The sequence below is a fragment of the Notechis scutatus genome, chromosome 16, assembly GCF_049901735.1.
Source record: "Notechis scutatus isolate UNSWTSFEM ecotype Mainland chromosome 16, rNotScu1.2, whole genome shotgun sequence".
Lineage (NCBI taxonomy): Eukaryota > Metazoa > Chordata > Lepidosauria > Squamata > Elapidae > Notechis > Notechis scutatus.
This window is the reverse complement of record NC_142024.1, coordinates 2786921-2908816: the sequence shown is the minus strand read 5'-3', so window position 1 is coordinate 2908816 and position 121896 is coordinate 2786921. Positions and strand designations below refer to the sequence as shown.

The window sequence follows — 121896 nt, the reverse complement described above, 5'->3', positions numbered from 1 at the left end:
CACCAACAACGGCCCTGCGAGGTAGGCTGAGAAGAACCCACCCCCTCTCCCCAGTGAGTTTCTTTGACTGAGCCCATGTCAAACCACTAGGCCTTGCTACTTCCCAGATAAAGCTGGCCTTGCCCAGATCTTTCCAATTGATCGGCCTTCTCCCCTAGCCATCTTTTCCTTTCCCCCCTCCCCAAAGGCAGCTGTTAGGATGCTTTACACGTGAGCCCTGGTAACACAACACAACACACACACACACACACACACACACACACACACACACACACACACACGGTAGCCACTTTGGCATCCACCCCCAAAGAGCAACAGATTTGGCCTTTCTCCTTCCCGCCCAGGGGAGGTTTTTGTGCAAAGAGAGCCAGGATGAATCCCAGCCAAAGCATCTTGTCTAAGGAATATTAGTAGGCTCTCTCTCTCTCTCTCTCTGTGTGTTTGTGTGTAACCCACCTGTCCCCCTTCCACCTGGGCTGGGTGGGCTGCCTGCATGCCTGAGCATCCCACGTGTTTCCACCTGCAGCTCAAACCCACCCACCCCATTTATTCACCACCACCCACCCTTTTAAACCCCTCTCGGGGCAGTCGAGCGCAAAGGCCGCCCTGCCGCTCGTCTTTCTGCGCAGGCCTGAGGTCTGGCAACCACAGGCTTTTTACCCTCCCTCTTGGCAGCCTTTCGTCGTCCAGCCGGGCTGCTGCTGTTCCCCCCCCCCTCCTCCCCTTTCCCTCTCTGTCTGTGAGCGCCCGCGCGCATGTGCGTGGCTCCGCTCGCCTTTTGCGGAACGAGGAGGAGGAGGAGGAGGAGGAGAGGCGAGCCGGAGGGAGGAGGCGCCGGTTCCTGGAAGAGCCCAGCCTGGGGAGTTGGTCACATTCTTGGCTGGCATTCAAGAGCTGAGCAGACACCAACAAACAGAGGAGGAGGAGGAGGAGGAGGCGGCGGCGGCGGACGGAGAGGAGGAGGAGCAGCAGCAGCAGAAGCGCCCAGCCAGATCGCCCGCCCGCCCGCCCGCCCGCATGAGCTCAGCGCCCGAGCGTCCTCAGTCCGGGCTGGAGCGGCCAGGCGAGCGAAAGTGATCAGGGCCCCTTGGACGCCGTTCCGCCGAGCCTGATTTGACGGAAGGCGCAGCAGCGATCAAAGGGACACCCCGGGAATCGCGGCAGACAAGCAGCCGCAGCGCTTTGGGGAGGATTTTCTTCTTCTTCTTCTTCTTCCCTCCCGGTTCCAGCGGAGGAAGAAGCCCCCGCTGCTGGGCAAAGGGGACGATCCGGGACCAAGGAACCCTCCCTTCGCTGGGCGGACATGGACAGAAAGGCACCGGCTTCCCCGCCGCCAGGAGCTGCTGCTTGGATCTGGGACGACGCGCCCCAGGGTTACTAACAGCCTTCCTTCCTCCTGCCTTTTTTTTTTTTCCTCCCTCCCCTCCTCCAGCTCGGTTTTTATCCTCCTGCTGGCTTGTTTTGGGGGTGGAGGGGGGAGAGGGTGGTTTTTGGGGGTGGGGTGGGTGGGGGAGTTGCGCGTCCCCCCACGTCGCGTGGACCTCGCTGGCTCGTCCGGGTGCGCTTTCCTCTCGCCCCCTTCTTTTTATAACTTTTCCTCTCCCCCCGCCCCTTCCCCGAAGATCTAGTTCTCCCTCTCGCTTTCTTTCCCCTCCCCTCTTGTTGGCTCTTGGGCTGGTTTGGCTGCGGGGCCGAGCGAGGAATTCTTCTTCTTTTTTTTTTTCTTCTCTCCCTCCCTTCTGAAAACTTGGGAGAGGCGAGAGAGAGGGGCGTTGGGGGAAGCAGAAGAAGCGCCCCGCGCAGCAGCATCCAAGAGGAAGAAAAGCTCGGGAGATGTGAGCTTCGCTGGCTCCTCTCTCTCGCCCCGTCGGCGTTTCTAAAGAGGACAGCGGCGGCGGCGGCGTCCCATCTGAAGCGGGAGGGCGGCTTGTGTCGGGGGGGGAGGGAAGGGGGCTGTGTTTGAAACCCCACCACCGCCGCCCTTCTTGGGGAGAGCCAGCCCCGAGCAAGACGCTCTTCCCCACCAACCCCGGAGGCTGGAATCGGGGCGCGTTTTCCGCGCGGCGCCCCAGGCAAAAGGAAAGATTCGGCGCCGCAGGAACCAGGGACGCGGCGGGGCCGCCGGCAAGCCGCCGAAGATGGAGACGGTTCCCCGGAGCGGCTTCCAGCCTCACCCGGGGCTGCAGAAAACCTTGGAGCAGTTTCATCTGAGCTCCATGAGCTCCTTGGGCGGCCCGGCCGCCTTCTCGGCGCGTTGGGCTCAGGAGCTTTACAAGCGGGAGAGCGCCAAGGAGGCGGCGGCGGCGGTGGTCTCGTCCTCCTCCGCCGCTGCCGCCGCCGCCGTGGCCCCCGAGCCGCCGCTGCCGCCTCTGCCCCCATCCCGCCTCCGCCGCCTCCGGTGATGCCGGGCCCTTTCTTCATGCCGTCGGACCGCTCGACGGAGCGCTGCGAGACGGTCCTGGAAGGCGAGACCATCTCCTGCTTCGTGGTGGGAGGCGAGAAGCGGCTCTGCTTGCCCCAGATCCTCAACTCGGTGCTGCGCGACTTCTCCCTGCAGCAGATCAACGCCGTCTGCGACGAGCTGCACGTCTACTGCTCCCGCTGCACCGCCGACCAGCTGGAGATCCTCAAAGTCATGGGCATCCTGCCCTTCTCGGCGCCCTCCTGCGGCCTCATCACCAAGACCGACGCCGAGCGGCTCTGCAACGCCTTACTCTACGGGGGCACCTTCCCGCCCGGCCGCTGCAAGAAAGAGCTGGCCGGCGCCGGCAGCGCCTTGGAACTGGAGCTGACCGAGCGGAGCTTCAAAATCTACCACGAGTGCTTTGGCAAATGCAAAGGCCTGCTGGTGCCCGAGCTTTACAGCAGCCCGGGCTCTCCGTGCATCCAGTGCCTCGACTGCCGGCTCATGTACCCGCCGCACAAGTTTGTCATCCATTCCCACAAAGCCCTGGAGAACCGAACTTGCCATTGGGGCTTCGACTCGGCCAACTGGCGAGCCTACATCCTCCTCAGCCAGGATTATGCCAGCAAGGAAGAGAAAGCCAGGCTGAGCCAGTGCCTGGACGAGATGAAGGAGAAGTTTGACTACAGCCATCGGTACAAGAGGAAGGCGCCCAGGGTGAGCCAGGGCTTGGGGGGAGGCCAGGGGGGTCTCTATTTTGGGGGGCGGGGAGGGATGAATGAGGGGCTTGTGTCTCCCCCCCCCTTCAAAGGAGGAGGCTGGCCATAACTGGAAACTCAGAGGTGGCTTCAGGATCAGGCCAGGCTATTTCAGCAGACCTCAAAGAGAGAGATTCGAACTGTAAACCCAAAGTCCTTGCGAGGGGCAAGGTTGCTTGGTGCATCTACCTCTTGGCAGAGGGGATATTCCCAACCCTTCAAACTTCCTTATGTCATGCCTGGGTCAGTTTTCGTAGCCTGCTACCTGGTTTGGGCTTGTGGTATTCCGAGCTTTCTGGAATTAACATGACTTCTGAGAGGACCCTGAATGAATCCTGAAATGCATAGATTGATAATGTTCTTGGAATCTGCTTTAAGGCAGTTGCGCTGTGCCAGATGGTCTCTTTTCCATTTGGAAGCAAGTTGTCTCGACTTCTTGTGTGGGTAAAAAGATGGAGTATAGATCCAATCTACATGCCTTTCCTTGGGATGGGAAAGGCTGGTTTTTAAAAGTAAGCATGCAGCTGTACTTCTGGCAAGAGGCTTGTGTGTGTGTGTGTGTGTGTGTGTGTGAATCTCCAAAACTGGCTTTGTGCACACAGCAGAGGCTTACGCTGTGCCAAAACTCAGTTTGCAGTAATGTGGGTGAAGCAGAACCCTTGGTATGTAAATGAGGTTTACAGATGTGCCCAAAAAAAAAGGGGATATATCAGAACTCTGGGTTCTGATATATAAAAAATATAAATAAATGGAGAGATACAGATTTGGGAGATTCTGCATTGGGAACTAGCAGAATGCAGTGACTTTCTATCAAAATAAACCATTTTGTCTTTTTTAATTGGGAGAACGTTTGCCAGGGTCTCAAAACTGGGATTAAGTTGTGCCTTGTGTCCTTGGGTGAAAGAAAAATATGCTATTAGCCATTGTGTCTTTCTACATTCTTACATGCACTTGCCTTTCTGGTTTCTGGTCTGTCCCCTCTGTGTTGTATTTTATGGTTAAATTTACATAGGGCACACAGAAAGGTTTGCTCTGCTGCAGTGGCATTTCTTAAAAATGGAGAATTACGTTGCGTAGTCTGTAGTTTTCATCGACCTGCCACAAACCTCAGGACTCTATAAAGTGCATGAAGTTTAAAAGAAAAAAAAGCAGTTAATTGATCTCTTTCCCTCCCAATTTGCCAAACAGGGGAGAGAATTGTCATATTATCCATTATTGCTGATTTCAAGAAATCCAAGCTGTTTCCCCCCCCCCCCTCCAGTAGTCTGTCTCTAGCATTTCACATAGGGAGAAATTTTAACCCATCAATAAAGACATCGTGATACGAGTTATTCCGATTGTACTGATTCAGGGCACATATAAATGTGATTGGGGTTTAGGATGTGTGCACAGACTTGTTTATTTTTTGATGCCCAGCATTGTCTGGTTGTGGCTGTCTTTGCCAACAATTTTTGTACATGGGTTAAATATACACTCCGGAAATCAATGTGTCCTAGTCTAGGCTGCCACACAGTTACTTTTCAACCATGCCAAGCAACTGGGGAGTCTGCCCAGCCAGACAGCTTGAGAGGACAAGGGTACAATATCCTCTTTATTTAATTTGCAAACCGTGTTCAGTTCCCAGAATCCCTGAGGTTGGTGGTTGGGTGAGAAAGTGGCACAGTGCAGAAGCCATGCCTTGGCACCAGGCCTGGGGAATAAAGTAGAAAGGTTAGGGGGTCTCTTGAAAAAATAAATAAATCTGGTGGATTGAATCTGCCTCCCCATTGTTTTAAAAAAACAAAACAATAGTGAAATGCAAAAGAAAGGATAATTTTTAAGTTAGCCCTGCAATGGTGCAGGATTGTCAAGTCCCCTCTGAATCATGGGGAATTTACAAATCTGTAGAAAATCACTTGGTTGCTGCAGGCAGGCAGGTGGAAGTGGGGACACTGGGTTTTCTCTTTAAATTCCTATGCATCTTATTTTGGAGTAACCCACCCACCCACCCACTCACACACAACTTTGAGGCCACTAGCCTGCCGGAAAGCATGCCACAAAGGAGCCACAAACGAGCCGGATCAATAACAATAAAAAATAAATAAATTTTAAAAGGGGCAGAACAAAGAGACAATTTTTTTTTAAAAAAATCCTTGCTTCCTCCTTGTGTTTGCTCTTGAGTTTCCACTTTTTGAAGAAGAGGAAGCCATTTTCTGGGGGACTTCCCCCCACCTTCTTTCCCTTTCCTCCACCACTCTCATCTCCCAGAGCTTCAATGTGAGAGCTATTGTCAGAACATTGGAGTCTAAAGACTGCACATTATCTCTCATAGACCGGCCTGGATGCAGTGTTAATAGCTTGTCTCTCTTTGGCTAATCATGTGCTAAAAGTAGCAGTTGCCTGCGTGTCCTTCCTGGGTATGAATAGGAAGAGGAGGGACAGTGGAAAAGGATGTATTAGGAGGGAGGGGGTTGTACTTTTCATGGTAAGTCCTAGCGTTTTTATTTTTTAAAAAGTGGTCGGGGTTGTCAGGAATCCTTTTGGTGACTCAGGAGTACAAACTTCAATGGGCCTTTCCTAGCAAACGCGTGTTTTTCTACCTCTGCCGCGTAAACCATCACTTTCAGAGATGCTGATCCCAAAATGGTGGGAATGACTTCTAAAAGGAACAAAGATTACTTGGAAGCACTCACGAGGTCATTTAATCCAACCCCGTGCACTCTTATTCCAGGCAAAGAGCAAATAGTGGACAGCTAGGGTTCTTTGTGGCTTTTAAAAGCATTTCTGTGATTTCCTTTCTCATTCTCTCCCCCCCCACCCCCCAATCTACCATAAAATTTGTGGAGGGTTTCTCATTTAAGAGAATGCAGGTTGGAAGTATTTTCCTAACGTGATTCTAAAATTGATGCCATTTTGCTTTGGTTTAAACAAGCCAGGTAGACCCTACAGTTTATAAGCTATATTGTGAGAATAGGGTAGACTTGGAGGTTGGTTTTAAGCTTCTTCCTCTGCAGAGCTGGGCTTTGTTCGAATGCTTGAATTTGGCTGTAAGCGCTTGTATTTTGGGAAGGCCTTGATACCTGCCTCTCTGTTTACCGTACTGTCTTCCATGATTTTTGTCCTGCTCATCAGATCCTGTCTCTATCCAACACAGAGCCAAGAGAATAGTTGTTATAGTGCAGCATATAATCATCTGGAGAATAAACCATAAATACATGCCAGTTGCCAAGCAAGTGACCACTGGGGTGCTTAGTGGTTGTAAGTGTGAAAAATGGTCATAAATCACTTTTTTCACTGTCATTGTAACTTCGAATGGCCACCAATCAAACAGTTGTAAACTGAGGACTGTGTCTACTTAGTCAGTGATACTGACTGGGGAATTCTGGGAGTTGGAAGTCCACCCAGTTGCGAAACCCTGATCTCTATTTTATTTATTATTTACTGTTGGAGTTAAGCCTATTTCTTTTGGCACTTCCTGAACATTTAAACGTTTTTCTTTTCTTTTTCTTGGGATTAATCTTTCCCATATGGACTTTGAAATCTCTGTATAAAGCCACTTCTGGACTTTGTTCTTCTGTGCTTTCTCCCACCCTCAAAAGCGTGGTATGTTTATTTCCCCGTGTTTCTTTTTCTTGGGTTTTCTCCCTTTTCCATGATATACTTACTTTTTGAACAACTGCAGACAAGAGCCTGGCTGATTCCTACTTTGTGTTTGTTTGATGTGTCTGGAAAAAAAAAAAAAGAACCCTTTCTTTTGCAGAACACTCAATTTCTCGGTATTTTGAAGTGCTTTCCTTTACAGCTTTTTTTTTGTCACTGGCATGCTGGTTCAAGGAGCTTGAGTGGATGCCTAACACATGAAAAAGATATCAGGTTGTCTACTTTTGAGCTAATCTGTCTGTGCTTTCCTGCAAGTTACATTAACACAAACATTCTGGAGCCTTATGGCTGCTTAAATCACCAGGCTGTATTGAATCTGCTTCTAATACTAAGCCAAGATACTTTTTTGGGGAGGAAGGATTTATTTTGCACTGAGTTAGATCGAGCTTTGGCTTAGTGTAATCATGCAAACTTAGTCGTTATGTTTTGTAAGCCATGATTTATAGCTTAGTTATGCATCAACCAGGCTATTTGGACTTAATGGAATGTGTGGCTCTGGCTGGGTTTACTCTCTTAAGCCGTAATGCCATGCCATTGTGTTAAACCAAATACCCATTTGTGGCTTTGGACGTACACAGTAAGGAGCATCCTGTTGGAATTTCCTCATTTACAAGTTGATTTTCTTTTTTTACCTCACCTTTGCTCAGAAAGTGCCTTTTCCAAACTCAAGAAGTCTCTTTTTACATATTTTCATAGGCCTGCAAGAAGGATAAATAGCTGGCAGAGAGTACTGTTTGAAGATCACGGTCAGATTAGCGTTACATACATGTATAGTGGTTCTTTCAACTTGGTGCATTTCAGGCCTGTGGGGACTCCAGTTCCCAGAATTCCCATGGCCGCGGTTGAGAATGACGGGAGATGTTAAACCTCTCCCTGTGGGTAAGAGATGCCAACTGTACTTACAACCACAATTGAGCCCAAAATCTGTGCCGCTAAGCGAGGCAGGGGTTACATGAGTTTTGCCCCGTTTTATGGCCTTTCTTGTCACAGTTGTTAAGAGAATCATTGCAGAGGTTAAGTTAGTAACTTGGTTATTAAGTGAACCTGGTTTGACGTTGCTTGCCAAAAGGTCGCAAAAGGGGATCACAACCGTCATAAATACGAGCCAGTTGCCAAGGGTCTCTGACTTTTGAACACGTGACCAGGGGAATGCTGCAATGGTCATCAGTATGAAATACGGTCATAAGTACGGTGTTGTTAACTTGGAAGGCTCACTAAATGAATGGCTGTAATTGAGGAGTATCCGTATTCCACTGTACACACACACACATATATATATACCCCTATTGGTGATGGGGGAATATATATATATATATATATGTGGCATTCAGTTAACAGAGGAAAAATAAAACCCCATTTTGGTATCTGCAGAGGGATGTTCTGGGTTGCCCTCTACAAACAAGTACAGCCAAGAATGTTGTTTCTGATTTATACCAATAGCCCATCCTTCTCTTCACCAAAAGAAGGAATCCCCCCAGAGATCAAAAAAGCAGAAACCAGACCCTGCTGTAGGGAATGTAGTTTTTGGAGATACCCTGTGAGACAGTTTGCATGTTTGGGATCAGGAACATCTAGCTAACTGGAAATTAAGGTTGGTAGGAAGGGGGGAAAAATTGCACCACAAGTTTACACCCAGTATAACCTTGGAGCTGTTCCATGCATTGCCAGAGACGTAAGTGCACATTTGTATAAGGCATAAAGCCTTAAAGATAGAGCCTATCTTGGAAAGAATAATTCTTCCAGGACAACATGATAGTTGGTTTCTCAGAAGTACGTCTTTGTGGATTGCAACTGGAGTGGGGGAAAAAAAGTGTGTTTTTTTGATGAGTAAGTTACCATGAGCTTGCAGGCTGCTCAACCCCATGCTTTACTAGTGAGCCTTTTGTGTGTATTTCTAACAAAGCTCTAGACAGAAAACCCATTTTGTGCTTGGTGTGAGACGCAAACCTACGCACCCTTTTTCCAATGTGTGGCACTCTCCAAATATTATTGACAGGATGGCAAATCTTTAAACCTCTAGGCAAAATTCCCTGCCACATAATCAATATGTCCGGAAGCATCAAGTTAACAAAAAAGTAAGTTTTCCAATTGTGAAAGTATCCCTGGTCTTCCTGGCCATCATTATGTTTTATTTTGCATTTGAATGAAGATGATAGAGAAGCCTGAATACTGTGGTCATTTTAGAGAAAGGAATGGAACATTTAATCTAATGAATCATTGTGACCTAAGTGCACGTTAAAGTCACAGGAGAGACAATCTATTGTACTGGATGGAATACCTTTTACAACATTCACGTAGCAGATTAGAGGTAGAAGAAATAAATATCTTGCTTCAGAAATCCAGTATTTCCTTTTGTGTGTGAATGAAAAGGTGTCGGAATAAAGAAGGCCCATTCCAAAGGAGCATTGGGAAAATTTCTATTTATACTCAAAATATATTTTACTTCCAAGGCTCCTATTCAAGGAATATTATAGAATATAAGCATTTTGTTTTAATAGAAACTTGTGAAATATAACTTCCTTTCCAAAGGTTTGAAGGAAATACATAGAGACTCTTGAGTCTTTGTGGTTGAGGTGTGGAAACATGCCCAGAGACAGAATTTTTCCCCATGTGTCTTTAGAGTTGAATAAATCCATATCAGTCACCAATAAATAATAATAATAAGATAACAGATGAGCAGACACAAGAAAGAAAGGGAAAAAAAACAACAGCCTGGTTGGATTCCCATGGTATTGTGTGCCTCAAATCAATACAAATGACATTTCTATCCCGCTTTCCCTCCTCCCTTTTCTTTTTACTTTTTGGTTTGTTCTGCAAAGTTCGGCTCAAGTCAGTTGGTATCATGTTAAAAGGATAAGGTCATGGACTCTTAATTGCCTCTTGGTTTCCCAATCCCTTTTTCTTTTTCTTTTTGGCTAGCCAGTTTGTGTAATGTCTGTCTCAAACAGTTGAGTAAGGGCATTGAAGCAGCAGACAGGATGTTAAGTGTTAGGAAGTCTGGGTGAAATATAACAGAAGCTCCAGTATAAGTTGAGGCAGAAACCCTTCCAGCTTCAGGTGGTTAGCTGCCCTTGGAATTTTGCAGAAACCATCTTTTTGAATGTTGATTTCTGGAGTTTCTACCACACTTATTTCCCCCCTTCTGTCTTCCCTCTTCTGCTCACTGAAATGGTTGCCCAAACTCTCACAGCCTTCTCATTTTCTTTCTTTAAGACTTGTATCATTTGCTTCCTTCCACCCCTTACATTGTTAAACGATGCAAACTTTTAAGCCAAAATAAATTCTGTGGATGTCATGAGTTTAAACTGTGAAGCTGAAGCTGCATTTTGACTTTGTAAGCAGCAGAAGGTTTAAAAATCAACTTCTGTTCTGCTTACTGTTCATGTCTCCTCCTGTAATTTTATAAAGAACACGAGTGAATTAAGGAAGTAATATTTATTCTTCAACTGTGGTTTATCAGGGTAGCTAGGATTTCACATTAGTCTCTTTGTTTGGTATTTGTCTGCAATCAACTAACCACTGTACTTTGTAAACTAGGGTTATGGCTTCTGTTGTGAATCTCAGCTGGTTGCTTTGAAATTCAGAACATCAAAAGTAATTGTAAGCTGCACCAAGCAAGGTTGGCAAATTTCTGACAATAATTCTTGTATCCCAGTTATTACCTTATTTTGGGGGGGAACGACTGACAAAAGCTCCAGCTACAAACGTGGCCTACAGTCAGTATTTTTATTTTTTATGGATGCCCAGAGGCCTTTGTGGGAGTATAATGCTGCCACATCTCCGACGTATTATTTTTTCTGAAAGTCGGTCAAAGCAAAGTCTTAACACCCTGGCCAGTGTTTCAGACACACTGATACCCAGATGTAACCCATTGTGGATTCTGAGAGGCTTCAAACACAACTCACCCTCTGCTATATGGATTCCTTTTTCAAAAGCTTTGGACTGTACTGAGCCTTGGAAGACTTTTAGTGGCGAGAAAATAGCCATGAAAATAGATGCCTCTTTAGTCCTACCTGTGGTTTCTTTTGGTTTATACCAGACCCACAGTTCTCTGCTCGGGTCTGCAATAGGAAAAATCAGAATTTTTTTTTTCTGTACAGTATCTGTTCCCTGCCTTCTAATAGCTGTGTGGATTTTTGCAAGCCAGGTCTGATAGTCTTAATCTCACCTTCAGCATGAATTTCTCAGTATGTATGGCTACAGAAGAAAAGCACCAATGGCAAATGGTATCGTTGCATTTTCTGAATCCCCTTTATAACCATGAAATATATCCTTAATTAATAGACTACAGCAATAAGATACACTCCACCTCCCTCTCAATTGTCATCTTTGTCACCTCCCTCTAAGCAAGGCCTGTTACGGAGAATATTTCTACAATGTGGTAAAACCAGCAAGCCTGAGTTTTCCTCCATCGTGGGAGTAAAACCTCTGGGAAAAACCCTGGTTTTGAAGCTCAATAACTATGCAGTTGAGTTGTGGGCAAACCCATTTCCTGTTTCTGGTGTAATTATTAGAAACCCTTTTTTTTTTTCCGGGTTAGTTGTCGTATGAGACACTGGATTCCCCTTTCATACTCGTTGGGAGGCAAAAAATGGATTTTAAAGAGCATGAACGCCTTTGCAATTTTGGTGTTTAAGTATATCATGGATAGCCCGGAAAACACACAGAAAGGACAAACCGATCCCAGAGTTCTAGCTCAAAGGACGAACAACCAGGCACAGACTACAGGTGGTCCTTGATTTACGACCACAATTGAGCCCAAAATTTCTGTTGCTAAGTAAAAGATTAGTTAAGTGAGTTTTGCCCCATTTTTACGTCCTTTGTGGCCCACCAGTGAATTACTTCAGTTGTTAAGTTAGTCACAAGGTTGTTAAGCGAATCTGGCTTCCCCATTGCTCTTCAGAAGGTCTCCAAAGGGGATTTGCATGACCCTGGGATGCTGGGACCGTCGTAAATACGAGTCAGTTGCCAAGTGCCTGGATTTTGATCGCGTGACCCTGGGGAGGGGCTGCAACAGTCAGAAGTGTGAAAGACAGTCGTAAGTCAGGTGTTTTTTTTTCCAGCGCCGTTGTGAGTTTGAAGCGAACGATGATAAGTTGAAGGCTATCTGTGTCACATTTTGGATACATGGCAAATCCCGATTTCTGGGCAAAGTGGAAGGAAGGAAGGGAACAAACCAGTATCAAGGAGGACATATATTCAATTACACCAGCAATGAATGCTCCATTGAGAGAACTGAAGGATGAGGAGAGAAACTCTCTGTGTTGGTTGCTAAGGGTAGACAGCAAGACGATGGCACTTCATCAATCAAGCCACATTCTGCCTCCAGAAGCTTCATAGAAGTCCTTTTTTGTTTGGGACTTCCTTTGGGGGCTATTGATAAGTGTGTGCACATTTTCAGAACAGAGGAAGCTTTGGGGGCATGTCTGTCTAACTTGGAGGCTCATCCTCCAACTTCCTGGATGCTGTTTCCTGTTGAGAAAGAAAGTTTGTTGAGTGGCGCTTCTGACTTGACTTGAAGTATTGCTATTGCTATTATTATTATTATCTTTTGCCCCCTTCCCCATCGATTTGCAACCCACACAGGCTACCTAACTCCTTCTTCCCTGCCTGCTTTCTGATCTGGGGGTGGGAGGGAGAAAAACCCACCTACCCAGAGAATTTCCACGATCTTAGTTATTAGATTTAGTGGAAGGAGGAGAAACCCCACAGAAGCTGCCGAGCCCAAGGAAAGAGGAATTTTCAGTAAAACAAAGGATGTTCTTAGTCACTTAATGGCTGAAGCAATTAGAGGAATGACACACCCTAATAATGGGAATGTCAGCACTCTGAGCAAAAAATTGAAGCTGCTGCTTTTCCAACAAGTCAAACATTTAAAAAAAAAAAAAAAAAAACTAAGGCGAACACACAGCTAAACAGGAATCTGTCTTATGGAATCAGCATTCAGAGGTTCAGGAATTTCTCCCCGCCCCCCCAGCCCTGTTTAAAAACAAAAAAAAACCAGATTAAATCTGAAACTATTGATGTGCAGAGTGGGTGCTTTGCTTCTGAATGACAGCTCCCCCCCTTTTTTGGGGGGGTGGGGTGAGGGGAGAGCAGCTTCAACTGATCTCAGTTTTGCAGTCTCTCCAACGGCTTTCCCAATCCCCCAGAGTTTTTAGTTACAAGTGCCTTGTTTTGTGCAAGGTTCTGCCTTTTACACACGACGGAGCATTTTAAAGCAAATACGGGAAAAGACTCGGTTGCGCATAAAACATTTAGCGGAGAGAACGCCGTGGTTCTGAAATGAGTGCTAATCGGGGTTAAGCTCGCCTTCTGTGAAGTTATTGTGAATGAAATACATTGCTTGCTATTTTTTTCCTCCCCCCCAGAAAACGTCATGTTTGCCTGCATCTGGGTAATTTTTTTTTTAGAGTGTGTCGTAAGCTGGTTTCGAAGAACAGCACGCAAACAGCAAGGCTTGAGTTCAACGAGTCCTTCTGGCATGGTTTGCAATTGTAGAACATGTAGTTTAGGCTTTGTTTTAAAAAAAAAAAATCCAAGAAAAGATAAAATGTAGACATTCTCTCCAGTTAGGTTGGGAAAGAGAGAGAACATGCCCAGAAATTTAATTGGGCTGGATTATACGGTACTTTATAGACTAGAAATTAAACAACAACAACAACAAATTCCTGACACAAAGCATTAGCAAAAGCCTCTTGGTATTTTGCCCAAGCAAATGACTGATGTTTCCTCCTTGGTGGGGATAGGTGTGTCTTAAAGGAGATTTTCTTCATGTAGCACTTCCAAAAGGACTTCATCTTGAGTTGGCATACACCATTTTGATTTTCTGCAAAGGATGTTTCTGCTGGCTTTCAGAATTCAGCTTGAAATGTTAAGTTCCCTTTCTTTAAGCCGGCTCTTCCTTTCCTCTTTTGTTTGTGGCTGGATGAGAAGTTTGGCAGGAAATGTTACCGGGGCTAACAAATATACATATATATTGTAGCCAGCTTCAGTGCTTTTTGTTGCCTTTTGTTGCAAATGCTTTAATTTCCATTTTCAGGGGCTTGGTAAGAAAGCAACTCCTCGACTACAACAGTTCCTTTAAGTGATCGTTCGTATCGCTGAAAAAAGTGAATTATGACCATTTTTTCATACTGATGACCACCGCAAAATTCAGACGCTTGGCCACTGGTTCATACTTAACTTAGGATCGTTGCTGTATCCCAAGATCGCTTGATTTCCCCCTTTTGTAATCTTCTGACAAGCCAAGTTTGCAAAATGGGATCCAAGGACCCTGGGACCTGCCAGCGTCATAAATCTGAATCAAGGGCCTGAATTTTGATATGTGACCCTGGGGGGGGAAGGGAATCCTGCAGCGGTCGTAAGTGTGAAAAATGGACAGAAGTCCCCCCTTTTAACCCTCTCCCCCCCCCACCGTGCCGTTGTGACTTTGAATGAACGGTTGTAAGTCAAGGACTACCTTACCTGTAAATGCTTGGCATGTCAGGCTGAAGAGAACTTCCCTGTCAACATATATCAGAGGATTTCCAGAGTCAGGTCCACAAAATAAAGAAGGATCCTCTGATTTTAGAACAGAAGGAAGGTGAGGGGGGGGGGGAAGCAGAAAATTGAAAGGGCGGCGGGTATAGTAAAAGCTTGGATTTTCCCAGCCCTGCAGCCTGCGAATAGGGTATCATTCCTGTCTTCACCAAGGCACCTAATCTTGCTGAATGGTGTCTGAGAGCCTTCCACCAAGTCAGCCCATTCCCCGATAAGGGCTTGAAGTGTTTGGAAAGTTGATTTACAGCCCCGTCTGGTGTGAAGGGATCCTCCTTCAACTACACCGAGGAAGGCCCCCCCCTTTTTTTTTCTGGTGTCTCCCCTGTTCCAAAATCAACGCAGTTTGGAGCCGAACCTCTTCCTTCCCACAGCTGGGCTGGGAATCTAGTGACACCCAAAAAGAAGCCACGGGGGTAAACTGGTTTTTCCATAAAGGGGAAACTGAGGAGTGCTAATTCCTGAGAATTCCTGAATGGAGGCTACAAATGAAAAGTGGGTCGAAGAGAAAGAGCAGTGCTGGTTTCTCCTCCTCCTCCTCCTACTACCAGGACTTTTGGAGAGTTTTACATTTCACTGGCCTGTCTCTTCATTTCACTGGCCTGCCTCTTCAAGCCTGTCATTCACAGGCCCTGAAAAAGCTTCTATTTTGTGCACTCCCGGGCTATTTGCATGAGAACAGCTCCTTTTGTTTAACTCTGGGGACCCTTTGGATTTCCCCTTGCCTGTGAGCATAACCCTCTGTGACATCACAATTAAGGTCCCCTCAGAAGTCATTGTGATGTCACATGGCAAGGAGAGAAAGAGGGGGAGAACTGAATGGCCCAAAAGAGGGGTCCCCCCTCCCCAAGTGTAGTAAATCATCCTGGATTTGGGATGTCATTGTAAAATAGAAAGCAAGGAGGGGATTCAGCTCGCTTCAGGTTTTTTCCCCCTCCTTTCCCCAGGAGGTGCCACTGGAGGAAATTCCTTGTGTTGGGTTTTTGTGATGACCTGCCACCACAGACTGTGGCTTGCCAAATTTGGTCTGTTCGTTATAATGAAAGACACTTTTTGGGGGTCTGTTTCAGCTTTGGCACCATTTGCCATGGAGAGAGGCCTCCCTTAAATATTTTGTGGTCAGTCACAAACCGGAATTTGGAAAGCTTTTCCTCCTTCCCAGCCACCAGCAATCTGTTTGCCATCTTGAGTTATTTGTTAAAATAATAATGGCGGGCTACAAATAAATAAATAAATTGGTGTAGGCAGTCCACTCTAGAGTTGGGTGACGCTAGAAACCTCAATGTGAGAAATAAACGCGACGGCTGACCTTGTTAACTCTCTATGTTTTACGAGACATGCTCCTTTGGGAGGATGGGATTTGTAGTCCGCCCTCTGCAGGCTAGCTGGATGAGGAAGGCTGTGGTGCCCAGTGCAGAATTCAGGAGCTGCTTGTGTGGGAGGTCAGGAAAAATAAACCTTCCTAGTTGAAAAACATTTTATGATGACAGAGGATGTTGTGACTGGGCGGGCACAGCTGGTAGGCTGGTGGCTTCAGTGGCTTTTTATTATGCTGATTCCACTGGGGTTTGTTTGTTTGTTTGTTTGTTTGTTTGTTTGTTTTTGAAAAGCAGCGGTTCCCAACAACGTCTTCACATCAGAAGCCTTCCCTCTGACTGTTGAAGAAAAAAATATATGAATACACACACACACACACAAGATTACAACACCTTCCTTTCCCTTGGGAAGTTTCTCCTCTTGCCCCATGTCTCCTGTTTGTTGTTGTTGTGTTGATGTTGTTGTTGGTTTTTTTTTTTTAACCTGCAGTCTTAACTCAAGATGCTAGGAGGCGGATTGAGTGTTACCCAAGCCATTTATGCATTTTCGGTTGAATGTGATGCGGGCAATTAAGCAAGAGTTTTTTTTTTTTAATTAGCAGTTAAAGTTCATGTGCAAAGTATCTTGCCTTTAATTGCTTGACAGTTTTGCTGCAAATTTGTGAAGTCCCCCTCCAACTCATCTATCAAAACTGTGATATTTTTTTTAAAATAACATTGTTAAATTCCTTGAGAATCGCTCCCTGTGTTTGACCTTCCTTCTTCTGTTTCTCCATTCATAAAGCTTTTTCACAAACTGTGCAGAAGCACGGTTAAATTGTGCCTGTTAATTGCCTCTAATTAAAATATTGCTTTCATTCTCTCTCTTTTTTTTTAGAATTAATGGAGGGCTTAGGTGTATCAAATTCCTCCTCTCTGTCCCCATCACAGTTTTTATACCACAGAATTGCCTTTCGCTTGCTTTGACCTGCTTTTTGAGGCACCAATGTCCAGTGTAACTTGGTTTGGATTGATCTACTTGGGGGTTAACACCGTTTGATAATCTCATTGCCAATTTTTGATTTTATATTTATGCGTTCATTGCCATTACGGTTTGCCTTTTCTTCATGAGCTCAATTAGCCCTACAGAATAAAACAACCCTTTAAGGTAGGCCGAACTGAGAGAAACTGACTGGCTCAAATGTCTGTTTTGTGTGACTCTAAGATGGTCACTGCATAGATTTCTCTGGCCCGACTCAAATTCTACCCATTATATTATGATGGCTTAATAACAGTGATTGGTGATGGCGGTGAAACCAACATCCCCAGGACAGGAAAAGATTAGGTAGCATTAATGAAAGATATGCACTGTTGGTAAATTATCACATATTAATGAAATTAGCTGTATCCTTCTCGACATCCTGCAAATCCTTTGAGACTCGGCTATATTATCAGGCTTGGGGGTTCCAGGGCACCAGGGAGAATTTTGCAATAGCTCCCTTATTATATACCATCCACTTCTGTTTTGTGTGCCTTTTTATAGTTATTTTTTAATTGTTACTGCTTTTATGTATTCATTGATTTTTTTTTTAAATTAAGTGCAGTAGGCTTCCCAAAGTCACTTTCATGTGAGGTAGGTGGCTACACAAATAGGATAAATAAATAAAAAATACTTTAGTTCTGGGAATAACTGAGGCAAACTTCCAATCAGAACAGTCATCCAGCTCTCCCAACATTTCCAATGGGAATCTTTTGTGCTTGTACAACTTTGGAAAGTGCTTTTAGGATATCTATTCCTTATTTAATTCTGCAGCTCAGTAACCAGCAATTGAGCATTGCCAAATGGCCTTGAAGCAGAAATCAGATTAAGCCATTACGCCCCAATTAAAAAGAGACATAAGGGTCCTCGGTATATTAAAAGTGAGGAATGGGATGCCTTCCTCCTAGCAGAGAAGTTAAATCCCCAAAGAGACACCCTTGGTTTGGGGGTGATTCCTAAGAAGGCCTTCCATCAGATGCCCACCAGCTGAACTCAGAAATAAAAAAATACAGCCATTTTCAAAAGCTGTTCACTTGAGGGGCTGATTTATATTTATTCCAAAGCCTCGCTGAAACTCAAAGTGCTTTGAACCAAGCCTACACATTAGTCAGGAGGACTTTTCAATTTAACAGCATAGGTTGGAAACCTGCGGAAGAGGCCTCCATCCTGCAGTAGATAAACAACGGCTACACATTATGATGATGGTAGTACTAGAATTTGCTCTTGTGTGTTTGCTGGTGGTATCTGGAATGGCTCCGCCAGGTGTGCTGGGTGCCAGCTCCTGTCTTTTCTGGGCATCCTGGACCAGGCTGATCTAAGGTGTTTCTGCTTTTGAGCCAGTGGTAACTTCCACATTTTATTTCTACTATTCAATTTGTACATTTCCTGGCTGCTCGGTTCTCTTTAGCACGTTCATTCCCGTTGCAAATTGCTGTTAAAAGTGAGTGAAATTGAGACAGGGAGTATTTTTACCCCATTCTTTCATTGCCTTAAAGAGATGGACCTGCAACCTAAGTAAACAAGTTGCGATGTGCGGTGCGCTCCCCTGGTTTGTTCCCCAGGTGGTTGTGGTCAATGCAATCCCAGAAAACTGTTGAGACCTTTCAAAGCAACAAAGGCGATAAAGGGTCTGGAGGCTAAAACATAAAATGGGAGAGTTGGGAGAGTTAGGTATGTCTAGTCTATCAAAGAGACGGATTAGAGGGGATGGGATGGCAGCCTTCCAATATCTCAGGGGCTGCCCCAAAGAAGAGGGAGGGGTCAAGCTATTTTCCAAGTCCTACCGGGCCGCTGGTTGCTGGGCGCCGCCATCTTTTTGATGAAAAAGTGCTTCCAGTGAGCTTTTCTGGGTAGAAAGCTCACCGGAAGCACTTTTTCATCAAAATAGGCGGCCAGCGCTCGTGAGCTTTTCCGGTGAAAGCCATTTCTACCCGGAAAGCTCACCGGAAGCGCTGGCGCCGCCATCCGGAAGCACTTTTTCATCAATAAAAGATGGCGGCGCCTAGCTGATGCCGGTACCGGGCCGCGGCATAAAAAAGGTTGGGGATCACTGTTCCAAAGCACCAGAAGGCAGGACAAGAACCCATGGATGGAAACTAATCAAGGAGAGAAGCAACTTGGAACTAAGGAGGAGTTGCCTGACAGCAAGAACAGTTGGAACTGCTTGCCACCAGAAGTTGTGGGTGATCCATCACCGGGAGGTTTTCAAGATTGGACCACCATTTGACCAGGATGGTATAAAAGACTCTGCCCTGAGCTGGAGTTTGGACTACAAGACCTCTCAAGATCCCTTCCAACGCAGTGATAGTATGTTCCTCGTTTCCAAATCAGACAACGTGGATATGTGTCCAAGTTGTCAAACTGTCTGTTATCTATCTTTATTTTTTTTTCCTTCCTCCCCTGGAAGTTAGGAGCTTCTCCCCCATCATTTCAGGGCCTCTCTTGCCATGATCAGAAGCTGTCTCTTCCAGATCATTGTAACTTCAAGTCATCATTAAAAGGGTGTCCAGCAGCTTAATTATAGTTAAAGCTCAGTTGCTTTTTCCATTAAGAAACAAAAGAAAACACAGCTGTGCCCCCACCCCCCTCCTTGAAAGGGCTCTATCTCCCCATCTGCTTTATTTTGCTTTGGGCTGAAGGAAAAGAGAGGATTTATGGATGCCCCAGCTTCTTTCCCTTCTTACTTCTTGAGAAACAGAAAAAGGAAACATTCTTCCACTGTTCGCTTGAGACACCTTGGCAGAAAATACTTCCTGGCTCCAACGCCAGAAGGTAATGGATCGGACAGATGGGTTTTTGGAAAAGGGCTGTGTCCTGCTTCAAACTTATAGCCTTTCATTGAGGGGAAAATGCCTTGTGTAATTTTTTTCATCATCATCATCATCATCATTAAATTGCATTTACAATGGGAATTCCCATTATTTTGTTTCTGGAGCTGCTGCTGGATTTATCTTCCATAAGTCCCTTATTTAAAAAAAAAAAAAGTTTTAAATAAACTTCTTCTACCTCTTCCTGTTTTGATTGGAGTGCTCCTTATAAAAATGAGAGGACATCTGCCAGCTCCATTCAGCCACAATTTGCAATCAATCTCGGTGCAAGTGGTCAGATTTCCTGCATTGTCCCATGCACCTAAGGAGTCAATTGGAGCAATTCCATTGAAAGAATTGCAGAAGCTGAGCCCTTAAGAAAAACATCACACACGTTCCCTAGCTCACCAATCAGATTTGGTCCTTGCCATGAGCCCTCTTCTTCCAAAAGAAAAGGGGATTTATATTAAACTGGGTGGGTGGAAGGAAGGAGTCCTTAGGTTTTTCTGAAAGTTATAAAAGCAAGACAGGAAGAAAATTGACTTGTTTGAATTGTAGTGCTGGAGAAATCTCCTGCGTATTTCTTAGACAGCAAAGGTGACTAACAAGCAACAGAAGGCAAAAAAAAATCACGAAACTGCATCTCATTTATTTTGGACGTGTCATGAGAAAGAATTCGCTAGGGAAAGCAATTATATTTTACCGGCAAAAGGAAACCAGGCCGCCAAAGAACAAACTGTGGCTGAATACCCATCAAAGCTGTCACCAGCCAAAGCACAGACCAAACTCAACAAAGTTAGTGCAGGATTGGAAAGTATGGAGAGACCTGGCCCATAGAATCACTAAGGGTTGAACACCACTGAATGGAGAACATCACCTTCATGTTCATTTGCTGAAGCTGACAGACCAAGAATGAAGTTGTGCTCCAGGTTTCTCCAAGGTGATGCCCTATCCCTCAGAGCACCTGGAACCCTAACCCTTCCGAATTTAACCCTTGTTTTTATGACACCTTGCCTGATGGAGCGGTCTGGTACCGTAGACTCCAAAGCACATAGCATTTCTTCCCTGTCATCTTGGATTGATAGTGCCACCAGTTTCTTACCTACATAAAATGAGATGCCTTAATATCGGCCATTCCCAAGGTTCACAGCCAACCTTCAACTCTCTAGCTATCTTTGCAAATGAGATCATGTTTGTTTTCATTCCGTGCAAGGCTTCTATCAATGGCTTACATCGTGCTTGATGTGCCCAAATAAATAAAATGAAACCAGCGTTCTCATTGTTTATCACTTTTTAGTGGCTTGCTTTCTTGGGTTGAACAAAGTCGGATGAGTTGCTGTTTACAAGTGAACTTGAAAGCTAATATTGGTTTGTTTGTTTGTTTTTTTAGCCTTCCTTGGCTGATTCCACGGTGGTTAGAATAAAGAATATACAGAGGCTTTGTAAAGATTTGCAAACGTAGGAGAAGTCTATAAAAACATGCAAGTCGCAAATTCAGTTTTGGAGAAATAGAAATATTTGGGATATTTCGGATGTTGTGCCAGAGTTGGGGTGATTATTTATTTACTAGGCGACTTCCAGAAGCATTGAATTCTCCTTCCATCCAAATTTTTGGTTTGAATGAAAAAAATGTGCATCTTGATAAGCTTAAAAATTTAAAGACCTGCTGAATTAATAGCATTACTTTCAAGTTAGACTTCATCTCTGCCAAATTCAAACTCTTTGAAGACATTTATCACATATTATTTTATCAAAACTTTTATATAAAGAAAGAATGTAGAGACAGCAGTCAGCAAATGCCAAGAGATCTCTTGTAGATAAATATTTTTTCTTTGCCTTTTAGAAATTCTAGTTGCAATGTAATTAATAACAAAAACAACAACAACAACAATAATAATCAGCAAGAGGCAGATGGTGGAGAAGAGAACAATGTTTTGTATGCCTAATATCTTCACGCTGTAGGAAAAAAATGTAAATACCATCTTTATTCAAATGTGTCGCAGGACAGGTTTAATTGTGTGACCTGACCTCACCCTGGTCTTCCAGAGCAGATGGCTTCACAAGACTCTTTTATTTGGTTCCATGCCTTGCTGAGTATTATTCAAATGTGGGGCAGGGAAGGGGCACCTTTTGGTATAGAATCTTCTCTTTGAGCAGGTAGGTTGGACTACAAGACCTCTTAGGCCCCTCCCATCCCTGTTACTCTCTGTTCCCGTGAAGTGTGTGCGGAGTTGAAACCTGCCAGGAGGCAACTGTGGTTTGAGCCTCCTTAACTTTTGCCCACAACTTCTGAAAACACAATCATCTGTCAACTCCCTCCCTATGCTAAAACCTCCATTAACTTTCACTGCATTGGATAGGTATGCCAATAATTTAAAAGAAAAAAGAAAAAAGCTTTTAGTCTGAATGAAGTTGGCTTCGGTGAGGCGTGGGGCTTGAGGGAACATGTGGATAAAATAAAATTAAAAAAAGTGAAGAGTGGAAGAGCTAAGGGGGAGGGGGGAAGAGATACTCTTGGCATTCATCCTGCCAGCAACTCCCTCCCTCTTCACCCCCTCCCCTCCCCCTTTCCCCTCCCCACACAGTTGCACAGCTATGGATTTTAAATAATTTAACCAATGCATAGAGTGGCGTCTGCAGCAACCGAAAGCAGGAAACGCTCAACCAGCAGACAGACAGTCTGGCCAAAAGAATGACAGGCTTGCATTCAATCTCCCTTCATGTCATTTGGGTGAAGGGATCCTGTTTAAAAGAGCTCCAGTAGTTCTTGGGGGCGGAGGTTCTCAAGGAGGCCATCTCAAAAGGAAAGGGAAATGAGAAGAGGAACTTCTTCAAAACCTCGCTTGATAATTTGATTTTTTTTTCTTTCTTCCAGCCCCACTGTTTCTCTGTCTCTGTTGCAGCCATTAGGAATGTTGGGGGAAGAAAAAGCTTTGAAAAACTCAAGGGAAAAATCAGGGCCACTGCAGGTCCCCTTTCCCGGTCGAATGGCAGATGGGAGAGTTTGCAATCTGGGTCCCTTCCTTGCCTAAGCTGTGGTTCATTTTAGTGTGGTTTGTTTGACCAAGCCAGCTTCTCAGAATATATGCTAAGTCAGGACCAAATTCCAGAGCAGAAGCTGCGCCTGAGCATATTTTGAATCCCACAAGGAAAAGAGAAAAGGAACGGAGGGGGGGAAAAAAACAACCCACAGGTCCAATGCGCATATTACCCAAAACCAGATTTTCTGGTTTACTGTAAACAAATCGTTATCCTTGCTGATTTCCCAACCTGGTAGGCTCTTCAAATGCAATGGACATCAATTCTCATATTTGATGCAGTTGTCAATGTTCCAGTACTTTAGGTTTGAACTATGAAGTTTTCTCTTCATCCCTATGTAGATTGCTACATAGTGATTTCTTTTAACTTTTCAAAAAATGGCCCAATTCTCAAGTGCACCTAAAATTTGAAGAGACCAAATGAGGGAGAGGGAGGGAGGGAGGGAAGGAAGAAGGAAGGAAGAAACAAAGAACAGAAAGAAAGAAAGTTCACCACATTATAAAAAAGATGTTGAGACTCTAGAAAGAGTGCAGAGAAGAGCAACCAGGATGATGAGGGGACTGGAGATTAAAACATATGATGAACAGTTGCAGGAACTGGGCCTGGCTAGTCTAGAGAAGAGAAGGACCAGGGGAGACAGGAGAGCAGCCTTCCAATATTGGAGGGGCTGCCCCAGAGAGGAGGAAGGGGTCAAGCTATTTTCCAAGGCACCTGAAGGCCAGACAAGGAACAATGGGTGGAAACTGACCAAGGAGAGATTCAACCTGGAAATAAGGAGAAACTTTTCTGACAGTGAGAACAATCAACCCATGGAACAGAAGTTGTGGGAGCTTCATCACTTGAGACTTTCAAGAAGAGATTGGATTCCCATCTGTCAGAAATGGTGTAGGATCTCCCGCTTGGGCAAGGGGTTGGACTAGATGACCTATAAGGTCCCTTCCAACTCTGATTATCCTTTATCTGTTAAAGAAAATTTAAGCTTCGATTGTCATTATATGAAGAAAGAACCAAAATATTCTCTAAGGAAGTTTGCTGTCAGAATGTAATGTCAAGATAATTTGGATGCACAAAAAAAGAAGGAGAAAAATCAGGGAAGCTTCAAAGTGAATATTACATAATTGGAAGTATTAATTGAAGAATAATGGATTTTTTTGACCTACACATGAGTGATCCAAGAAGTTTTGCTTCTTCAACTTATCTAAATCAAATCCAATGCTTTCCCCCCCAAATCCACGATGTCCCTAACTTTCTGTTCAGTTTGGTGTTTGGATCTTGGATCGACTGCCTGTCTAGCTACAAGATCAATATGTATAATTGAAACAAGCGCCACGTTTTGACTGCATGGATAGGCACTTCGGTGCTAGCCACTTTCAGGGAAACCTATCTGGCTGGGTCTCAGTAGATAGACCCTTTCGTCCTCTGCTCTCCTGGAACGTGGTTTTCATGCATGGTCAAAAGACACAATCTCTGTGTTCCAATTTTTGAACGCCTTTCTTCTGCCAGACATTCGGAGAGTTTTGGGTTTCTGTTTTCTTACAAAAGCTTGGGTTCGTTTTTTTAAAAAAAAATTGGTTTATGCTGCAGTTTTTATGGGTTTCCTGCTTAACAATGGTAGGAAGCCATGCCTTCATTTTACAGTCATCGTGGCTTGAAGAAATTCTGGAGGACTGGGCAAAAAAAAAAAAAGAAAGATTTGGACCTCCTAATTCTCACCCCTCTTATAGAAAACCAGTACCATTAGATTAGTAACCAAGCAGGAGTGATTTATTTATTGAAGGGTTGCCCAATTGTTCTTTGCAAACACCACAACCAAGGGGGACGGCTTGCCTTGTGAATGGATTCTTTTAGTTCCTATACTGCAAATACTTACTTTAAATGACTGATACAGCATCCGTTTTGAAGGGGGAAGAAGCCCCAAATGAGCTGCTGGTTATGGCTTCCATGAGCGTCTTGGCATGAGGTGTTAGTGGCATTCTTCAGAAGCCCATATTGGTTGGTTCATCTAATGGACTTCATGAGGAGCAATGAATGACCTTGCATATTGGCCCATTAATGGGTTGAAGCAATGACTATATGGCAAAACAGAAGTATTTCTAAAGTAGCCAAGATGATGGCCAGGAAAGGAAAAGTTGGAGGGAAGATATGATATAAGGTTTCTGGCTATTTATTTATTAGATTTTTTTTTTAAAAAAATGTTGCCTTTATCTATATATATAAATATAAAAGCGACATTCACGCATCATCACAAAATCTCCAGAACCGTAAAGCCTACAGACCTGAAATTTGGCACGTATGTTCCTCCTCTTGGCTTCTAGGTGCTCACTAAGAAAGGATTTTTCAAAATGACCATCAGAACATTTAGTATTTCCTATATTATTATTATTATTATTATTATTATTATTATTATTATTATTATTATTATTATTATTATTATTATTATTATTATTATTATTATTATTAACACGCTCTGATGCTAAGGAGTTCTACTCCCCCTCCCCACCTAAAAAGAAATTTCTTCCAAATGCAAAACACAAGCAGAGGAGTTTCAGTTTCACAGCACCAAGCAGCTTTAGGACAGAACAGTTGAGCTAAGCCACGCCCAGGCTCCTTGCTGTCTCCTCCTTGCTCACACAGCAAATACCCTTTCAGTTTCCAAACAGCCCTCAACTCTCTCACACTGACAGGACGCTAGCCAGATGAATACCGATGGATGCTGGTAGGCAGAGGCAGAATTTTTTCCCCTTATTTTCCTCCCCAAAAACTAAGCCCGACCACATAGTTTTGTAGGGAAGCACGGGGATCGAGCTAGTTACTTTATAAGGAGGTGGCGAACATACCTGATATGGGTTTTCTCCATAATGATAACCATGTGGGGTTGAGAGAGAGCAACTGGCCCAAAGCCACCCAGCTGACTTCCATGCTTAAAGCAGGACTAGAACTCGCCTTCTCCTAGTTCCCAGGCCAGCACCTTAACCATTAACACCAGACTCTGCAGAAACCCCTCACCTTGATTCACAAAGCATCCTTTTTCATCAGGGGGTAGAATGCATTGTTCTACACGAGGGGCCGCTTTTTGTTCTTCCCTGGCATTTCTTTAAAAAAGAATAAACCCACATCTGCATTTAAGCCATGCTCTCTCTACGGTTTGCAATAGCAGAATGGAAATTGCACCTGAACCCCAGAGGCAATTTGACTTTCAGAAACTGAAAGGTCTCTCTGGGTGTGATCTGTCTCCATGCGTGGGTACCTCTGATGAAAGGCACAAATTGAGTGTGTGGTAACTGTTGTTGTCCTGGGGGAATAATGCAAGGGAGGTCATAGTATCCTCAGGGGTCCTTAGGTTGTGTTAGGACCTGGATATCTGCGTGGCTTGCTTCACACAATCTCCTAAACCCAGGTTTATTTTAAAAAACCCACGCCTGCTGTCGCAGTGCTCCATCTCAAAATAAGCTCTCTGTGGTAGCAGAGAGTTACATATTTAGATTCCCAAAAAGTATACCCAGCTTGTGAACATTGCCCAGAGGTGTTTAAAATGGCCAACCGATTTGCAAATTTTTAAAGGGAGGAGGGAATTCTTAAAAAAAACCAAAAAAAAACTTTATTAGTCTTTTGTATATTTTAAAAATAAAACAAAAAATAAATATCATGACGTTAACAGTTTTGTGACATCCATCTCATCCATTTCTATCTTTTGTGGATATTTACAAATGTATACAATTTTGTGCGAATATGTACATTGAATCTATAAGTTACTTATCTTTAATTCCTTCATTTTCTATCTGTCTTAATTCGATCCAATTATACTATTATCTCCCCAATTCTATAGTATTCAGACTCCTCTTTCTCTTGTATCATTAAAGTCAATTTGTCCATTTCAGCACATGCCATAATTTTTTTTGAATAATCAGTTCAAGTGAGGAGGAATTCTTAACTGGGGCAATACTCTTTAACTCTTTCTTACCATGTCGATTTAATGTTGGTGAAGTTAAATGTGGTTCCCCCCCTTTTGGCTCCCTGCTCATTTTGGTTGGGTGTCTTGATCCAAAACCTTATTGTCTCTTGGAAAAGTAGAAAGTTGCATTTCTATTCCTTCCCCCCCCCATCCCCTTGAATCCCCCCACCCACCCACCCACCCTTGAATGAAGTGGAGAGGCTGAGCTGGTGGTATTTAGAAAGATGAATGCAATTGCTGGGAGCGTCTTTGTTGCTAGCATTGTGTCAGACTGCTGAATATTAATACCGGCAGTGGTGGTAGGAATGAGAATATGCTGATCAGGATGCAAGTTTTGCATCTCGCTCTCCAACACAGAAGCTTTTCTTTTTCCTTTCTTTTTTCTTTTTAATCAATGGAGCTCTTCCTTGGATCTCCAGCTCCAAGCCCTGGTAACAGTTGGGCTGCTTTTTAAAAGTAAAAATAAAAATTAAGCATCACAGAAAGAAAAAAAAAATATTGGGCTTTCACAGAGAGGGGAAGTGCTAAGGCAAACAGCTGAAATGCAACAAGAATTCGGTTCTGTTTGAGGGCCTCCTGCAAATATGAGGGGTCAAACTATTTTCCAAAGCACCAGAAGGCAGGACAAAGAAACAATGGATGGAAACTAACCAAGGACAGAAGCAACCTAGAACTAAGGAAAATGGTGAGAGCCACCAACCAGTAGGGTTGGGTGACCTTCAAAGGCTATTGGTGCTCCATCACTGGAGGTTTTTAAGAAGAGACTGGGCAGACATTTGTCTGGAATGATATTGGGTCTGCTGCTTGAGCAGAGGGTTGGACTAGAAGACCTCCAAGGTCCCTTCCAACTCTGTTATTCTATGGGTGCAGAATAGTGGCTACTAATCTGTTGGTTTAAGACTATCTGATAAAAGTGGTTAGCCTCTCAAATTATTTTTCCTCCCCATGAATGCAGCTGACCCTGCTGGCTTTTGGCGATAGAAAAAAAAAAAAAACTATTGGTGTAGGAATTTCCTCAAATCAGAGAGCTTTCGGAGCAAAGATTGCCTGTTTTTACTTGCCCCTGGTGCTTTCCAAATTGCAGATTTGTTCCTTGGTGACAGGACTGACTGATCCGGGTTAATCTCAGAAAGCTTAAACAGATTTGGATTGGAGTCATTTTCCCAGAGGAGCTTGCCTCGAAATTTGAAGAGTGTCAACCAGCCTGAGAAGTTGACAAACAATCCCCAGGTGGTAAAATGGGACAAAAACTCATTTGACCATTTTTCTTACTTAGCCACAGAAATGTTGGGCTCAATTGTGATCATAGGCCGAGGACTAGCTATCTTCCCAACATCTTCAAATTTTCTTCAATGTCTTCAGATCTTCGTTCCATGGACCGAGTGCTCCTCAGAGCAAGAAAGTGGGTGATAAAAAAATAAAATAACTCAAGTAGTCCCCATTCACCTTTTCAATTTACACATTCCTTCCCCTGTTGAAAGTCAGGAGTTTGGTCCATGCCTTTTTCAGGCTGACTTGCATTTCATGAAAAAGCTAGAAAATAGATGCCAATCTTCTTCTGTTTTCTAAATCCTTGGGCCAAGATGCGCCACCTTATTCTTAAAATGCTGGGAGAGCGTCGTAGAAATACTGTTTGTAGCAATAATGCGAACAGATTTTTCCTCTAGGAAGGTCAGGCATGTTCCAAACTCAACCTTTAAGGGAAAGAATCCACTGGTACTTCATTCAGGCCAGCTATTTCTGAGAAAAAAATCCTAGTTGGTGGATTTAGCAGTTGACAAAGAGTCATTGGGTAAGACTGGAGTCCAGTAAAAGTTGTTGGCAGAAAAGATGAAGTTGTGTTGCGTTTTGGGGGCCAGGAGTGTGGGATTTCTTACAACGGTTTTTACTGTTTTTATTGTTGTTATTGCCCGAGGTTATGTTGCATCAGATGGGTGGCTGTTTACCGTTTTTTTTCCCACACAAATAAATAAATAAATATGTGGGAGGTTGGGGAGAGTTTGATCTTTGCTGGGAGAACCGTGTGAAATTGAATTGAGCAAGGGAAGATGCATTTGGACTACACTGAGAATTATTTTTTTTAAAAAAAATATTCCCAAAGGGAGCAGGGCAGGTGTGGCAAGTTGCATGAGAAGGATGGGTCAAGTGATCTTTCCGTGTTTCTCTCGATCGGAGAAGCAGAGCAAGGTGGCAAGAAATTACAAGGGGGTGAGTGGGTCCCAGAATTTGAGACTCATTTGGAAGCACTGGTGTCACTTTTGGCCATGCTGCTCTGAGTTCTTTGCTATAATACAGAATTTGAAGAGCATGCAACTCCATTTTTCTAGGAACGAGGATTGTTATTTATTTATTTTTTTAAAAAGCAGTTTGCATGTACGTGCAGGCAACAGGACTAAAACACAAGAATTCCTTTGCTGACTTTCAAGTCTAGGCAAGGATCAAAGGTAATTCTCTCTCGCTCCCATCTTGAAATTTGACCTGGCATGAAAAGGGCCATCCCCTGTTATATTTAACAACCGTGTTACTAAACTCAGCAATTGCGGTGATTCACTTAACGAATGTGGCGAGAAAGGTCGTAAACCCCCCCCTTAAAGAAACGTCTCACTTAGCAACATCAATTTTGGGCAAAATTGAGGATTACCTACCTGTAAGATCCTGGTTCCTCTTACATGGGAATACCGTAGCTCAAACCCCACCACTCTCTCTGTGTCTGCCTGATGATTGAGCATTAGCGCCTCCAAAGTATTGCTAATATAGAAACTTGTACTTTCTGTTTTTTATTCCTCGTTTTTTATTCATTGGTGTCCTGGCAGGAGAAAAGTTGGCTAGAAGGACTGAAAACAGGCCCAGGGAGTGTGCTTAGACAAGGGCAACAATTGCCTGTGAGGGGCCGGAGGAAAATTGTTCCTGTTTTAAAAATTAAAAAGCAGAAAGCAAAAGAAGAACGAGAAGAAAAAAGTACGACTGAGCTAGGTGGATAACTTTTGCAGAATTCTTTTAGCCCTGCCTGGCTAGTTCCTAATGCGTGAACCACAACCACAAAATGCAGCTGACTCAGTTAAGGTTGCTTGAAATTTTGCAGGCTTTCAATGTATTGTTTGGGCCACCCATTTCGAGTTCGCTACCTCCCCATACATCCTGTGATTAAAAAAAAATTATAACTCAGCTTTTTGGTCTTTAGCCAAGGTTTCCAAAGGATATAAGAGCTCCCTTCCTTCCTTCCTTCCTTCCTTCCTTCCTTCCTTCCTTCCTTCCTTCCTTTCTTGAATTTATATTCGCTCATGGAGACTCGAGGTGGCTTACAGAACATAAAACCATGTTTAAAATTTAAAAAACAACAACAATAAAAACTAATAAAAAGAATGAAATAAATTAATAAAGTACAATAGAACAAAATCTGGGAAAAAAATAAATCAAAAATCACCCCCAATTCCCACTCCTCCCACCACACGAGCCGTTTGATGGGCTCCATCCCGCTTTTTGATGTCTTACACCAACAAAAGCAGGAAAATCTCCCCTTTAATGATGCTCCTGGCCTATTTTAGTCCCTTCTCTTCTCTCCTCCTCCATCCCAAACTCCCTTCCAAAACGCAGCCTTCAAAGAAAAGGAGACAGAAAGATTAAATCATAACATTTTTACCTCTCTCTCCTCCACCTTCTTAGGTGTGGCCTTTCTTCCCCGCGTTTGCTTCTATATTGCTCTTTCAAGAATTTTCTTGACACAGAACAATTGCTCAGGGGAAAATGAGGTGTAATTGTTCCCAGGGTGGTTTTGGGAAGCTGTCAGGAATATGGGGTTCAGCTTTGCACCGGAGGGGAAATCTGACTAAGGATGTTTGTCAGCCAGCTTTCTGGGTTTTTTTGTGTGTGTAGAGGATAAAGCAGGCACTATAAGAACTGAACTCCTGATAACAGATAAGTGGGTCAGTGAAACTTAGAAGTAGGTCACCTGTCTGTAGTGTGAGCTGCTTCCTAGCCAGGTTGAGATGTCCTACCAGGAGTAACAACTTCCTGCAAAGGTTACAAACCCCTGAAGACTTGGAGTATTGCTCTGTATCATAGCTATTTTTTCAACCCCTTTGCAAGCAACTTGAAGTGAACTGTACATTCTCAGTTGGCTGCTATGTTGGGAATAACCCAGTTTATGTCTGAAGGGTACAGTTGGTGAGAAGGAGCGGTTCTCTTCAGCTGTGGCCTTGGAGGTATAAAGGACATATAGTTTGGAATTCTTTCTTTGGAAGCATCCTGCCGTAAGTCAAGAACGCAGGCTGGCCTGGAGCGTCTACAAATGTTCTCGACGCAGACGCTACATAAAAAGCTGCTTTAGATAGAATAGGATAGAATTCCTTATTGGCCATGTGTGATTAGACACACAAGGAATTTGTCTCGGTCCAAATGGTCTCAGTGCCCATAAAAGAAAAGAGACATTCCTCAAGAGTCAAGAATCATCAGGTGCAACACTTAATGATAGCCACAGGGTACAATAAGCCATCAAATCATACTAGGAAACAGTCCGTATAAATCGTAAGGATGCAAGTGACAAAGTTACAGTCATCCAGTCACAAGTGGGAGGGGAGAGGCGATAAGGAGTGATGAGAAGTGATTAGTTTTATTATATATTTACAAGGCCATCCAACTCTGAAGAACTCTGGACATGAAGACAGTCTTGGTATAACTTGGAACAGCAACTACGGCGACACACCATGGACAGTTCTTACTGGTTGGCTTGAAATTGGCATCTTTGTCTCAAAACCTTGCCCTCAGAAGTTGTGGGAGTGCCATTACTTGAGACTTTCAAGAAGAGATTGGACTGCCATCTGTTAGAAATGGTGTAGAGTCTCCTGCTTGGGCAGGGGGTTGGACTAGATGACCTACAAGATCCCTTCCAACTCTGATTATCTGTTATCTGTTACCTTGGAAGCCAAAAGATCTATCCCCCGCGTGCACGCGAAGCCCCGGTGGTTATATATATTTTTTTGTCGCTGCCTATTGTGTGGAAATGAGCAAGAAGAGGATGCAAGGGCCATCCCTCTCTCTTTGAAAGGTTGACTGACGTGGAAAAACTCCCACCCGGAGACCTGGACTTCAATTTGCATTCCCCCAAGTGGTCAGGGAGGATGGTAAATGTAGTCTGGCACTAGCTTAGAATAGCCAGTGCAGCAGCTTTCCATCTTTCTTGGAGGTGACACGATGTGCGGTTGGGCCAAATAAGCCAAGTCTTCTCCCCCCCCCTTTTTTTTCTGTTTTTGTTTTGAGGAAGCAAAATCAAGTGTATAGCCTCTGTGTGTGTGTGTGGGGGGGTGTCCTTGGTTTCTAGGGCATCCTGCCTGCCTCAACAGCCCCCTCCCAAAAAAGTAACAACCCCCTAAAGCTTCTGCTTTGTGTGTTGTGGGTTTGCTCTTAGCCGAGTCATTAAGCTTTCTGCAAGGAAAGAGTAGCTCTGGATCCAGCTGGAGGTTTCAGTATTAATACCGCATTAGCCAGATGGAAATGAGGTTGAAGTGTGTGTTTGTGTGTGTGTGTGAGAGAGAGAGAGAGAGAGAGAGGGAGAGGGAGAGGGAGGGAGAGGGGAGAGGAGAAAGAGAACGAGAACATGGGAAGACATCTTCCCTTTAAAGAGAGCTGAAAGCTGTGTAATTACACATGGCAGGATTTCTTTGAGGTTGGAAAACAGCAGGACGAGCCTTGGGCCTTGCTCTCCAAATACAAAACAATTACAACCCATACAGCAACACACACACACCCTCGATGCACAGAAAATGCCTCATTGGCAGTGTAGTCTTGTAATAGGAACGCGGGGAAGCATCGATAGAAGAGAATATTTATACTTGAGGGTCGAACCGTGGGGTCCTCGGTGTTTCCTTGCAGACCTTTCATCACCAAACTAGGTAACACCATCAGTGCATTGGGAAGTATGGTGTAATTATTGGCCCAGTGTAGAAGGCCAACCATTAGGAAGCCCTCTTGGCTTCCCCATTAGTAGCTTGATTTGTTGCCTTCTGCAGAGCATCCAGCAAAAGTCTTTCTCCAGATGTGGGTTTGAGCACAAACGTGGCTTTTACACCTACATATTAATAATGGAAGGAATTTAGAAGCAAGACCCGTTTTTTTTCCAGCACCTGCTGTCATCTTGACAAGGGACACCCAATCTGAAATACTGACCCATTTTCCTGTTGAGGAATCATGTCTCTCCATGATGAGATGAAGCCAAAAGGAGCTGAGCCTCTCTTTATTCCAGTGCTGGGGAAATTTTTATTTATTTTTATTTATTTTTTAGTATTGTCAGATAAGCAGTTGATGGTCAGCATCAGACACTTCCCGTGCTGAATCAGGTAGTCCCCCTTTTTGTCAATCGTAAAGGCTGAAGAGAGCTTTTTGGCTCCCGTTCAGAAAAGCTGCAATCATTTTGTTTCTGCAACAGAACAGTGACTTTCTTGTTCATCATTTCGTAGTTTAATCTGAAGGATCCTGGACTCATCCACTTTGGTGATAGATTGATAGGCAGGCAGGCAGGCATTAGATAGATAAGATAAGATTAGATAGATGATAGATATATGATAGACAGACAGACAAAGATTAGATAGATAGCCAGATTGAGATTGAGAGAGAAATAAGAGAGAGAAAGATGAGAGAGAGGGAGAAATGATAGAGATAGATGACAGATAGACAGAGAGATAGATAGACAGATAGATAGACAGACAGAGAGATTGAGATTTAGAGAGGAATGAGAGAAGGAGAAATGATAGTAGATAGAAAGAGATTGAGATTGAGAGAGAAATAAGAGAGAGAAAGATGAGATAGAGGGAGAAAGATGAGAGAGGGATAAAATATAGATAGATGATAGAGAGATATTGAGATTGAGAGAGAAATGAGAGATATAGGAGAAATGATAGATAGAGAGAGAGATTGAGATTGAGATAAATGAGAGATAGATAGATAGATAGATAGATAGATAGATAGATAGATAGATAGATAGATAGATAGATAGATAGATAGATAGATAGATAGATAGATAGATAGATAGATAAGCAGGCAGGCAGGCAGGCAGGCAGATAAGACAAGTAAGCAGAGAGAGGTTAGATAGATAAGATTAGATAGATGACAGACAGACAGATTAAGATTAGATAGATAGACACACAGACAGACAAGATAAGATTAGATGGATGGATAGATAAATAGATGAGTTTTCTCTGCACCATCCGTGAATCTGCGAGATTGAAATGCCATCTGGATCGAGAGGCTTTGTTTGTGTGTGTGTGTGTGTGTGTGTGTGTGTTTGCAGTCCCTTAAGTGGAGCTAACTTCTTGAAAGCAGTGTCCTATTTTTAACAGTCTTATTGGCACCTAAATTATCACTGGGAGAATAAGTGCGGTAGCATTATATGTTGTCTAAGATCAAGCGCTTGGGCTGCTGCATCTGGTTTTGTTTTGCGTTGTGGGGTTTTGGTATTGTGGGGTGGGGGAAAGAAAGCTTCGACATGGCTGTTTCTGACCTTGCCCATAGACAGGAGCAATAAATAGTGGGTGCAGTTCCTCCTCCTCCTCCTCCTCCTCCTCCTCCTCCTCCTCCTCCTCCTCCTCCGATTTCTGAACCTGACAGGAGGAAAGAATTAAAACATCACATTGGAGGCTAAACCATTAATTTAATTACCCACAGAGCAGTACTTGTCCTCTCTCTCTCTCTCTTCCTCATCTCCCCCTTGAAATCCTTAAAAAGGCATTTCCTCACATCTGTGTCCCAGCATCTTCTGGAAGTAGCTTGCAATTAAGGTCAAGCCTGAATGGGAATGCATTTTGTGGCCACTCTGGCGTGGGTAGAAGGGGGTGTGTGTGAGTGGGATTCACTCCCACCCTGTGTATCCTAACCCTCGCTTTGAACCTCCTGGCTTTTAACAGCTTTGCGCACTCCATAAAACACCGTAGGCTGGCAGCCTCCTGTTATTTCTCCGGTGGTTGGAAAAGTCTTTTTTTTAAAATCAACTTATGGCCCAAATCCTGCTCCCTTGCCAATTCAGATAGGAGAGGTAGGCTGTGTTTCCTTGGAGCAGCTCCGCAAAGGGAGCTTGCCAGGTGGTTGAATTGGCCTGGAGTTAGTTGTTCCCCACTTTCCAAAGGTGGAAGAATGGGAATTTGGAAGGGAATTCCTGGCTCGGGAATTCTGGGAGTTGGAAATCCACAAGTCATAAAGGAGCCATCGTTTCCCCAACCTCGCTTTGGAAACACATGTTGGTTTAATAGAATAGAATAGGATTCTTTATTGGCCAAGTGTGATTGGACACACAAGGGATTTGTCTTTGGTGCAAAGGCTCTCAGTGTACATAGGATAGGATAGGATAGGATAGGATAGGATAGGATAGGATAGGATAGAATTCTTTATTGGCCAAGTGTGATTGGACACACAAGGGATTTGTCTTTGGTGCAAAGGCTCTCAGTGTCCATAAAAGAAAAAATAAAGTATATTCATCAAGAATCATAAGATACAACACTTAGGGATAGTCATAGGATACTAATAAGCTATCAAATTATAATAGGAAACAATAAAAACTATGTAAATTGTAAAGATACAAGCAACATGGATATAGCCATAAATGGGAAGAGATGGGTACTAGTAAGGATGAGAAGAAGAAGAGCAATACAGTGTTGTGGGAATTAGTTTTTTTGTTTGTTTCTTCTGGTTTTAGGGAGGAAAGCTGCTGTCAATTTAGGAAACAACTTTCTCCTTCTAAGACAAGGGTCTTCAGACTAGGCAAGTTTAAGACTTGTGGACTTCAACTCCCAGAATCCCTGAGCTATCATGACTGGAGGAGGAATTCTGGGAGTTGAAGTCCACAACTCTTAAAGCTGTCAAGTTGGAAGACCCCTGCTCTATCATCTCTCTCTCTCTCTCTCTCTCTCTCTCTCTCTCTCTCTCTCTCTCTCTCTCTCCTACCTACCTACCTACCTACCTATCAATCTATTATCTATCTATCATCTATCACAAGGGTCTTTGGACTAGGCAAGTTTAAGACTTGTGGGACTTCAACTCCCAGACTTCCTGAGCTAACATGACTGCAGGAGGGATTCTGGGAGTTGAAGTCCACAAGTCTTAAAAGCTGTCAAGTTTGAAGAGCCCTGTCCAGAGATAGTAGTGGGGAAAGAAACGCAGGGCAGATGGCATGCAAATGACCCCGAACTTCCACACACAGCGGCAACTATTTTGACTTTTTACTCTTGTGAAAAGAGTCTCACTTTTGCTGCCTCGGCCCTGGATGTCTTGCAGAGGCTTGCCCAAGGGCCTCTGAAACCCAGGAAGGTTCATCTCAGGCAATGCCGGATAAGTTGCTGCTTGTGTTGTGTCTCCTCCCTTGATGAGGATGTCTGGGAAGGCTTGTGAAGAGTTTCTGTCCGAGACAGGAGGCCCATGCATTAAGCAACAGAGTAATAATCATCACAATAACGATACCAATAGGATACTAATAACATTACAGCCATACAACCTGGATTGTATGTCTAAGACAGTACTGTGAGAATTAGCTGTTCAAATTATATTCAGATGAGGTGTTCAGTGGATCAAGACATGGAAGCTTCCAGAAGCAGCCTACCAAGCTTCCCCAACCCTTCCATCCTCTTCTGAAGCTCCTCCCACTCCCTCTACGGCTCCGTCTTCATGGCTTCCCAACCCTTCCCACGCTCCCTTAGCCTGATCCACCCCTTTTTCCCATTGCATTTAATGGACTTGTCATAAGCTTATGATGTGGGATGATGGCTTTGATCTTATTCTGCATACCTATTATCAGCCTTGCCTCTCTTTCGCCCAGCTTCCTTAAATGTTTCTGCTGTTGGGGATCGGTGGCTCAACCGAGTCTGAAGAGACAGGGAAAGGAAGAACAGCTAGCCAGGCCCATCCTTCCTCTGAAAATTTGCTCCGGGATCAGAGCAAAATCTTGGTCGCTACGATGTAAAAAAAAGATGTTGAGACTCTAGAAAGAGTGCAGAGAAGAGCAACCAGGATGATTAGGGGACTGGAGGCTCAAACATACAATGAACGGTTGCAGGAACTGGGTATGTCTAATCTGATGAAAGGAAGGACCAGGGGTGACAGGATAGCAGTGTCCCAATATCTCAGGGGCTGCCCCAAAGAAGAGGGGGTCAAGCTATTCTCCAAAGCACCAGAGGGCAGGACAAGAAGCAACGGGTGGAAAGGAGAAAATCAACTTAGAACTAAGGAGAAATTTACTGACAGTGAGAACAATTAATCAGTGGAACAACTTGCCTCCAGAAGTTGTGAAGGCTCCAACGCTGGAAGTTTTAAAGAAAAGATTGGATGACCATTTATCTGAAGTGGTATGGGGTTTCCTGCCTAAACGGGGGTTGGACTAGAAGACCTCCAAGGTCCCTTCCAACTCTATCCTATCCTAACCCTAACCGTACCCCTATTCTGTTCTATCCTATTCCTATTCCACTCCATACTATTCTATTCTTAAAATAGACCGCCTTTTGCTGGGAGCCACTGCTGTGGATAGATGTTTACCGGTTGCTTAATCAATGTTCAGCAGCCTCAAGCTGGCAACCCCAAAGAGATTGCTCCCATTGGTAGCTTTGCTACTGCTGGATGCAGAATCAAGTTCTTACCTGTGCCAGGTTAATTCAGACTTAGCGCTTGCTAGCGATGGAAATCAGGAAGGAAGCTTGGCATGGAGGACTGTAATTTAAAAGGAAATACTTGAGGGATTAGCGTCCGAGTATTGAACAAGAGGAACAGAGAATAGTTGTGTTCACACATGTTTCTTTCCTGGAACCTGATTGGGTGAAGACCTGCAGACACATCGGCATGCTCAACTTTGTCAGTGGTAATTTGGTTGGGGGTGGCTTGTTTTGTGGCTTACCCAAACCCAAGTCAAGTAGGTTAGATCAATGTGGCTGTAGGACAAATCTGAAAGGAAAGCGGCTATGAAGAATCCTTCCACATCTCTGTATGGCATCAAAGGAAATGACTTCTTTATTCTTCAGTCCTGAATTCTTAAATTAAAAACCATAAAAGACTTCTTACATTAATTCTTAAATCCAAGTTAAAACCCACCAGCCGTTTCAGGTAGGCCAGTCAGGAAACAGACTCCACTAGGATTACTGGAAATGTATTTTAGTACTCAAGGTATAATAACAAAACCTTGAAAGGCTGGTGGAATCTCTCCCCATCCCTTGTCTTATACCAAAAAGAGCCAAGATGAGTCACCTTTGACTTTCTCAGTCCCTTCTTCCTTCTGGTATTTACTTAAGAACCATTAAGTGTCTTTTTCAAGGCCATCTCTATACCTAGTTTAGCAGGTAGGGTTTATGCACTTGGAAGAACTTCCATGTCTGGTTCACAACCATGTTTGGGACAGTTTGAAAATAGGTATATATGCTAACTTTCATTTTGATTTTATTATAGCCAAGAAACGTGGGCTTGCATCACATTTGTAATTCATATTTATTTATAAGGCAGCCCACCCTTTTAAAATAACGTTTCCTTTCAATGTGTTACTGCGTCATAGCAATAGTGAGAGCACTTTAGACTTAAGAGAGAATAATAAGGAGAAATTTCCTGACAGAACAATTGAATCAGTGGCAACTGATTACCTCCAGAAATTGTGGGTGCTCCATCACTGGAGGTTTTTAAAGAAGAGATTGGACAACCAGTCGTTTGAAACGGTCTAGGGCCGTGATGGCGAACCAGGTGGCACGCAGAGCCATTTGCGCCGGCACATGAGCTGCAGGCAAACTTACCTCACTGCACATGTGCACGCCTCACAGCTGATCTTCAGCCAGTTTGAGGCCTTTTTCGGACTCCCAGAGGTTTGAGGAAGGCTTCTGCAGGCTTTTCAGGACAAAAATAGGCCCGTTTTGTCACTTCCGATATTTCCGGAAATACCAGAAGTGACGAAACGGGCCTAGTTTTCAGCCTGAGAAGCCTGCAGAAGTCTCCCTCAAGCCTTTGGGAGACCGAAAAGGGCCTCAAACCAGCCGAAAATAAGCTGTGAGGTGCAGTGCAGGTAAGGGGGCAGCAGGGGTGGGTGGGGATTGCGTGCGCATGCATGTAGGGGGCGTGGGGAGGTGCGCATTGCCTTCTGGGTGCTGGCACACGAGCGCACAATTTTTGGCACAGGAGCCCAAAAAGGTTAGCCACCACTGGTCTAGGGCTTCCTGCCTGCACAGGGGGTTGGACTAGAAGACCTCCAAGGTCCCTTCTAACTCTGTCATTCTGTTCTGTTCCGCACTTAAATGGAAAAGGCAGACTTTTCTGCACGAGAAATCAGCTCTACAGGATCTTCGGCCTTTCCTAGAGCAGAGCTTCCACCCATTCAAATTTTCCAAATAAATGAATAACAAAAGAGAATGGGATGTTGCTTTTATATATCTTTTAAAAACCCAGTTGCCTGCAGTCTCTGGGGAAAGCGAAATCTTGCTCATCATGAGTTTTCTTTCCAGGATGTGGCAGGTTGTCATTTTTCCCTCCCTCACTTCTGTGAGTCAGTACATGCATAAATATATAGTGTTCGCCTTAACTGCGACCTCTCTCTCTCTCCTTTCTTTCTAGACACTGTTCCTAATTTCACTCCCATCTGCTACATCTCTTTTTTATATGTACTTGTTAGTTTTAGCGGCCTTAATTCGATCCCAATATTACCAGCATATCCTTGCAAGATGTCTCCCAGCGGTGGTTTTATTTTCTTTTCTTTTTCAAAAGGCAAGCTGGACTGCCTTTGTTTTTGTTTTTTTCCCCTTGAAGACGTTTCGCTTCTCACCCAGGAAGCTTCTTCAGTTCTGGCTGAAGGGTGGTGGATGGATCAGTCCGTCACAACTTCAGCCAGAACCGAAGAAGCTTCTTGGATGAGAAGCGAAACATCTTCCAGGAAAAATAAACGCCTTTCAAAGAAGGAAAACCAGAAAGTCCCGTTTGCCTCTTGAAAAAAAAACACTTTTGGGAAAGCAGTGACCTGGATGAATCTCCACGGATGTCTTCAAGGAATTAAACAAGACAGTCTAGTTGTCTTTTGAAAAAGAAAAAGAAAAGAAAACCCACGCTTTTGGGACAACCATGTTCTGGATGACTGGAGAATCTCTGTAGACAAATGGTTGGGTCACCAGTGTGATGGACATTGGACAGAAAAATCCAAATATTGCTACCTTGTGGTTATCAGAATCTCTGGAGCCCTGATTCTAACCAAAGGGGGGATTCTTCTCTATCGTTTTTTTTGAGACCGTTGTGTCAGAATGCACAAATCTTTTGGAGGTGTTTTAAGATTGGGGAGTGGGTGGGCTTTCCCTTCCAAAGGCATTTCTTTTCCAGGCTGGATAATTTCAGCCATGCTGTTTTGGGGATGATAAAAATACTTCTAATGGGTCCATCCAGAAGGATGGGGGGAGAGATTCTGATCCTATAATCCCTTAAAAGTAGCCCCTACCTCAATCCTTGATGTTACCGATACAGATTAATAGAGTTGGAAGGGACCTTGTAGGTCATCTAGTCCAACCGCCCCTGCCCATGTAGGAGACCCTACACCATTCCTGACAGATGGCAGTCCAATCTCTTCTTGAAAGCCTCCAATGATGAAGCTCCCACAACTTCCGAAGGCAACTTCTGTTCCATTGAATATAGAAGAATGGAGTTGGAAGGGACGTTGGAGGTCATCTAGTCCAACCTCCTGACCAAGCAGGGGACCCTACACCATTTCTGACAGATGGCAGCCCAGTCTCTTCTTGAAAGCCTCCAGGGATGAAGCTTCCACAACTTCCAAGGGCAACTTCTGTTCCACGGGTTGATTGCTCTCCCTGCCAGAAAGTTTCTCCTTATTTCCAGGTTAAATCTCTTCAGTTCTTCCTCATTTTCAGCTCCTTATTCTCTTTTCATCTTCCTCCCAATTAAGCATTTGGGGGGGCGGGAGAAGAAAGACTTGTTTTTTGGTTCAGGGTTATGCCCCACCAATTTTGCATGGTTGATGCCGTTGGTTTTCTTTCTCCCCCCCACCTTTTTGCAACCTGTCTCCCTTCGGGGCACAGCGTTTTTGCAATGCCAAATGGTGGGGGGTTTGATTTCTCTGGTGGTCCTTCGGAGACGATTATGTGGGGATGTGTCCACCCGCACATGTGATGGCCCTGCGTGGGTCTCTTGAAAGGGCATGCATGTGAGGTAGGTAAGGGTGTTTTAAACGGAGCCTCGCCAGACCTTGAGGATGAATAGCAGCAGGTAGGTGGAAGTGAGAAGGCCAGGATTAGAAATGGTGGCAGCTACTACTCAGCCTTTTAAAGAAGACGAAAAGAGACAGGAGTAGACATGGATGACAATCACCCAAGCCGCAAAACCCTTGCGCTGTTTGTCCCGAAGATAAAATCGCTTCTGAAATTCTGAATCCTTGACTTAAAAGGCAGAGAAACAATCCACATTGTTTGAACAAGGGATAACTAGGAATTTTAAACAGATTATCCCCTAGAAGATCTTCCCTTCTTCCTTATCAGTTCCTTATTTGGTTATTTTTTAAGGTCTAATTCCCAGACCCATTGAGCTTAGTATATATAAGCCAGTATAATTCAGGTAGGCACCTATACAGGTAGTCCTCAACATAACCACAATTCATTTAGTAACCGTTCGAAGTTGCAACGGCAGTGAAAAAAACCTCAGAGTTTACAACCTCTTTCTGCACTTAAAATCGTCGCAGCATCCCCTGTGGCCACATGATCAAAACTCATACGCTTGGCAACTGACTCATATTTACAACGGTTGCAGAGTTCCTACAGTTTTACAATCTTCGGACAAACCAGACCCTCTTAACACCCGGCTTGCTAACTTAACAACTGCAGTGATTCACTAAACAACGGTGGCAGAAAAGGTGGTTAAAATGGGGCAAAACTCACTTTAACAACTGTCTCGCTTAGCAACAGAAATGTTGGGCTTGATTGTGGTTGTTGTCAGGATTCTGGCAGTTACTCCAATTAAATCATGAGCCTCGACCCACACTCCCAAAACTAAAGAGGATTTATTTGAAGCTACCATTCTATGTCCGGCACTAACCTGGGCGTAGCCAACTCTGAGATACGTAATTCACTGTCACCCTTGATCCTGCTTTCCCCCCCACTCCTCTGGGTGTATCATCTAACGAAACATGTCCACAGCCAAGAGTCATCAATCATGCTCTCCAATTAGATTTTTTCCTGGCAGAAGCTTTAGCCATCTAAACAGCCTTTGAAGAAAATATGAATACTTTTGATTCCACATTGGTGCCTGCTCTTTGAAACTCCCCCCCCTTTCTGTTGTCAACTATAAAACATGTATACAAAATGTTTTATTGAGTTGACATTCGGCTCCCCTCACTTCTTGAAGGTGACCTGTACAAACACACACAAAATCAACGATTGCAGATATGGAAGCTTATGCTCACGAAAGTCGAGGACTACCAGGGACTTTTGCTATGCCAAAATGTTTGGATGCTCTATCCCTGGAGGTTTTTCAAAAAGAGAAGAGACTAGACGGCCCTAGATTGGACTAGAAGACCTCCAAGGTCCCTTCCAACCCTATTATTCTATGTTCTTAAATGAAGCTGCAGGTGAGGCAGAGGGTTGAACTGGCAGTTCGCCCACTGAGATTTACTAAACTCTTTTGGCTCCCTCCCTCAATGGGCTTCTGGCAAAAGGAATTCAAGCCAGAACTTTTCAGCAAGCAGATCTTACTCTTATCAAAAACTAAAGTCTTGGCAAGGAAGCTACATTTTTTTTTCACCTGGTCAACATTAGGGTGACTTACGTTCTGGAGTAACCAAAGAGGAAGAGGACAAAAACATCATTTGAAGACCAAATATTGGCTGCGGCCAGAAATTAAAATATGAATCTGGCAGGCGCCCTTCTAAAATGTCCTGCAGACTTTATCCAACTGTCCTCAGAAAATAAAAAAAATTGCCTGTGAAGTTTTAATTAACAAGGTGTCCCTGTGTGTTAACTTATTTATCGTACTGATCTGCGCGTTTAAAATCAGTAAACAATTTCCTGTCTTTTTCATAAGAATCTTGAAGGGTATTAGGCTCTTTGGCACTGTTTTGATTTAGTGCAAGGACCTGAATTATATAAGCTGGGCCAGGAAAGTGGTATATTGCCAGCCCTTCTGTTAACCAGATGTTGGATGATGTCAAGAAAAAAAAAAAACAAACAAACAAGTTACAGAAAGAAATGGAGGGTAGGAAGGAAGGAACCCTCCCCTCCCGTTTCAGCTACGTCAGTAGAAATCTGCAAAACTGAACCTGGATGGAAATGAATTTTCTTGAACCAGAAACAGCAGGTCCAGACCTGGTGTTCGGTTTTCTCTGAAGAGAAGCCATGCCTGGGACAGGATGAACCTCTTTGACAGCTGAGTTTCCACTGCTGGATTAACCACAGTTATTTTACTTTTAGGAAAATAAAATGAACTGGAATGTTAGACTCTCACCCCCCCCCCCCCCCCCCCCCCCCCCCCCCCCCCCCCCCCCCCCCCCCCCCCCCCCCCCCCCTTTTTGCATGTACCTTGGAGGTCATCTAGTCCAACTCCCTGCTCCCTTCCTCTTTCTGGTAGCTCCTCCAATACTGGAACCCCGCTATCATGTCCCCCCTGGTCCTTCTTTCCACTTGACTAGTGGTATCCAATTCCTGCAACTGTTATTTGTATGTTTTAGCCTCCAGTCCTCTCTTTGGCCTGCCCTCTTTCCAGAGTCTCAACCTCTCTTTTTTTTTATATTGTGGTGACCAAAACTGAGGATGCTGTTTTGGTCACCACCGCTATGTCCTCTTGCTGACAAGCAGACCTAGTCAGTTTTATAGCCATACCAGCTGGAGACACAGGGCTGTCCTTCAACCCAAGAGCACAACTTGTCCCAATTTGATTCGGTTGCAAGTTGAGCAAAAGACAAGCATGGGTTTTTTGTTTTTTTTCTGGAAGTGATGTGTAAAGACTATCCATAGCTCAGTGGGTGCTCCCAGTAGAATACGGTACCTAGTTCCTGGCTGGTAATTGAGGCCCAAACCTTTCTGTAGTTGTCACCTCCAAGGATCTGAGAAATTCTGGTTAATGTGTGTGTGTGTGTGTGTGTGTGTGTGTGTGTGTGTGTGTGTGTGTGTGTGTATGCACACACACCCTTCAACAAGCACTGCAACCAATACTGGACAAGAAGTCCCCATTATCTGTGAAGTAGATGAGCTATTTCACAATGCGATAAGTAAAATAAAGAAATATTTTTGGGGGCGGGAAGCGGAAGAATAATCCAACCCTTTTCAGAACATCTTAAGAGCCGAAAGAGAGCCAGCCAATTCTTCGAGGGGCCACACAACCTCATACCCCTTTTTTTCCCTGTCAGTTTGGAAACTCTGGATTTCAATCTCCAAGCAGCTTCTTTGGAAAGGCAGAGTCAAGTCTGCCTTATCTGCCCACCCACCCACCCCCCCTTTCTCCCACCCCCCTACTCTTTCTCCTTCTTTCCCTTCCCCAAAGCATCCATGAAAAGGACAAGGGAGGGCACCATTAGGGAAGGGCTCAAAGCATTTGAGTGTAACTGCCCTCCTTGATTGCTCTTGAAGACAGAAGCTGAGACCTGTTTGGGCTGTAAACACCCATTTTTCCCTTCCTCCCCTGCCGAGGGGAGGGGAGGGGGGGGCAGACGAAACTTTATGGCTTGTTGGTATGTTTGTGCGGTGGAGGAAGAAAGAGGGAGACACACAATTACACCGGGTTGTAAATCACCCTCTGTCTAGTGTCTCTGGGGGGAGGGGAGGGGGAGGGCTTCATCCTGGATGGGAGAAGAATAGGCCATTAACTCTCATTAAAAAAAATAAAAGTAAAGTGTGAGTGCTTCAGAAAGGAGGAGGAAGGAGAGGGAGGGAGGGAGGGACAGGGAGAAAGAGAGAGAGGAGGGAAAGACAGAGGGAGGGAGAGACAGAGAGAGGCGGAGGGAGGGAGGGAGGGAGAGGGGGGAGGGAGGAAGCCAAAGGATGACAGAAAATGAATGGGCTGATTTTTTTTTTTTTGCACTGACTCAGAAAGGAATGCACGCTGGCAAAGGTTGGTTTTCCTGCGCCCTGAACTTAGATGACACACTGGAAAAGGATTTGTTCTTTTTCCAAGAAAGTCCCTATAAACGAAGCCTTCACGGTGGATGGAAGGAAGTTTAGAGAAGGGGTTTTTAGAGGTGGGTGGGCTGCCTTCGCGTCTTCCAATGGGGCCGGGTTGTTCGGTGGGTTTCATTCCCCCCCCCCCCGCATCCTTCCTCAACCTGGTGTTCTCCAGATGTCTTGCACGTCAACGTCTGCACTCCACAACCGAAAACATCCCCACCACCATCACCGTTGTCCATGTTGGCTGAAACTTAGAGGAAGCGGAAATCCAGCACAGCTGGAGGACAACTGGGGTTGGATCAGGTGCCCTTCTGGGCGTTTGAACATTGAGCTTCCCTAATTCCAGTGGTGGCGAGAATTCATTTCCAGCATCTCGGAGTCTTTTAAGTGAGTCTCGCTGGGGTGGGGGTGGGGGAGGAAGGAGTGCATCCATTTTAAGAGACTAGAAGACTTAAAAAAAAGGCTGATGCAATGGCCTACCCTGTTTATGGTCCCAGGTGAATCGCTTTGCAGGAACAGGGGATAGCATTAAGGTTTAACTTTTGAACTTTTTACCTGGCTAAAGACCCCGCCTATCCGAAGGAAGGGAGGGAAGAGAGAGAGAGATATCTTTTGGCTGAGTTGGGTTTTATCTGGGTGCCCTCTGTGACAATTAAAACAACAGTGGTTTTGGAAGAGTGACAAGTCAATAAATAACCAACCAAATAGCAACTATCTTAGCAACCACTCATAGAATAAAATTCTTTATTGGCCAAGTGTGATTGGACACACAAGGAATTTGTCTTGGTGCAAAGGCTCTCAATGCCCATAAAAGAAAAGATACATTCGTTGGAAATGCCAACAAGTTGATGGTACCTTCTATCATATGTGGTGGTTATGCCCCGAGACGAAGACATTGGTGGAAAACACAATAAAATCTATTAAAAAAAGATACATTCATCAAGAGTCAAGAATCATAAGGTCCAACACTTAATAATAGTCAAAGGGCCATCAAATACAATAAGCCATCAAATCATACTCGGAAACAGTCAGTAAAAACCATAAGGATACAAGCGACAAAGTTATAGTCCTACATTCACAAGTGGGAGGGGATGGGCGATAAGGAGTGATGAGAAGATTAATAGTAATAGTAGTGCAGAGTGCATTTGTAAATAGTTGGATAGTATGGAGAAAATTATTTTGTTTAGCAGAGTGATGGAATTTTTTTTGGGGGGGGACTGTCCTTGTGTCTAGTTGCCTTTTTATAAGATTGGTTGGCTCTTTTCACTCAAGGTGGATTTCCCACCGACAAGCTGTTGCTTCCTACCTAGCAAAAATTAGAAACAAAACAAAACACCACGTTCCCACTGTCTCTGGAAGGTGTGTGTGTGTGTGTGTGTGTGTGTGTGTAGTTTTCCCCTTCCCCGTGTGGCTGCAGTTCAACTTCACAGCTGCCCCCAACCTGGGGATGGATGAGCCTGGCGTGATTGTAATGGGGGGGGATATTTGCAAAGGGGGTCGGTCCAGTTACTTTGGGAGCAGGAAAAAAACAACAACCAGGGGGTGCATTGTTTCCAAGCTCAAGGCGGAGGTGTCTCCCCCAGTTTTTTAACCCCCTGCAGGCCAATCCTATCTCAGATATTGCTTTGTTGCACCAGATGAGAACGGGGGGGGGGTAAACTGGATGGGGAGGGGGGAACAGAGTGAGCCAGAGCAAGTTCCTGGTTTTATGGTGGAAGAAGGTCGAACGGTCAGACCATCTGGTGGTTGTAAAACTGGCAATCCACATTTTTAAAGAGGAGGAATGGCGAGGGGAGCACTCGAGACGCCTTTCTCTCTCTCTCTCTCTTTTTTCCCTCCCCTCTTTTCCCCTGGCTGGGATGTCTTATAATGGGGGTGGGTGGGTCAAAAGTTCACACCGTCCAGCTAAATCCTTCCATCTTTCTTCTTGTCTTGTCTTTTTTCTTTTGGTTAACCCCCCAAAAAAAAAAAAAAACAAGAAAGAAAAATAAAAGACGAGATTTCGGACCCGTGTGTCTGGCTACGGGAAGTGACAGACTGCAACCCAATCTGATTTCACTCCTTTGACTTGTCTTTTCCCTTCACACATGAGTGGAAAGCCAGAGGCAGGAGAAGGTCTATGGGTTAGAAAACCCTGTGGCTTTATTTATACACACACTTCACATCGTCAGGTGAATGTTGGAAACCAGGACCCAGTTTGGCCAAGAGTTGCCAACTCATCCTTTTAAAAAGAACAAGAGTTAGCAATTTCAAACTTTGGATGAGTTTCTCCCCACATCCCTCCCAGCTCTTTGTGCACAAACTGCTAATGTAGAACAAGACAATTCAGGCTATTGACAATATGTCTGGGGGGGCCCCCTGCCCTCTCGAAATAAATTCCAGAAATGACTCTGGAAATTGCCAATCCTTGGAAATGTTTAGCTTTTCTCCCTTTCAGCTTGCTGGTTCGATTTTTCAAAAAAAAAAAAAAAAAGAGGGGGAGGAATATCAAAGGAATATCAAGATTTTTGTCAGGAATGGCACTGCTGTTCTACGGTGCAAAGAAAAGGGGGGTGTTTAAAACACTTGTGGACATAAATCTGGAGAACATTTTTTGGGTGATTTTATTTTTCACAGCCCCCAGAGGCTTCGGTCAAGATGGCCAGTAGTGTGAGATGCAGGGAGTTGTGAAAGGAAAATGAGTGTGAATTTCCCCCTCTTCCCCAGTGTGTATTTTTCAATTGGCAAGCCAGAGTTTGGAAAACCCCTTTATATGCCTTGTCTTCTTAATAGTTGGCTGTTTGTAACACTGGCCATTTTGGGGTTTCTTTGATGAAATTTCAGAGTTGAAAAGACCAAAGACCAACCACAGCAGCATGACATTTTCAAAAATCCAGATTTGATTTAAACATAATCAAATCCCTATTCAGAACCTGGCAGGGATAAAATCTTTCTTCCCAGTGATGTGTTTCAACTCCCTTTTCTTTGCAAAATCAAAGTTAGTCCGCAATCTCTGTTTTCTGTGCTTGTTTATTTGTTGATTATGATTGTTTGTCGCAGAATCAGCCACTTGTTCAGACCGGATTTGGCGTCTTTAGGCACTTATCGAGTGTTGCTATTTATTGTTGTTAAGAATAAATCGTTATTAAGGATGGCAAATAATCCTCAGCTTGCAACATTGAGTGCCCATTCAAAGTTACAGCGGCACACACAAAAAAGGGTGATTTATGACCTTTTTTCACAATTATGACCGTTTTTACGCGGCATTCCCACAGTCACATGGATTAAAAATTCCTCTGCAGCCTTGTGACAAGCAAAATCAATGGGGAAGCTGAATTAACTTTATAATGGTGTGACTACCTAAACAGCTGCAGTGATTCATAAGCCTCGGTGGCGCAGTGGTTAAAGTGCAGTACTGCAAGCTATTCCTACTGCAATTTGGCAGTTCGAATCCCACCAGGCTCAAGGTTGACTTAGCCTTCCGTCCTTCTGAAGTGGGTAAAAATGAGGACCCAGATTGTTGGGGGCAAAAGGCTGACTCTGTAAACTGCTTAGAGAGGACTGTAAAGCGGTATATAAGTCTAAGGGCTATTCCCTTAACAACCGTAGCAAGAAAGATTGTAAAATGCAACGGAACCCGCTCGACAAATGTCTCCCTTAGCAACAGAAATGTTGGGCTCCACTGGGCTCATAATTCGAGGACAACCTGTATTTATATAAATAGCCCTCTTATTCTCCAGCTGTGTTGGCTAACAACTGCCGTTCCTAGATAAGTATTCCCAGGCGCTGGCTAAGAATCCTGGGAACTGTAGTCCTCAACCTTCTCAAAGGCTGCCCTAAAACCAAAATCAGGTAAATGGTGTGACAGTTTCCCTAAGAGCAAACGCAGCCTCAGTGTACATTGGCAGCCTAAATTTGGGCATCCATTTCTCTTTGCAAAGGCAGCTTTTCCAGTGTGTCTCTTCTGGAATGCACATCTGCACATCTGGATTTCATTATTGCAGGCCTCCATCCTAATTGCCTAGAGAGCCACCTTGGATTTTCATCCTGAAATGTTTGCAACACACACAGAATCCTGTTGCCAGGCAATCTTTATTAAAAGAGACTGTTTATGCTTTGTGCCTTATAAAAGAGCTTCTTGGAAGGCCAAGTTAAAAAAAAAAAAAAAGCCAGACCAATCTCCAGTTTCTAAGAACAGAGTTTAAAACAAGCTGAAGATAACCCGTTGCGTTAGACTTTAAATTAATCTTTCAAGCGCCACACCTTTTTCTCGATTTTCTGTCATTTTGCAGGGAAGAAAGGTGGGGTCGAGGAAAGGCCGAATACCTTAAATTTCACAGGGAAAAGGGGGCTTTAAAAATATGTCCTATTGCCCTGCTTCCAGAGGCTTTCAACACCAAAATAGAGTAATCTTGCCAAATCTTGTCCTCTTTTGAATCTTTGTAAATTGCCTGGAGAGACTTTTTCTGCAAGATCAAAATCCTGTTTTTGGTAAAAACAAAGACAAATCTCTAGCTTTTGCTGCAGTTTCTTTTTCTTTTCTTTTTTAAAAAAAGGAAAAACAAAATCATAAATAAATGTGACTGGCTTTAGTTATTAGAGCGAAGTGAACTGCTGCAGTAACTGCAGAAACTAAGGTAGTTTCCATTAAAAAGTTAGACACTTTTAGAAGATTTAAAATTTCTGAATATTTTTGTAAAAGGGCTGATTAAAAAACAATTCTACAATAGTCTCCCGTCTGTTTCCCCTACCCCCATCACAAGCAAATACAAGAGTAAAAACCTCTTTGTTCCTAGCAGAGGCACCTATAACTTTTTTTTTTTTTAAAAAAAATATAAATTCCAGCTTGCTGGAAATTGGATAGTTTATTTTGTCTACTGCTATTTATTGAACTAACTGATACCCCACCTTCCTTTGGGCCGAGATAGCTGACTCCAGACACGTTTTTCAAGCTGATATTTTAATCCTGTTAATCTTTAACTGCACAAAGGTAACCCAGGTACAAGTGGGGGAGGGGGAGAAAAAAAAGCCTGTGGATTGCGGTCAAAATTCACGCCAGGGTTTCTAGCCACACCTGGACCACAAAAATCCACATTTTACCTAGAAGAAGGAATCAACCCCCAAGGCCCAGGTAGATTTTTTTTTTCCAAGGCCCTTTCAGTATGAGGTAGGGTGACACTCAGCAAGTGATTGTTAATATTTTTTTACTGTGATGTTAACACTTTCCATGAAAAAATCTTGTTTTTTTTCTTCTTTCTGCTTCTGCCACGGGCAGACATTCCATTACCTGCCGTTGGCTACCTTTTGCCCACCTCGGGTTGGTCGCTGTGGTCTTGACTCGAGGACTTTAGCTCAGGTTGGGTAGAAAGGGCAACGTGACGCTTCCACTCCCAAGAAAACCCTATGCAACATTTTGCCTTTTATTTCCCTCCCTTGTGAAACCTTGGTTTCCTTCGCATTTTGGGAGAAGGCAGGCTAGCTGAAGCTGGCATATTTTCTTCCCTCTTTCCCAGTCTTCTCTTGATTAAGCGGGGCCATTTTCCATCCTGCTCTGTCACGTCTTCATCTTCTTCGTAAAGCAGGAAAAGGAAGAGAGCTGGCTGCCTCTCTCTTTCTCTCTCTCTCTCTCTCTTTGCATTGTGTCAGTCACAACTGTCTGCAGGAAACCACAGAAACCCCTGCCTTAATCTCTCCCTTTAGACCTCCAGTCACAACACGGGAGGGACTGCTCCTCCTCCTCTTCCTCTTCCTCCTCCTGGGTTGGTTTTCCTTGCCCAAGAGACGACGACCGACCGAGAGCTTCCCGGTTTCCTTCTGCCTTTGCTGACGGCCACTTTTCCTTTCTGCTTTTGGTCGGGCTCCCTCACTCCTCACCCCCCAGCCCTCGCTTGCTTGACCGGCAAGAAACTTGGCACGAAGTCCTTTTGCTTGCAAGAAAGAGGTCCTTTCAGGTCGCCGCAGAAAGTACATTTGCATGGGCTTGGCTAGGCGGGGGAAACATGAAGGCACTGAGCTCAAGTTGGCATCGGGCCTCCTGGCCTCCATTTAATGAGAAAACTCCCTTCTGCGGTTTTGCTTCTCAGGGTAACTTGTGGGAAAACGTTTCCTCCAGCTTCCAACTGCCCCGGCGTTGGTGCGTTTTGTTTTCGTTCGCTCCAGGTGTGCAGCTCTCGCCTCTCCAGACACCAGGTGAGCCTTAGGTGGGGAAGGATTGTGGGCTTTTCCAGGTGTGCCTATCTTTTGCTCCCCCCCCTCCTCCCAGAAGAGGGCACGGCCGGGCAGAAAGTCTAGGCGTGGCCCTGACTTGAGAGCGAGAAACACCTGAACGATGAAAGTCTGCAGCTTGTGGTTACAGTGGCCTACATTGCAAGCCCGGGATGAAGCAAGGGGCCTCTTATTTGGGTAACGTCTCCCTGCTGCTGTGGTTGACAGCTCTCCCACGTTTTGGGCAACTTCATGACTTGTTGGACTTCAGTTCCCAGAATTCCTCAGCCAGCAGGGCAAAGGGCACCCCCGAAGAAGCAGGGGTCTCCAACCTTGGCACCTTCATGACTCTTGGACTTCAGTTCCCAGAATTCCTCAGCCAGCAGGGCAAAGGGCACCCCCGAAGAAGCAGGGGTCTCCAACCTTGGCACATGACTCTCGTAACTGAGCCACCCGAGACTTACCCTTGTGGACTTCAGTTCCCAGAATTCCTCAGCCATCATGGCTGGCTGAGGAATTCTGGGAACTGAAGTCCAAACATCCCTCAAGGTGCCAAGCCGCCAAAGAGAGACAGTCCTCAAATCCCCAAACTCTTCTTTTTTTTCTTTTTCTTTTTCTTTTTTTAACCAAACCAAACCTAACCGGAAACCAAGCCTCTTAAGAGAGCGCGAATTGATTGATACCTTACCGGGTTTTTTTGAGTGTCTTGGCGCAGCTCTTAACCTCCACGGTGACACTTGATTTGTGGAGAGGCTCTTGAGCAAAATTGTTATTATTTAATGATTCATGACACACAATAAGGAGCTTTCCAGAGTGCTAATGGACCGGTCCCTGCCCCCCCCCCACCCCCACCCCAGGGAGATTACAGTCTAGAATTTCACACAAAGGAAAAGGCACCACCTGAGAGGGTGAGAATGAGGCACACAAGACAGGAATAAATGGGCCCAGGATAGATAATGTGCTATTCCTCTTCCCCCCAACCCCCAAATCTGTAGTATTAAAGCCTAATCCACACCGGCCAGACGATACTCCTAATCATTGTTTTCCTACATGCATCAGAGGAGAAAGAGTAGCTGGCATCTCCTGGGTTACCAATGGGGCCCTCCAGGTGCCAACCTTTATAGCACCCCCTTTCCAATCTATCTATATATAAAATCTCTTCCAAATGCAAAACACAAGCAGAGGAGAGGAGTTTCAGTTTCAGTTTTAATTTCACAGTACCAAGGCGGCTTTAGTACAGAACAGTTGAGCTAAGCCATGCCCAGGCTCCTTGCTGTCTCCTTCTTTCTCACACAGCAAATATTGCTTCAGTTTCCAAACAGCCCTCAACTCTCTCTCACACACTGACAGGACGCTAGCCAGATGGATATGGATGGATGCTGGTAGGCAGAGGCAACCCCCCCCCCACATTATTTTCCTCCCCAAAAAGGAGGATCACATAGTTTTGCGGTGAAGCATGGGTATCAAGCTAGTATTGGATATTCTTGTCCACGCCTCCTTCTAAACTCTGTTCCTTCCTCATTTTAAGGCGCTTTCTGTAACGTCCACCAAAGACTCCACCAGAAACTCTTGTCCTTTGGGTGCCAGGAGAACAGCATAAAACCAGTGATCTTTCCAAACCTGGATCCAGGGATCCCAGGGAAGCATTTGAAATATCCCACCTCCTCAAGCACCCTACCCCCTTCCTCACCTGACAAAACCAAACAGACTTTCGAGACTGTATCATTCTACCCACGCTTTATTTTTTAGTTTTATTTTTAAGTCCGTCCCGCTAACGTCGCAATCAGGATGGCTCTCCCTCCTATAAGATTCCGCCAAAACAAACAAACGAACAAACAAACCCAGATTGCAATGGACCGGAGCAGAATTTCTCAACCAATTTAAGCTCTGTGGGGATTGCAACGCCTTCTGGCCAGGGAATTCTGGGAGTCGAAATCCATGCAGCTTTTAAAAAAGTGGCAGGCGATACCGAGAAACGCTTTAAGAGGCCAACTTTTTTAGTGGCTCGAGTAAGGAGGCTTCCTGGAAAGAGGCAGTCCGAGAAGCCGTGATCAGGAACTTCCCACGTGGTTTGTGGCTTGAGAGACAGCTTTTGACCGAGGAAGAATATAAAAGATGCTCGTGATGAGGCCAGTATTTGTTTAGTTGGGGGATGGTTTTATGAGGGTATGGATTTTTATGGGCAAGACAGCCGCCAGGAGTCTGTATGACGTCGGCGGTATAGAAATATTGCAAAGAAAATAAGCAAGTTGTGATGCAAAGGGCCCTTTTTCTCTGGCCAGACTGATTGCATTGGCTTCTGGGCAGCATATTGTTCTACTCAGGAGTAACAGGCTTCCAAGGGGCTTTGTCCTGCTCTCCGAGGCTTGGAAGATATACTTGAACACATTTGGAATCCTAGACTGGATCTGTTGAGTTGTTCTCTGCAAGTCCTCCTTCAATCCAAACTGGATTGCGTTGGTTTTTAAGGCTCTGAGACCTCCCTCCAAACCTTGTAGTGCTAGAGTGGCTCCTTGTTTTAATGCGTCAACAATGATCGGGCTCCAGAAAACATATAAAATTGAAGGAGGACACCCTCAAAAGAACGAAATGAATCCCGCATGTATTTTACAGGCTGATAACATACAGATTTTCTCCATTTGTGCATCCGTTGGCACGTCAGAAAGCCACCAGATCTGGGCTGTAATCATCTGGATGACCACCAGAGGGCAGTGAAGAGTAAAGAGTAGGCCACCTCTTGGCTGCCATCTAGCTGTTGCCCTTATTACCTGTGGTGAATCCCTTGTGCGAAAAAGAATTTGTATGTAAATATCTCCACATAGTTTAAAGTGGCTGAGATTGAGAAACACTGAAAAATTATATTTATATGTGTTTATGTGTGACTGTGTGTATTACCCCCAAAATAAATGGAAATTGCAAACTTTGCAAACAAATTATCTATCTATCTATCTATCTATCTATCTATCTATCTATCTATCTATCTATCTATCTATCTATCTATCTATCTAAACTTTGGCCATTTCATTTGCACTTATTTATGGCCTGTAATGTAGGTGAGAAATTGTTTGCAAAAGTTTGCAGATTTCCATTTATTTGGGGTAATTCCCCTCCAAAGCACTCCTCCTCCCAGGTGTGGGATGGAATTAATGTTGGGGATTAAGGTTGGGTCCTAAGGCAAGTCTTGTTTGTACCTTTCCGTCAACCCCTGAAGCATTTCTAAAGGGACATGAGCTTTTGGCTGTTGATGACCCGCCGAATTCTATTTGAGGAAACCAAACAAACCTATTTATATTCAGAAATATGTGGCTCCATCTGAACCCTCTAGCTGAAGACTCTGCTAATGGTTCTCCTTGGCTCTGCCTGCACTCCCTCCCCCCTCCCAGGTACACAAAACTCAGCTAGTGATTTACCTGGAAGGAATTTGGCTTGGCTTTGGCAAGAGAACGGAGGCCCTGGGTCCTATGATTTGTAAAACACCTCAAACAATGCAGGCTCCCTGCTTTAATACACATAATTAAATGGCCTTGACAGCCAAGGGGACGGGGAGATTTCCTCTCTCTTGTCTTTTATTGTGGTGAGGGTTTGTGTGTTGTTAATAAAATCTTGAAAGGAGCAGGCAACCCTTTGCTGACTAAAGGTGATGTCTCAAGTGGCCAATGACAGAACAAAGTTCAACAGCTTGGTGATCTTTCTTTCTTTCTTTCTTTCTTTCTTTCTTTCTTTCTTTCTTTCTTTCTTTCTTTCTTTCTTTCTTTCTTTCTTTCTTTCTTTCTTTCTTTCTTTCAGTGAAGTCTGGCATTATCTCGCTTGGGCAACACCAGGCAAACATGGGATCCCCCAAGGCCAGCCTGTGTGATCGTAGCATTCCTTCGCTTTTCTTCGGCATAGTAGAATTTTAAAAAAAGAAAAGAAAAGAAAGTTCAAGGGGAATTGCAATCAGGAGTGGTAAAAATAGGCCCGAGATGGCGTCCCCAAAATGGAAAGGGATTATTCGAGGCCAAGGATAACGGAACTGGGTATAACGCGGAGAAGGACCAAGGGTGACGTGATAGCAGTCTTGTTCCAATACTCGAGTGGCTGTCACAGAGAAAGTGGGGGGTGGATTTGACTTTGTTGGAAGAAATACCCTTCTGGGTTCAGTTCCAAGTGGGAAAAAGACACTGGAAACATGGAGGCTCTTTGGAAAGATGGTTTACTGGTGGGCAGGACCACCCTGGCTCGGCGCTCCAAAGTGAAAAGGACAATCCCATGCTTTAACCTTCATTCATCTGCTTCCGATTCAGAAGTCCCGGCGCCTGGCTGTCCTTGATCATCTTTCCCCTCCAACCCCAGGATTGGGTGCAACTTATTATTATTATTTTTTTTTTTGCAAAAGGCAGCTCAGTGAGAGGGAGCTACGAATGGGCTTGCCAACCCCAGCTGGGCATCTGGGGCTGAGCCAGGGTGCTGAGCTGGGTAGGCCTTTGTTCTGATCCAGCAGGGTCCCCCCTGTTAAGGCACAGGGAAGCCGATCCCCTCCTGACGTGTGAAATGTGGCACCCAAACTCCCAGGCGCTACTTCCTGCTCCTAGTTTGAACCGGTGCGAGCTTCTGCTGTTTAATTCAGTGGAGAGAGTTTTTCTCGCCCTGCCTCCATAAAATCTCAGCACTCCCCGCTTTTCCCGCCGAGCTTCCCCTTTTACCCATCAGATGCTCTTGCCCCCAACTCCTGCCGTTGTAAAACGAACCCCTTCTGCCCAAAGTTCAGGAGGTCACAGCCTTTGCGTGCTCTCCCCTTCTACTTTTTAAAGTCTCTCTCTCTCTCATGTGGGGGGTGTTTTTGGGATCTCTCATTTCATTACCGCCTTCCAGACGGGCCCTGTGTTTTCTCTCCCCTTAAAGAATTTTTTTTTTTTACAACCCTCCCTGGTCCGGTTAAATAGCTCTCATCAGCCTTTTGACGGTGTTTGTTGGTTACTTAAGCGAGAGAAGGGGTTTGTTTGCCCATGTGCTTCAGAACGGGAGACGGATAGGAAAGAAGGAAAAGGAGGAAAATACATAAAATTAAATAAGAGGGTTACGGACTCCTGATATCTATTGTTCTTGGATTTTGAGCCTCTCTTTTCTTGAGTTAAAGGAGAAAGAGGGGATGAGAGAAAAACAAGGAATTCTCCCATCCTCCCAAAACTTCTAAACAGAATGGGAACCAAATATTAGATAGAAAAATAGTGAAATAAAATACACCATAATATAAATATGAGACAATATTAAATATAATATTATGAAATGATGTTATAATAGCACATTATGGTAGTTGAGATTTGCTTGAAAAGGATGGTGTGAATTTGGAATTCAAGTCTTACGATGATTAATAATATAATATGATATGAATAGTTGGGATCTATATAACATGAATTTCAATTTCACTTAAGAGTGAAAGAGTGCTGATATTGTGCACAAGAGATATGTACCAACCAACACACTGTACAACTGGAAGAAGGTTTTATTTGTTGTTTTATGTTTGTGTTTGTTTATGTTTGTGGTTGAAAATAAAAAATTGCATTAAAAAGAAAGAAAGAATGGAAACCAAATCTTCAGATCAAATAATTGCAATATTTTTTTAGTAATGTGGTCAGCTGGTTCCCTTAGCAGGGTGGAGGTGTCTTCATTTTAATACGTGGGTTCAACTCTTTGGAACAGGCACTGATTGTCAGTGATGGACTATTAACTTCTCAGAAGTTGGATAACGTTTGCAATAGTGGCTTTCCTCAGCTTTCTTAGCTTCCAAGCCCCAAGCCTGATTTTTAAATTTCTCTTTAATTTCACAAGGGACCTGGAAGGAAAAACATCCCATCTCCCTGGGAAAAAAAAAAATGGTTGCAAAAAGGACTCTGGGTTTGCACTGAATATTTTTGCACCTTGCCCATCCAATGGACTGAAGCCATTTGATATCCTGTTTTTTTAATATTAAAAGACTAGGCATTACGTATCCTGACCACAACAATCTTAGAAACTGTCAGATCCACCTATTAAGGGAGTGGTTTCATTAAGCCAACTAGGATTGAAATAAAATTCTGCAATAGCAGGAGTTTCTAAGAACTCTTATTGCTTAATTAATTCCTGGGAATTTTGCAACTTTCATTGGCTCTAAAACTGCTGTAACATGGGTTAAGTTTTTAAAAACATGTCCTTGAGAGAACCCAAATAACTCATTTTTCTCTCTCTCTCTTTCTTCCTCCTTTCTTTTTTTGGCTCCATCTGTTGTCATCCCTCTCTCTTTGGATTGCTGGATCTCTTACACAGGTAAGTGCCATTATATTACTGACTTCAGCCTGCACTGTGTTTATTTGATTCCTGTCTTTCCATTGCATAACGCCTTTTGGCAGGTTGCGATCTCATTGGTCCCTATCGATGCTCATCCTGTTGGGCGAAATCGACTTCCTCGGTACTAAAAAAAACCAAAAAACGTCCCTCCATTTTTATGACAGTTCATCCGAGCAATTCAGCTCAAAAACAGCAATTGGACAATCCTGGTGAATAAATTGTCATTCAAGTCGTTGAATTGCCAATTTCTGTTAACTAACATGGCTGATTTTGCCAGGTCATGGAAAGTTAAGCACATTTATCCGTGAAGTAAATCTAATATTAGTCATGCTTAAATAGCAACCACAGTGGATGTTTACATCTATCTATCTATCTATCTATCTATCTATCTATCTATCTATCTATCTATCTATCTATCTATCTATCTATCTATCTATCTATCTATCTATCTATCCATCCATCCATCCATCCATCCATCCATCCATCCATCTATCTATCTATCTATCCATCCATCCATCCATCCATCTATCTATCTATCTATCCCTCTCTTCATCTCTCCAGGGCATAAAAAATCCTGCAAGGCCAAACCATTTTGACAATCACTTTCCTGGAGAACAAAAAAAGCAAAATAAAATACAAATTGTCTAGAAAATCATCACCCATGTCTGCACAAAAAGTTAGATTTCCTGTAATGACAAGAGACTAAGTTTTCAGTTCACACTTGAGGTGTTTGCAGCGCTGGTGAAGAAACGGTGCACTATTGGAGTTCCTGAACTTAATGGTGTAAGCAAAGATGGTGTAACTGTCTAAAATAATTTGGGGGGCGTCATTTGTATGCACAGATATGCACCCAGTGGTGGGATTCAATTTTTTTTACTACCGGTTCTGTGGGTGTGGCTTCGCATGTGTGGCAGGGGAAGGATACTATAAAATCTCCAGTCAGAGGTGGCATTTGTTGGTTCTCCGAACTACTCAAAATTTCCGCTACCGTTTCTCCAGAACTGTTCAGAACCTGCTGGTCACCCCTGGCACCCACCCCTTACGGTTGTGAATTTGAACAGAATTGTGTAAGCTAAAACTTGCAGAGATCTAGGGTCTTTGAAAAGGCAGGTTAGCCAACCACGATCCTGTAGTGGAATTTGTGGCTTAAGGGTCAGAGGAAGAAAGTTAGTAAGGACTCGCTGTAATGGACATCAGCTAGTTAAAATGGAGATTGAACATTTTGTACAGCAGAATTTGTTCATTTTGTCGTGTTTCCTGTCTGGTTTTGCCTGGAAGGGCTGACACATCCTTCGCGCTGGGTTTGTCAGCCACTCCTCCATTTGCCATTTCAGAAATGGTCGCTTTTCGACTGTGCCTGGGGGAGGGGACTTCAGAATTCAGACTGACAGGCACTTGGCCCATAACACACCTGACATAACAATAGTTGACAAGAAAAGGGTTTGGTTCATTGACATTGCAATACCTGGTGATGCATGAATTGTAGACACACAGCAAGAAAAAAATCACAAAGTATCGGGACTTACAAATCGAAGTTGAGAGACTTTGGAAAAAGAAATCGTGTTTTATCCCAATTGTAATTGGAGACCTTGGAGCAATACCTAAAGGGCTAACTCGCTATTTGGAAATCCTGAATTTATCAGACTTGAATACCTCGATTCTATAAAAAAAAACCACCCTACTTGGAACAGTTTTTATCCTTGGATGCTACCTAAACAGTTCCTAGGCCCTTGGTTAGGACTCAAGCTGTTGAGGTACCAACCAGCCCCAAAGGCTGTGAATCTCACTATAAAGATTAAATAATAATAACTACAACAACAACAGCAACTACCCTATCACAAAACAACCAAATACGATCGACGTGCTTGCCGAAATCACTTTAGAGCAGCGAACAGCTGTTAGGTTGCCGGAGTGCCCTGCACAGCTGCCAAAGGGATACCTCTGAGACCGGCATCCTCCTGGGAAATCAGCCATGCTCCTCCAGCAGCAGCTCGTCAGGCTATGCGCCGTTCGGATCGCACATGGTTCCCCCGGGAACGTGGGAAAACATGGCAGTGAGACTCCCGAAGCCTGCAACGTGCACATCGGGGTTAAAGAGAAAAGCACTGGAAGGGGGTATCTCGAGGGATTCCACTTTCCACAGGGGGAAGGAGACGTGTTTTCTGGTCTTTTAGGGAGATTGTGAGCCGTATCAGCCTTTTTGCAGCTAGTCTCGGTTTTTCCAAGCCAGGACTGGGGAGGTGGGGGGGGAGAAAGCATCTACAATCCCATTCTTTGCCTTCGAAAGGATTAGCTGACGCTGTGCTGCAGATACGGGAGGGCTGGGAATGGAGCAACCTTTGGAAACCCCCACCCCAGCCAAAATCAGACAGCTGGAAGCTTGGTTCACAAAGTTTGCACAAAATGGACACTTCAACCAGATGGTTTTGGCCAGAGGTGGAAGCGATGGGGGAGGCTGGAATCTGTCAGATGTACTTCCACATCCCTTCACCTCTGGCTGAGCTACCTGGGGGATGCTGGGAATTGTAGTCTAGCTGCTGTCCTAGGACATCAGCCCCCCCCCGTTTGCCCTAGTTTGCCTTGACCTGCCAAAAATCCACAAAATCATGTTTTATTTATTTATGTATAAAATCATCTTAGTTCAAACGGCATTTCTTCCTTTTCGTAACTGTTTGTGGGGGAGTTTTTTTGTCTCCAGTCAAGAATATTTGGAGCTTGGAAGCAAAGTGAAGGAATACAAGGGGCTTCACCTGTTTTTGTGACTGTGTTTATTTTGTATCCCACCCTGGGTCATCACAGGGACTTATGACCATTTTTCACAGTTACGGCCTTCGCAGCATTCGCCATAATCACGTGACCCAAATCCAGATGCTTGGCAACTGGTTCATATTTATGACAGTCGCAGTGTCCCCTGTGTGTGTGTGTGTGTGTGTGTGTGTGTGTGTGTGTGTGTGTGTGACATGAGATCCCCTTTTTTGGTGACCTTCTGGCAAGCGAAGCCATATTCACTTAACTACCAGGTGACCAACTTATCAACTGCAGGGATTAACTTTTAGCAACCGAGACAAGGAAAGTCAGGCAAAAGTCACTTAAGAACAGAAACAACGTCTCACTTAAGAACAATGGGCTCCCCTTGAGGTCGTAAGCCGAGGACTACTCTACACCGTCCGTATTCACCCCCTCCACCCCCCCATTGCTTAAAAACCCAGCAGCCGGGCTATAACTCCCAGCAGCCCCCAGACAACATTAGCCAGGGGTGAAGCAACGTGGAAGATGCCATTGATATGATATTAGGGAGATTCCAGGCTCTGCTCATCCCTGCCCCATTGGCACCTGTACAAAAATGGTGCGGTTAACAACTCCTACAAGCCTTTTACCCCATACCATGTTGGCTAAGCCCTACTGGATTTGCAGACTGAAATATCTCAAAGACTTGACCTACCTGAAGCAGGTTTTCTGTTTTGCAAAACTAGACCTGGAATTGATCGGGTGTCGGAAATCCTTGGCACATCGAACCCACAGCTTCAGATGTGTGACCCAGGCTTTCATGAAACTGTTTTCAACAGAGCAGAGGAAGGAGGGAGTGAAGGAAGAAATAGTTGAGGAAGGTTCTTTGGAATCTGATTAAAAGTTACAGGTGGGATTGCATTTTACAAGGCTACAAGGACATCACTCTGGAAGAGGGGACTAAAATTTCCTGTATTTGCTTTTTTTTTGTGTTTTTAAAATCTAAAGAGTGAGGGAGGGAAGGGGGAGAGAGAATATATATAAACAAATAAATAATCTAAAGAGAGAGAGAGAGAGAGAGAGAGAGAGAGAGAGAGAGAATATATAAATAAATCGGCTGTTAAAATCCTTGAAAAACAAATGAATATTTCTAAGTGGCGCGAAGTAATTAAGTGGTGTGCTACACTCAGCAATAAACAATTAAGACGGGTTCATGTTTGAAGTAGAAAGTGTGTTTGAATTAATTTAGCAAAATTGTGCTCCTTTGGAACCTTTGCACCAGCCGAGCAGTGAAACAATGGCCACCTGGAGCCGTTCTTGAAACGTCTTTGGCAAAACCACTCAGAACCTTTTCTGGAGGGTTTGGAAGCCCACTTGATCCACGGTTTCTCTTTTAAAATGAAAACACTTTTCAGTTGCTTTGGCTGGGATCAACATTAACACCTTTACCGTACAACGGGGGGAAAAAAAGAAAAGGAACCCACAAGCTATTAAAGAGAGTCCTATTTGGGAATATTTTTCCCCCGAACATTTTAACAGCTTCAAAGAAAACCTCAATTCTTTGAGCTGGTCACGTTTTCTCTGCCCTGGCTACCTGAGTACCTCTAAAACTTTCCTCTGGGGCTGAACCCCCAAAGCCCATCACCTTTCCCCTTCCTTCCTTCCTTCCTTCCTTCCTTCCTTCCTTCCTTCCTTCCTTCCTTCCTTCCTTCCTTCCTTCCTTCCTTCCCTCCTTCCCTCCCTTCCTTCCTTCCTTCCTTTTTCTTTTCTTTCTTTCTTTTTTTTTTAAAACATGGGCAATCCAATCTGGCACTTCTCCACAATGGAGCCAGCCCCCCAGCCTCTTGGCCATTTTATGACCCGCCAGGCTACGCAGCCCCATAAAATATTGGAAGAGAGGGGGGTTTGCTGGAGGGATTTGAGGGGGCAGAGGTCACAGGTCAAGACCTTTCTGCAGGCCGAACAGAAGCGGCTTTGACTCGTTTAGGGAAATGACTGTAATGGATGATGGTTTTCTTTTCTTTCTTTCTTTTTTTTTAAAAAAAAGGCCCCTTGGGGGAGGAGAAAGGAGAGACAGAGGTGGTGAGGAATCCCCGAATGTTAGGGCCATTTTTAAGAAGCCTGATTCATTTTTAAACTGTTCCTCTGCACCAGAAGGAACAGAAATACGCAAGGCTTTTTCGGCATGATATCTCGGCTAAGAGGGTGTGGCACAGTGTCTGTGGTTAACCTTAGATTAGTCATCTTTCAGCTGAAGTGACCCTCACCAAGTTAGAACGGCAAGAGAGAGAGAGAGAGAGAGGATCCAGAGATCACATTGAGAAAAGTTTCACATCCTCGCCTTGGGTGTCAACGATTTTGCAAAATGGCCCTGGTAAATGGCTAATTTCCCAGAAGGAGAAAGAGAAGAGAAAAGAGAAGAGGAGAAGAGGAGAGGAGAGAAAAGAAAAGAGGAGAATAAAATAGGAGAAGAGGAGAGGAGAGGAGAGGAGAGAAAATACAAGAGGAGGAGATGAGAGAAAATAGAAGAGGAGAGAAAATATGACAGGAGGAGAGGAGAGAAAATAGAAGAGAAGAAAAACTCAGAGAAAAGAGAAAAAAAAACCCTCTTGTCGTCATTGTTGTGTTGTTGTTGTATAGAAAGCACAGTAACACAGGCCGCCGTCTTTTTTGTATTCCATTTCTGAGTGTGAATATTGAGGTTAAGCGCTAAGCCTCATCTTTGGGCTCCCCTCCTGACTGGGTTTGGGCATCCTGCTAAGCCCAGTTTCGGCGTAATTGGCCGCCTGCACAAAACCCTTACACACACCAAGCGAAGTTTTACAAACCACAGCGGCTACATTTGCAGAGCTCGGCCGTGCCTAAACCCGCGTGGGTTGCTTTTCCTCTTCTTCGCTTCACTTGATGTACAAATATATCTGTATCTATATATCTGCATCCATCTATCTATATCTCTCTCTCTATAAATTATGCCCTGATAGGTACAGAGTGAAAGGTATATATGTGGGTGGGTGGTTCCAGCCACCGAAGCTCTTAAGCCTCCTATGTTCGGAGCCGAGCGAACCCGGGCACGGTCATTGTTAATGCTTTATTACCGCAGAATTAGCTGCATTGAGGAAAAGAGGGCCAGGGGACAAAAAAAAGAAAGAAAAAAAGGGGGGTAAAAAAAAAAGAGAGAGAGAGGCTATACAACCTTTCTTTTTATTTGTTCCAAGCCTTCCCACTTTCCCTGCTGGGTCTCTGGCATTCTGTTGCCCGCACCCCAGCTGCCCCCGCGAGCAAAGAGAGAGAAAAAAACCTTGAGACTTGTAGCTTTCCTTTCGGGGGTCGGGTGGAGGGGGGGACTTTAATGATGGATTTCAGATAATTGAGTGGAAAAAAAGGTCAGGGTTAGCGGAAGAATGAGCCTCTAAAGAAGAATTGGATTCTAGCTGGGCCTCCCCTCTCCACACCCACCCCTACGGTTGACCGGTATAATTGTTAAAGCTGTTTCAAGGCCCCGGCCCGTCTGTAATCCACCCTCCCCAACTCTGAACCTGGAAGGAATTCACCACAGAGTTGGAAAGGGGCCTTGGAGGTCATCTAGTCCAACTCTCTTCTCAAGCAGAAACGCTTATGCCATTTCAGGCTGTCCAACCTCTTTTTAGAAAACCTCCAGTGATCGAGCACCGACAGCTTCTGGTGGCAAGCAGTTCCACTGGTTAATTTGTTCTAACAGTCAGGGAATTTTCTCCTTCATTTCTAGGTTGCTTCTCTCCTTGGTTATTTTCCACCCGTTGCTTCTTGTCCTGCCTTTAAGTGCTTTGGAGAGTAGCTTGACTCCCTCTTCTTAGGGGCAGCCCCTCAAGTACTGGAAGACTGCTATCATGTCGCTCCGACTCCTTCTCGTCATTAACGTAGACATACCCAATTCCTGCAACCGTTCTTCGAATGTTTTAGCCTCCAGACCCCCTCTTCATCTTCATGGCTCTCCTCTGCACTCTTTCCAAAGTCTTTTTTCCCCCCATAACATGGCAGCCAACTCTCAAATCACCCTTCTTAAGATGGGTCGGGGGGGGGGCCCTTGCTCCTTGCCTTCAGCCCTTTCATTGTGGGGGAAAGGCAGGCCCAAGGCTGGTGTCTTTGAGAACAGAGTGGGGGGGGGGGGAATGATCACCCCCCCACCCCCCGAGTTTCCTTCCATGAGATCTGGGTGGAGATCTGTGCAGCGAGGGCGAGATTCATTTACAAAGCTGAAGTTGAAAGTCCTGGCAGTCACACGCCCTTCCAGCTTTCTGTATCTCGCAGCTTGCTTTAATTTTTAATCACTTCCTCCGGCTGGCATGGCAGAGTTTTCTCTAGGGTGGTTTTCTACACTGGCAACAGCAGCTGCCTCCTTTCTTTTCTTTCTTTCTTTCTTTCTTTCTTTCTTTCTTTCTTTCTTTCTTTCTTTCTTTCTTTCTTTCTTTCTTTCTTTCTTTCTTTCTTTCCTTCCTTCCTTCCTTCCTTCCTTCCTTCCCTTCCTTTCTTTTATTTTTTTCCTGCCTACAAGCTGGGCAATTCTGAGGCACTAAAATTGAAATTGGAGGTGCTTTTAGGGGCGTGTTTTTAGGATGCTGGGGTACAATCTTATATTTGGGTGGGCGGGTGGGCAAGTGTAGGTCCTGTTTCATTCCTCTGCCTCTGTCCATTCTTAGACAGAACCCCCAAGCTGTAGTGTAGCCTCTGTCGTTCCTGCACCTAATCCTCACATCTGGATTACAGATGCAGAGGGCTTCTGGATTTAACCTCTCAGTTTTCTTGTAGAGGAATTGCATGCCAGTGAATTTGCCAGGTCAGAATTTTTTATTTTTTTTAAATATATCCTTAGCCATGCTATCTGCCATCAGTGCCATCCTTCAAATTAGGACGCAGGAGAAAACATGCCGTGTGTATTCAGTTTTCCCATCACGCATAGGCTTTGGGCCAAGAACTGCATCACAAAATCCCACCAAGGACGTTTTCTTATTTTACGTGCTATGGAGGAATCAGGGGCCACAGTTCACTTGAAAATACAGGCCATGCAAAAAATAATCCAAAAAAACTTCAGCGCTCAAAACAATGGTTTCAGGAGATTGACTTGATTTTAGATTTTTGAAGAATACCAAAACAACAACAAAAACACCCCAACCCTGAATATTCTTTTCTGAACACTACGTTGACGCCTTTCTTTCTCATTTGATATACACGTTGATTTTCATATTTGGTATCAATTCAGTGGGTTTTCCAAGCCAATTTGTTTAAAAAAGTCAGATACCAAAAATTGCCACTGTTGTTAATCTTGCTGGAGTAAGTTACTTTATTCCTCTATGTTTTTTTGTACACAGCCAGTGCTTCTGTTTTGATTGTTGGGCTTGACACAACCAGACATGCTCCAGACCTTTGGACTTTTAACACTCATCAACATCAGCCAAATACTCCATTCCTCGGTGATATTTTTCTAGTACTATTTCTCAATCAGTGTTCCTGGCAGCTGGGCGTGCTAGCCTTTTAAAAGCCATGTGCTATAAAATGAAACTACTGTATATTGAACAATCAAAATAGCTGCGTAGCAGAGATAAAAAGGAATAGCACGAAACAGTTGTGATAATAAATGCAGTAAAAAAAAAAAAAAAAGCACAGCATAAACTCACCAGCTCTGCCCTATAAGCCAGTAAAATACTGGATTTAGGAAATTGACAAATACTTTCACCTGGAATTGAAAAGTACGTAAGATAAGCACCAAGCAAGCACCATTTCACCAAAATGCCCTTTCTCTTCTGATTATTTGCTGACAAAAAAAAAAGGCCTCTCTGGAGTTTGTAGGGTCCAGCTAAATAAATATGGGAGGATGTCACGCTGGCAAGGATTTATGGGACTTGTAGTTGTGGCTGGCAGCAGGGTGCTTTCTTGAATCCGTGACAGAGCCAACTTGTGTTTTTTCAAGCAGTTTTCCTACCATGGGGAGAAATTTTGCTGGGCAAGGCTGAAGAATTGCGTGCTTTTTTTTGCACAGCTGTCCAGAGCTGGCTATCCTCCAGCACTGCGGCCTCGAAGACTGGGCGTTTATAATCTCTGTGTCCCAGGACCTCCAGAGAGGGGAAAAATCTGTGACTGCCAAAAATTAGACTGTGGCCTCAGGTTCTTCCACTCTCAGTTGGCATGGAGTCCAGTGAATGAACGTGCGTGTGTGTGTCCAAACAAACTGGCAAAACCACAGGTGGGCAACTAGGACCCCTTTAAGACCTGTGGACTTCAACTCCCAGAATTCCTGAGCCAGGCATGCTCATTCATCAGGCATTCTGGGAGTTGAAGTCCACAGGTCGTAAAGTTAATGCAGCTGCCCTGACATAGTAGACTAGTGGCCCCCAACCTTAACCAGGACCGGTTCCTTGGAAAGAGGTTTGTCCATGGGCCGGAGGGAGCGTGGTTTCGCATGTTTTCATGGCCCAGTTTCTGGCATGTTGGGGACCCCTGCCATAGACTATATATATATATATCCCTATCCGTGACACATAATTCCATCATTTTCTTGCCAGTGACAGCTGTCTGTGTTGGTATCTAAGAAGGACAGTTTCTTCATTTTAGACACACAGCCCAATATTTGGCATCTGGATCTGTTTTATGTCTTCTTTCCTTCCTTTTATACGGTTTATCCCACATTCTTAGGTTGTTTTTGCCTGGCTTGCTGGGCACCTATTGGACTTCAGTGTCCTTTTAAGCCTCTTTTTCTTTTTCTTTGGGTGGTCGACTCATCTTTATGGGGGAATCAGTGATATTTGGAGTTGAAGTATATGCCTCATTCTTATGTCTGTTTAGGAGAGAACTCAAAACACACGTTTTTCCCCTCCAGGATTTTAGTGCCCTTGTTAGCTTTGGTCTCTTATAACATCATTTTTACTCTTTGTTTTCTGAGTCACCCAGAAGCAGTTTTCAACCATGATTTATTTTGATTTCACGGTGCCATCTTTTTTTTTTTGGCTCAAATTTTGACCACGGTTGCACACGGTCTACGACCTGGGAGCTCTTAGCTGCCCGTACGGCGGCTCTTCACCCAAAATGTCTCCCTGTGACTTTAAGAAGTCTGCAAAACGAGTCAATGCAAAGGCGTCAGACGGGCCAGGAAACTGGCAGCAGCAGCAGCAGCAGCATTGAAAAGGAAGCAGAGGGAGGGAAGCTCTGAAAACAGAACAGCCAGTCTGTGCTTTTCACCTCCTGACTAGACTTCCGAACTTCTAGCTGCTGCTGCTGCTGCAGCAACCTGTTAGGGAAACCGGGGATGAGACAGGGCGGGGAATAGGTGTCGGGAGGGTTTGGGGGTTGTGTGAAGGCTTTCCCACTTGCCTGCAAGCCGCACACCAAGAATTCGCTTCCATGCAATTGGGAAACCTGGTGCAGATAGAAGTAAGAATTGGGTCATGTGCGGAGTTGGTACTGTCAATCCAATTTAAGAGAGAGGAATCTTTCCTTCCTGGCCACTTCATTGTCTTTAAAAAACAACAACAACAACACAAAATCTGGGTTTGGGATTGTGTGTTTTCAGGGTAGGGTGTCAACTTCCAGTGAGTTTTAGATCTTGGCAACCTATCCTCACACGCCTGTTATCAAGGAAACAAATGTGGTTTTTCAAGTGGACAAGGGAAGATGCAGTGCCATCTTTTTTTTTTTTTAGTGAGCGCATATTTCTCTGAAATATGTGCCTTCTCCACTGGATTATTCCAGGACGGGCTGTGCAAAGCACACAACTACTCTAAATCTGGATGGACACACACCCACAACGTCCCGTTTCTTGGATCGATGAAACACAGGCGACCACAGGCCTTAACCCAGTCTAGCCTATTGTACAAACCCAATGCAGGGTTCCCTTTTGATTTCTTTTTAAAAGAAGAATATTTCATTTGGAGTGGGGGCTTCCCCGATTTCCCAATTAGACACATTGGGGGTGTGTGGAAGGAGTTTTAGGGTCCCTAAGGAAGACCCCGGAACGGTCCATGAAGCCAAATTGGGAAGAAAGCAAAAGATGGCAGGAAGAGTTACAAAAAGAGAGGAGCCGAGGTTAGCCTATTTGGAGACGATGATCTGTGGTTATTTATAATATCAGTTATTTAGTTTCCTCCTGATCTGTGTGTTTGTTTGTTTTGTCTGGGCAACGTAACTGTCTTCTGTCTTGTTTTTCCACCTCCAGCGATGCTTCTTCCTTTTCAGTCATAAACTTACCCTCCAGCACAAACTTCCTATGTGGGATGGAAGCTTGTTTGCTTGCTTGCTTGTTTATTTTCCCAAAGGAAAATCTTTGAGGTTCCACCTTTGTGGAGGTGTGCAGGGTTGCCGACTTCTTCTTCTTCTTTTTCCCCCTTTCCCTCCCCAGTCTGTAGAGCATTGTTGCTCCTTCAGACGTGTGTTTAGAAGAAACGGTGTGGACAAGCAGAAAGGGAAAATTGATGACACCGAAGTGGCTTTAATTAAAACTTGTTTTTCTCGTCTGCTCCCCTTTGTTTACGTCTGTGTGGCAAGGCAACACCACTCCCTGCAGTGGGGAACTTCTTCTCGGGAGAAGAAGTTCAGCGGCTGGTGCAATCAAAGGTAATTTTGTTTGTGCAAGATATTTATCTGGAAAGGAATGGCCCAGAATGAGGTTAGGAAGAGGACAAGAGGCAGAAAGCGCCCGGGTGCATCTCTCTCTCTCTCTCTTTCTCTCTCTCTCCTCATCTCTGATGGCTTTTTAATGGCTTCCTAATGGCACGTTCTGCCTTCGCCCTGAGATCCTTTTTTAAAAATTTGGGGCTGGGTTCCGGACAGCTCATGGCAACGGGCCTCCTTTGGCTTTAGAGAGGATGAATGAAGGAGCCCCGGCCCAAATTGGCAAGGCCTTAATTGCATTTTTTTTTATCCTTCTCCTCTGCAGACCGTCTGGCGCAACTTTCCTCTGTGTGTCTTGAGTTGCTTTTCTCCCAGAGATGGAAATAATTGGGATAGCATCCTTAGGACGGTTCCCACGTGACGTTGGCAAAGGAGGGGGGGGGGACCCATCGCCTCTGGGGTTGCACAAACCTTTAAAAGGGGATAGTCCCTTTGGGAAACAGCTGTTGTCCTCAGGTTCAGTGTGGGAACCAGGCTGTGTTTTAAGCCACAATGTCCGTTCTGTGAACATGGCTGGGGAATTCTGGGAGTTGAAGTCTGCCAGGCTAAAAGTGGCCTAGTGGCTGGTCTAGACCCACCCAAGCTAGACCCATGTTGCCATTGGAGGTAGTTCTCAACTTATGACCACAATTGAGCCCCAGATTTCTGTGGCTAAGTGAGATGGTTGTTAAGTGAACGTTGCCCCCATTTTACGACTTTTCTTGCCACCGTCATGAAGTCAATCTGGCTCCTCCACCGACTCGGTGGCCAAAGGGGATCGCAGGATACTGCCACCGTCGTACGTGTGACTCGGTTGTCAAGCATCCAAATGTCCAATCACGTGACCCCAGGGAGGCTGCAACAGTCGTAAGTCTGAAAAAATGGCTGTAAGTCACTTTTTTCCAGTGCCGTTGTAACTTGGAACAGTCACTAAGTGAGCTGCCATAACTCGAGGACTACCTGACTTAAGTTCACGCAGCACAGGGTTTTCTGCGTACGTTTTGATCATCCTTGTGGTGGAGGAATTAAAAAGGGTTCGCCAATGTTAACAACCAAGGAGACTGTATGTTTTATTTTCATGCTGCTTGTTTAGCCAGTACAGTAATTTTTCAGAACAAAGGCTTTTCCTAGACAGGCCACGAATAAATGCAATTTTAACTAATTTAATGAATAATCGCACAAATACAAGCGTACTGAAGACATTATTTAACTAAACAAACGTCATATTTTGAAGGCAGCATCTATGGCCTCCCTGACCGAAGACCAACAACAGCAGCCAGCGATGGTGGGGATAAACCTAGCGGGATGATAAAATTCATATGGTTGATTAAAACAGCTGCTGGATAGCAGAAATCAAATTAATTAGGGGCCTTTGCAGCAGGGATGAAGATTTAACAACCTGGGAAGAAGTCAAAAGACTTTCTGCTGGGGCTAAAATAATCAAATACACGCCAGTGAGTCTTTCCATAACGCACGAGGTGGGTTTTCCGTAGGGCTGCTTTATGAAGGCATCATCAAGGCCTTTGGATACACCATTTTGGGAAGGGTAAATAATTGCTGAGAATAGAGAATGCCCAATACTGCTTCCCCTTCCTATTTCCGCCCCTAATTACGGTATAACCCTGTGAATTGAACTGGGCTGAGAAAGAGGAACTTCCGTATCTAAGGCAAGACTAGAACTCCCAATCTCCTGGTGACTGGCCAAAAGTTGCCCAGCTGGCTTTTTTTTTTGCCTAAGGCAGAACTAGAACTCACAGTCTTCTGGTTTCTAGCTTTGGTGCTTTAACCAATAGACCTGGCTCTCTTTGTATTATTAAGACAGGGGTGTCCAAACTTGGCAACTTTTAAGACATATGGACTTCAACTCCCAGAATTCCCTAGCCAGGCATACTGGCCTGGGAATTCTGGGAGTTGAAGTCCACATGTCTTAAAGTTGCCAAGTTTGGACCCCCCTGCATGAATAATTCAGTCTATTTTAGTGTTGTTTCCTTGTTCACTGGTGGGTGGTGGGGAAGTTTGGCGGGGAACAAGCGCAGTGCTTATTGTGACTTTGTGTGCAGGTATAACACCAGAGGGAATGGCTCAATACAACCTTGCGGTCACCTCAAAAAATATTTGACCTAGCCATTTCCCTGCAATTTGTGTCCCAAAAAAGTGTGTTGCTATTGTGAATTCCAAGACAGATGCTTGGATGTAAAGTGATTAAACTGGATTTTGAGCCTTAGAACTTAACTTAGAATGGGTGGGTGTTGCTTTTCCCCTTTTCTCATAAATACAGGCGTAAATTGAAAAGCAGAGAGAAAGAGAGAGAGAAATAAACAAGTATCTTTATGATATCCCAGCTGCAGTTGCTGGGAGAATATTTTGGGCAGGAAGTAATGAAAGCAGTTCAATTTATTTTCGGGTGATTTTTAAGTATGATTAGTTTGGCGGGTGCTTAAGAAAGTGTTATCCTTAAAATACGGAAGCGTGCAATCTGTCTGTCTATCTACCACATCATCTAAGGTATCTAGTCTACCTCTTATCCTCAGAGGATGACCATTGTCTTGTCTTTAATATAAGTTTCTTCTTCCATATCACACGTTGCAAACAAGGTGGTTAGTTTGGTTCTGGTACCTGAATCCAGTCATTATTTGCAAACCAAGATACCGATGTAGCCACACGAATGAAACCCAAGGAATTTTGCTCAAGACCTCTGAGCCAGCGGTTCCTTGCGGTAAACCTAGGAAACACCCCCATGCACACACCCTTTTGAGTCCTCGGGAAAATATGGTACGTAAAAGATTTCATTGTCCAGTGACAGAGCCTCTCAGTGCCTGGTACCTTCCAGATGTTTGGGGTGAGGGTTTCAACATCTGGGCAGCCTCAGGACAGGGAAGGCTGCTTTGTAATGATTCAGGCTAGTTCAGGTCAGAAACTTAAATGAAAGCTGAATTTATCCTAACCGGGAAATGCACGGATTGAATAAAATCACAGGTAGCCGTGGGAGTGGTGGCAACGGTATCACTCTTAGATAGTTTATGCAATTTGTATTTTTTTTTTTTTTTTGAAAAAAACCTGAGACATGATTTGGACAAGGGGTGGTGCATATATTTATTAAAAAAGGAACATAAATCGATCTTCGGTGGAGCATATAGAAATGGTGGTTCTGGCCTCTTCTCTCCACGCTTCCCAAAATGATTTCTTGTCATCTCAGCTGCTTTCCATCCCTCGCCGAGCGGGATGAAAGTACAATACTGCAAGCCACAGACAAACTAGGTCACGTACCTAGCTGACTGGCTTGTCTGCCTCTTCTGTGCGTCCCCTCGGTCTGCTGTCTCCAAAAAGCATTTCAAGAGAAGTGACCAAGAGAAGAAACACCTTGGCCCTTCCCAGTGTTTCTCTCCCCGCTACCTTCTCCTCTCTATATGTGCTTTTTAAACCCCCCACCCAGGAGTGGAAAAGTGGGGTGACCCTCTTAGGATGATTAATAAACCCTTGACGGGGCCAAATGCCTCTAATTCTCAGAGCTGAAACCCCCCAAAGCAAGTAAAAACAACCGTGCAGTTCGACTTAGCTTTGTAGCCCGCAATGGTTGTATATTCTTAACATGACAGGCCCACAATCTGATTCCCTTCCCCAAGGTGGAAGTGCCTCAAATTCTCAGCCACCAGGGAAAGAAAAGAAAAAAAAAAACCCAAAGCAAGAAAATTTGATATGGCTACGACTTCTGGTCTGTAGTGTGTGCGGATGAGTTCTTGAGTTTCCTTCTGTCTTCACCATTTCTCTCTCTCTCTCTCTCTCCCCAACCCTCCAGTTTTTATAGAAAGTTTCTTTTATGACTTGAATTGCATTTCCATAGGGGAAGCAAAGTCGAGTTCACCCCCTCCTCCGGCATTTTGCCACATTCTGGATCTTTCTCCTGCGTTCTTTTCTCTCCTTCCCTTCGCTATTTGAATTTCTAGGGCCTGGCTAAGATTCACTGTTTGGTCGGTTTCTATGGAAAGAAAGAAAACACACACATATCTGCCAGGCCTGGAATAATATTTTTTTCCCTTTGGGGGAAAAAAAATGAAAGCAGAGAAGAGGAGGAGGAGGAGGAGGAGAGGGAAGGGGGACAAAAAGTGAGAAATATGATCCCCCACTGTACAGGCAAACTAGGGGTTATTTGTAGGACTGCAGGAAAACCAAGTTCAGCGGTCTTCCTTGCTCAGTTTTCAAGTTACTCCCAAACCCATGGCAGCTCTGCGCTGGAGGGTGGGAGATCAAACCTACATTGAAATGAAAACGATTTTCCCTTTCAGGTTGTTGTCTTGAACTGGGGACCCAGATTGATAGAAAGAACCTGGGAAATTTAACAGAACCTTTTCTTCTAACACAGAATCTGAAAATTGGGGGGAGAGCTTTACCTGTTCTAAGGCCCATCGCCCTTCAAAACGCTCAAAATTCTTTGCAAGTTGGGTTGGCATCCAGCCCTCGGCCTCCTTCCCCTTGTTCTTTCGGGCCGCTGTCCAACAGGATATCAGCTCTCCACGCCCTGAGTTGTTTTGCTTAGAACTCTGAACTCGAAGCTGACTTTTTAATACATCCCTCCTAAAACCCTTTGGACGAAAGGCTTGCTGCAAAAGAAAAAAGTTGAACATAACTGCAGCAAAAGGCTAAACCAGAAACGCACCGCCAGATCTAAGATTTCGTTATAATTCTAAAGCTTTGGATGAAGGGTTAGTTCTCTCTCTCTCTCTTTTTTTTAACTTCAATTACAGTCTGGGATTTTGTTATGATTCTCTTCGGGCAAAACCCAGGGAAAATTCTGTGGCAAAAGGCTGTTTTTACAAGGTTTCTTTCCCTCCCTCCTTTCGTCTAGTTAAAAACCAGGAAGCTGGAAAGGAAAGGGCTGGGCTCCTTGCTTGCTTCCTATTTTCCTTCGTTTTTAAGGCCTTCATTCGCTCCCTTTGGAAAAAGAGGCCAATCCCATAAGATGCATTTAAAAATAATAATAATTTGGGTGGAGGGGGAAGTCACAGGTCTTCCAGTCTTTAAGGAATGCCACGTTATCTTCCTTCTAAACATCCTTCCTCAACCATTTTTTTTTAATTCAGAAAAATGGCAGGGCATCAAATACATTCCCAATTCTATCCAAAGAAAGGCTGCCTTCTGTTTAAGCAAAGGTTAAAAGTTCACTTTTCACCACGAAGAGTCCCCTCTTTAGGCCAACCTCCATTAAGCTTGTACACCTTTACCTACTATTCTGTATCCTGGAGTCGAAATACCAAAAACCCAAATGCAGAAATCTTTTTTTTTTTTTTTAAAGAAAATCCCCTGGGCCTCCTAAAAGATAGATGCTCTATTGCCTGAAGCAGACTCAAATATATTTGGAATTAACAGTCTCCTTCTCAATGTCCTTTATTGTTACTGTCATAAAGAATAACCACCATCTAGCTTCCATTTAATATACATTCGGTTAATGCCAGAATCCACAGGTTTTCTCTTAAGGGACAGCAGCTCGATAGGACTAAGAGTTTCCAAATTTTGCTTCTTACCTTTCTTGCCCCCCAACCTTCATATGCTCTGCTAAACTGTATCACTCCAGGTAGAAATGAGAATAAGGTGTCAAACGTTGCAGATAGGTGCGTGCGGCTTTTGCATTTGCTGAATTAGGGTGAAACCCCTGCCTTCCAGAAAGAATAAACCACAGTAGCAATTATGATAATGAACAATTATGGGGAAGGTTTGGTATTCTCTGTCTAAAGGAGATATAGCTGTTCTTGATGATAATGCATTTATACCCATTCTTACAACAGCTAAAGGACCAAAAACTGAGAATACAGGAGGATTTGATTTTCTGTTGGATTTCTACCTTTGATTCATTGCTGTGCTGGGACGTTTTCACTGTCCCCACCGATCAGGAGGTGATAGGGAAGGGAAGGGTGGTTTAAGGACTTGTAAAAAAAAATGGATTATGGATTAGATCAGTTTCCATGCCTCCTTTCTATCCATAATGAGGTCAAGCAGAAAAATTGAGCCCCAAATTTATGTTGCTAAGGGAGACCGCCCCATTTTACAACCTTTCTTGCCCAGTTGTTAAGTAAATCACTGCGGTTGTTGAGTTAGTGACCCAGTTGTTAAGTGAATTTGGCTTCCCCGTGGAGGTTAGGGTTAGGCAACCGTCTTAAGTACAAGTCAGTTTCCAAGCGTCTAAATTTGGATCACATGACCGTAAGGTCACAAGTGTGGAAAGGCGGTCGTAAGTCACTTTTCCCAGTGCCGTCGTAACTAGATGAACTGTTGTAAGTCGAGGACTACCGGTAAACATTTAAATTGTGCCAGATCATTTGGACTGACCCCTGTGTGAGATTCTTATTTGTTTGGTGGGGGAGGCTCAGAAATTACTTGCAGTAGTAAAAATTGGATCCCAGAAAGTTGAAGCTGGTGCCAGATTGAGGCTACAGCAAGGAAACTCGGGCCGAGAAGTAGCTGTTCCACCCCAGAAGTTCTCCCTGATCCTTCCTCTTAGTTGGCAACGAAGAGTTTATTTTTATTTATTTTTTTAAATTTCTTGGAATTCGGTAGTAATGGCTGTTAAATGTTAACTTGCAAAAGACACGTAGATCAAGGTTCTTAGCTGCCCGGAGGTGGGAGGTGGGTTTGTGTGGAAATGGAAGGGTCAAAGAGTGACGCAGAATTAGGAACCAGGAAATATTAGTTTGTGATTTAATTGCTGCCGTTTCTGCTACCCCAGATGGCGGGCCTTGAGCCTTTCAAGAAGAGATTGGACTGCCGTTTGTCAGAAATGGTGTAGCGTCTCCCGCTTGGGCGGGGGTGTTGGACTAGATGACTTACAAGGTCCCTTCCAACTCTGATTATCTGTTATCTGTGCCATCCTTGGCCTGGAGTGTACGAATACAATTGTGTTTTATTGAGAGCGTTGGTGAGACTTTGGTAGAAAGGAAACGTTTCCTTCCATTTCAACTGGACTCTCATTTCACGGGTTGGAGGAGAGACAGAGAGAGAGAGAGAGAGAAGTATTTATACCCTCTCTTGGGCCTTGCCCTTGAGCTTCCTGTTCCTGTGGCAAGGGCGTGTATTTTATTGGTTGCTGGAGCTGGAGGTCTTTTGCCTTGTAGATAGGCTGGCCTAAGTCTTTCTTAATGTGCACCAAACTATCTGCTATTTCTGTTTCCTTTAAGATTTTTATTTCTCTTTTGGGGGGAAATATTTTATCCTGCCTTTTTAACATTTCCCCAAACATTTCCTTCTTCTAGGAGAGAGGGGTGGGTGCTCACCTACTGCACCTGGGTGGCCTTGTCCCTCTTTTTTCAAGCGCGGCTTTCCATCAGCCAGCGGCTAGTGTTGATTCCTTGAGAAGCCAGAGGTGGCTGCTTGCTTTGCGTGGGAGCCAACACTCTTTTCCACAGGAAGTAGAGATATTCTTTGTTTCTAGTGAAATGCCTCTCTGAGTGGAGGAAGGAGTAGGAAGTAGGAAGAAGCCTAGGGAGTAGGCTGTTCTGAAAGAAATAAAAAATAAAAAATAAAGACGAAGTAACCAAATCCTCTTTTGAGATATGAGTCAGTAAAGCGAGTTGAACCAAGGCCGAGAGTTAGTAAGTTGGCAATGGTCACGCAGGTCACGGTTGGGCAACTGGGTAGGTACTAAATAATCTGTCACATTTGGAACTGAAAAACATTTGATTTGTTTTTTGTTTTTTTTTACCACTGCCTAATGATCCTGGCTTTGCTGAAGAGCCGTGGTTTGGTTTTGGCCTGGAGATCAAAGAGCCTTTTGGCCTGCGTTGAAGAACCGGAAGAAAGGCCAGAGGGACAGTTTTACCCCCCCGGCCCTATAAACAAATAAATGGATAGATAGAATGAATGGATGGGGGGTGGGTTGTCGTCCCCCTTTGTGCCATGACTTGTTCAGATCAAGCAAGGGCCTTTGAAAAGAGGACTGCGAAATGACTCCCATAGATCAGGGGTGTCCACATTCAGGCTTCAGGACTTCAACTCTTAGCATGGCTGGCTGGGGGATTCTGAGAGTTGAAGTCCACATGTCTTAATGTGGCCAAGGTTGGACACCCTTGCCATAGATGAGAGAAAGAGAGACAGACAGACAGACAGAGGCAGAGAGAGAGGGAGAGAGGCAGAGAGAGAGAGAGAGAGGCAGAGAGAGGGAGGGAGAGAGGCAGAGAGAGACAGGGAGGGAGAGAGGGAGAGAGACACAGAGAGAGACACACAGAGAGAGAGAGACAGAGAGAGAGACAGAGACACACAGAGAGAAAGACACACACAGAGAGACACACACAGACAGAGAGACAGAGAGAGAGAGAGAGAGCAGAGAGAGACACACACACAGAGAGACACACACAGACAGAGAGAGAGACAGAGACACACAGAGAGAAAGACACACACACACACAGATAGAGGTGGCCCGCTCCCTCCATAACAGGGACATGGCATTATACACAAGAGCTTTGTGATACACTACCCAGAGTCACTTTCCTGTGAGATATGGAGGGTTATATAAATGAGAGAAATAAATGGCCTGGGACTATGGAAGTCCCACATTGGGGTCCACCTTTAAGCCATGGACCTTCCTTGACTGTCTTGGGAGCCAGCCGCTCTCTTGCAACCCACCTCGGCTCCCCGGCCAAATGATAAGGGGACTATTGTCTAAAGTGCCTTGAGCTCTTTCCAGAAAACTTAATCTATTACATCTTTATCCCGACGGATCCGGAACCGAGGGTAGGGTAGCCTGTTTGGTGTGACCGTTGCTTTCCACGGTTGACCTCTAAGGGTTGCGTTCTTCCCATCGCCACTTGGCGCACCGGGAAGGAACATGGCGGAGCCGGGTGGACACCGCTTGTATGCTTCATTTGAAGCCGTTCAGGCTTTTCAGAAGCAAAGAGGTGGGATTAAACCATCGTGGAATACTTTCCCAGAGTTTGGCAACCGGAGGGACGAGAAGAGGAGGAGGAAGAGACGGAACTTCTCCCGAACCGTCTCCGTTTCTCAAACCAGGCAAACTTATCCCAGGAACCAGCGAGAGATGTTTGAGGTGGATTTCCTGTTAAATGCCCCCGGCCAGACCGAGACGGATGAGCTGGAATTGTTTTGTCTACCCGTGTGTATCTCCTCCCCTCCTTGAATTCCTAACTAAAACACCCGTTTTGAAAATGGTGGGTCGTCTTTCCAGGCGGGCTGGCCTCAGCTCCTGGATGGGTTTTGTGGCAGGCAGGACTCAACCTTAGCCCCTGCCCCCCTCTAAACAGTGCACCATGGGTTCAGGTTTTTTTTTGTTTAATACGAGCAAAGGCTTTCTGGAGACCACAAAAAAAGAAAAGAAAAAAACAAACCCGACTGAAGCTGGCTTCGGTCTCCCTTTCAAAGTTTGTTTCTTCCTTGGCTCCCTTTCCCCGTTGCCAAGCCCCTTTGGAATGATCAACAATTTAGTCTAATTGTGTCGAATGTTTGGGCGGCAAGGTTTCGTTTATTTTGTCTCTGCGTCTGGAATATTCGCTCTTTTCAAGGCCTTAAGCCCTCGCGGCAGACGGCACGTAGTCTGGGAAAGTGGGTTAATCAGTGTGGTGTGTATGTCAAGAGGGAGAGAGAGAGAGAGAGAGAAAGAAAAGGGGAAAAAAGACAGCTTTATATAAAGTGTTTTTCTTTCTCTTTCTCTCTTCCCCTCCTCCCCCCACAGCTTGTTCCTTTGGCTTTGATACTCCGAACTTGACCAATGACCTGGTTCAGATTGAGCAACCCGATGCTCTTCAGACTTTTCCCTTTTGTGTAACTTGTTACTGGAAGTCGCCTGGATTTCTAGATACGGTGAAAACAAAAACAAAAAAAGAGAGAGAGGAAATTCTGTTGTCCCTGAAATGCATCACCTTAAATGGCTCTGGATATGAGGGCGATTTCTTCCATGCGTTTCCTGGGGTAGCAGAGACATCCCAGGCAAGATGAGTTGGAACGGGACCTTGGAGGTCTTCTAGTCCAAACCCCCACCCCCCGGTCGAGCAGGAGACCCTATATACCAGTGATGGCTGGCTCCTCTGCCGAGAATTACATGCACACTCGTGTGCACGCGCTCGCAGGCCAGCACCCAGAAGGCAATGTGCGCATGATCCCCCCGTCCCCTTACCTGCATTGCGCATGCGTGCGCCTCCGAGCTGATTTTCGGCCTCCCAGAGTCTCGAGGGAAGCCTCTGCAACCTTCGGAGGCCAAAAAATGGGCCCGTTTTATCCCTTCTGGTATTTCCGGTATTTATTTTTGGAAATCACCGTAATATTACCACTTGTGCTGAGAACGTTGATGGCACTTTGCAAATAGTTCAGTTCCTGGGCCTGGTACGCTAACTGAAAGGGTGGATCATTTACCAGTGCACAGCAAAACAAGTTCATTCAAGTTTTTTAAAAAAGTCAGTAAATTATAGAGGGTCTAAGGCCGGTTTAGAAACCATTGTCGAGGTTCTAAGGGATTAATTGTTATTTTAGCACATACCTTGGCAAGCCTGGGGATAAAACCCCTGAAAAGACGCCGGATATCGACCAGAAATCTTTTTAAAAACCTTTTGTGCCTTTTGCAAGTATAGAAACTTAAGTCCAAGGGTTCTGCCCCTTCACTCACCTAGGAGATGTATAATGTCTAGGCAGGAATTATTAGATTGATGGGTCTTAGGGTTAGGGTGGCCGTAGTTTTTTCTAAATTGCAATTTTCCAAGAAACGGAAAGGGTGACAGTTTCCTCACCCTGTTCCAAGCTTAAAGAATTGTGGATTTCAACCAGGCTGGCTGGGGAATTCTGGGCGTTCAAGTCCACAACCCTTAAAAAGTTGACAAGCTCGGACACCCCTGGACTTAAAGATTCCCCATCCCGTTGGCGCCATATTGGACTGGAGGCTTCGGATGCCAACATAAGACTCGCAAATCCTGTAGGGTTGAGCGCCCTCAATTTGGTATCTCAAATGCAAGCCTGCTTTGGCTGTCCCAATTTTGGCCATCCACATGCCTGGGTTCAAAGTCTCCACTTCTGGGCACCGAATGTGGTTGCTCGGCTTGGCTCAGCTTTTTTTTTTTTTCATCGATACTTCCTTGCCCGCAAAGACCGAAGGCAATCTCCTCCCTCTTGATATCTCCTTGGCGGTGTGCCCATCCCCTTGCTAATTGCTCAATCCAAGCCTTATCGAGGGACCCGATCTAGTCATAGCCATAATCCTTTCTAGTCGGTGTCACAATAAGGATAAAGCCCTTTGGTGGCCTCATTTGCCCTCCTGGGAGGGTTATAGATTGTCGTCTGAGGCCGGCTCTCAACCCAGAAAATAAAACAGAAACAACATTGTTCAATGACTCAGGTTTCGCCGCGCGGCGCATTCTCCCAAGGTTTCGCCTTCTTGTCTGTACTTGAGTCCTTCCTCCACCCCACGCCGTGTGCTTTTGATTCTGGCTTTACTTCCCAGCCCATTTCATCCCGATCGAAACTGTATAATGTATAATTCATCAAACTGCGTTGCAGGATGAAGCCGCGGAGTAGCAGGAAAGTTGAAATGAGCGGCTCGGGTATGGGTGGGTTAAACATGCTTTGCTTGGACTGAAGTTAAGCCACTCATCATTTCTGAACCGCACGGTGTTTAGATCTCTTCAGGCTAACATTTTCCCAGGAAGCAAAAATATCTTTCGGTTTTTTTTTTTCCCCCTGATCCAAGCAATCGGTTTGTGGTGGTGGTGGGGGACCATGAAGGAATGAAAATCCCTTGGCCCAAACGGGGCTAAAACGCCACGCGTTCGTCTCATTTGTACGCATTGAATGCCCCTTTCCCCTTTCCTAGGGATAAAATGCTCAGAGCAACGCGAACGCAAAACCACACCCAGGTACAGATTAGGAAAAATAAATAAAAAAGATTAAAACGTATGATATTTTAACCAGACAATAATGTCCACATTCAGACCTGCCTCTCACAGCTCATTCGAAGAACGATAAATTTCCAATGGTAAACTTTGCAATGACACGCTGTTCCGAAATTTATTTACAAGCTTCCTCCCTCAGTTGATTTTTTTTTTGTTTTGTTTTGGTTTTGCAGAAGCTCCAGGTAGAAACACGGAGTCGCTGCCTCTTGTAGCCTTTCCCTCCTTGTAAAACAAAAAGCAAGCATTCCTTTTTAATGAACTCAGATTCCTTAGTAAATATACTTTCCAAATGCCACCACGACATCCTGTATTTGTGTGCATGAGTGTGTGTGGGGCGGGAAGGGAGGAGATAATTGTGAAAACTTCTATAATTCTCCCTTCCAGCTGCCCAGAATCATTTCCTCTCAATTTTAGGACGGAAAAAAGTTTGCTCCGGCTATATTGATCCTCTGCGATAACAGGCCAAGAACCCAGAGCGCATAACTCATGCGTGACACACACATCCTACTCCCAGTATCTGGCTAGTCATAACATTGGGATATTTTGCATGGGTTTGTGTAGTTCCAGAGATTCCCCCCATTCAGGATGTCCCGAGAGAGCACATCGCCAAGAGAACTTTTGTGAGCAACCAGGATATTTGGCTTTGGGAAGAAAAATAACTTCTTCCTAGGCCCTTCCCGTAGACAAGGCTCCAGAGCTAAGCAGGGTTGGCTCTTCAATGGAAGGCCACCCAAGGTAGGACCTTGGATGGAGAAGCTGGGGGACGTTTTGGAAGAAGGGAGCGGCCGTCGTTCCACGGCAGTTGCCAAGAACTGGAAAGTAGACTTCACCCGTTGGGTTTTCCGTCATGGAATGAAGGAACGCATGAAAGGATGAATCAGTCAAGGGGTGACTGAGAGAACACCTGCGCACACACAAGCCACACGAAAGAGGAGAGGGGTGAGGCAGGTGTGCGCTTTCTCAGCCAGGTGTCGAACATGGGCACGGGGGTTCAAGTTGCAGCCAACTATGAAGAGCAAGCTTGAGGTGGCTTTGGGCAAGGTGCTCTACTTTCGCATGACTCACCCAGCTGCTGTGAGGACACAATGCGAGGAGGCTACGCTCTAATCCCCCTCCATGTTTCGGAAGGTTGGCAGCCTGATGCCTTGCGTGACGAGGGCTCCTTGGGCAGAGTTGAGAAAGAACCTTGCCCGATACTTGGGGGAGAATTGTGTTGTCATTCCCCAGGGCGGATGACCTGATTTCCCCACCGCTGGCTGGGGTGGGGTAGGAAATCGGGTTGCGTAAAGCTGCCCTCGTTCCTTCCCAGGAAATAATCTTGGGGTGCAGGAGAACATTGGGGTCCTTTGGGATATAGTTGGATCCAAGTAGTCGGGGGCTTTCTGCAATTGACAGATGAAAATGTTGTCAATGTCCAGTGGTGTTTTTTTTTTTTTTTTGGCTATGGCATTTAGGGTGATCATAACCACTGGGGCTATTACAGCCGGTTTATGGCATTTTGATTTTCAGATCTTGATGCTTTGTGATCTTCTGTAACTCTTGACTTCTCTTCTACTGTCTCCTGGCTTTGTCACCATCAATAATATTGTTCTGTCTCCCCTATGGTGCCGACTGCCTGTTTACCAAGCACTTGATTGGGGGGAGGGGACAGAGGCAGCCTCCCCAGTCTTGAAGAGGGCAGGCAAATGAATGTCAATCATAGCAAAGGGACTCTCGCCTAAAAAATATTACACTGTTTAGAAATATGTATCTATCTCTCAATCTGTCTATCTATCTATCATCTATTTCATCTACCTACGTACTTACTTACCTACCTACCCATCTATCATCTATCTATCTATCTATCTATCGATCGATCTACTATCTATCTCATCTACCTACCTATCATCTATCTATCCATTTATCAATCATCTATCTACCTACCTATCATCTATCTATCCATCTATCAATCATCTTATCTATTTTCTACCTACCTACCTACCTCTACCTATTTATCATCTATCAATCATCTGTCCATCCATCTATCTATCCATCATCTACCTACCTACCTACCCATCCATCCATCTGATTTCTCTCTCTTTCTCCCCCCCACCCACTTACACTCACCCTCTACCCACTTTGTTTAACTGGTTGCAAGTCTATTGGCTGTCCCTGTTTCCCCCACTGCTATTTTCCTGTATTATTTTTGTGGGAGAATGTTTAAATGATCTGTTACCTTAAGGCCTGCTAAAACCGGCTTCTGACTTAGTACCTATTAGAGACCTTTTCTTCCTGCCTCTCTCTCCCTCCCTCCCTTTCTTTTCTTCTCTCTGAAACCTTTCAAGGCAGGCTTGCTCGCAGGCCCGTTTCTCACTTCCCCCTCTCGCAAAGTAGGTGGAATTACTTAGTGCTTCGGTTTAATTGTTCCGAGTCCTTTCTGCCTTCGATGAGAAAATGCCAAAAAAAAAAAAAGTGATCTACAGCAGCGCCAAATGTGATGGAAAGGTATAATTTGACCACCTACCACTAGTTGCTTAAAAGTAATTTTAAGGACCGGGCTGCCATTCAGGATTAATTACCCATTTCTTAATTGCTTCTACACACCTTCCTGCCTTTCAGAGAGAGAGAGAGAGAGAGAGAGAGAGGGAACGGGACTGGCTTCTGTTCGGATGGCACAAAGTCTGCCGAGTTACACCCCCTTTTCCTTTTGAGGTTTCACTTAGGAGAAAATAAGCTGGTGCCGAAGCTAGGAAAACCCATTCAATATTTTAACATTTGCCCATTTTCCTTGGCTACAAAGAGCTCCCTTGTTTACCTCCATTTGAGATAAATAAATAGGGAGGGGGTGGGGGAAACACCCCCCCCCAAGTCTCACTGAAATAAGCCGGACTTTCTATCAGCTCCCTCCCTTGCTCTTACTGTGATGCCTTCTTTGGGTTTTAGCATTCATTTCTTTCTGAATCACAACTTTCTGCTTCCCAGGGAATTAAGAAAGATTATTTTCCTGGTTGGTCTAACTCTCCTTTTGCACCGGGGCTCCTGTTCCCCTAAGTTCTCCTCTCTTACCTTTTGTCTGAACTTGATTTAAAAAAAAATAAAAAATTAAATTAAAATAAAAGTGAGCTCCCTAGTTGTTCTTTTTATTTTTCTACAGAGGTTGTTTTCCTAATGGAAGCCAGCAAAAGGTTTAACGTTCTCCTATAATTGGAGCTCGGTGGGGGAATGAATGGTCTTCTGGCAAGGCCAGCATTAGGCAGGGCCCTTTATTCGGAGGACTAAACATGCTTGCAGGAGGGGACCCAGACTCTTCGTCCCCTGGGTGTGTGGCCTCTCCCCCCCCAAACCCTTTATGTAGGCCACCTGCGACCCCGAAACCCCCCCCCCCCCCCCCCCAACACCAAAACCCCCCCCCCCCCCCCCCCCAAACCCCCAAAAACCCCCCCCCCACCCCCCCCCCCCCCCCCCCCCCTCCCCCCCCCCCCCCCCCCCCATCGTGCCCCCTTTCCTACCACCGTTGTTAAAGTGAATCGTTGGTGCCCCGGTTGTTAAGTGAGTCTGCCTTCTCCTATGGATGTCGTTCATCAGATGGTCTCAAAAAAGCCCCCCCCCCTCTGCCCCGGGGACATTGCAACCGTCGTAAACGTGAGTCAGTTGCCAAGTGTCTGAATTTTGATCACCTGTCGGCGCTGGGAGGATCCCTAAGTGTGAAAGACAATGCTAAGTCGCTTTTTTTCATTGCTGTTGTAACTTCGAACGGTCGCTGAACGAACCATTGTAAGTCAAGGACCACCTGTACTAAGGCCTGCTGTTCCTTTCTCAGAAGGTCTGCTGGCCAAAAAAGTCTCTTGGGGTGCCTTTGTGCTCCCCCCTCCTTCTCTGGGCAGCAGCTGGATTCTTCCATGTCATGATTTGTGAGCTTGGCCAACAAGAAAAGATTGTCAGATAGGTAGGTAGGTAGACAGAGAGACTGAGATTGAGAGAGAAATGAGAAAGAGGGAGGGAGGGAGAGGGAGGTAGGTAGGTAGGTAGGTAGGTAGATAGAGATAGAGAGGTGGATAGAGAGAGAGAGAGATGGATAGATAGAAATAGCACTTAGACTTATATACCACTTCACAGTGCTTTGCAGCCCTGTCTAAGCAGTTTACAGAGTCAGCCTCTTGCCCCCAACCATCTGGGCCCTCATTTTATGACCTCGGAAGGACGGAAAGCTGAGTCAACCTTGAGCTGGGATGGATGGATTGAACAGCCCTTAGACTTATATACCGCTTTATAGTGCTTTACAGCCCTCTCTAAGCGGTTTTACAGAGTCAGCCTCTTGCCCCCAACAATCTGGGTCCTCATTTTACCCACCTCGGAAGGACGGAAGGCTGAGTCAACCTTGAGCCTGGTAGGATTTGAACTGCCAAACTATAGGCAGCTGGCTGCAGAAGTAGCTTGCAGTACTGCACCCTAACCACTGCGCCACAGAGGCTCATGATAGATAGATAGATAGATAGATGAGATAGATAGATAGATAGATAGATAGATAGATAGATAGATAGATAGATAGATAGATAGATAGATAGGTAGGTAGGTAGGTAGATAGATAGATAGATAGATAGATAGATAGATAGATAGATAGATAGGCAGGCAGGCAGGCAGGCAGGTAAAACAAGGAAGCAGATAGATTTGATAGATAAGATTAGATAGATGATAGATTAGATAGATATAGACGGATGGACAGATAGATGAGAGAGAGATTGCAGATAGATACTAAGGTAGGTAGGTAGGTAGAGGGATGGATGGATGGTGGGTGAAGGTAGAAGGACATCTCCTCATGCTGGCTGGAGTCTGGTGCCCCAAGCAGGATGTTCAAATCAATCATCTGGGGAGGGAGAAACTATTAAGTCTATAACTATCAGTTTTCCCCAAATCAAATTATTTGATTGGAACATCCTGCTTGGGGCACCAGACTCCAGCCCATTCCTAATGCCCACTTCCTACTTGCTCCAGCCAGCGTGGGGAGATGTCCTCCTACCTTCACCCACCTTCTTCCCTTGCCAATGACCTCCCTCCCCCTCCCTCCCTCCGACTGCTCTTGAGACAGCCCGGGGGCTGCTGCCAGGACCTCTTTCCTCTCCCCCCCCCTCCCCTTCCTCGAGCTTTCCTGGGGACCTTTTGAAGGCCCGCTGCCCAAGTAGCCATTGTTGGGAGAAGAATGGCTCTGATATGTGAAAGCGAGGGAGGCAATTCTTTGCGAAGAAATCCAGCACCCACGGCTAAAGGGAGGGGGGAGAGAGAGAGAGACCCAGTTGGCCACCCAGATAGCGGCCGGCCATCCCCGGATTGACAGATGGCGTGTCAGTTTTCTGGGTTGCGGTGACACGGCGCGGCTTAGCCAAGTTTGGGACAAAAGCCCATTTGCCGAATGGTCGCTGAACTTGCATTCTTCAAAACAGGTGATTTATTCTAACGCTAAAGGTTTTTTTTTTCCCCCGTTTCCCCCAATGACACGGGCCTACAGGAGGGGAGATCTCTGAGAAACCAGTTAAAACCAATTTGACCAGCACTGGAGGCAACTCCCGTTGCCCACACAGGGGTTTTGAAGTTTGAAGTAGGAGCTGAGTTGGTGACGTTCGGCTTGCTTGGTGAATTCTCATTAAGGGGTTTGGGAGCGTCAGATCGATCTCGGGCATCCGTCACACAGCGACGCGACACTCAAACGGATGACGCTGGCCGTGCTTGGGGACTGTGACACTTGCCATGGGGCGTGAATCTGGCTTCAAACTTTTCAGCTCAGCCTTGCAGGCCAACTCAGGGATCTCAGGTGGGGCAGAGAGGGATTTAATGCAGAAAGTGAACTGTGGCACGAACTGGTTCAAAATGCCCATTTAAAAATTTCTCCCTAATGGAATGAATAGAATTTTATCCCAAGTTTGCCCCTTTCTTCCTTCAACTGATCTGCCCTTTTTTTTTTTCCTGCTTAATATTCCAAATATCTTCATATAAGGAAGGAGCCACATATAATTTTCGGAGAGAAGTTCCTTTCTTTCTTTCTTTCTTTCTTTCTTTCTTTCTTTCTTTCTTTCTTTCTTTCTTTCTTTCTTTCTTTCTTTCTTTCTTTCTTTCTTTCTTTCTTTCCTTTTCTTTCCTTCCTTCCTTCCTTCCTTCCTTCCTTCCTTCCTTCCTTCCTTCTCTTTCTCTTCTCTCTCCTTCTTCTTTCTTCCTTTCTTTCTTTCTTGTGATGCTTCTGGGCTCTTTTCCTGGAGGGTCTCCGTCAGCCAAGTGGGGAAAAAGGAAGTCTTGGCTCCCTTTTGCTACGGCGAAGGAGAGAGCCTGAAAACCAAAGCTTGGGGCTCGTGGGGTGGAGAGCTGGTGGTACCCTCTGCCCCAGAGCAGCTGGGTAAGGATGCCCGAGGGATTTTTGTCTGACGGGCAAGTTCTAATCTGCTTATTTAGTTGATTTTTATCCCGCCCGCATTACTTTATAAGTAACTCAAGGCAAGCGAATGTATCTAATACGCCTTCCTTCTCCCATTTTGCCCGCCACAACCATCCTGTGAGGTTGGCTTGGGCTGAGAAAGCACAATTTGGACCGAAGCCACCCAGCTGGCTTTTGTGTGCCCGAGGCAGGAGTAGAACTCACAAGTCTTTTAAAGTTTCTAAACCGGTCTCTTTAAACCGGCCCTCTTCGCCATACTGGTTCTCTGCCTGCAACTCCTCTAATTCCCAGCTGCAACGGCTCAGATGCTGGGTCTTGGGGCACAACCTGTCCTGGAGCAAAAGGAGATTGACAAAGAGGTTAAGTTAGGCAAGGTGGTTTTAGGCAACCACACGCCTTCACCGAGATTGCAGGATCCGTTGCAGGCTTTCGGAGCGGCCCAGGAGCAGGAGAACGTCCGCTGGGAATAACACAGCCACCCCTCGATATGCCTGCAGTATAATTAATATTTCTGTGCAGCTCCTGGCAGGTTTTTGAAGGGCGGTTTGTCGTTCTCTCCCTCCCAGAGAACTTCCAGCCTTGGGACTTTTTTTTGGGGGGGTGTGGAGGCCTTTTTATCCGAAGACTAGCCAGGTCTGAACCTCAGCCAGCATCGGAGGGGGAGGGAAATCCTGAACAGCTCCTGGGCCTAAGCGGCCTGGATTCAAAGGTGCCCCCTCCTTGTGCCTTTTAGGCCAGCGCTGAAGAACGAGTCCTTGCCTGCCCGGGTGTGCCCCTCTAAAGCTGCACATCCTGACCTCTGGAGGGAACCCTGCCAGCATGCTTGAAACTCCGGGATGCGTATTTGCCAAGAGTGCTGGACGATGGCAGCTCAAAGAGGGCTGGGGTGGGATAGCTATAAGGTGGGATAGACGACCCACAGTTTCTAAGGGAGAAATTTAGGGGCCATAAAAGTTGTGTTTCTATGGTCACTGCCATTAGGTTCGTTTTTTGGGGAGAGAAAATATATATATATATATATATATATATTTATTCCTGGCGTTTTCTGGCCTTGCTGGACACGATTGTAGGGATAGTGCCATGAAACCACAGCAACCAAGAAAGCGTTGGAGACCACGCTCCCTACCTTCCAACCCCATCCCTCCTCTGGGAATGGCTGGACAAAGGGCAGTTGAAAGAAAAAAGGCTGCCTCCCCCCCAAAAAAAGCCGGTCCTGGGGTTGAGGTCAGTTATTTTGCCCTTGTGGCTGGAAAACAGAGGCCCCTCGCCCAGCCCAGCTTGTCAAGGGAAGAGTCTTGCGGACAAAGCGGCCGGAGAGAGAGAAAGAGAGAGAGAGAGAGAGAGATCAGGTTGGGGTCTGACATTTGCTTTCTTTACATTTTGGGTGAGAGGCTTCACGATCCCCCTCCCCAACCCCAACCCCGGACTTCTTTGGCCCAGCGCAGATGACGGGGTAGAGATGGAGACGGTTAACCAGGCCTTCTGGGCTATTGTGTCCCGTCCCGCGGACTAAACAGGCGTGACTCCCATCCTCATCGGCTGGCCAGCGAAGGCTATGGGACACCTGCCTCCCCAAACAGCTGAGCCACCCCCCCACCCCACAAGGCGTCTCAGGCCACCTCTCCCCCCACCCCAACAGACAGGAGAATGGACAGCAAAGCCTTCCCATTGTCGGATCAGCCCACCCCTCCTCCTCCTCCCTGTCCTGCCTTATTGGATAAGGTCCCCCATCTGCTTGGAAAGTGATTGTGTCGTGGGGAGGGGAGGCTTAAATCTTCCCTGGGTGGGGCAGGGTGAATAATAATAATAATAATAATAATAATAATAATACCACCAAAAAGACTCTGAATGGAAGATTCTTTGCATTGCATTTTGTTCCTTCAGCTTCGACTCCTATTCCTGAGCAGAATTCGCACGCGTCCTTTAACCCACTTGGGGAAAGGCTTAGTGGCCTCTCTCAGCTCTCCTGCTTGGCTTAGTTGGCTTCACTTTCGTTGGTGTTATCTGTGGGCTTTATGCATGGTGCCAGACCCGAGTTGCACGCTGGCTTGGAGCCGTCTCAAACCGTGTGTTCGTCCACTAACCAGGTTGTCCGGCGGCCATTCCTAAACTTCTGAGAGAGGTGATGGGAGAGGGTTGGTGGAGCTTTACCCAAAAGTCAAGATTGTACGTCACTACTTCCTAAAACCCCAGGGAGGTTTTTTTAACTCCCATTAGCTGAAAAAGGACCCATACAGACTGGGTGAAACCTGGCTCAAGAGCAGGAACTGGGAGGGGGATCTTGGAGTCTGAGTGGACAACCAGCTAAACAGGAGCCATCCGTGTGCAGCAGCAGCCAAAAAAGCCAACGCAATCCTAAATTGCATTAACAAAGGGATACAATCCAGATCAAGGGAAGGTACCAATACCACACTCTGTAAAGCCTTGGTAAGGCCACACCTAGAGTCCTGCATTTCAAGGACCCGGTCAGCAAATACTTTGCTTTGGAGCTTCCAACTTAAAAATAATAAAAAATGGCTCCTGAGTAAAGAACGGGCGTTTGGGGGGGAATCTACAGCAAGGAACCCCTCCCAGCCTTTAAAGAAGCACCTCCCAACCAGGCTTCCCCTCTTCTGCAGTGGGCTCAGTTTTTTCCCTTCCTTCTCCGCTCTATTTCTGTCCTTCGATCCGTCTTGCTTTGAGAACTGAATGTTCAGCCTGAGCTTTTCCCGGATTTGCTGCAGGGAAAACTCATCTGTCATGGCAAGGAGAGGAATGAAAAGAGTCGGAGTCAATCAACTACGAGGAACCTGGGCCGTTTCTGGATTATTTCCCCCCGCAAATACCTGCTCCTTTCGGGGGGGTGTAGCTTGGCTTTCCCTAAATCCAACCTTTACCCCTGGCCCCCTCCTTGCAGTGGATCTGATGTCATTTGAGAGATGTCACCCCGCAATCTAGGCGAAACCAGGAAGCCCCTCCGTGCTGCAACCCGGTGGCCATGCGTCGGCTTCCCTAATTTTCCACCCCTCTGAAAGAAAAAAAAGGGGGGGCATCTTTTAAAAAGGGGGTTTGACTTCCGCGAAAGACAGGCCGGCTTTGCTGGTGCAGTCTGAATATTTGGCATTAGAGAGCAGGAGATCTGAAAGGAGGGGGGGAAAGAGCAATGCGCTGTGGCTTTTTGTGGGATTGACAGCCGTGAGCCGAGGGAGCGGATAAAAACCCGCTTTTTATTTCTTTTTGTTTTTGACGCTGCCAACCGGAGGAAGGACGGATGTCCCTTTCGCCTTTCAAAGTGGTTTGGAGTCTGCCTGGATGTTCCCAACGGCAAGGAGCATGGCTTTTGGGGGGGAGGTTTTCTGTTACGGTCTCCCATCTTCTCGTGCAAAACTGAACCGCCCCCCCAACTCACCTGCCCACCGTAACCAGGTGGAAACCATGGTCCTCCAGAGGCTCCCCACCCAAGCCCCCTCTTCACTGCTTCTCCTTCATCTCCAACCCCTCCCAATTCCTGCCATATCGGTTGGCGTTATCAGACGTGATTTACCAGACCGGCAATGTCTTTCTCAATTGCAACAGATGCAGTTATTGTTTGGGAGCGGGGGGGGGGGTGTCTTTCTCCCCCACCCACCCAAAACACCGATTGTGCTCCAAGGCCTGTGTGAACCACACAGCAAAGCTGAGCTTTTGTTGGCATACGAAACAAGTCTTTGTCCTGTTCTAAACTCTCTGCTCTGACCGGCTCTCGGCTTATTCTTATTTTGTGTTTGGGGGTGGTGGTGGTGTCGTCGCCCTCTCGACCTTTGCCCCTTTGATGGACATCCCAGCGAGACCCCGTCTGCTCCAAGGTGACACGGCTACTGTCGGTTTAGCGGATCTGGTGTCAGGGAGGGGCAGCCAAGCAAGGCAAATGAAAGTGTCTGAGCTACTCAAGAGGAGGAAGGGGAGAGAAATGTCACCGAGTTTCTGGTTTGTTTTTGTTTTCTTCTCTCCGCAAGGTCTTATTTTTTTTAAATGTCCCTTTTCTTAGCTTGGAAGGATGCAGGCGGTGCGTTCAGGCAGGGCAAACTTTCAGGCCCCGATGTAGAAGTCAGCCAGGTATGTACAGGCAGAGGGCCAGAGATGGAGGCCCAGGAAGGACAGTTCACAGAATGAAATGAAAAAGCGACGAGAGGGTTCCCCTTTCTCCAGCCCCTCATTAATCAACACGCCCATGTGGGAGAAATGGGGTAGCCTTGGGTGAGATTGCAATCTGGTCTTTTGTGCAATCCAGGTTAGATTATCTCTGTTTAGGGGAAGGGGAAGGGAGGGGGGAGAAAAGGGGGGGGTGATTTGAAACCGATTAGAAAGGGAGGGTCCTTAAAAAACAGTCCGATTTGTCATCTCCTGTCACTCGAACCGCAGAGGGAAGGATGTTTGGGGGGGGGGGGGCTTCTAGAAGAACCAAAAAACTCAACGTCTGCGAGTTGGGCGGCTGTGCAGATGCCTTTAAAATCTGCTTCCCAAGCCCCAAATTGAAAGCCTAAAGGGAACCCTGACAGCCCCCACTAGGCCCAGTGGAGTCTCGTTTCCCTCGTAGGACACCTTTTAGTTCAGGAAGTTTGGGAAACGGGCCGTGTCTTTGGAGGGAGACCCCCCAAAAATGAGGCCTTTCCATCGAAAAAGGCTTAAATTTTAAAACAAACAGCAATGTGAATTTTGCAGGCATTACCAAAAAAAAAAAAAAAAAGGTTAGATACCGCCCAAACCCCCTGAGGTCATATCATTTGAAGCATTTTATTTTTTTTTTTTATTTATTTTTATTTATTTGATTTGCCCAGTCACCAGGGTATTTTTTTTTTTTTTTTAAAAAACTTTGCATGAGACAGATAGGAGGAGGGGAGAAGTGGGGGAGAGGGAGAGAGAGAGAGATGGATAAGGATGGGGATGGATAGATATGGATGGATGGATAGATAGATGTTAAGGATGGATAGATAGATAAGGATGGATGGATAGATAGATGGATATGAATGGATGGATAGATGTTAAGGATGGATAGATAGATGTTAAGGATGGATAGATAGATAAAGATGGATAGATGGATAAGGATGGATGGATAGGTAGATGGATAAGGTTGGATGGATAGATAGATAGTGGCTGGAGGCAAAGGAACAAGTAGCTGGAATAATGTAATAGTAGCCACAGCAGCATTACGTTCATGGTTGTGGACATCAAACGGTTGCTTTTCGTTCTCCATGACCTCCAGATCTTGCCGGGGAGATCTTGGATTACCTGGTGGTGATTCATCCAAGACATTGACCATTTTTGCTGCTAACGAACAGAGCGCCAGCCACGCTGCCCATCAAGAAACAGGCCTAAAAACAGAGCCCAAACAGCCAACGCAACCACAGTGGCCCTGGGGTCGGTTGGGACCCTTCCTCAGCCGCTGTGAGAGACCGTTCAAACCGGCTCTGAACCGAGCAAGGCAAAAGGGGCCCTTTTTTCCTGACACCAGCCTGGGACCACACCCCTTCTGTCCACACGAACCCCTTCCTCCTGGGACACCCCCCCCTCCCATCTGCTATCAAATGGCCCCCCTTTTAAGATGACCAAAGGAGGGGCAGCCATACAAAACCACACTCGGCTCAGCCCAAGCTTCCCCCTGATTTGAGGAGAGGGGCTTTCCTCCCCTGGCCCCTGCCCTCCCTCCAGAGCCCCCGCCAGGCTGAGCGTGGCTTGTCCCCGGGTATTGTAGTCCCCTGGGTGGGACATCTAAACCCTTGCCCCTGGATGCGACAGCTGGGGGAGGAATGGGGTTGGGGACTCCGAAACCCCATGCCCCTCTCAGCCCAACGGCCTTTTCTTTCTCTCCTGGACTCGGTTTGATCCTATTAATAGAGCAGGAACAGCCTCTCCGTGGCTCTTTAGTCACGCTGCATGGAAGCTTGCCCTATTCTCCACCCCCCCACCCACCCCCTCCATAATCCTTCACGTTACAGCGGGGCTTGAAGGATGGGGCCCAGATTCTTCCTGACATGCCTGTCTCCTCTCTTTCTCTTCCCACCCCACCCCTTACAAAAAAAAAAGATGATTATTATTTAAAGCCCCTCGAAAGGAGAAGGGATGCATTCCGGAGGGTTGAAACAGCCAGCTGTAATATTTCTCTAGCTTTCTCTATTTATTATTATTAGATAGATAGATAGATAGATAGATAGATAGATAGATAGATAGATAGAGAGAGAGAGAGAGAGAGAGAGAGAGAGAGACAGGCAGGCAGGCAGGCAGGCATAGATAGATGATAGATAGAAAGATAGACAGAGAGAGAGAGAGACAGACAGGCAGAGAGATATAGATAGATGATAGATAGATAGATAGATAGATAGATAGATAGATAGATAGATAGATAGATAGATAGATAGATAGACAGAGACAGGCAGGCAGGCAGGCAGACAGGCAATAGATAGATAATAGAAAGATAGATTGAGAGAGACAGAGACAGAGACAGAGACAGGCAGACAGATGGTAGATAGGATAGATAGATAGATAGATAGATAGATAGATAGATAGATAGATAGATAGATAGATAGATAGATAGATAGATAAGCAGGCATGCAGGCAGGCAGGCAATAGATAGACAATAGATGATTGATTGATAAATAAATATAGATAGATAAATGATAGATGGTAGATAGGATAGACAATAAATAGATAGATAGATAGATAAGATAGACAATAAATAGATAGATAAGATAGATAGGCAGGCTGTCTGGTGAGAAATGGGAGAATGGAGCTCAGTTTAGGGTGCTTCTTTTTTTAAAAGAAAATTATGGCTGAAGAAAGGAAGGATAGGGTGGTGGTGGTGGATGGGATGGCTTCCCCCTCTTCCTCTGAAACAGATTGTCGCCATTTGGCTCGGGCAAATGGGCAGCTTTTTCAGGGACACTGAAAATAGGACGAATTTGTGCTCCAGGAGTCTGGAATTGGGGACGGGCTCCATTTCTGATCAGGGTTTTTTGGCCTAGTTCTGTATGCAAAATTGTAGCGCCCCAAAGCAGCATATTTCTCACGCTGGGCAACTTTACGACGGGGGGACTTCAACTCCCAGAATTCCCCAGCCAGCTGGCTGGGGAATTCTGGGAGTTGAAGTCCCCCCGTAAAGTTGCCCAGCGTGAGCAATGTTGCCTTAAAGTCTTCAGTCACAGTTGTTTAAAAAGTTAAAAAAACACACCACAATTTCATTTAAATCTGGAATTAGGGTTCTGTCCCTCTGTGCATGCATGTGGCTGCACCCCTCAATCATCTATTGTCTATCTATTGCCTGCCTCTCTATCTATCTATCTATCTATCTATCTATCTATCTATCTATCTATCTATCTATCTATCTATCTATCTATCTGAACTCCCGTATCTCCACTTTTTGGAATCCAGTCCCAACCAACGTGAACCCCTCTCTTAGATGTACAGGAACACTACAAAGCACTAATGAGGAACTAAGTTTCCCCTCCACCCTCTTTTAGCTCAAGTCGGTCTTCTGGCCAACTTCCTCCTAAAACAAGAAGGGGGTTATTTTATTCCCCCCCCCCCCACCCTACTTTTAAAGCCCTTCCATCCAAAGTAATGTTGACTGCTTGCAATGGAAGCTGGGCTGGCCCTGCCTCTTCTCTGTCCTGCCCCTCCCTTCTCCAGATGTTCCTGCTGTTGCAAAGAGAGCCGCCCCTGGTTTTTCAAGGCGGTGCAGGATGATGGGCTTCCTCCCCCCCCCCAGGGACCCCTGAAGAAAACCCCTTTGAGAATCCCGTCGGGAAATTTTATTTCAAAGAGCCTTTTCCTTCGATTTTGTTGCGTGCTTGTTTGGCAGCAAGATTTCAAAAGCCGTTCTCACGCCTGATGCTTTCTTGGACCCCCAAGCCGGAGAGGTGGCTGATGGTTTTCAGAAGGAAAAGTTGGAAGGGGAGGGGGGGTAGTAGCCAAGCCCCCTTTGTTTCTGCCCCGGGGTCGGCTTTTTTTTTGTTCTGGAATTGGGGGATAAAATCCCCACCAAAAAATGGAGCGGACCTTAGAAAGGACTCTCTGACCCCGGAGACCATGAAGAAAATAACAAAAAAAAAAACAATACTTTTTAAAGATTTTGACAGTGCTTTGTTCTCCAAGCTTGTTTTACTTTTAGTTTCTGGACCCTTCCATACCAAACAAATGATGACGTTACCTCATTTGGTAACAAAACGTCCGGAAACTAAATCGAAACAAGGCTTAGAGGGCAACCACCACCCCCTGCCAGAAACCATTAAGAAAAACACAGTGGTGATAACCAGCAGGTGCCATGGGGTATCTTATTATTATTTTGTTAATGGTGCTATCAAGAGTTGTGGGCAGCATTTAAGAGACCGGGAGGGGAGGGAGTGTGTGTTTCCAGGGTCAATTCCCAGCTTGCGTTTGCCCCGTGTGGTTCCATTTCATTATCTCCCACGAGGAGGACGTTCCTGAGATCAGCAGCCGCGAATGAGACACACATCCTGGAGTCCGACAACACCAGATAAAAGCCAATTCCTGTGGCTTTGGGAGAAAGGCATCGGTGGGTGTGTCATTTTCACCAACAGGACTTGCACGATGATTCAGCTTCTGCCGGGGAAGCCACCCAGGAGCTCCTTCCAGCTGGTCCCAAAGGCCTCAACGCACAGAGATTCTGCGGTGTTTCCTCCCCGCTGATTAGGGATCCTGGATTTAGTTCAGTTTCTCCAAACTTGGAGACCCTCCATCCACCTTGTGGACGGAAGGGGCTACTTGGCCTATCCCAGGTTTGGCACTGGCCACCATCCGGGGCTAAGGAAAGCGCTGCCCTGCTGGAATTCAGCTGCTCTCATCCAGGTGGATGCCTCCACTTCCCACCTGTTTAACTCCATGGAATTAAAACCGCTCCCAGCGTCTTTTAGCCATCTGGAGCGTATTAAGGCCGAGTTGGAAGAGAGAGAGAGAGAGAGACAGATCTCAAAAATTAGGTTGGTGGCTAGCTTTGAAGTTTTGAGCACCTCTTTTTCCCAAACTTAATTCCCTTTCTGAAATTCAGCTCTTCCTTCTGTTTCGCCGACACGGATCGGATCGCTGGTAGTTTATAACAAGGGTGGCCTTATTTCTCACCCCCCCTTTTAAATTCACCTCCTTCCTTTTCCTTCCAGTTTGGATGACTCTGGTCGGGTTTTAAAAGCTGATTTGTTCCTTTTGGGTCTTGAAAGCAACTCTGGGCCTTTTCGGATCCCCGATAGGGAGCAGCGTCTGCGGTCAACTGTATCGAAACAAAATCTTGTGCGACCGGCTGTTGTATTGCCAGTTTGCGAGTCCACGTTAAAACGGAGCAGAAGTTGTGGATGTTGCATTGGATTCAGCCACTCTGGGTTGGAAGCCCTTGTGTGTGTGTGTTGGTGTCTCATGCTCAAAGATTGGATTGCTACTATTGGCCCTCTTGGGGGGGGGGGGAACCCCCAAACAGTCCAACAAACCAGACCCAGGAAAGTGAGATGGGCAGCCTGGACCCTCCTCAAATAAACTTTAAAAGAGTTCTAGTACAAAGGGTGATTTTCTTAAGCCCTTTGGGATGGGAAAAGGAGGAAACACGTGAACTTGGCCGTAGATGCCTCTGATCTCTTGGGTATTTCCCGAACCCCCTTCCAGATTGTCTTCAGGGGCCCACCCCGTTTCCAAACAGCCCCCCTCCCTCACGTGCTCCGCAACCTCCCCAATTCAAAGGAGTTCCCACGCTACGGTTGCCAAAGATAATTGCCAGAGGAAAGGGGAACCTTTTCCTGGCTGGGGCCTTCTCCTTCCAAGTGGCTGCCTGCCCGTCCACGTGGAAGCGGGGGGGTGGGATGTCGGAAAGATGGGGAGAGGAGGAAGGGGAGACGGTTTCCCCTTCTTCCCGCGCGCAGCTTAATCGTTTCCCCCTGGAAGAAAGTTGGGGAGAAAGGATACCCGGTTTGGCAAGAGGATGAAGGAATTTGGGGGGCGCCCGTTGGCCTTCCGTGGTCCGGGGTTGTGTTGCAGTGGACGCTGGGCTAGGAAAAGCTACTCTGGGTAAAACCCCTGGACCAGGGCTGATGGGCTTCTCCCACTGTCAATCAATGGGGGGGGGTGGAGATGATGGAAGCCAATAACAGAGGACTGGGAGGGAGGGAGGCGGGTGCACCGAGCCCAGATTTAATTCCTGCAGTCTCTTAGTTTCGACAGTGGCAACAACCCACCGCACCAACAACTGCTGTCCGGGCACTCGGTGTGGTTAGAAGCATTGTCATCTGGCCCATCTCCGTGCCTTGTCTTGGCTCTCTTGAGTTTCTTATATTTCTTATATATTATTCTGCACCCACCCCTTTTCCTCCAGCAGATGAAAGCCATTTCGTGTCTTAGATTCTTGGTTTCCAAGCGATGGGAGGTTTCCGCTCTGAGGAGGGGGGGAAAAAACCTCTCTTTTAAAATAGACAAAAAGGGCTTTTTCACAGAAGCCGAGACAAGGAAATGGCTTGTTTTCAATGTTGAGACTTTTTAGTAGCGGGGCAACCTGAAATTATTCCCTTGAAAGCACCTTTGGGGGCAAGGAAGGCAATTGTTTCCAAAAGAACAAGATTTGTGAAGTTAAACAGCGTGGGAAATCATTAAAAAAAATATATGCCGTGCCTAAATATTCCTCTGTTGGGAGATTACGGTCCACCCTCGATCGAAAACCCAGCCAAAATGTTGCAAGGAACAAAAAACAACAACAACTAAAAAAAAAAAAAAAAAAACAGAAGTTTTCCTCCAGGTTTGGAATTTGAAGCCACAGCTGTGATTTTATTTTTTCCCCCCCCAGCAAAGCAGATGAATTTTGCTTCGCCATGCAGACTTTGCAGAAGAAAACATTTTTTTATTTTTATTTTTTGCAGAGGAAATGAGATTAGAACGTCTGAGAGGAAGGGGAGAGTTTGAAAGCCGCTCGGTAAATATAGCAACCCAAGCTTGCGCAATGCAAACCCACTGTTCCTTCACGGCAGTTCGTCGTGTCCTTTCCGTCGCAACTTGTCAATAAAGCTAAGATACCGCCGTCATTTCTGAAGAACTTTAAACACACACACACACACACACACACACACACACCCATACACAAAACCCACCACTGTAATATGGAATATTTCAAGGCACCCTGTTCCTGAGATGGATATTGGAAGGCAGCTCCAAGGCCGCCTGGAGACACCGTTGGGTCCTTGGTCCAACTGAGGCTAGCCTTGGCCCAGACTGACCATGGTGTGTAGGAGAAGTTGTGTTCCGAGTTGCGTGCCGATAAATACCTTTGGCCCAGCCTCGTAGTCCTTCACATGAGCAAGGCCTACTTTGGCTTACTCATCAAGGTCATGAAACAGGCTGCGTCGGTTGTGTGGGCGGCACAACTGTCAGGGAACTGTGGGGTGGGATATGGGCTCTGTGTCTGTGTGTGTGAGAGAGAGAGAGTCAGTCAGTGTTTTGGCAAACGGCACCACCGACGTTTGGGAATGTTTGGGAACCACCTTCAGATGGTTTTTTGATGGGTCAAAAAAAAAAGGCTTTTCTGGCTGTTTTCCATGGCTCAGATTGGAGGAAGGGAGTCTGTCTGATGGGAGATTTCCATGGTTGCAACTTCTTCTTTCCAAACACCTTGGATCCGCGCAGGGTGCTTTCACAATCGCCCGGTTTAAGCAATACCTATAATTAGATTTACAGCAGTTGGACTAGAAGACCTCCAAGGTCCCTTCCAACTCTTGTTATCCTGTCATGCTCCGTGAGAGAGACATCACCGTGACTGGGTGTGTTCCCTACTCCCATTATCCCAGACCAGTGAATGGTGGAAGCCATACGGGGCGCATAAAATGGTGGGGCTTGAAGTGTGTCGGTTCGGGAAAATAAGAGTTGAAAACTTTTTCAGAACCGGAGGAGCATTTATGGATAAAATAAGGGACTGCAGTCCACACCGACCCACAGTTCTTTTCCCAACCAAACTGCATCTGGCGTCTTCGCCATGTCGGTGGGTTGTTTCTGGGGAAAACGTGGCTCAGACCCACAAGTTGTGGACTTCACAGCTTCGGTCAACCCCCCCCCCCAAAAAAAAAACAACCGTCTGGCCAAAACTTTTGGGTGGGAATGCGCCGTGGGTTCTGCAGTGTGCTTGTGTGCGTGTTTTGCTTCGCTCCAACCTCTCAGTTGCTACGGAAAAGTTGAGCCAATAAAGTCTCGTGTGTTGGTGGCCGTTGCACCTGCTTGGTTTGTCAGATGCTTTCAAAGGCACAAGTGTGGGCAGCTTGTCTCTCTCTCTCTCTCTCTCGTCCTCTTTGCCAGCTCGTTGAAGCCAAATTTTGCACTGGGAAGTCCACATTCTCAGCCAGACACCAACGGCAGAAAGTGTGATTTGTTTGGTGGTCCCTGAGGTCCAAAAGGTTGGTGACCCCCTGGTTTGTAGCCAATGCCCATATTTACCTGCATGGGGGAAAACCTACCTGACCTACCTGGGAAGTGAGAGGGTCATTTTTTAAGGAACGCGAAGAGGCGACCGCAGAGGGAAAAGGTGAGAGAGATTTCCTGCAGAAAACCAGAGAACAGACTACGCAGCCCAGGGAGAGAATTTGCAAAGGGGAGGATGGAGTTAGGAAAGGGAATGCCCGGCGTGTAGGAATACCAGGGATTGTAGTCCTTCCAAGGAGAGAGAGAGAGAGAGAGAAGGGGGGGCTTTTTGGTAGCGAAAGAGCTTTCAGATGGTGGGGTGGGGGTGGAGGGGTGGTGGTGAGATGTTTGGCGAGAGGCCATCTGGCAGCCGCGTCCCCCCAAGCGTGGAAAAGGTCTTGCAGGCCTTGACATTTTTTGCTGATGTATTTCGAGCTCCTGCCAACTGTGCTATCACCTTGCCTGCCAATCTTACGATTAGGCCTTGGCCTCAAGATGACGGGGGGGTGGCCCTCCAAAGCGGGGTGTGTGTGGGGGGAGTGGAGAAGAAGCCTCTCTTGGCCTCCCACCACGCTCGGCTTTGCCACGGCCACGCAGGACATGTCCGACGTGAACCTGCATCAGCCCGGAGCCCCGTTAAAGAGCCGCCTGCAGGGAGTGGCCTTCAGCGGAACAGGGGCCACATTCCGTCTAACATCTGTTTGGCACCCGGAAGAACCGGGAACAAGGCGCGTATAAAGTGTGTTTTCGGGGTTTGGAGCAATTTCCTTTGGAGCTCCAGACCTCTCCGGGGTCACCCTTTGGGCTTCCAAGATGGCAGCCGGATGGCATCTATGGAACCCACCGAGGGGTTTGAAACTTTGGCTGGACCAAGCATGAAACATCTGGGGGAGTCGGCGTTATTGGTCTGGGAGGCGCATGATGAGGACGGTGGTGTGCTGGATTAGCAGCCTTGCGTTGGTTTTTTTGGAAACACGCCTTGCCTGCTTGCTTCGTGCACGTGGCCATCTATCCGGTCCTTCTGATGGGGTGGGGGGAGGGGAAGATATGGCTTCTTCAAAGGGGCCTCCGACATCCTTTCTGGATGGCTGGAGTTGATTGGTCGCCTGACTTTTCCACAAATTCAACTTTGTGACGGGATGTCACAACGTCAAAAGGAACAACCGCGAGAAGGTTCTTTATTACCCGCAAAGCCTGGTTGCTTGGTGTTCAAGGCTGAAGGCTGACAGAGGGGGACATTAATTGATGTTTTTTTTTTTTAAAGTCATCTTCCCCTTGACTGCTATATTCACCTTTTTAAAAACCTATTTTTTCGCCTTCTGGATGAGATGCGCGGCAGGGAAGATAGATAGATAAATAGATAGGGGGATATATATATATATATGTTAGATAGACAGATAGGTAGATAGAGATATACATATCTATATCTATCTATCATCTATCTATCTATCTATCTATCTATCTATCTATATAGAGAGAGAGAGGTAGAAAGAGAGATAAGTAGATAAAGATAGATAAAATATATATATATATATAGAGAGAGAGAAAGATAGGTAGAGAGAGAGAGAGAGAGATAGGTAGATAAAGATAGATAAGATATATGTGTATATATATATATATATATATATATATATATATATATATATATATATGTATGTATGTATATATATATATATATATATATATATATATATATATATATGTATATATGTATATGTATATATATATATATATATATATATATATATATATATATATATATATATATATATAGAGAGAGAGAGAGAGAGAGAGAGAGAGAGAGAGATAGGTAGAGAGAGAGAGAGAGAGAGAACCCATCTGTCCCAGAAGGAGCCGCTGTCCTCTTTCGCCAAGGCTTTGAGATTTGCCCTCAACCCCCCCAAAAAAACCCCTTCCCCTTCCCTCCCTTCTGCAATTAAACAAAATAAAAATCTTCCTGCGGAGCAGAAATGGAGGGAAAAGAGGGGGAGCATCAGACCCCCTCCCCCAAAGGAAATGGAGAGGAAAGAACAGGCCCCTGTTCTGAGCTCCGCCACCTGCTCCTCCTGGCCCCCCCTCCCTTCAGCCCTCCCCACAGACCGGGCTGGGATCGGCAACCTTTGCCAAATATCATTCGGATGCTGTCACCGTTTCCTTTTTCCTCTGCTGCAGGAGTCCCCACCCCTCCCGCAAAACCAGCCCCCAGTGTGCAAAACCCGGGGCAAACACAAGCCAGGTTTGTGGGTTTAAAATCCAAGCCCTGCTTAAAAAAGGAGGCCAGCCCCCTCTGGGCACACGGGGGGGGGGGCAAGGTTGGGAGAAGGAGTGGGGGGAAAAAAAGAAGAGGGACCAGGCACACTTCCTCGGCCCAGTAGATGCTGAGAACCCAGTTGCTTCTCTGGCCCACTCGATCCCGTTCAGGATCCAGGAAGGAAAGTGGGAGGGGGTGAAAACGAGAGGGTTTTAGGCGGGGGGGAGAGGAGGGAATCCCTGGAGGCTCCTGCGTTGTTGGAACAGGCGGGATTTGATTCCTGCCCCGGAAGCCCCCCAAGTCAAGTGTGGGGGGGGGGAGAGAGACCCTTGCAATGTGGCTCCCCTGGAACAACCCAGTGGCGTTGATGGGCGGGGAGGGGGGGTTTCTTCTGCCCCCCAGTGATATATAGGCCGACTGGTGGAAGAAGGCAAACGCAGGATCTCGGGCAAGCAGCCAGCAGAATCCGCTGCAGCTGTGGCATTGTGAAGTCATCGTCCTTAACAACCGCTGCAAACAGAATAATAACAAAGTCTGGGCTGTTGGCACCGCCAAGGGCTAAAGGAGGAACGCTGCTGCTGCTGCCGCCGTTCCGATTGCAGAACCAGCCAGCCGCCGGTGGTCTTCTTCGAGGCTCTCCTTTCCTCTTTCCCTTAGCCAGGCGCAGCGCTTTGCAAATTCCTTGGCTGGGTCCTTTTTCTTTCCTTTCCCCTCCCTCCCCTGAAATCTTCTCCTTGAAGAAAAAGCCTCTTCTGGAAAATCCGCTCCCTTCTATATCCCACTGATGGCGGTTTTTATTCATATGCCTTTGAGAAGTATTTTAGTTTATTTGTTTTCCGTGGGGGAAGTTGGGTTTGTCACGGCACTGGATGCCTCTCCCAGTTGGACACGGCTGCATTGTCAATTTAACAGATTTCCCCAAACTTGAAAGGACCCAATCCCTCCCCCCACCCTCACCCCACTTCCACCCCTCAAGCTGGTACAAGTTTCTGCTGAAATATAATTAAATAGATCGTATCTCCTCTTGGACTGGACACGGTGCTGGGAGATTTGACAGCGGCTTCATTTTGGCAGTGAGCTGAGCTGGTTGGCCACTGTTTTTTTTTTCTCCCTGCAGTATATGGAGTTAAGATTTACGAACCGTTTAAAACACCTCCTTTCCAAGGTGAGGCTTTGCAGCCTGGATGGGCTTGAACTGGCTGGATGTGTTTGAGGCCTCCCTTGTGCTCAAAAGTGGACTTTTTGTAGGATGGGGACAGAAGAAGAAGAAGAAAAACCTCTGTATTTGCAGCATCAAGTACAAGGTTCAGGCTTTAAAGTCTTGAGTGAGCTCTTCCTGCTGACTTTTTAGTTACCTCTCTTTGCAAACATAACGGTGTCTCGTTCGACACTCTGCAGGGACTAAGGGAGGCCTGCCATTTTAGGATGCATCCCATTTTGAGTTTTAACCCCAGACCCAATTTTCTCTTGTTCCTCGTTCCCCGTTTTCTAGCGAAGGGGGAAAAGTGGCTTCCTTTATTCATCCAAATGAAGCGGTGGAAGAGGCTGCAAATTGAATCCTGTGGCCGTAATATCGGCCGGCCTTTGACGGACCCGTGTCCTTTTTTTAAACGCAGGGTTTTGTTTTGTTTTTTAAATGTCCTTTTTCCCTTTCAGGTCCCGTCCGATCCTCCTCTCCCCAAGAAACCCAAAACAGACGATGCCCTGCAGTCTCCCTTACTTGGGGATAAAGAGAAGCAGTCCAGCTGGTTACGATCCTTGTCAAATTCATCCATTAAGGTGAGTTTGGGGAAAGCTGTCAGGTTTTAAAGGCTGGAGGGTGTAACACCAAAAAACAACCACCCCAAATTTTTCTTTGTCTGACCGGGTTGAGTGGACGGGAGTCCAGGATGGCCCTCAGTCTGGCTAATTTTGCGTTGGCTTCATGCATGGGAGTATGGTGTTGGTCCAGCAGTCTCTGCACACCCTGGCTTCTTTGCAGGACGCAATACTCATAATTACACACTTAACTCAGAGATTCAGAAGCCCAGATCTACAAAACTCGATCCTTTTCCAGTCTTCCTCCAGCCAGGCCATTCACTATATCTTTATTTTATCCATTTGTATCTTACTGTTTTTTTCCTCTTCTCTCTTTTTATTTTTTTAAAAAAATCAGAATATTGGGTGTCTCCATCCCCGGCAGCGTCTTTCTGCATTCCGGCCCTGGTCCCCCGCCATTTCAGCCAGCGAGAAGGACGTCTCCAACCACGTCCCTACGTTGATTAGAGACAGGTAAGGAGAAGCGGAGGAGTTTCCCAGGACGAAATTTCAAGGCCGCTAAATTTGAAATGAGGGCCAGGTGCGTTTCCCAAAAGTATCCGACAGGGAGCATCAACGCCACAAGATCTTAATAGCTGGACACGAATAAGACATGGACAGACAGAACCGGGGTATAAAATCAAGTTCTTTGGAGCGAAGGGAAGGAAGGGCGGTTGAGCTGGAGAAGTTGATGGGTCGGATGAATGAATGGTGCCTTTGGCCTGTGGTCACTTGAAGCTCTGCCCTAGCTTGCTTTTCAATTGAACAGCTGATTGATAGTTCCTTGATTTGCATATGCTTACCCAAGGACATAAGAACATCCTCGACTTACAACAGTTCAATTTAGTGACCATTGGAAGTTGTAACAGCACTGAAAGAAGTGACTTGTGACCAGTTTTCACACTTAAAACCATTGCAACGTCCTCATGGTCACGTGATTGCCTGGCTATGGACTCATAATTATGACGATTGCTGCGGTGTGGGTGGGTGGGTCCCCTTTAACAACCCCCTTGCTCATTTAACGACTGCAGGGATTTCAGTCAGGAAATGGGGCAAAATCCACTTAACGACTATTAGCAGCAGAGATTTTGGGGCTCGATTCTAGTTTGCAAGTCAAGAACTACCTGTGTAATTACCTAAATTTTAAAAAAACAAAAAATAGCTCAGTTGCTTTGCCTCTTTAAAATTTTGGAGCAGCAAAAAATAAGACTTTTTAAGTTTGCCCAGTGAAGAAGTCAACTTTTCAAAGCTGGCAATTAAAAGCCTTTAGATGATTCATTGCGTTAATGAGCGATGGCACGGAAACCTTCCCAAGGAGTGCTCTCCTCCCAACTTTTCTCTCCGAGGGAGCGGGTGAGTCACAACCGCCCCCCAAAATAGCTTTGTGGGGGCTGCGAGGTAACCCAGCGCTCTCTCTCTCTCTCCTCGCCAGTTTCTACTCATATAAAAGTTTTGAGAACTCCGTCGCACCCAACGTGGCGCTGGCCCCGCCTCCTCAGCCAAAGATCGTGAGCAACCCACTGTGCCCTCCAGCGGCCTTGAGGAACGGTGAGACCCTCAGCAGCCCTCCCCAGCTCCGGAAAAGGAAACACGTCGCCGAACACCCAGCCGTGCCCGAACCGCCGCCCGTCGCTGCTGTGCCCACCACCGCTGCTCCCGCCCCTGCCACGGAAGAAGAGAAGGAATCCGAAGCCGAGATAGAAGTGGAAACGCGAGAAGAATGTAAGTGGGACTTTTTCGGGAAGGAAAATCCCCTCCCCCCTTTGGCTCAGAAAAATGGATTTGGGGTCAAATCATTGTCAATAGAATTCTTTATTGACGATTATTTTGACCACCAAATCCATTTGTCAGCACCAGGAAAATCAGGGGATCCGGGCGTTTCAAATGTGAATTAAAAAAATATTGTAAGCTTGAGCTCTCTACAAGAATCTGAACTACTAACAGTCAAGGGAAAGTAGCGGGAGATAAGCATAAGAAGGAATTCAAGGTGGGCTGGGCTTTGATCTCTTGTGGAAGTGCAGGGACTCATGACTGATGGTCTGCTTGACTCCTCCCTCCCTCGGGCTCAGCCTGGTTGTCTCCTACAATAGTTTCATGTTAAAGTCATCCGTCCAATAGGTTGAACTTTTTCTTTTTTAAAAAAAGCAAACTGCCTTTGGAAGGAAATCAGATCCTGTCTGGAGGCCCCACCAGTTCTTCAGAAGGTAGCCCAGACAGAGAACAGGACTTCCCTTGAGTGGTTGTTCAGTGCCACAATTCTGCAAGGTGAAAAGAATGCTGCTCTTAGCTTCACACAATCAAAATATGCCCTGTTACAGGGACAGAAGTGCAGGGCACGCTCCCCACCAACCCTGTGTTTCTTTGCGCGTGCAACAGGGCTTGACTTAATAACCCCACAATCCCCACACGTTGCCTGGGGTGTGTGTGCAAGTGGCCCGATTGCCACCACTTATTTCTTCCTTCTCTCCGCAGTCACTTCCTCCCTGTCCTCGCTCTCCTCTCCGTCCTTCACCTCTTCGAGTTCAGCCAAGGATATGAATTCTCCCAGCCTGCAAGTCCAGCCCGCCGCCGGCAACGCCGTCTTTGAAGGGTCAAGTCATGCCGAGCCTCAGAACGGACCCAACGGGCTGGAGGCCGAGCTGGAGCATCTGAGGCAGGCGTTGGATGGCGGCCTGGACACGAAAGAAGCCAAAGAGAAATTCCTCCACGAGGTGGTGAAGATGAGGGTCAAGCAGGAGGAGAAACTCAACGCCGCCTTGCAGGCCAAGCGCAGTCTCCACCAGGTAATGGGGTGCTACCCCGTTGGCCGAGGACATTCAAGGGACCCCGTGGCACTAGATTTGAGTAGAGTCTCTGGGGGGGGGGGTTGGTCACTCCGATTGAACTCTTCTGTGCTTCTAATGGCCCACCTGGGATCTTCGAAGCTCAGATTGGGTGGTGTTGCGTTACAGGTTGTCCTTGACTTACAACAGTTCGTTTAGTGACTGTTCGAAGTTAATGCGGCACTGAAAAGGGACTTAATGACCCTTTCCCACACTTATGACCATGGCAGCGTCCCCACGGTCACGTGATTTACATTTGGAGGCTTGACAGCTGGTTCATATTTATGACGGTTGCAGCGTCATAATGCGTGATCCCATTTTGTGACCGACCTTCGGACAAACAAAGTCAGGGGGAGAAGCCGGATGAGACTAAGGAACATCCCCCCACCCTCCTCCTCTTCCTCCTCCCGTGGGGCCCTTCCGATGTTAACACGCCCTTCTTGTCCCAGGAGCTGGAGTTCCTCCGCGTGGCCAAGAAGGAGAAGTTGAGGGAGGCGACGGAAGCCAAGCGCAACCTGAGGAAGGAGATTGAACGCCTCCGGGCAGAGAATGAGAAGAAGATGAAAGAGGCCAACGAGTCCCGGATACGGCTCAAGCGGGAATTGGAGCAGGCCCGACAGGTCCGAGTATGCGACAAGGGCTGCGAGGCCGGCCGTCTACGAGCCAAATACTCAGCCCAGGTGAGTGTGGAAGCAACGATGCTCTTTTCCCCCATCCCGGAGCTTGGCTTGCGACGCTCTGCCCTCCCCACCAAAATTTTTAAAATCAAGGATGCCTCCGAGGTTAGCGGCCCTGCTTTCCGGACCTTTCGAAGTAACCCTTCGCGAGGAGGCTTGGTGGAAACACTCCAGGTAGCTCTGAGCATCTCGTGCTCAAATTTCTCCTCCTCCCCATGAGTCAGAGAACTTTTCAATTTGGGGTTCAGATTCCTGTTCTTGGGTTTGAGTCAGACGGTGAATCATCCTTGCAGGATATTTTGTTCATCACCAGGATGTCTTTCCTAGCCTCACCTGGTTAACAGAAAAGGCTGCTGGTGAAAACATCCCTTTGAGAGGCCTCTGTAACCGTCTGTGGGGAATGGCCTCGGGAGACGGAGCCAAGGGAATGGACAGATAAAGAGAGAGCAGAGCCCAGAGAAGTTATAATGGGCTCAGAATGGACCCTTATCTAGATTTTGGGGGCTGTACAAGGGAAGGAAGGGGAAAAAACTGCTCCAGATTCTCTTAACATAGCTTTATACAATGAAGTAGAATGAGTCTAGCTGGTCGTGTTTCCTGCCTGGTCTACCTGCTCGGGCTGACACCTGCCAGCTTTAGGAGAGCCGAGGCAGAAAGCGATGCAAACATGGCTCAGAAGCCTGGCATTTCCGCCACGAAGCGTTAGATGCTGGGTGTGCCAGGTGTTGCTTCCCTCTTGCACAGCTGGGATGTGGCAGGCAAGAGCCCCAAATTGCATTGTCTGGCTTTTTCCTGCTGATGCTCAGCTGCCTGTTCAGGGATTTTGCAGGTGGCTCTGTCCGTTTTCAGTGTTCTCATGGTTGCAGGGGAGGAAGGAGGGGCTCTGCGTGCGAGATGCACAAATAATGTGCTCAGTCTTCCCGCCTTAACGCCCAACTGCTGTACCAACAGAAGGGGAGAGAGAGAGAGAGATGAGAGAGAGATAGATAGATAGATGAGAGTGAGAGAGAGAGAGATGATAGATAAGAGACAGACAGACAGACAGGCGCAGAGGCAGAGAGAGAAAGAGGGAGTAGGGAGGGAGGGAGAGGGGTCGTATCTCCTTCCCCGGTTGCTAACTTAACCAAACCTGCCTTAAGAAAAAGCAACCGAGAAGGGCAAGGGTCCAAAAAGATAGGAGAGAGAGAGAGGGAGGCGCTCACCCACCTGCATATGCACCCCCCCCATTGCTCTAAGCAGTTCGGGGCCCCCCGCTAACCCTAATGCTCTGTTCGTCTCGTCCCACAAGATCGAAGATCTGCAAGTGAAGCTCCAGCACGCAGAGGCGGACCGAGAACAGCTGCGCGCTGACCTCTTGCACGAGCGTGAAGCGCGCGAGAACTTGGAAAAAGCCGTCAAGGAACTGCAAGAGCAACTCTGGTCAAAGCATAACGATCTGCCCAACAGCGCGCACACCCCGAAAGATCCCGAGAACTGAGACACATACACACACACACACACACACACACACACGGTCCAAGACGGGTGGAATCCGTGCTCTCCTGCCTGTGGCCCGTGGGCCGATCCGTGCATAGTAAGCAAGACTGCGTGGAAGAGGCGTTTCCCCACCCCCTGCTGCATGTGGCTAAACACCATGGATCTGTGGTTCTTAAATCGGAGGGCAAAAACGTTGTTACTCTTTATAACAAAAGCACTGAATTCTGCCTCTCTTTTTTTTAAAAAAAAAAATATCCGTATAGCACAACATTTTCCTGTGCCTATAACGTGAGAAGTGTTTATAAATCTACTCTTTTGAGTCTGCAGCAAAAAAAAACCACACACACACACACAGACACAAAAAAGGGGGAAAAATTAAAATGTATTTTTTTTCTTTTTTACTGGGGAAAAAAAACCAAACTGTTTGTGGAAATAAGGGACAAGCTTTGAGGGCTGCTACAAATATAAAAAAATAAATATACGTATGTGTGTGTCTGTGTACTCACACACCCACACACATATACGTAAACACACAAACCCCAACAAGCCCTTTTTGTCGTAAGCTATTTCAAAATACAAACCATTTAAAGTCGACGACGTACTAAAACCATTGACAAGATTTTTTTAAAAATAAAGAAAGAAAAGAAAAATAAAATATATTATATATGAATGCTGGGGCCAAGGGTGGGATACTTTTGATGCCTAATATGTAAATTGGTACAGGTGTTGGAAAAGTGTTTCAGGAAAAAAGAAATAGCCATGATTGATTTCAAATCAAGGGATTTTTTTCGGCGGGGGGGAGGGAGAATTTCCAATTTTGGATTTTTTCCTGCCCAGATTTCAGCCTCTTGTTTTTTTTCCTATGTTTGGATCATTGAAAAAAAAGAGAGAGAGAGAGAGAAAACTTTAGTAGGGGAGGATGTTTGACTGTTTAGGAATAGATCTCTGTCCTAAATAAACCCGGCCTTACAAAATTCAGTGTTTGTTCCTCGCAAAGACTCGCTTTGACTCCAAAGCACTTCTGACTTCAGCAAGCAAATCTACCCGTCATGTCGAAAAAACAAAAACAAAAAACCAACGAGAGGAAAAAGAAGAAGTTTGAAGCTGAAAAGGAACAGCTGGATGATAGACACCCCCCAGTTGCTTGTGAGCAAGACGCGGGAACGAGTGACTGGCAGGGGCGCCCGTGTGTCTCTGTGGGCTTTTAGTGGGGTTGTGGGGGAGGAACCCCCGGCGCCTTCCATTTTGCTCAGCGAATTCATTCCACTTTTTTTTTTTTTTGGATCCACGACGCCTCTGAAATTTTGCAGTGTTTGACGGACTCCTCTTCCGGGACTCTTTTTTTTTGCCGCCGCAGCCTGGAGAGCGATGGGTGCCCTCCGAACGAATGAGACGACTTGCGCCTTTGTATTGAGAGAGACAAAAAGACTTTTGCTGCTGTGAATAAGCCGACTTTTGTTTATTCTTTCGGGATATTTTTTTTTGGTTTTGTTTTGTTGTTGGTCACGGGGTGGTTTTGTTTGTTTGTTTGCTTCTCATCTGACAAATGCTTTAATCTTGGGATTGGAAGGTGCCAGCAGTTCCCGCCTCCAAGCCGTGGGTAGACAGAAGTTGCTCGGGGGGAGGCCTTGAGCAGAGTCCCCATCTTAAGACACACACACATGCACACACCCCCAGAAAAAAAACCACACTTTTTTTTTGGGGGGGGAGGGGGGAATAGAGAAGTCCCTCTGTCCCGTTTGCTCCTTTCCTACCATCTTGTAAAAAAACCAGCATGGCTGGCTGGGGGATTCTGGGAGTGGAAGTCTTAAAAGAAGTCAGCCAAACTTGGGAGACGCTGCTACAAAGCGCCAGCTGGGAGTGTGCAATGCCTTTGTCAGCCACTGGGGGTGCAAGGAACATGGGTAACTTGCCCTCCCCGCGGATCGGAGTCCACCTTGGCCTTGCAGATATTACAGAATTTGTCACGGGTTAGAAACCCCCCAAGTGATGGGTTTGGAGTTGCGATGAAAGATCGGTAGCTCTAATGGCGGAGAGGCAGATGCGAGGCCTGTCAGAAGCCAAGCCACTGACCATAGTTTGCTCTTAAGCCAGAATCCTTTGCTGCCCTATGTTATTATTATTATTTTTTTTGCTAGGCTCAATTCAGAGGAGCGACAGCTGTTCTGTAAGGACCAGGATGAAGGAACTGCATTCACACATCTCACAAAGCCTAAAGCAAGAATAAGCTATGCAAAAGCGAGCGACGTATTCTTGGCTTGTTCAATTGGCTTCCACCCTTCCATGGTGGCTTATTTGGGCCTGGTTTGATTGCAGACAACACAGGCAGGGCAGAGAAACACACCAGGATGAAGCCAGGAAAGCCAAAACATGAGTTTGCACCCCCCTCCCCCCCTTTTTGCACATTTGCATAAAAGCCATATCTGCAGCTGAGAAGCTGACAACAAACTGGGTTTCAAACTGAAGTTTATTGGCCTAAACCAAACCTTGGGTTGTTGTTTTTTTTTCCTCCCCCTCACCGCTTGGATATTTTTGATGATGCCAAAACCAAATCAAAGCAAACCACATTTAAAAGTCCAAATTCTTCCTTCCCATTTCACTGTTCTTAAAACACAGAAGGGGAACGCGTTTTTCCTCCCTCTGGTATTCACACTGCGGCAGCCTGTCCTAAAATTAAAGTATTAATTTGCAGTACACTAAAGGAAAAAAAAATGTATTTTTTTTTTAAAAGCTGTTATTATCCATTCTAATAGCCATTGTAAGCATGAATGTTTTGAAAAGGAGGAAAGTACATTTAGGGGAGTGGTTAAGGAACCCTATAAATACAAAGGAAGATTTATTTGAAAAGAAGGAAATCAGGTTACTTAGACAAAATAAAACAAAATAAATCAAAAGCACGAAACCACTCAGTAAACTAGCTTGCATGATACAACTTTTGTCTAAGTCTGAGGTCTCTGCCCTTCTTTTGCAACGAATGGGTTCGGCTCTAAAGTGCAATGCAAAGAGAAAAAAGAAAAGAAAAGAAAAAAGGAATATTGATTGTGTTTATGCAGTTATTTTTTTAATGTGAGGTTTTTTTTTTTAAAGAAATTGCTTCTTTGTATGTTTTTTTTCCTGCAGTTATTAAAAAGAACATATGCATGAAATTAAATTTTTACCATATATATATATATATATATATATATATATATATATATATATATATATATATATATATATATATATATATATATATATATATATATATATATATATATATATATATTACCGGCATTATTAGTGTCTTATGTAAAAGTACATAAAGGTTTCTTCTCCCTCCCCTCCAAAAAAGACCCCCTCCGCTGTCTCAATTTTCACCTTCACTCTGGCTTTCTGATAACGGCACAGAAACAGGTCCAGGTGAGCTGCAGAATCGCCCAAGGTGGATCTTAACACAAAACTCAGGCTGGTTTAGGTCAATGCAACCACCTCCTTTTCTAGGGGACCTTGGACAACCCTTTGTCTGAAGTGGTGTAGGGTTCCTTGCCCAGGCAGGGGGTTGGACTAGAAGACCTCCAAGGTCCCTGCCAACTCTTGTTATTCTATTCTAAATTGCTACTCGTGGCAAAGAGGAAAAGAAACCTCTCGGGTGCCAGGGGCTGCGGAACAGCTGCCGAGAGTGAGGGGTGGGCACCTTTGACGGTATATTTTATCCCCAGGTTCTCTTTGTGGCAACGCGGCCATTTCTAAAATATTCTCTACCTGGGGCCTGCAGCCTTTAAAATGGAAGACTTTAATTGGGGGGGAGGGAGGTTGAAATTAAAAGCAAAATCTGGGTATGCTCTCTCGATGCAATTTAGTTCAGGGCGGGGGTGGGAAGGTTTCTGCAATTTCAACCCTTCAGGTCCATCTCTTTATTGATTTGATTCCGGGCCCTTCCCTTTTATCCCCAAATTCCAGCAAAAAAAAAGGAGGAAAGATTACGGGTATCCAGCCCCCAGCCTGCCTGTGTACTTCGGATGGGCCTTTCTGCTTTTGCAGCGTAGCCTTCCCCCACCGCCATCCCTCCTGTGAAATGGACCTGGGTGGAAAAAGGCTACTTCCTAAATTGTGTGTGTTGTGTCCCTGTGTGCATTTGAGGTGGGTGGGTGGGGGGACGTGCCCTCCGAAACAGCAGCTTTCAAACCAGCAGCTTTCAAACCAGCACCCTCCCTCCCTCGCTCGCACCAAAAAGGGGGCTTGAGGGACCCCACCCAGTGGTGGGAATCAGGTTTTTTTTACCTACCGGTTCTGTGGGCGTGGCTTGGTGGGCGTGGCAGGGGAAGGATACTGCAAAATCCCCCTTCCCTCACCACCCTTCTAACCTGCTTTCCAGCTCTGTTCTCCTGTGCCGGGCAACCCAAGGAGACCCAGCCGATCATCTGGGACTCGATGGGAGGCAGAGAAGAGATGGGGTTGGCGGGGGCCAGTCAGAGGTGGGATTGGCCGGTTCTCCGAACGACTCAACATTTCTGCTACTGGTTCTCCAGAACTGGTCAGGACCGGCTGAATACCTACCTCTGGAAACCCCCCCCCCCCAACCTAGCTTTTACGGAGGAGGCGTGGTGGTGGGGTGGGGCCCACGATCTGCTTGGAAGCGCCGCCATTTTGAGCCCCCCACAACCTCAGCCTGAGAAGCCAACTATCGGGATGGAGAAGAGCTGGAGAGAAGCGTCTCCCTTGAAACCGTATTGCTCAACCGTAGCCCTTTTAAGATGGGGGGAGGACTTCAACTCCCAGAATTCCCCTGCCTGGGAAATTCTGGGAGTTGAAGTCCTCCCGTCTTAAAAAAGGGCTACGGTTGAGTAACACAGGTCTAAACCTCCTGAGTTTGCTCTCTTAGCTACCTGGTTTAATTTGGGGAGGGGGGTTATTGGGATATTGGTGTGCATTTTATTCCTCTCCCATTTCCTCACAAAGACGCATTGGAAAAGGGAGGGGCTTTATTACATATATAATATACTTATACATAAATATGAATACCTACATACGTATCTAGCTATTGTATGGGCAGTTTAATTCAATTTTTAAAGAAATACCCAGCGACATTTTAACAAGGACGGGGATTAAAACAAAAATACCAACAGCAATAAGATATCGATGTTTATGGAGCAGCTAAAATGATTAAAAATAATAATCTCCTTTTTCAAACGGAACTACCCAATGTAAAATTAAAAAAAACAAAAACACAAAAACACTGTAAATACTTCTTTTATAGCTGTATAATAAGTGTATATGGAGTTTACTTTTTGAGGTCCTTTTTTCTTCTTCTTACTGAGCTGTTTTGTTTTACAACTTACGCTTTGAAATGAAGAAAGGTTGAAATTCGTTAGGGAGTGAAAGCCCCACCGCCGAGAAATACAAATTTATTTTGGAATTTCAATGTGGGTTAAAATCCTTTAGAAGAAACGAAAGAATTCTGGTTTCAACGGAGGGACTTTAAACTGCAATTTCTGAATAGAGTTTAAAATCTCCTGAGCGCATTTTTGCCTCGGTCCCGCCACTGCTGCTAACCAATTCGATGACTTCCCTAATTTAGACTTATTTTTTATGTAATTCAATGTGCTTGCTTGTTTACAGATGCCTGAGTGAGAGAAAAAGAGGGGAAAAGAGAATGATAACCCTTCACCCCTCTCTCTCCCTTTTTCCCCCACCTGGAAACAGAGAAATATTGTAACATAAAGGGACTTTTATTAAAGTATGTATAAAAAATAGCTATGCTTATAAATACATCTCAGTGACTGAATGTACAGTTGTATAGACTCATTATCGCTAATAAAATTGTCCGGAAAAATAAGTCCAAGCCCAGTAAAAAAAGTATGTTATTTTACTATTAAAAGAAAGTTTACGTAATCTCACCAATCGCGTATCCATGTGGTTCAGAAAAATCAATTGGGAGGCATAAATTGGAATCAACAATAAATGGTTGTTTCTTGACCTTGGAAGACTATCCAGGTAGTGCTCGGTTTACTTTAGTGACCATTCGAACTTACAACGGCAACATAATAAGGGCGGGAAAATGAACATAATTTGTCGGCACTAGGAGAAATGTGAAATCTGAATGAAGAGCCGATTTTTGAGGATTGTTGCAATCAGGGGAATTCAAACACCAGCCATTGGAGAAGTGGACATATACATCCTGAAAGGTAGTTTTTTTTTAAAAAAAAAATATGGAATTTGAATGTGGTGAACCTCTTAATTCTTTTGGTGCGAAGAAAAGAGAAGGTGTCTTGTATTCCTCGCCCCAAAATGAGATTCTCAATGGAGGTGACTCAACAGAAAGTTAAAACATCACCTCTAGCCAGGACATGTTCTAATCTGCAAATACTTTTTTTTTTTAAAAAAAATTGTGTAATCGATTATTACAGCTTCCTACGGTAGGAAGGAATTTTGTGGTTCACAGAAAATGAACTTCAGTATATTTCAAGAAACAAGTTCAATGAAGCATAGGTTTGGGGATTTTATTCCTTACTTGGAAAAATGGAGAGGGAAATAAATAGAAGTATAAACGTCTTTTTTTTCCCCCCCCTCTTCACATTAAGCCTTTTTGAAAAACGATTCTATGGAGAAAGGCTTGCGGAGGAATTGAGCAAAATTTCACATAATCCAGCATCTCTTTAAATCAGCCCTCTAAATCTGACAAGGCGCTTAGTGTTTTGATTACACCGCCTTACAGAATTATCCCACAGAGATTTTCATCTGGCATACATGGATCTGCCTGGCCCCTGTTGAAAAATCTGGTGGCGGAGAGTTCCGTAAATTCAATACCCTTCATTTAAAATAAGGATTCTGTCAACCTGGATGAAAATTATTACCAAAGCGTTTTGGAGATCATCTTCCCATCTAGATGGAATTATGCCAGGAGGCGGAACTGGCAGTCACTGCAAGGCCTGGGTATCATTTTGGTGGGGTTGTGGTGCAGGAGATTGAATGGTTGGGAGGCTGTAAAAGGGAGTGGGGTATGATTTTAATCCACTGAGCATCTCTTCAGAGGTGCTGAGAAGCTCCTTGGCTGGTTTTGTCTGATTTAAACTCCTAGGGCTGGCAGCCCCAAAGACCTGGCACTGCCATTTACTCCCCGCTTTGAAAGATGCGCAGCCTTTCGCAGACAGTCTAACATCTGTTTAGCAGACACCTTTACGACACAAATGTGCTAGGATTTATGCCAACTCTTGCCTAGGTGTGAACCAAAATACACAGAGAGGCAGCTTCAGCGGGCTTTTCCAGCACTGGAGAGGCTGGGTGAATTTATCGAACGATAAACCAAAGAAAACAACTACCTTTAAATCATCCCGGGAGGTTTTTTCGCACCTTGACAACTTCAAGATATGTGGATTTTAACTCCCAGAATTCTCCAGTGGCCTGGGGATCTTTTTCCCCCCTAAAAATTGGGTTCTTCCAAAATGTTGGCCTTTTCTTTTTCTTCATGTGGAATATACAATCTGCAGGTTGGACTTGGCAAATTAATTAACTAAAGTGTTAGTGGATGGTAACAAGAGGGAAAACGTGTTTACTTACTGAAAGCTAAGGTCTTCCTTCCTTCCTTCCTTCCTTCCTTCCTTCCTTCCTTCCTTCCTTCCTTCCTTCCTTCCTTCCTTCCCCTTCCTCCCACAAGTTGGTTGAACTGCTAGAGAGAAGAAAAAACCTTGTTGATACTTCTGCAAACAAATGGCAACTTCTGCTTATAAAACTATACATTTCTTGCTATCTCAATCAAACTTGTATAAAGGTTTTTTGTGTGTTTTTGTTTTGTTTTGGGACGAAACCAGACATTCCTCGCAAAAAAAGGATATTCTGAAGGTAAGAGAATTGTCCTGTGTTGAATGCCTAACCCAGGTTGGTCCAACCTTGGCAACTTTTAAGGCTTCGGGACTTCATGCTGGCTGGGGAATTCTGGGAGTTGTAGTCCACATGTCTTTAAAGCTGCCAAGGTTGGACACCCTTGCTCTAACCAAAAGATTGGTTCTTGCTTTGCTTCCTTCATGCCTTAAGAGATGAGATTTTGGGGGCAATGCTTTAACCCAGATGTATGCCGGTTACTTGTTGCTTTCATTCTTCTTCATCTTTTGTTTGTTTGTTTGTCTGAATCCATAACTTCCTAACTGATTTTCAGAGAACTCAAAATCCCAAGTACTTTTTTCTTTCCCCCCTTTCCAGTAATAAATCTCTCTCTTTTTTTTACTGTAAAATCTGGTCCAAGACTGTAATAAAGCTATCTGATCTGAATCTCGCATGCCCTTTTAAGTTCTGTTGGAGGTTAGAGGGATGAATTCACTGGCAATGGTTCCAAGGTCTGGGGACAGCTGCTGAAAAAATGCCCCCAAAGCCCATGCAAGGAAGTGAAAGGCCTCTCTTCACACTTTGGAGTGTCTTCTAAATGTCCTTCAGATACGCTATTTCCCAGTCATAAAGGGAGACGAACCACCTCCACTAAACCAGCCAGCCTCTCTGCCCCGAAGGGATTTTTGGGTCCTACACTTAGGCAAGAAAAGCCAAAAGTACCCACTGGGTGAAACCAGGCTCAATAGCAGTTACTGTGAGAGGGATCTTGGAGTCTTAGTGAACAACCAGCTAAATAGGAGCCAGCCGTGTGCAGCAGCAGCCAAAAAAGCCAATGCAATCCTAAGTTGCATTAACAGAGGGATACAATCGAGATTGAGGTACTAATACCACTCTATAAAGCCTTAGTAAGGCCACACCTAGAGTCCTGCATCCAGTTTTGGTGACCACACTATAAAAAAGATGCTGAGACTCTAGAAAAAGTGCAGAGAACCAGGATGATGAGGGGACTGGAGACTAAAACATAGGAAGAACGGTTGCAGGAACTGGGCCTGGCTAGTCTAGGGAAGAAGAGAAGGACCAGGGGAGACAGGATAGAGGTCTTCCAATATTTGAGGGGCTGCCCCAGAGAGGAGGAAGGGGTCAAGCTGTTTTCCAAAGCACCTGAAGGCCAGACAAGGAAGAATGGATGGAAACTGATCAGGAAGAGATATTTCCAACCTGGAAATAAAGGAGAAACTTTCTGACAGTGAGAACAATCAACCCAGGGAACGGAAGTTGCCCTTGGAAGTTGAGGGAGCTTCATCACTTGAGACCTTCAAGAAGAGACTGGACTGCTATTGGTCAGAAATGGTGTAGGGTCTCCCGCTTGGGCGGGGGGGTTGGACTAGATGACCTATAAGATCCCTTCCAACTCTGATTATCTGTTATCTGTTATCTAAACCAGGGGATAACTTATGAGCTGCCATATTTTGATAAATGCCTCCATGGGTCCATTTGTAAAGTAAAGATTCCAAATTCACAACGAAGGGGTAAAAATAAGGTGCCCAGAGCTTCTTGCTAAAGGAGCTGAGTGGCTTCATAACGTAATGTTATAGATAAATAAATATTTCACTCCCCTTTCCCTGATAATTCCTCTCTGGAGCAATTCCAGTCCTGCCTCCTGCTAGGGAGTGTGGGTTTGCATCTGTAGATTGGTCTGTGCGTGTCTGTGCAGTGTGTGTGTGTGTGTGTGTACAATTTTGACTGACTGGTTCTAATCTCCACCTGCATATAGACCTCATAGGAACAAGCCACAAATATTTCAGCTATTTGATTTATGGAAACCCCAGCAAAAATTTTGCCAGGGGAGGTGTCCTGTAAGTACCATGATTGATGGCTTCTTGCAAACCTCTTGGTTTTTAACCCTGCTCCTCACATTGGTTCTCTGAAGTGGGGAGAATTATGGGGGGAGGGAGGGAGGGATAGAAGGAAGGAAGGAAGAAGGAAGGAAAGGATAGAGAGAGGGAGAGAGAAAAGAAGGAAAGGTAGAAGGAGGGAGGGAAGGAAGAAGGAAGGAAAGAAGGAAAGAAGGATAGAGGGAGGGAGGGAGGGAGGGAGGGGAGGAAAGAGGGAGGAAGGAAAGAAGGAAGGAAAGAAAGATAGAGGGAGGGAGAGAGGAAAGAAGGAAGGGTAGAGGGAGGGAGGGAAGGAGGAAGGAAGGAAAGAAGGATAGAGGGAGGGAGGAAAGAAGGAAGGGTAGAGAGAGGGAGGGAAGGAAAGAAAGATAGAGGGAGGAAAGAGGGAGGGAGGAAAGAAGGAAGGGTAGAGGGAGGGAGGGAAGGAAGGAAAGAAAGATAGAGGGAGGGAGGGAGGGAGGGAGGGAGGAAAGAGGGAGGGAGGAAAGATAAAAGGAGTCAGTGAGGAAGGAATAATAGTGAGGAGGAAGAGAGAAGGAGGGGAAAAGTAATTACACTCCTTCAGCTTTTCTGTCTTTCAGGCAACAGGAAGAATATTAAAAACATAGCATTAACTATTAAGCTTTGTTTCTGCATTTTTAAATTAATATTTGATGAAAAAAATACATGAGTAATGGGGGGGGGGGCTAGGAAAAACCAAGCCTGTTATACATCCCTCCCCCATTTAACAGTAGTGCTCACACAGGGTGAGCACACTTTCCCCCCTTGTTCAAACCTTCCCATGGTTGCCAACATTATTTCTTATGTCCCAATCTCTTTCCCAGAGGAGCCCGGGGCTAACCGATTCAAGAACAAAACCTCGGCCATTAAATCCAGATTCAAAATCACCCTGAACTCATTCGAATGGGGAAAAATTGGACTGGAAAAATAAGAAAAGGCGCTGATTTATCTGCAAAAAATGCAGAGTGGAACGGGGGTGTGTGTGTGTGTGTGGGGAGAAATCACTTCCAAAGCAGCAAAGAAAAAAGAAAAAAAAAAACCCAGCAGAGTGATTCAAACTCGCCGTGGCTACATTGCTTCTCAACCGGAAAACAATTCTGAATTCTTTCTGGCCTCTCTTATGAACCCTGCGGAAAACATTCCAGATTCAGAATTCAACTTTTCCCCACCTCTCTTTTCAAACTTCCACTGAAATAATATGACATTAATGCTGCCCTTCTGCTTACATTCACAAGCTATTTTCAAAGGGCCGTTTCCCTCAGGGGGGAAAGATTTCTTATCTTCCCACAGCTACGAAGGCCAATTCTTTTTTTCTGATTTCATAGAAAGTTGCTTAAGAAAGAACCTTCCTTCAAAACATAGGTTGTTATTTCCAAATCTCAAATGTCCGCCCCCAAAATATAGATTTTTGCATAGGTTAAAGGGTCTCTGGGGAAGATCCAATACAGCAATTTTCTTCGGTAGCGTGATGGGAAGCAAAATACCACCATCCGTTGTACTTCTCTCTGTTCTTTGACGCAGGACAGTTGCAGGAATTGGGTATGTCTAGGAATTGGGTAGCTCCATTGTGGTGCTAAGTCAAGAACTATCAGTACTTAACTAAATTCGGCAGGACCTAAACACTTGAGTGTTCTCCTGCTTGGGCGGCGGTGGGGTTGGACTAAATGACCTACAAGGTCCCTTCCAACTTTTGCTAATCTGCTAAGCTTAAGGGTCATGGCTGTTCTTGAAGGCCGATACAGGAAGATTCCTTAACCTGAGACACAATGCCTGTGTGACTGTTGTGGTTAGCCGGCAGCAGGTGTGGACGGCTGAGGAGAGCGAGGACTCAGATGAGGGGCCAGGACCATCAGGGAGTGGACTGCTGCCTTCGGAGATTGTGGGGGCTGGCAGCAGCGATGAGGAGGTTCCCGAGGAGCCTGTGCCAAGTGCGCATGCACGAAGGATTGCTCAGAGGAAAGAAGAGTTACAGGAGCACAGGCGACTTGGGAGTAAGGCTGCAAGGTAATGGCCCCTCCTTCAAGAAGATAAAAGCCAGCTGTGAAGCGAACGTTCTTTGCAGGAAGCAAAGGCGTTTTGAAACTCAGCCTCGTGGACATTCCAGTATCCTGAGTTTGTATTTGAAGATTCTTGTATTGCAAATTATTTCTTGTCTGTTATCTTTTGGCAAGTCTTGCACAGTTTGGCAAAGCTTGTGCTTATCACAGCTAATTATTTTGTAAAAGCATTACAAGGTTTCTGTTCCTTTTGGATTGTGTTTGATTTGTTGGAAAAGGGCGTGAGTCAGAACAGTGACTCTGGATCCACAGAAACAACACAACGTGTGGCCTGTAGAGACACGCTATAAAAAAATATGAAACTCTGGAAAGAGTGCAGAGAAGAGCAAACAAGAACGATTCGGGGACTGGAGGCTAAAACATAATGAAGAATGGTTACAAGAATTGGGTTTGTCTATCTGGTCTAATGAAAAGAAGGAGTAGGTAAGTGTTCCAATATTCGGGGGGCTCCTTACAAAGACGAGAGGGTCAAACTATTTTCCAAAGTGCCAAAAGGCAAGTTAAGAAACAACGGGTGGAAACCAACCAAGGAGAGAAGCAACCTAGAACTAAAGAGAAATTTTCTGACACTGGAGGTTCCCAAGAAGAGATTGGAAATCTTTTGTCTGAAATGGTATAAGGTTTCCTGCTTGAGCAGGGGTTGGACTAGAAGACCTCCAAGGTCCCTTCCAACTCTGTGGTTCTCTTAATACTCTATTACATGACAGTTAATTCCGAAGGAGAATGGATCTGACCTTAGCTGGATAAATTCCTAACTTCAACTGCTGGAGGAAGGAAAATCTGCAGCCCCCATTTCACTGCCAAGCTGATGTGGCCATGAAAATATGTGGGGGGGGAAAAATGAAAAAGGAAAAAAATAATAATTCTGGTAAGGCCGTAGTCAGAACTGGGGAGAATTGGAGGGGTGGGGAAGGCGGACTGAAAAAATATTTGGTGGATGCCAAGATGACGAAGTTCAAGAAGAAGGAAGCGGGTGGAGTGGGTGACAACTAATGCTCAGTTTTCTAATGAAAATATTATTCCGTTGACATGAAAATACGGATTATTTCACACGTGGAAGGCTGCAGCAGCATCAAACTAATTTGGTTCTGTCTTCTCTGGGTGGCTCCTTTGCCTTTCCTGACTGTTAGAACAAATTAAGCAATGGAACAACTTGCCACCAGAAGTTTTAAATGCTCCAGCAGTAGAGGTTTTCAAGAAGAGTTTGGACAGCCACTTGTCTGAAATGGTGTGGGGTTTCCTGCCTGAGGTGGGGTCCCTTCCAACTCTATTATTCTATTTTATTCTGTCATCTTCTTTTTTTTAAAAAAAATAGGGATTGAAACCTCTCCCTTTCTTCCTCCATCGTTGCCGGTTTGCAAGGTGCCAGTGGGCTTGGGTTCCACTTCCACGTGGCTTCTCTTCTGCTTCCCTTTCCTCTTTGGAGGAGAGGAGGGGGGAAAAAGGAAGAAGAAGAAGAAGAAGAAGAAGAAGAAGAAGAAGAAGAAGAAGAAGAAGAAGAAGAAGAAGAAGAAGAAGAAGAAGAAGAAGAAGAAGAAGAAGAAGAAGAAGAAGAAGAAGAAGAAGAAGAAGAATTATTCACTTAGAAATTGCAGGTTTGATCGCCTTGTCTCGTCTGACAGCCGGCTGGATAATTTGTCTCTTGGCTCCGGGAGGGGATGATGGAAGTCAATTTGACAGCTGCGCAACTCCCCCGAGGATTGTGGACCGCAGGCAGCGAGCGGAGCAGCGACAGACACAGCACCTAACTTGGAATACCAATGAAGCGTCTGCACGGCGAAATGAATCACTGGCGCAGCCGGCTCGGGGGCAATTATGGCTATTGCAGGAGGGCATGGAGTGGGGGGGTTGACGCTTTAAGGGGGGTGGGAAATACCCCAACCTTATCCTGGGAATGGCCCAGGAATTTCGACGCAGATTCGGCTGGGTTTTTTTTTCTTTTCGGTCTTGTCTTTTGTGTTGGAAATAGGCTTTTCTCCAACCTGGCCCCCTCCCCTAAGTGGGTTGGGTGCTGATCCCTGAGGGTCCAATATTTGAAAGAAGGGGAGGGGGCTTCAACCTATTCACCAAA

At 45.5% G+C, this 121896-nt stretch overlaps 1 protein-coding gene across 1 annotated transcript; it reads left to right on the top strand.

The window, feature by feature from the left end:
* Window positions 1–920: 920 nt before the first annotated feature.
* SKI (SKI proto-oncogene) lies at window positions 921–108695 on the top strand. The gene is given in 8 exon segments (XM_087944596.1): window positions 921–2376; window positions 2379–3121; window positions 102958–103080; window positions 103457–103572; window positions 104531–104820; window positions 105571–105881; window positions 106370–106600; window positions 107886–108695. Coding segments are annotated over 8 exon segments (2241 nt in total). The 5' UTR covers window positions 921–2138; the 3' UTR covers window positions 108075–108695.
* Window positions 108696–121896: the final 13201 nt, after the last annotated feature.